We start from the raw sequence: 144,179 nt of genomic DNA, 5'->3' as shown, positions 1-144,179 counted from the left end.
AAAAGTGCTTGGGACCGCCTTTGGCGCAGTAGGATAATGCCGCTAAAACCTTGAAAATACCGAAAATCGGGAGGTACCGTTCTATGGGGTCTATAGGAAAACGTGGAGCTAAACAGACAAATTTCTGGAGGAATGTTTTTTAGTCATTTCGGTAAGTTGATATGGGTAAAACCTTGAAAATGCCGAAAATTGGGATATAACGTTATATAGGGGCTATATCAAAACAAACAATTTCTGAAAGAAATTCTTTTGTAGACCCAAAGAAGACTAAATACCAAATTTCAGGCATTTCGCTAAGATAATGTCGCTAAAACCTTCAAAATACCGAAAATCGGGCGGTATCGGTATATGGGGGGACATATGTGAACCGATATAGCCCATTTTCAATACCCAACCATTCCAAGAGTAGTAGACAACAAAAACTGCTGCTTAAACCGATGTGATGGTTACAACGTACGTAGTAAGGATTGCACCAGAAATGGAGGTGGAGGATTAGTTTTCAATAAAGAATTATCTCACTTGAGCTTGGCTCTAATGATCCGTACATTGAATGTATGGGATAGCACTCAGGTGTGGAACTGCCAAAATAGAGTTGCTGAACGTATACATCCCCCCGACAAATAGCATTAGGTTATAGGCTTCGCTCATCACGCGACCTCAGAGTAAGGGAGCTAACACTGAATGTCAACAGGTTGGTCGGTGAGCTCAAGCGGAACAAGTGATTAAATCACACTGAAGCCGGAACAATGGATATATCACTCTCGAACCTTGAAAAGAAGGAAGATAGGACCTCCGTCATATTTGGTGACGTTACGCTGACTGATCCGAAGAGGTTCGCAAGTTATTACAATCGACAGTTTGTCGAGCGCCCCTGTAGTGACCGGGCGAAGAGAAGAGAACTACGTCGCATTATAATCTCCCTGCCGAGGATGAGCCACAACAGATTACAAAGGATGATGTTTGAGAGTCATCAGGAAAGCTAAATCATCCAAAGCCTGGAATCTCCATGGTAATGCTGAAATAGCCGAATGTGCCGGGAACCGAATACTTCACTAAAGTTCTCGACCTTTCGCCAGCCACAAAAGTTCTTCCTGTTCACTATGTGAACTGCGTAGGTGAGCACTGAGTTGAGTGTCTTCATTGATGGTAGCAGAATTCAGACCAAAAACTAACCCAACAAGTAAAATAGTATCAGTCAGCTTTGTCGACAGAGAAATACCCTCAGCCTGTGCAAATTGAAACACTTTTTTCACAAAAAACTTATGTATTTAGGGGGTTTAAAAATTTTGGTCGTATGAACCGACAGAAATGTTTATTAGGATTAAAGTTCAAAAATTTTGCGGAAAAGGTACTTACAGGAATGGACCGACATAGACCATGGGGGTGCCATAGGGGGGTTTTACACCCTTCGGGCTGTTTTCTCAAGGAGTATGGACTTGCCCCTGAAACAACATTTACCATCGTAATTGAGGCAGCGAATGCAAGTTGCTTCAACAAAAATCAAAGTGATTCAATAGCAGGTCTTAAAGTGAACTTATCCAAAATTTTGTGTGGAAGGTACGGGATGGAGTGGACAAATATAGCCCTTTTTCGAACCTGATCTATATCTGGAAGGTATTATAAGAATTTGTAAAGTATGGACCAAATCGGTCACTCCCGTCAAGAGTTATCGTGCGTACAAATTTTCCGAATATTTTTGAACTTTTGTGGGGTAGGTACCTGAAGGAGTGGATCGATATGGCTTATCTACGAACTTAAAGTAAGTTTGGAAACAATATTACGAAGGCCAAATTTTGGCCGGAATCGGCATTTCCGTTCGAGAATTATCTTGCCCTTCCACCCATAAACATGGTTTGTCTTTCAACTTTCAGGCTATTTTTTCAGCAAGTATGGACTTGCCCCTGAGAAAACTTGTACCTGCGCATAGGGGACAGTGAATACAAGATGTTACAACAAAAACCAAGGCGATTCGAGAGCAGGTCCTAAACTTTTCCGAAATATTGTGTGGGAGGTACTCGAAGGAGTGTAGTCTGGTAGAAATTTCATAATTTGCAAAGTATGGACCAAATCGGTTACTCCCTTCAAGAGTTATCGTACGCACAAGTTTTCCGAACATTTTCGAACTTTTGTGGGGGAGGTACCGGAAGGAGTGGACCGATATAATCCACCTATGAACTTGAACTAAGTTTGGACAAAATATTACGAAAGCCAAATTTTGGACCGAATCGGCAGATCCGTTCGAGAGTTATCTTGCGCTCCAACCACTACACACGATGTCATAGGGTTTTTTTGTAACTTTTAGGCTATTTTCTCAGGAAGTATGGACTTGCCCCTAATGTAACTAGCAGCGTCGTATAGAGGACAGCGAATACAACTTGCGTAAACAAAAATCAAAGCAATTCGAGACCAGGTCCTAAACTGAACTTTTCCGAAATTTTGTGTGGGAGGTAACCGAAGGAGTGGACCGATTGAGCCCATATTGGAACCTCATCTATGTTTGGTAGAAATTTCACGATGTGCAAAGTATGGACCAAATCGGTTATTCCCTTCAAGAGTTATCGTGCGCACAAGTTTTGCGACAATTTTTGAACATTTGTGGGGGAGGTACCTGAAAGAGTGGACCTATATGGCCCATCTTCGAACTTAAATCGAATCTGGACAAAATATTTCGATACCCAAAATTTGAACTGAATCGATTGATGCGTTCGAGAGTTATCGTGCGCACCAGCCAGACAGACAGACGGACGGACATTGCTAGATCTAGTCAAAATTGTCTGAAACGGATATCGTACAAACATACTTGGGGTCTAATACCATTTTTTCGATGAGGCACATTTTTGGTCGTATCAAAGTGTAAATGCCCTCTTTAGCCTAAAGGCTGAGGGTATAAACAACCGTTTTCGTTTGTTTTTCCCCTTTTCAAAAACTATCTTAATTTCCTTTTTGGTAAAAATTATTATTGTCCAAACTTAGTTTAAGTTCGAAGATGGGTTATATCGGTCCACTCCTTCCGGTACCTCTCCCACCAAAGTTCAAACATGTTGGGAAAAATTGTGTGCACAATAAGTTTTGAAGGGGATAACGGATTTGGTCCATACTTTGCACATCATAAATTTCTACCATATGTATATCAGGTTTCAATAGGGTCTATATTTATCCGCTCCTTCGGGTATCTCCCACACAAAATTTGGGATAAGTTCACTTTAGAACCTGCTCTCGAATCACTTTGATTTCTGTTGAAGCAACTTACATTCGCTGCCTCAATTACGACGGTAAATGCTTTTTCAGGGGCAAGTCCATACTTCTTGAGAAAACAGCCCAAAAGGTGTCCAAACTTAGTTTCAGTTCAAAGATTGGCAACAAATTCTTGTACTTCCCTCTAATATTTAAACAAATGCCACTATAATGGTATGCACGATATCCTTGAACGGGGCAACCAAATTGGTCCAAACGTTGGATATCCTAATATTTTGTCCAAATTTAGTTTAACTTCTAAATTGGCTGATACCGATCTTTTCATTATGGTACTTTCCCCAGAAAAGTTCAACAATTGTGTCGATCTGTCAGCAGATGAAAGTTTCAATTCACATAGGATGAGGTGTATATCTCTGTCGGCAAAGCGGACTGATACTTTTTTACTTGTTTGGATGCTTTTTTTCACACTTCAACCACTATAACTTAGCCATTTGTTAACCGATTTAATAAGTTATTGACTTGATCGAAAGATATTGCTTGCCCATTAAAAATAAGAAGATCAATAAGAATCTATTGTGAATTACATTACAATTTAATTTTCAAGTTTGGATTAATATAAGTTAATTGTGATATAAATGTTTGATAATATATATGAAATAGAAGTTAAAACTATTTTTGGTTAGGAAAAATGAATAGAACATAACCACTTATTTTGATTATTGGAAAGAAACTTCCTAATAATTATCGTTGTTTAAATTATCATCATCATCACCATTATCTTCTTCATTTTCCTGTTCATGCTCTTCATCAACAACATCCACAGGTATAACTGTATTTGACTTCTTTGGTTCTTCATATATCACTGGCGTTGGAATTTTCATTTGCACTGTCAATGAAAATCCTTCCAAGCGTTTTGAATTGGCAACTTCTTCTGGTTTACAACAAATGATGACACCCATATTTTTATATCCAAAGGTATAGTCGGTATTTTTTAACCATTCTATTGTGTGACAAATGCTTGTACAGAAAATCAACTCGTTTTCATTATGAAACTATAAAAAGGTAAAAGAAAAAATACTCATAATTATTTGCTTATGCATTTTAATCTCATTAACTTGTTACAACTCACTTCATAAAATGGTGAATTTATGCCAATTATTACGACAGCACTTTGATTATCCGTGTTTATAGGGTTGAGATATTGCCAAATATAAAGTGGAATAGTTCTTTTCTCATTGTCGATTACTTCAACCATGCTGCGATTCTTGTGACATATGCTTTCATAAATTGGCGCCGAAACGGAACCTGAAACTCCGCTAAACACTTCATAATTGATATGTGTTTCCTGAAGGTGTTGATTAAGAGCTCGTTCGTAAAGTAACCAATTACCCAATCTTAATACCGGCCACCATGTAATTTCAAAGAATCCAGCAAATTGTCCATCCAAGCTTTTATAGAAATTGTCGTTTTGAATCAGTGACTTACGTTCATATTTGGCAAAATTTATCCATTCTTGGATTTCAACATTTTTATATTGCAGAGACATCGAGCTGTAAAAAAAAAACAATAAAAACAAGTAAGAACGACTTTGAGTTCGGCGGAACTGAACTTTTTGTACCCTCCACCACAAACTGTATTGAAGCAAATAGGAACAATTAGTTTCCTTTCGTTTATGACAGTACTAAGCTCTACCTCTTATTCATTACAGCAGCAGAATATCTTAACTGATAATACTCTCTTTAAAAGAGCTCCTATCGGGCGTCATCGCAGTTTGTTTTAAGTTCATGGACCAATATTTATAATTTTCCGAATTGTATCCTCTGGTTGGAAAATTTTATAAAAACCCTGGAAATACAAAAAATTGGGCAATACCGCTTAGACTTCAACTGGGATATATGGTATGGATGGATGCAACCGTGGTGCAATGGTATGCACACCCGCCTTGCACGCTAAGGTCGTGGGTTAGATCCCCCGGCCAGGCAACATCATATTGTCTTAAAACACACCGTTTGGACTTGGCGATAAACAGTAGGTCCTATATTAATAAGCTAATATGACATGCTTTGAATCCAAAAATGCAATAGCATCTTTTGGTGTCCACGCTCAATATAAAATTCATCGATGAAGATGCTAAAAAGATGACATGCCAGAAAACTTCTTCCCATGATTGAATGGCATATTTGGCGTAGAAAATTTTGCTGCGGTGCTGTATAAAACGTTGACTTGTACCGAGAAATTTCTGGAGGAAAGTTTTGTAACTTCAACGTAGATCAGGACACAAGCTTCAATGTATCGGAAATAGAAAAGGCTTTTATGGGGGCTATATGAAGACGTGGACATATACTTATACATCTTTTCTGGAATATTTCAAAACCCAATGAATACTAATATCAAGTTTCAGCCATTTCGGTGGAATAGGATTTATCTTGATCCCTCTTTCATCTCAAGTGGACACTGACCTCCACGTTGTGTCACCTGGGGAACTGCCTTTAACATGCGTTAAAGGTAGTGAGCTAACATGTGCCGCGCGTTCACCCATAAGAACGTTAAAAACTTGGGCTTGAAAGTCGGGCTAGTTACCGTCCCCTAGAAAAAACAGCCTACTATGAAAAAACGAAAGAAAGGAAAAACAAACCCCTCTAAAGTTGACGAACCCCGCAAACGTTTTAAGGACAGTGATCTGCGAATCTGCACCTGGAATGTTCGCACTCTTTATAGAGAAGGTGCAGTCTTCGCATTGGCAGACGTACTTGAAAAGTACAAGGCCGATATTACTGCCATACAGGAAATACAATGGATTGGGAAAGGTGTCACAACAACACCTAAAGGTGACGCACTTTATTATAGCTGTCATGACGTAAAGCATGAGTTTGGTTGCGGATTCGTAGTTAGTCGGAGACTAAACCATCTGGTATCCAGCTTCAGCGCAGTGAATGAAAGACTTGCTGCAATTCGAATAAAAGCTAAATTCTTCAACATCAGCTTTATTTGCGCTCATGCTCCCACTGAAGAAAAGGACGAACAGACCAAGGATATATTTTACGAGCGCTTAGAAGAAACATATGACCGTTGCCCTGCCCATGACATTAAAATCATTCTAGGCGATTTTAATGCCAAAATTGGAAAGGAGAATATCTTTGGCCCAACAGTCGGGAAATTCAGTCTCCACAGTGAAACATCTGACAATGGTATGAGGCTGATAGACTTTGCAGCTGCAAAAAACATGGTAGTTAGCAGCTCCAGATTTAATCATCTCATAAGGGCACCTGGCTGTCTCCAGATCAAAGAACAAGTAATCAAATCATGTTGTGATAGATGGAAGACATTCATCCAGCGTGTTGGATGTACGATCGTTCCGAGGTGCAAACATTGATTCGGACCACTACCTTGTTGCAGCAAAGGTACGTACCCGTCTAAACGTTGCAAATAAAGCACGAACAGACACAACGCGGAAGTTGGACATCGATAGGCTGCAAACACAACAGATAGCCACAGCATACTCCACTCAACTAGCCCAATTGCTTAACGCGAGCACTCCTTGTCCCGATAACATAAAAACACAATGGCAAAATATTGCCCACTCCATGCAAATAGCCGCAAAATCCATACTTGGATTCCAGAGACCTCCACAATGGAATTCATGGTATGACCAGGAGTGTCGTGCTGCTACGGAAGAGAAAAATGCGGCATATAGAGTTACTTTACAATCAGTAGCAACACGTAGCGCACGAGAGAGATATCGGGAGAAAAGGAGAGAAGAGAAACGTCTTTTCCGCAAGAAAAAGAGAGAAATGGAAAAGCGGGAGTGTGAAAAAATCGAGATGTACAGGAGCCAGAATAAAGTCCGAAAATTCTACCAAAGAGTGAAACATCAAACAGATGGCTTTGGAAAAGCGGGAGTGTGAAAAAAATCGAGATGTACAGGAGCCAGAATAAAGTCCGAAAATTCTACCAAAGAGTGAAACATCAAACAGATGGCTTTGGTACAGGCACATCCTCCTGTAGGCAGCCGATGGCTTATCAGCCGAGCTGTTTAAAACCGGAGGCGACGCGCTGATAAGGTGTATGCATCAGCTAGTTAGCACCATCTGGCAGGAAGAACGCGTACCCGACGATTGGAACCTGAGCATCCTGTGTCCCATCCACAAGAAAGGAGATAAGACCGTATGCTCCAACTGTAGGAGCATAAGTCTTCTCCCTATTGCCTATAAGATAGTGTCAGGGATATTGTGCGAACGACTAAAGCCCATGATCAACGAAATAATTTGACCATACCAATGTGGCTTTAGACCCGGCTAGTCCAGGTAATAGGTAATACGAGATGCAAATGTCAAAAGAAATGGCACAATTTACACCAATAGCCACATGTTACTTGCTTATGCTGATGACATAGACGTCATGGGACGATCAGTAAAGCAAGTAACTGATACCTTTAGGAAGGTCGAAGCAGAATCTACGAAAGTGGGTCTGGCGGTAAGCGGCGAAAAGACCAAATTGATGGTGTCGACGCGCAAAGCGTCCATAGAGCTCGGACCATCTGTGGAAGTTGGTACCTACACTTTTGAGGTAGTTAAAGACTTCGTCTACCTCAGCACTGCCATAAACACAACAAACAACATCAGTTGTGAAATAAGAAGAAGAACTGTATTGGCCAACAGATGATACTATGGTTTAAGTAAGCAATTTAAAAACAAAACCACATTTCGTCAAACAAAAATAACACTATACAAAACGCTGATACTACCCGTGCTAATGTATGGCTCCGAAGCATGGATACTTGCGCAAGCAGATAAGGCAGTACTTGGTGTGTTTGAGAGGGAAATTCTTCGAAAGATCTACGGGCCGATTTGCGTTGACGGTGAATATCGACGTCGTATGAACCACGAGCTATATCAGCTATACAAAGACATGAATATAGTTAAACGTATCGAGATGCAACGATTGCGTTGGCTAGGCCATATCATAAGAATGAGCGATGATGAACCCGCTAAAAAGGCGTATGAATACCTGCCACATGGCGGTGCACGCAGAATCGGCAGGCCTAAGCTTCGATGGAGCATACAAGTGGATGAAGAAATGAAAAGGCGCGGTATTCCAAAAAGTCAAGCGAAAAATAGAGATGAATGGAGATATTTTCTTAGTTCGGTCTATGGAACAAATGTTCTGTAATGGGCCAACTAAGTAAGTAAGTAAGTACCTACAAAATGCTGAAAATCGGGAGATACAGTTCTATGGGTGTTAAATGAAGGCGTAGCGCTATACCAACGAATTTCAGTTGGAAAGTATATACCCTAACAAAGACTAAATACCAAATTTCACCCATTTCGGTGGGGTATTGAGGCCACAACCTTCAAAATGCTGAAAATCGGAAGGTACCGTTCTATGGGGGCTATATAAAGACATGGACCTATTCCAACAAACCTCAGAAGAAAAGTACTATACCCCCAACAAAGACTAAATACCAAATTTCAGCCATTTCGGTGGGGTATTGAGGTCACAACCTTCAAAATACTGAAAATGGGTAGTTACCGTCCAATGGGGGCTATATGAAGATATGGACCTAATATTTCAGGCGGAAAGTTTTATATCCTCAACGAAGATATAATACCGAATTTCAGCCATATCGTTGGGATTTTGAGGCCACAACCTTAGAAATACTGAAAATCTGGAGGTACCGTTCTATGGGGGTTATATGAAGACATGGAATATTTCATACCTACAAGGAAGACTAAATGTCATATTTCAGCCATTCGGTTGGATGTTGGTGTCACAACCTTCCAAATGCTGAAAATCGGGACGTATCTTTCAATTGGGGTCATGGAGGGACTTTCCAATGGGGGCCATATGAAAAAGTGGACCGATACCGACACATTTTTGGTGTAATGTTTTAAACCTCTAACGAGAACTACATATGTATATACCGAATTTCAGATATTTCTATGCGATATTGATATTCGAAACACCGAAAATCCGGTTCCGATATAGCCCATTTTCATAACCAAATATCTTAGGAGTAGTTTTAATTTCTATATCAAATTGGGTGCGACCGTGGTGCAATGGTATGGTGAAGGTTACCCACCCAGCGTTGCACAATGGTTCAGAAATCGATTTACCTGGCCATCCTCCTGTAGAGACCAACAAGGTAATTTGCTACCTGATACAGATAGTGTGCTCAGGATATGGAAAGAACATTTCTCTAAACTGTTGGTATCCGATAGTAGCGAAGACTGCGAAGATACCACAGATCCAATCCCAGATGATGGTATTGAATGTATACCGCCCAGCCAAGATGATGTAACGACAGCAATAAACCGGCTGAAGAATAATAAGGCAGCAGGAGCCGATGGCTTACCAGCCAAGCTGTTCAAAACCGGAGGCGACACGCTGATAAGGTGTATTCATCAGCTAGTTAGCACCATCAGACAAGAAGAACGAGTACCCGTCGATTGGAACCTGACCATCCTTTGCCCTGTCCACAAGAAAGGAGATAATACTGTATGCTCTAACTTTATGGGCATAAGTCTTATCCCTATTGCATACAAGTCAGGGATAATGAGTGAACGACTAAAGCCTATGGTAAATTAAATAATTGGGCCATACCAATGCGGCTTTAGACGTGGCAAATAAACCATTGCCTAGATATTTACCCTGCAACAAATCCTGGAGAAGACGCAAGAGATGTAGATCGACACTTGTCACCTTTTTGTCGATTACACAGCCGCCTTCGACGGTCCCCTGCATTCAAAGGTATTCCAAGCCATGTCTGATTTTGGTATCCCTGCAAAGCTCATTCGGCTTTGTAGAATGACATTAACTGATACTCGATCCTCAGTTAAAATAGGAAAGAACCTCTCCGAAGAGTTTAGTACCAACAGAGGCTTAAGACAAGGTGACGGCCTCTCGTGTGACCTTTTCAACATTCTGCTGGAAAAGGTTATACGAGATGCGAAGGTCAAAAGAAATGGCACAAATATATACAAACAGCCATATGTCACTTGCTTATGCCGATGACATTAATCGATCGGTAAAGGAAGTGACTGATATCTTTGAAAAAGTCGAAAAGGAATGTTCTAAGCGTCTATGGAGATCGGACCAACTGTTGAGGTTTGTTACTATAATTTTCAGGTAGTAAAGGACTTCGTCTACCTCGGCACCACCGTAAACACAACCAAAAACGTCAGTTGTGAAATACGAAGAAGAATATTGTTGGCCAACAGATGTTACTTCGGACTGAGTAAGCAATTTAGAAATAAAGCTACAACTCGTCAAACAAAAAACACGCTTTACAAAACAATGATACTACTTGTGCTCATGTATGGTTCCGAAGCCTGAGTACTTGCGCAAGCAGATAAGGCAGAGCTTGGTGTGTTTGAGAGAAAAAATTCTTCGAAAGATCTATGGACCAAAACGATTCTCAACCACTGTGCGGTGGCAAAGCACCCCTCAGATATGTTGGCTACATTTCTTTAGTATTTCAGCCATGTAAAACTTCTCTACAAGTGGTGTCTTAAGACACGCCTTTCGGCAATAACGAGTAGGTCCCTTATCATTGAGCTAACATGAATAAGGGTGCCCTCATTGATATGAGAGAAGTCTCCATAGTCCCGTATGGGATGTGTGTGGAACAATTATTATTATTAAACCAAATTTTAAAGTTCTATCTAAAAAATTGCGGGTTGTATCCGTATTTCAAGACACTGACGGACATGATTTTATCGACGAATATTTCGACGTGTTTCAAACGGAATGGCAAATTTAATTATATATTATGGTGGAGGGTAAACTAACATTATACAATGTAGGCGGTTAGTTAATATACTTACTTATAGGTAGGGAAATGAATATTAACGTTATCCATTTTTGTCAAACTTAGGTTGTTCGGAAAAGTTGGGTACTGAAATGTGTGAAATATATATTTTGATTAAATATTTGTGATAGTGTTTGAAAGAAATTTAAACCTTAATAATATTAGTCTGCCAACGGACCAAGTTCAGAGGTCGTCGATTTTGGAACGTCAAGGAATATGGGGGGGGGGGGGGGTGTAATCTTAGGTACACGAACACTAAGTGCCTATGATGCCTAGGCTTAAAGCGCGAGACACTGGCTCTCCGTGAATTCTCCCTTGAGAACGTTTATAGTTAAGAGCTTTGAGCTAAGCCACATTTGTCAAATAATCCATTACGAAACGAATAAGAAATTTAAAAAACCCATTCAGTAAATGTTGCAATGCTTTTAGTTTCGTTTCGTAAAAATTGCTCTATGCAACAGAGAGTAATATGAAGTTTTGACTCATTCGAGGCAATCATCCAATTAAATGTTCAACAATAACAAAACAAACACAAAACTTGTGCTAAATATTAAAATACTTATTGTAGAATAGTAAAGATTATACTTACAAATACTTCAATCACTTACCAAATTCATTGTTGGTGTTGTTGTTGCTACATAGAGCATAGATACAATATTACGTTTATTTATATTGGAACATATTTTTGCCATGTATTGATATTCTCCAGTTTGGATAGGTCGTGCCAAAATATATGGAACCCAAGGATGTGGACACCAGGTGAAATTCACAAATGATTCATACAGATTCCATTTGATGGTATTGCAGCTAAGTATGAAATTATTTTCATATCGTTGTTCTTAATACCTATAATACATATCTTCCTTAAGAAATCCGCTATTTGTACATTTAAAATTCCATGATAATTTGTTAGCTACAAAAGAGGGGCTGAAATAAAACATTTGTTAGTTTCTTTTATTGTCATAAAGTTACTTAAAACATTTTAACATAATCATCTGATTTGCTTAAAATATCCGATTTACTTGATTTAAAATTAAAATGAAAAAACTTACTTGGAAAATCCTGTTTCACAGCTTGCATGTAATTCTTCACCAGTTCCAAGAATGACTTCAACTGTTCTATCCGACACTTCAATATTATGAGTACCAAACTTTCTACTTAGTTTTGGCCTCTTCTCAGGATCAGATAATAATTGTATATGACAAGTACCTTCGACATTTGCTATTGCATAGTAAACTATAAAAACACATAGAAAAAATAATCTTAAATTCATATTTTATTGATTACGACTTGATCTTGACAAAGCTAAAAAATGACTGATTGCAAAATGTTTAATCTGTCTTCCCTTTTAAAGAACACTTATGCTGCGCAATGCATTTTTTGTTGAATCTAAAATAAATAAACAAAAAAATATTTTGTTCTTAGTAGTAATCTTGCTTGGAAGTGTATCATGTGTATGTAGCCAGTCATTTTCCCGTTTTCATCCCAGATATTGTATATGCGACATTCCATGAATGAAATTTAAAAAAAAAAAAAAAACAAAAAAAAGTTGCTGGCTTAAACATCAATTTATTCTAAACAGAATGTTTTGTTCCATAAGCCGAACTAAGAATAGATTTCCCAACGCACCTACTTTTTCGGAGTTTTGACCTTTCCTTGGGGTGTGTACCGTCAAATGGCTGGTATTCTTTTGAAATTGACCAGACAACCGGAGTTCATACACGGAGAAAAAAATGCTTCTCTAACTTATGTCCCAAACATATTTTGCAGCAAACAAAAAAAAGCAAAAAAAAAAAAACAAACACATACACCAGTGGGTGTTTACTGAGAGCAAAGGAGAGTAAATGTAAAACACATTGAAATGTTAACATAACATTAACATATACAAACATTTATAAATGGTGGTGGTTTATTAAAAGGCATAGAAATACCAAACACAAAAGCAACAACAGAAACATAGGTAAATACATAACAGACTTTAAAAGAACAGGTAAAAAAGTATCAGTCGGCTTTGCATATGAGAATTGAAACTTTCATCAACGCACGTTGCACAGAGGGGAAACATAGGCCTAAAGTTGCTCAAAACTCAAAATATGAAAATCGTTTTTTTATGAAAAAATGTTGATAAACGGCAACCAGACTCTTTTCTACATTTGCAATAACCATCCTCGACTTTGTAAGACTAACCAATCCAATGCAGCAGTCGATTGAACTCAGCCATACTGAAAACAAAAAGTAAATTTTCGAAAACTAAGAAATTAGGTGAACATTAAAATAACATTATTTTCGCGAAAATTTATATTTTTCAAGATTTATTGTTTTTGTACAGTCTCCGAACAAGATTAGCATTTAAAATTTTCAGATTAATTTTACATCTTTGCTCTTTAGTAATGGTGATACATATCCACTTTCTGAAATTTTTTTATGATAATTTTTAAAATTACTACAATTTCAATAGCGAAAAAGTCTATTTCCCCGTCGTTTCCCGACCATAGTTTCTTCTAATGTTTTATGCGCTTGAGTCTCAAATATCAGATTCAATCATAAAAAATTGCGCATATTTGCGCCATTCCGAAAAAATCTAATTTTTCTCAAATGAAATATGAAATATTTTTATATGGAATTGCAAGGTTTACTCGCACTAAATTTTGCTCCGCCTTATAACCGGGGCTCTTATTTATCAGACTAAACCAACACCTATCAAATATGTTTGCATTATTCAGAAACTTTGACGGCTTTTCTCATGTGAATTGAGAAAAATTTAATTTTAGTACGTTTCAAAAAATAAAATTTGGAATGAAATATATGTATATGGGACTACATATACATCTGTACCGATTTGTTTGAAAATTGGCTCAATGTTTTTTTAGGCTAGTTCAGGTTGCATGTTTCAAATTTCAGTGATTTTGGTGCATTTTTATCTCATATCAGATGCGATATATATGGAAGCTGCATCCAAATCTGGACCGATTTTCATTATTTTCTATAGGATTAATCCTTGTACAGAAGATATGCTTTGTGCAAAATTTTATATCAATCGGACTATAAATGACCTTTCTAGGGCTTTTGATCAACTTTTAACACAAATTTCCCCTCTGTGCGTTGGGGCAAGATTGAAAAAACGGGTCTTAATTGAAAACTTGAAACACAAATTTCTGATAATCTTTCTTGACAGGGTTAACGAGTACAAAATTGTACCTCACTAGACTAAATAGCAAAGTCTTATGTTGTTTACTTTTCGTGTAGCACAGTTTAAAATTAAACATATTTTCAAAATTTAAGAAACAGGTGAAAAGTATTAAATTTCGCTGCTTTTAAATCGCCATAACGTAGTTTCTGCAACATAAACTTGGTATTTTCAAGATGGATATTTCAAACAGAGTTAATTCTTAATATTTTAGGAAAAAAATTTCTGAAAAAGTCCTTTAGAAATGTGTTTAAAAAATTCGTCAAAATGTGTCCAGATTCCTGGAAGTGACATTCCGGACAAGTGAGATATACTTGAAAGTGGAACGCTTGACCTTTCAATTGATGCCAATTATGTTGGTGTGCATGATCAGATAACAGACCCAGCTAAAATTTTTTTCCGAATTCGTATCGAATTCGGACAGAATTTCTGAAAAAATATCCGATTCTGATGCCGAATTCGTACCGAATTCGGTACGAAAGTTGTATGGACTTGGTCACCGAATTCGGAAAGAATTTTCTAAGGAAATTCATAAAAAATATTAGAGTTTCGCGACGAATTCGGTCCGTATTCGGAAGTAAATTCTTGGAAAATTCGGAGAAAAATTTAGATTTTCTGACAGAATTCGGTCCGAATTCGGAAGAAAATTCTGGAAAATTCGATGAAAAATTTAGATTTTCTTAAGAAAATCCGTCCGAATTCGGAAGGAAATTCTGGAAAAATTCGGAGAAAAGTTCAGATTTTCTGAAAAAAAATCGGAAACAATTCTGATATTGACACAACACGTGTCGTACTGTACTGAACAAACCCCACTCAGAGACAATTTTCTTTTAATGTACTATTTATGGAAGATTATAATTTCAAACTTTCTAATGATTTTGCCTGTTGTTATCATTTTATGATTAAGAGTAGAACAATGTGCAGAAGTATGTTGACGCTATCAACACTAGCTTGAATTATTATATGTTGCATTTATATTAAAAAAAATGTAAAATTGTATATGCGAATTTTATGACCAGTCATTTTGTTCTTCGACATCAACCGAAAAAAATTCCCTTAGAAAATCCATTAGAAATCGGAACGAATTCGGAATGACGATTCTTAAGATTCTTTAGAAAATGTGCAGAGATTCTTAAAATAAACTTATAGAAAATTGGTCCAATTTCTAGGAAAATATTAGAGAAATCGGCCACATTTCTAAAACAAATTCAGAAAATCTCAGAAAAAATCTGATATCAGAGCCCTCGGAAAAAATTGTTAACTGGGAGAGTTACAGCCCAATATATTCCGTTATTTGTTTGTAGTGTAATAATAAACTCGCTAGAAGTCGCAATCATACATCAATAGTCACGAAATTTTGCACCGGGTAAGAGTATAGGTCGAAAAAAATGCATACAATTTTGAATGATGATCTGATATTCTTTAGCTTTTTGTAGAAAATTAACTTATGTTGAAACTGAGGTATGGGGTATTGTAACTCAGTTTCACTATACCATAACTTTTGACCGCATTTCGGTAAAATAAACAGTTTTAGCCCGATTCACCGAGGGGTTTCTTAAAATAATAATTTGAGCGGAAGCTGTGGTCGTACTAATGTAAAAAAATCGGAAAAAAATCTTTGAAACAAACTAGTTTCATTATGTTATTTTCCAATTAGTGGTTTTACAACATAATGTAGAGCTTAATGCTCAAAGGAGAAGTTGAAGAGTACACTTCAGAATTGAAGTTTTAATGTATGATTTTTTAATATATCCACTGTATCTACCTCAAACGGATGCTGACATTTTGAAACCTGAAAAATGGGTTTTTTTGAATTTTTGCTCTAATCGGGACGCGCAGCTGGATTTCCCTAAGAGCTTATTATTTGATTGTAGTACTCGCGATTTCGCATTTTTTAATGTATAACATGAGGGTGTAGCCCTCACAGGATTACAGTAATCTGCGCCCAAACACGAAATTTTTGTGCGTAAATTTTTCTCAAAAACCTATTTTTTTTTTGTTTAAAATTTACAAACGTCATTGGATTTCAGTGGAAACCCGCGTAAATTTAGTTTTTTACGTTCTTAATCTTACAAGCCACGACGCGTAAAAATCCACCCACTAGATCGGCTGATATGATACCCCTCAAATTTTGAAAACTTGCAAAAAATTATTTTGAAAATATCGCATATTAAAACGCGTTTTGGATGTGTCAGTTCTACTTAAATAAATAGATCGATACGCGTGTTTAAACTGCGCGAAAACAGATATTTAACAAGTAAAAAAGTATCAGTCGGCTTTGCCGACAGAGATATACCCTCAGCCTGTGCAAATTGAAAAACTTTTTTCACAAAAAAACTTATGTATTTAGGGGGTTTAAAAATTTTGGTTGTATGAACCGACAAAAATGTTGATTAGGATTAATGTTCAAAAATTTTGCGGAAAAGGTACTTAAGGGAATGGACCGACATAGACCTTGGGGGTTTTTACACCCTTGGGGCTGTTTTCTCAAGAAGTATGGACTTGCCCCTGAAACAACTATTACCATCGTAATTGAGGCAGCGAATGCAAGTTGCTTCAACAAAAATAAAAGTGATTCAATAGCAGGCCTTAAAGTGAACTTATCCAAAATTTTGTGTGGGAGGTACGGGATGGAGTGAACAAATATAGGCCATATTCGAACCTGATCTATATCTGGTAGATATTATGAGAATGTGTAAAGTATGGACCAAATCGGTCACTCCCATCAAGAGTTATCGTGCGCACAATTTTTCCGAATATTGTGAACTTTTGTAGGGTAGGTACCTGAAGGAGTGGACCGATATGGCTTATCTTCGAACTTAATGTAAGTTTGGAAACAATATTACGAAGGCCAGATTTTGGCCGGAATCGGCATTTCCGTTCGAAAATTATCTTGCGCTTCCACCCATAAACATGGTGTTATAGGGTTTGTTTTTCAGCTTTCAGGCTATTTTTTCAGGAAGTGTGGACTTGCCCCTGAGGAAACTTGTACCTTCGTATAGGGGACAGTGAATACAAGATGTTACAACAAAAACCAAGGCGATTCGAGAGCAGGTCCTAAACTGAACTTTTCTGTGTGGGAGGTACTCGAAGGAGTTTACCGATTGAGTCCATATTGGAACCTCATCTAAGTCTGGTAGAAATTTCATAATGTGCAAAGTATGGACCAAATCGGTTACTCCCTTCAGGAGTTATCGGACGCACAAATTGTCCGAACATTTTCGAACTTTTGTGGGGTAGGTACCGGAAGGAGTAGACCGATATAATCCATCTTTGAAATTGGACTAAGTTTGGACAAAATATTACGAAAGCCAAATTTTGGACCGAATCGGCAGATCCGTTCGAGAGTTATCTTGTACTCCAACTACTAGACACGGTGTCATAGGGTTTTTTGTAACTTTCAGGCTATTTTCTCAGGAAGTATGGACTTGCTCCTAATGAAACTTACAGCGTCGTATAGAGGACAGCGAATACAACTTGCGTAAACAAAAATCAAAGCGATTCGATACCAGGATCTAAACTGAACTTTTCCGAAATTTTGTGTGGGAGGTACCCGAAGGAGTAGACCGATTGAGTCCATATTGGAACCTCATCTAAGTTTGGTAGAAATTACACGATGTGCAAAGTATGGACCAAATCGGTTATTCCCTACAAGAGTTATCGTGCGCACAAGTTTTGCGACAATTTTTGAACATTTGTGGGGGAGGTACCTGAAGAAGTGGACCTATATGGCCCATCTTCGAACTTAAATCGAATCTGGACAAAATATTTCGATACCCAAAATTTGAACCGAATCGATTAATCCGTTCGAGAGTTATCGTGCGCACCAACCTGCCAGACAGACAGACGGACGGACATTGCTAGATCTACTCAAAATTGTCTGAAACGGATATCGTACAAACATACTTGGGGTCTAAAACCATTATTTCGATGAGGCACATTTTTGGTCGTATCAAAGTGTAAATACCCTCTTTAGCCTAAAGGCTGAGGGTATAAAAACTCTCGTAAATCCAGAGATAGAATAGATTTTTTCTAAAAATTGAGTGCGATGCTACATCCACGGTTCTTGATGGATCGCATTGAAACGGCATAGAATGATGTATTTTTTAATGGTGATTATTGAAATCGGCAGATGCTACATCGTGGCCGCCAAATAGAATTTGACAAACTGTACACCAAAAAAGAGGGATTTATTCGCTGTGTTGGAAAATCGGATGCGCATCATGTCATTTTCATAATTACGCGGTTTATATGCGTCTCAAATGTTGTAATCTATATCTATATATATATAAGAGAGTAGTGAGGTGAGTGAGTGACTGACTGACTGATTCATCAACGCCCAGACGAAACGGCTGAAGCTAGAAACTTGAAATTTTGGGTGAAGGTTGCTGTTGGTGTGTAGGGGTGAGATAAGGCTGGGTTTTTGGAAATTCGACCTAGAAGTGTACGAAAAGTACTAAAAGGTACTAAATATGGTACCCTTGGTATTAGGCAAACGGGAAGAGCTAGAATTCTGAAATTCGGAATGAGGGTAACTGATGGAGAGTTAAAAAGATGTACCAAAGGGTTTTTGGAAATTCGAACTTCAAGGGTACGAAAAGTACTAAATGGTACTAAATTTAGTACAATTTGGATTTGAGTGAACGGATAGAGCTGGAATACAAACATTTGGAATGATGGTCACTGATGAAGAGTAACAAAGAAAGGTTTTTGGAAATTCGAACTATAAGGGTACGAAAAGTACTAAATGGTACTAAATTTAGTACAATTTTGATTTGGATGAACAGATTGAGCTGGAATACAGACATTTGGAATGAGAGTCACTGATGAAGAGTTACAATAAAAGGTTTTTGTAAATTCGAACTATAGGGGTACGAAAAGTACTAAATGGTACTAAATTTAGTACAATTTGGATTTGGGTGAACGGATTGAGCTGGAATCCTGAAATTTGTAATGAGGGTCACTGATGGAGAGTAACAAATAAAAGTTTTTAGAAATTCGAACTATAAGTGCACGAAAAGTACTAAATGGTACTAAATTTAGTACAATTTGGATTTGGGTGAACGGATAGAGCTGGAATCCTGAAATTTGGAATGAGGATCACTGATGAAGAGTAAAAATGAAAGTTTTTTGGAATTCGAACTATAAGTGTACGAAAAGTACTAAATGGTACTAAATTTAGTACAATTTGGATTTGGGTGAACGGATTGAGCTGGAATCCTGAAATTTGTAATGAGGGTCACTGAGTAACAAAGAAAAGTTTTTAGAAATGCGAACTATAAGTACATGAAAAGTACTAAATGGTACTAAATTTAGTACAATTTGGATTTGGGTGAACGGATAGAGCTGGAAAGAGTTAAAATGAAAGGTTTTTGGAATTCGGACTATAAGTGTACGAAAAGTAATAAATTGTACTAAATTTAGTACAATTTGGGTTTGGGTGAACGCATTGAGCTGGAATCGTGAAATTTGGAATTAAGGTCACTGATGGAGAGTAAAAAAGAAAGGTTTTTGGAAATTCGAACTATAAGTGCATGAATAGTACTAAATGGTACTAAATTTAGTACAATTTGGATTTGGGTGAACGGATAGAGCTGGAATACAAATATTTGGAATGAGGGTCACTGATGAAGAGTAACAATGATAGGTTTTTGGAAATTCGAACTATAAGGGTACGAAAAGTACTAAATGGTACTAAATTTAGTACAATTTTGATTTGGGTGAACAGATTGAGCTGGAATACAGACATTTGGAATGAGGGTCACTGATGAAGAGTAACAATGAAAGGTTTTTGTAAATTCGAAATATAGGGGTACGAAAAGTACTAAATGGTACTAAATTTAGTACAATTTGGATTTGGGTGAACGGATAGAGCTGGAATTTGGAATTAGGGTCACTGGTGGAGAGTAACAAAGAAAGGTTTTTAGAAATTCGAACTATAAAAGCACGAAAAGTACTAAATGGTACTAAATTTAGTACAATTTGGATTTGGGTGAACGGATAGAGCTGGAAAGAGTTAAAATGAAAGGTTTTTGGAATTCGGACTATAAGTGTACGAAAAGTAATAAATTGTACTAAATTTAGTACAATTTGGGTTTGGGTGAACGCATTGAGCTGGAATCGTGAAATTTGGAATTAAGGTCACTGATGGAGAGTAAAAAAGAAAGGTTTTTGGAAATTCGAACTATAAGTGCATGAATAGTACTAAATGGTACTAAATTTAGTACAATTTGGATTTGGGTGAACGGATAGAGCTGGAATACAAATATTTGGAATGAGGGTCACTGATGAAGAGTAACAATGATAGGTTTTTGGAAATTCGAACTATAAGGGTACGAAAAGTACTAAATGGTACTAAATTTAGTACAATTTTGATTTGGGTGAACAGATTGAGCTGGAATACAGACATTTGGAATGAGGGTCACTGATGAAGAGTAACAATGATAGGTTTTTTGAATTTCGAACTTAAAGGTACGAAAAGTACTAAATGGTACTAAATTTAGTACAATTTTGATTTGGGTGAACAGATTGAGCTGGAATACAGACATTTGGAATGAGGGTCACTGATGAAGAGTAACAATGAAAGGTTTTTGTAAATTCGAAATATAGGGGTACGAAAAGTACTAAATGGTACTAAATTTAGTACAATTTGGATTTGGGTGAACGGATAGAGCTGGAATTTGGAATTAGGGTCACTGGTGGAGAGTAACAAAGAAAGGTTTTAGAAATTCGAACTATAAAAGCACGAAAAGTACTAAATGGTACTAAATTTAGTACAATTTAGATTTGGGTGAACGGATAGAGCCGGATTCCTGGAATTTGGAATGAGGATCACTGATGAAGAGTAAAAATTAAAGGTTTTTGAAATTCGAACTATAAGTGTACGAAAAGTAATAAATTGTACTAAATTTTGTACAATTTGAGTTTGGGTGAACGGATAGACCTGGAATAAAAACATTTGGAATGAGGGTCACTGATGAAGAGTAACAAAGAAAGGTTTTTGGAAATTCGAACTATAAGCGTACGAAAAGTACTAAATGGTACTAAATTTAGTACAATTTTGATTTGGGTGAACAGATTGAGCTGGAATACAGACATTTGGAATGAGGGTCACTGATGAAGAGTAACAATGAAAGGTTTTTGTAAATTCGAACTATAGGGGTACGAAAAGTACTAAATGGTACTAAATTTAGTACAATTTGGATTTGGGTGAACGGATTGAGCTGGAATCCTGAAATTTGTAATGAGGGTCACTGATGGAGAGTAACAAAGAAAAGTTTTTAGAAATTCGAACTATAAGTGCACGAAAAGTACTAAATGGTACTAAATTTAGTACAATTTGGATTTGGGTGAACGGATAGAGCTGGAATACAAACATTTGCAATGAGGGTCACTGATGAAGAGTAACAATGAAAGTTTTTGTAAATTCGAACTATAAGGGTACGAAAAGTACTAAATGATACTAAATTTTGTACAATTTGGATTTGGGTGAACGGATAGAGCTGGAATCCTGAAATTTGAAATTAGGGTAACTGGTGGATAGTAACAAGAAAAGGTTTTTGGAAATTCGAACTATACATCAGTGCACGAAAAGTTCTTAATGGTACTAAATTTAGTACAATTTGGATTTGGGTGAACGGATAGAGTTGGAATCCTGAAATTTGGAATTGGGGTCACTGATGAAGAGTAAGAAAGATGTACCAAAGATCGAACAGTCCTAAATGGTAGTGAGCTTAGTATGATTTGGATTTGAAGAGCTGGAATCCTGAAATATGAAATTAAGATTACTGTTGGAATATAGAATTGAGATATAGAGGTAGCTTTGGAAAATCGTACTAACGTGCACGAAGCAGTACTAAATGGTACAGAATTCGCTACTATTTCTATTTGCGTGAACAGATTACTGTTGGAATGTAGGATTGAGGTAGTTTTGGAAATTCGTACTTATGGAAAAGTGCTAAATGGAACTACATTGGCTATAAATTGGGTTTAGGTGAACGGATAGATATGAAAGTACATTTTGGAAAATCGTGTTACCTTTTGGTATTTGCTATATGGTATAGAATTTTGTACAATTTGTGATTTTGTAAGTGGTAGAACTGGAATTTTGAAATTTGGCATTTTATTAGTAATTGGTGTTTGGAGTGGAGGTAGGGAGGAGGCTTTTCAAATTCGTACTTATTTATACAAAAAGTACTAAATAGTGAATTGGGGTTAGAATATACGTTGGAAGGGTTAGAACCAGGAGTCAAATCTGAAATTTGCTATATGATACGTAGTTTTGAAAATTCGAAATAAAAAATATGGTAGTTGTGTAGGGATGCGATACGGCAGATTTTTTTTGTAAATTCTGGCTACAATCGAAAAAAATATTGGTAATAAAAATAGGTCTTAGTACAACAGAATCTCCAGCATTCACCATTCCCGCATTAAATATTGATTATATATTCCGCATACGAAGTAGCGGGCATTTGCTAGTATACATATAAAAGAGCAGTGAGGTGAGGTATTCCCTGACTGACTGACTGACTGATTCATCAACGCCCAGACGAAACCGCTGAAGCTAGAAAGTTGAAATTTTGGGTGTAGGTTGCTGTTGGTGTGTAGGGGTGAGATAAGGTTGGGTTTTTGGAAATTCGACCTAGAAGTGTACGAAAAGTACTAAAAGGTACTAAATATGGTACCCTTTGTATTAGGCAAACGGGAAGAGCTAGTATTCTGAAATTTGGAATGAGGGTAACTGATGGAGAGCTAGAAAGATGTACCAAAGGGTTTTTGGAAATTCGACCTCTAAGTGTACGATAACTACTAAATTTAGTACCAATTGCATATTTTGAACGCATTTAGCTAGGAACTTGGAATTTGGTATGGAAATGAAGGTTGGGAAGTGGTGTCGATATAAGGAAATGGTTTTGGAAATTTTTACATATGCGTATGGAAAGTACTAAATGGTACTAAATTTAGTACAATTTGGATTTGGATGAACGGATAGAGCTGGAATCCTGAAATTTGGAATTAAGATTACTTTTGAAGTGTAGGATTGAGACATGAGGGTGGTTTTGGAAAATCGTACTTAAGTGTACGAAAATTACTAAATGGTACTAAATTTAGTACAATTTGGATTTGGGTCAACGGATAGAGCTGGAATACTGAAATTTGGAATTAAGATTACTTTTGAAGTGTAGGATTGAGACATGAGGGTGGTTTTTGAAAATCGTACTTAAGTGTACGGAAATTACTAAATGGTACTTAATTTAGTCCAATTTGGATTTGGGTGAACGGATAGAGCTGGAATCCTGAAATTTGGAATTAAGATTACTTTTGAAGTGTAGGATTGAGACATGAGGGTGGTTTTGGAAAATCGTACTTAAGTGTACGAAAATTACTAAATGGTACTAAATTTAGTACAATTTGGATTTGGGTCAACGGATAGAGCTGGAATCCTGAAATTTGGAATTAAGATTACTTTTGAAGTGTAGGATTGAGACATGAGGGTGGTTTTTGAAAATCGTACTTAAGTGTACGGAAATTACTAAATGGTACTTAATTTAGTCCAATTTGGATTTGGGTGAACGGATAGAGCTGGAATCCTGAAATTTGGAATTAAGATTACTTTTGAAGTGTAGGATTGAGGCATGAGGGTGGTTTTGGAAAATTGTACTTTTGTGTACGAAAATTACTAAATGGTACTAAATTTAGTACAATTTGGATTTGGGTGAACGGATAGAGCTTGAATCCTGAAATTTGGAATTAAGATATCTATATATGTAAAAGAGCAGTGAGGTGAGGTATTCACTGACTGACTCACTGATTCATCAGCGCCCAGGCGAAACCGCTGAAGCTAGAAAGTTGAAATTTTGGGTGTAGGTTGATGTTGGTGTGCAGGGGTGAGATAAGGCTTGGGTTTTTGGAAATTCGACCTAGAAGTGTACGAAAAGTACTAAATGGTACTAAATATGGTACCCTTTGTATTAGGCAAACGGTAAGAGCTAGAGTAAGAGCTGAGGGTAACTGATTGAGAGCTAGAAAGATGTACCAAAGGGTTTTTGGAAATTCGAACTATAAGTGTACGAAAATTACTTAAGGGTACCAAATTTAGTACAATTTGGATTTGGGTAAACGGATAGAGCTGGAATCCTGAAATTTGGAATGAGGGTCAGCAATAAAGAGTACCAATAAACGCTTTTGGAAATTCGAACTACAAAGGTACGAAAAGTACTAAATGGTACTAAATTTAGTACAATTTGGATTTCGGTGAACGGATAGAGCTGGATTTCTCAAATTTAGAATGAGAGTCACTGATGGAGAGTAACAAAGAAAGGTTTTTGGAAATTCGAACTATAAATGCACGAAAAGTACTAAATGGTACTAAATTTAGTACAATTTGGGTTTGGGTGAACGGATAGGGCTGGAATCCTGAAATTTGGAGGGAGGGTCACTGATGAAGAGTAACGATGAAAGGTTTTTGGAAATTCGAACTATAAGGGTATGAAAAGAACTAAATGGTACTAAATTAAGAACGATTTGGATTTCGGTGAACAGATAGAGCTGGAATCCTGAAATTTGGAATGAGTATCACTGATGGAGAGTAACAAAGAAACGTTTTTGAAAATTCGAACTATAAGTACACGAAAAGTACTAAATATTACTAAATTTAGTACAATTTGGATTTGGGTGAACGGATAGAGCTGGAATCCTGAAATTTGGAAGGAGGGTCACTAATGGAGAGTAACAAAGAAAGGTTTTTGGATATTCGAACTAAAAGTGTACTAAATAGTACTAAATATAGTACAATTTGGATTTGGGTGAACGGATAGCTGGAGTCCTGAAATTTGGAAGGAGGGTCACTGATGAAGAGTAACGATGAAAGGTTTTTGGAAATTCGAACTATAAGAGTACGAAAAGTACTAAATGGTACTAAATTTAGTACGATTTGGATTTCGGTAAACAGATAGAGCTGGAATCCTGAAATTTGGAATGAGGGTCACTGATGGAGAGTAACAAAGAAACGTTTTTGAAAATTCGAACTATAAGTACACGAAAAGTACTAAATGGTACTAAATTTAGTACAATTTGGATTTGGATGAACGGATAGAGGTGGAATCCTGAAATTTGGAATGAGTGTCACTAATGGAGAGTAACAAAGAAAGGTTTTTGGATATTCGAACTGAATGTGTACTAAATATAGTACAATTTGGATTTGGGTGAACGGATAGAGCTGGAGTCCTGAAATTTGGAAGGATGGCCACTGATGAAGAGTAACGATGAAAGGTTTTTGGAAATTCGAACTATAAGGGTTCGAAAAGTACTAACTGGTACTAAATTTAGTACAATTTGGATTTGTTGGAGTGAAAGATTGCGCTAACTTTGGAAATGCGTACTTATGGAAAAGTGCTAATGGAACTACATTTATGTGAACGGAGCTGAGAAATAAAAGTAGTTCTTGGAAAGTCGTGTACGAAAAGTGGTAAATGGTGCAACATTTGGTACCTTTTGATATTTGCTATATGGTACAGAATTTTGAACAATTTGTGATTTTATAAAGGGGTAGAACTGGAATTGAGATTCGGTATTAGATTAGCAATTGTTGTTTAGAGTGGAGGTAGGGAGGAGGTTTTGAAAATTCGTACTTATTTATACAAAGTACTAAATAGTACTATAATTGGTTTCAGGGGAACATATAAAGCTGGAAAAGTGAATTCGGGTTGGGATATATCTTGAATATAAAGAAGTAAGTTTTGAAACGTTTAATTATGTGTACGAAAAGTTTTGTAACATGTTGGTACCAAAACCATTTTGGTATTGTGTAAACGGTTAAAGTGAGAATACCTACTATAGGGGAGCGAAAAGTACTAAATGGTACTAAATTTGGCGTTGGGTGTAGGAACAAAGCTTGGTTTATATAATATGGACAAAAACTACGAAATGGAAAATATTTGTTATGAAGATCATTCTGAAATTTTAGATAAAGTTCGGAGTTTGAAAAAATGTACTGAATATTGTTCTATTGGTTTTATGTTAAAATAATGTACTGGAATTATGTAGGCAAACGTGAAGTATTTTTTCAAAAAAGGTTTTTTGTTTTTTTGTATTTTAATTTGAAAACGTTTAAACTTAAATTAAACGTTTATATCGTCTGAGTATTCAATGTCCAAATTTAAAGAAAATTGGACAATAGAATTTTCGAGTTCTTGGCGAAATCGCTGAAGCTGGAACCTTGAATTGTTGTGAAGGGGAAATTCGTACTGGGAGGGAATGCTGTGTTAGTGAAGGGGTAAAACCAGAGGGACAGTCTGAAATTTGCAATATGAGTCGCTGTTGGTGTATGTCTGTGATATGAGGTCGTAGTTTTGGTAATTCGAAATAAAAAATATTGTAGCAGTGTAGGGGTGCGATACGGCAGATAATTTTTTTTTGAAATTCTAACTACAGTGTACAGTACTAAAAGGAATTAAATCGATTAAATGTTGATATTAAAATGGGTTTTAGTACAACAGTATCGCCAGTGTTCACCACTTCCATATTAAATATTGTTCATATATACCCAGCAAAATAAATTGGAAGCAGTGCAATGTAGACTACTTCTATCACGGCATGTTTTGATGCAGTTCAAACGGAGTCATGAAAAAGGCACTCCATTCCTCACATTTTAACCGCTTTTGGATGCAATCCAAAGAATCACATCCATTTGCAGTTAAAATGCAGTGCCAAGGGTCAGTTAAAATGCAATGCCAAAGGGTTAGTTAAAATGCAGTGCTATGGAGTGCATCTTTCAGTAGTCACGCTCTTGAAAAAATCATGAGTGAAAATGCATAATTGGATGCACTTCCAGATTACTTGTACATATAATTTAACTGCATCTTTGGAGGCAAACATTTTGCTGGGTATTTTATTCCCTTTCCGCATACGAAGTAGCGGGCATTTGCTAGTATTCAATATAACATTATTTTAATGTTATGCCACAATTGGAATTCCTTGTGATTTAATATAAGGTTCTAATAATATTATCCAATAGGAGCATATAAGCGAAAAATTTGTTACAACGGAATATCATCATTATTGCGTGAAATTTTGACGAAAATGCCGAAGAACTCAAACATTTTTTCCAGCATTTCCTATAAAACTATAAAATTAGAATAATATGATTTTAATTTTTTCGTAATATTTTCTACGTATTTTTGCAAATAACATGAATACTATAGCTCCAGCCTTCACAACTTATTCCTCAAAATGTCTGGATGCTGTTATAATTTTTTATACATTTTTCGTAAGTATGAGCGCTATTGTTTCAAAAATATGTTTGTAAATACGTGGAATTATTTACAAATTTGATTTTTCGCGAATCCATTGAGACTTTGCGATTATTTCTTGCATCATCGCAAAGGTTACGAATTCAGTTAACGATAATAGGATATAACAGCTAACTATATTAAGCTGCGTTTTTTTTAGAATTTTTTCTAATTACACTGTGCAACATTTTTAAGGTGATCTTGTGCAAACAATTCGAACTGCAGATTTTTTGAAAGTACAGACCCAAACAACAAGAAACCTTAGTTTGGTTTTGTTGTGTCAGATCCAGCTCGGATTTTATAGCCGCATCTAAACATGGTTAAATATTGAGTTTTTAAAGAAATTCGGGGCTATATCTCTGAAACCAATGCGAATCTTGTTCTGACCTCTGAAGCAAATTTGTAGATAAGGACAAGGACAACATATTTGGAGAATTAATGAACTCGAAAAAAATACATTATTTGCCTCAAATTTAAAATATATGCAAAAATTACACAATTTTTATACATTTCGCACCGTATTTCCAAAACCGTTAACTTTTTCTGAATATTTTCTTTTGGAAAAATATTCCCTGGAATGTAGTACACAACTCTTCAGAACATGTCATTGTTGTAAAATGCTTCTATGCCGTTGTTTTCAGTACATTTTTCAACGACGATTTAATAAAAATATCAATAATGTAGTGAAATCCGAAATGCAAGAAAAAACTGTTGGTGTGAACTGCGTTTGAAATATGTGTTGTAAAAGATATGATGCAAAATACCGCTGAAACAACATGAAGTAAGCATTTTAGAAGTTCAGAATGTTCTAAAGAATTGTTGAGAACTTTATTTGGACGATTTTTGCAAAAGGTTACTTGGTTCAACTCCCAATAGTTTAGCCGATACTGACCAGAATTTCAGCAATTATGTAAAATTTTCTATATTTTATAGATTTTGATGGCCTAGATGGAGTTTTTCTTATGTGGTTTTTTTAAAAGATAAGTTCTACTAGTTTAGGGCTACAATATTGCTAAAGACAGCAAGGCCAAATTCCTATTCGTTTCTGAGATAAAAGCCTGATAACTACAAAAAAGTGTAGATTTAGCTCGGTTTAGATGAGGCCATAAAATCCGAACTGGATCTGACAGGACAAAACCCTACTAGGGTTTCTATAGTCTAAATATGTACTTTCAAAAAATGCAGACTAGAAGTTGTTTGCATTTTCAGTGTTGCATAGTGTTATCATAATAAAAACGGTCATATATTTTGCGCGCAATGATCAAGGTTAGTAACGAAAACAGATTTGGAATGCTTATTTTTTTCTTAATCTATGTACCAAAAATCATTGATGTTGTATCAAAAAATTTTTTTTATTTTTTTGAAATGGAAAAGACAATTTTAGACATTTTTCCTGATATATATTTCGCAAAGTAGCCTACATATGGAAAACAACTACTGACCTTTCCTCTGATGTAAATTGCAATAAAGTTTTTGCTAGATAGGCCCGTATTCCTAATATATAATGGGTTTTGTGTAGAGAACCACATTTTTATCACATGCTACATGTTGTCTCTCCAAAAGTTTATGTAACACCACGAAATATTCGTCCTAGACCCCATATTTGGTGTGCCAAAATTCATATCTCGACGAGATAAAGCGATTTAGCGAAAAATTGTAAACAAGCTTAAGGCCGCAATTATGGACCGATTGTAACGACTTTTTTAAGGAGGTTGGGTTCGGGCCAGAATGGAAATGATTAGTTTGTGGTGATGATCGTGAAATGTTCAGGGGATGAAATAGACCAAAAACAAACTTTTAACCAATTTTGTGTCGGCTCTGTACGTCAACATAATAACCCGCAAAATGTTAAACAAAGTTTGAGTTTATGATGAAGAAGAAGCGTACAAACCAACGTTTGTGTGAATTAAATTTTCCTTTCCCGCTACAAAAATGTCTTTGTCATGCTAGATAACTTTTTGGGTTTGGTCATAAGTATTATACATTACATCTCTGATATTTGATAATTAAATTTTCACAATCATTGAAAAGAAGTTCCGTCGAGAGCGATTGTCCAGGGATAGTGGTATAGGGTATCCCATGGTCGGCTCCGTCCGACTATAGACTTTTCTTACTTGTTTTTCTTTTTTTATTTATTTATATCTTTATAATTGGAAAATACAAAAATAAGCAATTCTGTATTTAATAAACAAAAGTTAAACTTCAAAAAAACATTTTAGGTCGCAAATATAAACGGACAAAACTAAAGCACCCCCTCCCCCACAATTTGAGGTACAACAAAAACTATTGAAATCAATATTTCGTTGCGTATCCTCTATTCTGGATGACACAATCACATCTTTTACGTATAGAGGATGCGAAATTATTAATTATTGCAGGCGAAATAATTGATTTTCGGAAAATTTAGCTTAAATCCTCAAAATACTGAAAAACGGAAGTTACCGTTATATGGGGGCTATACCCAAACGTGGACCCAGGTCCAAGATTTTTCGTGGATATGTTTTGTGACTACTAGGAACCCTTAGTACCAAATTACAGCTAATTTAGTAGGAAAAGGTGGCTTAAATATCCGAAATACCGAAGATCGGAAGGTACCGCAATAAGGGGACTATACCAAAACATTAGCCGATATTGTTCATATTCATCCAGAAATGATGCTACAGCATCGCCTAGTCAAATATAAAATCGCTCACGTTTAAAAATTAGCAGAAGAACGGTAGACGCCGCCGCGCAGTTGTCGATTTGAAATATTTAGGAGGCCAAACTATTTTTGGACGTTCATGGCTCCGAAAGACCGTATTTAAAAGAAATATGTATGTATTTATTTAACAAAATAAATAAGAAACACATATATTTTATAATAAAAACGCATTTTATTTTCATAAATCATAAATAAATAAAAATTATAAATAAATTAAATTGTGTGTTTTCAAAAAATCTCCTGTTTCATTTACTAGCCTTTGTTGGTGAATTTCATATTTCTTTGAGCAATTTTGAGGCAGTTCTTTTTCCATTCGTTTGCAATACGACTTGTCCGGCATGTATAATCATTTCATCATCCACATTTCATCGAATTTTCTTCTTTTGCTTCGTTCACTCGAATCCGAAGATAATTGGCTCTGACGACCTGGTTGATTAAGCGAATGCACTGGTATTTCAAAAGTGCCTTCCAGTCACTTCTGGTTGTTTTTCATAAAAACTTCTTCAAATTTATGAGCCTTTAGCCATCTCCGTTTAAATTCGTGTTTGATGCAGGGTTTCGGAGTCGAGGTATTTTGGGCTCGACTCCGACTCCAGACGAGTTTTTTCACGACTCCGGCTCCGACTCCGAGAGTGAATTCCTACACCACTAAAAATAAATAAAATAAACACAAATATTTAACTTTTTCCTATATTTTGGCCTATATAGGCTAATGTGTTTTTCCTTACATATTCATTAGAAAGGGCATGCGTTCGAATACTTTCGAACATATCAATATTATAAATAAATAAAATAGCAAAGATAGAAAGTTTTTGTCGGTTTTCCTTTTTTTTTGCACGAGTATATTCTGGACGGAACTCCTCCGCGTGAGAAAACCTTTGAGCTTTCAAAACATGTGAAAATGAAGGGACAAAACAAATCATAAGGACTACATGCAATAAAAATTATAAGCAATTCATGACCAGGTTTCAACCTGGATGTAAGCCAATATTTTAGTGTGCTTAGCCTTAAAAGGAGACCCCAGTTGTAAAGCTCAATAAGAGCCATTTTTTATGATTTTTTCCGAGAAAACTACGTAACTTTTTGACAGATTTTTTTCTTCCTCTGAAAGAGAAAAATATTACAAATTATTTTGCGGTGCCAACTCTAGCTCGAAAATTAGTACATCAATTGTCATATATTTTTGTTTATATGCTGCATACAATATAACATAAATTGTTCCCATGTCCTTGGTCACACTAGAGTGTTTCATTGAAACAATTTCATGAAAACAAGGGTTCCTAAGTCGAGTTTCACAGTAGAGTGATATCATAAAGTTGCTATAGTGGGGAACTCGATCTATAAATACCTGAAAGTTTCAAAAAAACCACTCTAGTGTGACCTTCGACCATCCAACGCTCATACTAAGTCAATATAGTTCCGATCGACTTAAACATTTTACCACATATTCTATGCTATTTATATGTACTTTCTACATTTTCTGAAATTTATAAGTAGGGATAACCACTTAAACTAAAATTCAGCGCTCACATTTTGAACTTTGGTGTGGAGTGGATAATTTTATCGAAATAATTGAGATATGTATTCTGGAACTGAAAAATTAGCACACGATGAGATTTCGTGCAAGAAAATATTCTACAAAATCGATATTGTCATGTTTTCATTGTCCTTTATCACTTTATGTATTTCATTGAATTTAGGATTTTCTCGGATAGACATGAACTATATCTGTTCCTAGCGGACAGATCCGGTTATTTGAATGTCTACAGCTAAAGCCCTCATTGAGTATATAATGAATCCTAGAAGAAAGATTCGCCGTTGTCAGATTTCTGAGTTATGGCAGGATGAATCTGTCGTGACCAACAACGATTTTATGATGCCCTAATTCAGAAGCGAAACCATCCGAATTTCATATATACAGTGGCGGCCATATAATTAAGAACGACATCGTATTAAAAAGTATTTGACTTGCTACGTTCCAAATATTTGAATATTTATATGGAACAAAATTTGTAAATAAAGTACAGGGTAAGCACTTTCAAATAAAGCCAAAACATGTTTTAATTCTCCCTCGTTTATACGAAAGAAACCACGATTTATTAAAATAGTCATAAATCGACCTGGCCACATAATTAAGAACGATATAAGTAAAGGTTACTTTAAGGTAATTTTCATACACAATATGTGAATATATCGTTATGTATTTTAGAAATCGGTTACTTTGATTCATTTTTAGTATCAATTGTCCTTCAATGGTACATATTATTGAGTCTAAGTTTGATAATTAGGGCATACCTAACGTTTTCAAAAATTTGCCCATAATTTGAATTTATTTTATTTTTGGGATCTAAAGCCACAGTTTTGGCTTCCTCTCATTCCCTCGATGGCGCTCTAAACGATACCCTGTGATTGTCGTTCCATAGTCGGCGCTTATTTACCCTTAAATTGGTTTTTACCCCACTTTTTTGAATCCTTTACGTGGGAATTGTCTGGGAAGTAGTTTCGTATGAGCCATTTCCACCTTATAAATCGGCAGGATTGTTGTCTGCAGGTAGTAGACAGAAAATAAAAAAATAATTTCGTTTTGTACAAAAAATTGGCCTAACGGTACACCGAACAAAAATGAAAGGTTTAATATTTTGAAAGCCTTCATTGCACAATGTCTTTGTGGGTGGGGTAAGCATATTTATGTAAGACTTTTTAATCAATGAAGCTCTTATTAATATCAAAACCAGTCAAATCAATAATTTTTATGGATGAAAATACAATTTTTGTATAAACTAATGTTTGATGTATATACACAAAATTATTGTGGAATTCGAGCATTCAAAACATTATGTTAATAAATGTTATATTCGGTGTGGAATTCTTCCAATTTTTGTATAGACATTATATTATTGTTTCATTTCGTTTCTACTACCTGCAGGCAAAAATTCTACCGCTTTATAAGGTGGAAATGACTCTTACGAAACTATTTCCCAGACAATTCCCTCGTAAAGGACTCAAAGAAGTGAGATAAAAGCCAATTTAAGGGTAAATTAGCGCCGATTATTGAACGACAATCACAGAGTATCGTTCAGAGCGTCGTCGAGGAAATGAGAGAAAGCCAAAACTGTGGCTTTAGATCCCAAAAATAAAATAAATTCGTCAAATTATTGGCAAATTTTGGAAAACCTTAGGTATGCCCTAATTATCAAACTTAGACTCAATAATATATACCATTGAAGGACAATTGATACTAAAAATGAATCAAAGTAACCGATTTCTAAAATACATAACGATATATTCACATATTGTGTATGAAAATTACCTTAAAGTAACCTTTACCTATATCGTTCTTAATTATGTGGCCAGGTCGATTTATGACTATTTTAATAAATCGTGGTTTCTTTCGTATAAACGAGGAAGAATTAAAACATGTTTTGGCTTTATTTGAAAGTGCTTACCCTGTACTTTATTTACAAATTTTGTTCCATATAAATATTCAAATATTTGGAACGTAGCAAGTCAAATACTTTTTAATACGATGTCGTTCTTAATTATATGGCCGCCACTGTACATAGTTAATAGATTATGCGAAATGAAACATACGTTTTTTTTTTGAGAAAGTAACGGGTAAAACTCGTAAAGGAAAATGAAAACGAGTCAATGTCGGTTTCTTGGATATGGGAAACTTACATATAATTTGTGGTGGAACATTTTTGTAGACAATTTTATTTGTTTTACTTTTTCAAGTTCAAGAACAAAAGGGCATGGAAGGAACTGAGCTGAAACATGCCAGCTGAAACTGAAAGCATGTCTTCTAAAAATGATGAAATAATATCACCAAACAGAGATATAAAGCTATTTTCCCAATGATTGATGTGGGTCAATCAAAAAATTAATTATGTCATAACTCAGAAATTTCACCTATGGGATCCTTGGGAGTTCTGAATTGCGGTGTTCATTCTGAAAAGGCATTTTTCCACTCCCAGATCTTGACTTTCTTTTTGTGTCACAGGGAAGACAAGGATTACTTATCATAAAAAACAAGATCAAAATACCAATAGACCTTTGTGAGAATACCAGTAAGACTTCTGACGAAAGAGGTTTAATGTCCAATCTTAATTCGATTGTCATAGAACTTTTCTTTTGTTTGCAAAAATGCAAAAATTGGATCAACAAAATAATGATGAGTAGACTTTTGAGGATAGTAAACATTCTGTGAATTGTCCTTTAACTTAGTATAATATACCGTTTGCATATATGTTTACTTTTACCTTTCTTTTACAATAAATAATTACTTTTAAAAAATTTTCTTGTTCCAAATTTAATGTTATAACAAATTTGCCCGGAGTCGGAGTCGAGTTATCTTTTTCGACTCAGACTCCGACTCCAGCAAAATTGCTCGACCCCGACTCGTAGACTCCGACTCCGAAACCCTGGTTTGATGTAGGAACATTTATGCTTTAGGCTCTTTTTTCTTTCCACAATGTCTCCGCAAGACAATAGCAAGTGGTTTTCTTAAAACTCCTATTTCTCATCGAAACTTGGTAAATTTTGTAGTTGCATTTCCTCAAACAGACATTTACGGGCCACTATTTTCACCCCCTAGGGTGAAAAAACATAAAATATTTTTTTTAATTTTTTAACAAAATACTATGAATTGCTGTATTTAAGGAATAGGAGGGATTCGGTGGCTATTGTTTTTTTTTGTATAGAAAAGCTGAATGTGTAACGTATTCAATAAACAAAAAATATGATCCGGATTCATAACAAAATTGCTTTTGAAATTAAAAAAATTTAATTTTTTTGCTGTAAAAAAGAGGGTATGTTAAACTACAGAAAAATATAATGAAAGTTAAAAATAAAAGATAAAACTATTATTTATTTAATAGAAGCTTACTCGAGCTATAGGAATCACTATCACTTTCACTACACAACTTAAAATAAAACAAGTAAAAACGTATCAGTCGGCTTTGCCGACAGAGATATACCCTCAGCCTATTTGAATTGGAACTTTCATCTATGGACAGATCGAATGTATTTAGGGTCTTTTCAGAATGTTGTGGCACTTTTTGGACATTTGAACTTGCCGACAAAAACGTGGATTAGGATTAAAGGGAATGAACCGACATAGTGCATTACGAAAGCGGATCTTATTTTGAGAGCCATATCTTTTCGATAACTATCGCGCCCACTAGTCATTTCAGTGGGTTATCGTACACCTGTTGGAGCAGTATGCAAGGAAGCATGGACTTGTCCACGGAAAACATAATATGGCTGTACATCATCGGTATAAATTTCCAAAGGATCTCCGAACAGACCCTAAACTGCACTTGGACACAAATGTTGAATTTTGTGGGGAGGTACCCTAAGGAGAGGACCGATATGGGCCATTTTATAAGTTAAGCTAAGTTTGGACAAAATATGACGAAGGCAAAATTTTGGACCAAATTGGTCTATCACTTCGAGAGTTATTATGCTCTCCAACTACTACATATGGTGCCACAGGGGTATTTAAAACTTTCGGGCTGTTTTCCCAAGAAGTATGGACTTGCCACTGAAAAAACTTTTACCGTTGTAATTGAGTCAGCGATTGTATGTTGCTTCATCAGAAATCAAAGTTAGTCAAGAGCTGGTCTTAAAGTGAACTTATCCGAAATTTTGTGTGGGAGGTACCCGAAGGAATGGGCAAATATAGTTCATATTCAAACCTGATCTATATCTGGTAGATATATTAGGATGCGTAAAGTATGGACCAAATCGATCGGTCCCTTCAAGAGTTATCGTGCGCATAATTTTTCCGAACATTTTTGAATTTTTGTGGGGGAGGTACCTGAAGGAGTGAACCGATATGGCTTATCTTCGAACTTAAACTAAGTTTGGACAAAATATTATGAAGGCCAAATTTCGGATCGAATCGGCAGATCCGTTCGAGAGTTATCTTGCGCTCCAACCCTTCCCGCGAAAAAGGTGTAAGCGACAAAAAGCTAATTTTACAGGAGACGGTTTTTATTGAATAACTTTTGATATAACCAAAATTGTTTATTCAAATTTGGTATAGTTCTGTTATTAAATCCTATTTACTGAAAAAATAAAAAAATTGTGGAATATCTTCAATATAACGGTAGTTTGTGTCGCTTACATCTTTTTCGCTGTCACGCAATCAGGCTTTTACTTTGAGAAGTGGCGGTTACATCAAAAAAATTATTTGAAACAAATCATTTTTAGAGTAATTCTTATCTACAATTTAAAAACAAAGCACACTAATTTTATAGCAAGTATTTATTCGAAGAATTATAAGATTAAAACGTATTTCTTGTAATATAGTTGAATAACGACATGGTATGTAAATGTGCAATTTGATGTAAGCGACAATTCGCTGTCACAAACAAATGTACACAAAAAGCAAAAATGGCGCTTACATCAAAATTGTTTTTGCTCTAATTTCGTAACGGTACATGGCTGAGTTCTAAAAATTTGGGAGATGGTGTGTTGGAATATTCTTCATAGATTTCCGTAAAAAAACGAAAATCGAAAAAATGTCGCTTACATCATTTTCGCGGGAAGGGCTCGATATGATACCCTACACCACTGTGAATATGCAAAATATAAATCGGAGCTATATCCAGATCTAAACAGATTTTGATATAATTTGGCACATTTATTTTCAGACCGAATTCAGTCACACATTCCAAATATCATTGAAATCGGACTTATATAGCGTGTTTGGAGCAGCAAATACGCGAAATCGGGCGAAAATATATATGGGTGCTATATCCAAATCTGAACCGATTTCGATATAGTTTGGCACATTTATTTCTAGACTGAATTCAGTCACACATTCCAAATTTCATCGAAATCGGAAATATATAGCGTGTTTGGTACAGAAAATACGTGAAATCGGCCGAAAATATATATGGGAGCTATATCCAAATCTGAACCGATTTCTATATAATTTGGCACACTTATTTCTATACCAAATTCAGTCAAACATTCCAAATTTCATTAAAATCGGACGTATATAGAGTGATTGATACATCGCATACGTGAAATCGGGCGAACATATATATGGGAGCTATATCCAAATCTGAACCGATTTCGATATAATTTGGCACATTTATTTTTAGACCAAATTCAGTCACACATTCCAAATTTCATCGAAATCGGACATATATAGCGTGTGTGTTACAGAAAATACGTGAAATCGGCCGAAAATATATATGGGGGCTATACCAAAACTTGGACCGATATAGCCCATCTTCGAACTTGATCTTCCGACGGCTAAAAAAATGGTATTCCCCAATTTTCAGCGAAATCGGTCAACAAATGCGACCTGTATGTTGCGAACGGACGGACGGACGGACATGCATAAATCGACTCAGAAAGTGATTCTATGTATATCCCTAGAAGGAACTATGGGTCTATCTCGCTTCCTTTTGTATGTTACATACAAATGCACTAACACATAATACCCCTTACCACATAGTGGTGTAGGGTATAAATATATGCGTATTGCGAAATTTGATATAATTTGGGCGCCCAAATAGAAATACGTATCAAGTCAACGATCAAATTGCGTCTAACTGCACGGAATCGGTGACGTATGGCTTTAAAAATAAAAAGGTTGGGGATAATTCGCGGAAATGTTTACTATACCTAGAATTCCATATTTTGTGCCTACCTAGTATTTAAAATTTTAAATTAGGGGGCCCCTAATTACTCAAAATATACTGGTATTTTGTTTTGAATTGTCTCATATGCCCGTCTATCAAATTACATTTTATAAAGTAAGTGATAATGTTATTGTACTGGCGAAGGCAATGTGTTTGATCTTTGGTTTATTCTATCCGATGTCGTGGAAGATGAAACAAATTCATTTAACTTACCCTACATCACCATGAAAGGCTTATGTACGTGGTAGTGGTATAGCATTTCACGTCGACCCAATCCCTGTTATAATATTTTCATATTTCATAAACAAATTCTTCACAATTTTCGCGACTAAGGCACAGTCAGGGTTATTTTTGAAAAATGTTTTTTTAATTATAGAAATACGTCGATCAAACAGAAAACATACATACGTAAATGTCTATATTCGTTTTTATTTTGCTGTGTGTGACTGTGTGCTGTAATCTATTCACTATCGCTAGATCTAAAATGTAATTAAAAGAGATAATTGACTAAGATTACTTATCAATACATAACCAATAAAAAAACAAATATATATGAATTCGGTGAATTCCCATTTAAAAAGGTGTAATTTTAGTTGAAAATGGAAATTAAGCGGCATATTTGTTTGCGTATGAAATAAGTAATGATAATAGAAATTTTTGCAGGTGCTCTTCGCAAATTTCGATTAGTATCGAATTTAATGCATAAATGTGACTGAGCTAAATTCGTATCTGTATATGTATTTTGTAATTATTTACCATTACGTAAGTCAATCAAATTTTCCGCTAAGTCTACTAATCTATCCTCAAAAGGCGTGGATTTTTAAAGGATATTTTTTCCAAGGTCCTCAAAAGGCGTGCATTTTTAAAGTATATTTTTTCCAAGGTCCTCAAAAGGCGTGCATTTTTAAAGAATATTTTTTCCAAGGTCCTCAAAAGGCGTGCATTTTTTAAGATTTTTTTTCCAAGGTCCAAAAAAGGCGTGCATTTTTAAATAATATTTTTTCCAAGGTCTTCAAAAGGCGTGGATTTTTAGAGAATATTTTTTCCAATGTCCTCAAAAGGCGTGGATTTTTAAAGAATATTTTTTCCAAGGTCCTCAAAAAGCGTGGATTTTTAAAGAATATTTTTTTGAAGGTCCTCAAAAGGCGTGGATTTTTCAAGAATATTTTTTCCAAGGTCCTCAAAAAGCGTGGATTTTTAAAGAATATTTTTTTGAAGGTCCTCAAAAGGCGTGGATTTTTAAAGAATATTTTTTCCAAGGTCCTCAAAAAGCGTGGATTTTTAAAGAATATTTTTCCCAAGGTCCTCAAAAGGCGTGGACTTTTAAAAAATATTTTTCCCAAGGTCCTCAAAAGGCGTGGATTTTTAAAGAATATTTTTTCCAAGGTCCTCAAAAGGCGTGGATTTTTAAAGAATATTTTTTCCAAGGTCCTCAAAAGGGGAGGATTTTTAAAAAATATTTTTTCCAAGGTCCTCAAAAGGCGTGGATTTTTAAAGAATATTTTTTTCCAAGGTCCTCCAAAGGCGTGGATTTTTAAAGAATATTTTCTCCAAGGTCCTCAAAAGGCGTGGATTTTTAAAGAATATTTTTTCCAAGGTCCTCCAAAGGCGTGGATTTTTAAAGAATATTTTTTCCAAGGTCCTCAAAAGGCGTGGATTTTTAAAGAATATTTTTTCCAAGGTCCTCAAAAGGCGTGGATTTTTAAAGAATATTTTTTCCAAGGTCCTCAAAAGGCGTGGATTTTTAAAGAATATTTTTTCCAAGGTCCTCAAAAGGCGTGGATTTTTAAAGAATATTTTTTCCAAGGTCCTCAAAAGGCGTGGATTTTTAAAGAATATTTTTCCAAGGTCCTCAAAAGGCCTGGATTTTTAAAGAATATTTTTTCCAAGGTCCTCAAAAGGCGTGGATTTTTAAAGAATATTTTTTCCAAGGTCCTCAAAAGGCCTGGATTTTTAAAGAATATTTTTTCCAAGGTCCTCAAAAGGCGTGGATTTTTAAAGAATATTTTTTCAAAGGTCCTCAAAAGGCGTGGATTTTTAAAGAATATTTTTTCCAAGGTCCTCAAAAGGCCTGGATTTTTAAAGAATATTTTTTCCAAGGTCCTCAAAAGGCGTGGATTTTTAAAGAATATTTTTTCAAAGGTCCTCAAAAGGCGTGGATTTTTAAAGAATATTTTTTCCAAGGTCCTCAAAAGGCGTGGGTTTTTAAAGGATATTTTTTCCAAGGTCCTCAAAAGGCGTGGATTTTTAAAGAATATTTTTCCAAGGTCCTCAAAAGGCGTGGATTTTTAAAGAATATTTTTTCCAAGGTCCTCAAAAGGCGTGGATTTTTAAAGATTATTTTTTCCAAGGTCCTCAAAAGGCGTGGATTTTTAAAGAATATTTTTCCAAGGTCCTCAAAAGGCGTGGATTTTTAAAGAATATTTTTTCCAAGGTCCTCAAAAGGCATGGATTTTTAAAGAATATTTTTTCCAAGGTCCTCAAAAGGCGTGGATTTTTAAAGAATATTTTTCCAAGGTCCTCAAAATGCGTGGATTTTTAAAGAATATTTTTCCAAGGTCCTCAAAATGCGTAGATTTTTAAAGAATATTTTTTCCAAGGTCCTCAAAAGGCGTGGATTTGTAAAGAATATTTTTTCCAAGATCCTCAAAAGGCGTGGATTTTTAAAGAATATTTTTTCCAAGGTCCTCAAAAGGCGTGGATTTTTAAAGAATATTTTTTCCAAGGTCCTCAAAAGGCGTGGATTTTTAAAGAATATTTTTTCCAAGGTCCTCAAAAGGCATGGATTTTTAAAGAATATTTTTTCCAAGGTCCTCAAAAGGCGTGGGTTTTTAAAGAATATTTTTTCCAAGGTCCTCAAAATGCGTAGATTTTTAAAGAATATTTTTTCCAAGGTCCTCAAAAGGCGTGGATTTGTAAAGAATATTTTTTCCAAGGTCCTCAAAAGGCGTGGATTTTTAAAGAATATTTTTTCCAAGGTCCTCAAAAGGCGTGGATTTTTAAAGAATATTTTTTCCAAGGTCCTCAAAAGGCATGGATTTTTAAAGAATATTTTTTCCAAGGTCCTCAAAAGGCGTGGGTTTTTAAAGAATATTTTTTCCAAGGCGTGGATTTTTAAAGAACATTTTTTCCAAGGTCCTCAATAGGCGTGGATTTTTAAAGAATATTTTTTCCAAGGCGTGGATTTTTAAAGAACATTTTTTCCAAGGTCCTCAATAGGCGTGGATTTTTAAAGAATATTTTTTCCAAGGTCTTCAAAAGGCGTGGATTTTTAAAGAATATTTTTTCCAAGATCCTCAAAATGCGTGGATTTTTAAAGAATGTTTTTCCAAGGTCTTCAAAAGGCGTGGATTTTTAAAAAATATTTTTTCCAAGATCCTCAAAATGCGTGGATTTTTAAAGAATGTTTTTCCAAGGTCCTCAAAAGGCGTGGATTTTGAAGGAATATTTTTTCCAAGGTCCTCAAAAGGCGTGGATTTTTAAAGAATATTTTTTTCCAAGGTCCTCAATAGGCGTGGATTTTTAAAGAATATTTTTTCCATGGTCCTCAATAGGCGTGGATTTTTAAAGAATATTTTTTCCATGGTCCTCAATAGGCGTGGATTTTTAAAGAATATTTTTTCCATGGTCCTCAAAAGGCGTGGATTTTTAAAAAATATTTGTTCCAAGGTCCTCAAAAGGCGTGGATTTTTAAAGAATATTTTTTTCAATGTCCTTAAAGGCGTGGGTTTTTAAAGAATATTTTTTCCAAGGTCCTCAAATGGCGTGGATTTTTAAAGAATATTTTTTCCAAGGTCCTCAAAAGGCGTGGATTTTTAAAGAATATTTTTTCCAAGGTCCTCAAATGGCGTGGATTTTTAAAGAATATTTTTTCCAAGGTCCTCAAATGGCGTGGATTTTTAAAGAATATTTTTTCCAAGGTCCTTAAAAGGCGTGGATTTTTAAGGAATATTTTTTCCAAGGTCCTCAAAAGGCGTGGATTTTTAAAGAATATTTTTTCCAAGGTCCTCAAATGGCGTGGATTTTTAAAGAATATTTTTGCCAAGGTCCTCAAATGGCGTGGATTTCTAAAGAATATTTTTTCCAAGGTCCTCAAAAGGCGGGGATTTTTAAAGAATATTTTTTCCAAGGTCACCAAAAGGCGGGGATTTTTAAAGAATATTTTTTCCAAGGTCCTCAAAAAGCGTGGATTTTTAAAGAATATTTTTTCCAAGGTCACCAAAAGGCGGAGATTTTTAAAGAATATTTTTTTCAAGGTTCTCAAAAGGCGTGGATTTTTAAAGAATATTTTTTCCAAAGTCCTCAAAAAGCGTGGATTTTTAAAGAATATTTTTTCCAAGGTCACCAAAAGGCGGGGATTTTTAAAGAATATTTTTTCCAAGGTCACCAAAAGGCGGGGATTTTTAAAGAATATTTTTTCCTTGGTCCTCAAAAAGCGTGGATTTTTAAAGAATATTTTTTTCAAGGTCCTCAAAAGGCGTGGATTTTTAAAGAATATTTTTTCCAAGGTCCTCAAAAAGCGTGGATTTTTAAAGAATATTTTTTTCAAGTTCCTCAAAAGGCGTGGATTTTTAAAGAATATTTTTTCCAAGGTCGTCAAAAGGCGTGGATTTTTAAAGAATATTTTTTCCAAGGTCCTCAAAAGGCGTGGATTTTTAAATAATATTTTTTCCAAGGTCCTCAAATGGCGTGGATTTTTAAAGAATATTTTTCCAAGGTCCTCAAAAGACGTGGATTTTTAAAGAATATTTTTTCCAAGGTCCTCAAATGGCGTGGATTTTTAAAGAATATTTTTTCCAAGGTCCTCAAAAGGCGTGGATTTTTAAGGAATATTTTTTCCAAGGTCCTCAAAATGCGTGGATTTTTAAAGAATATTTTTTCCAAGGTCCTCAAATGGCGTGGATTTTTAAAGAATATTTTTGCCAAGGTCCTCAAATGGCGTGGATTTTTAAAGAATATTTTTTCCAAGGTCCTCAAAAGGCGGGGATTATTAAAGAATATTTTTTCCAAGGTCACCAAAAGGCGGGGATTTTTAAAGAATATTTTTTCCAAAGTCCTCAAAAAGCGTGGATTTTTAAAGAATATTTTTTCCAAGGTCACCAAAAGGCGGGGATTTTTAAAGAATATTTTTTTTCAAGGTTCTCAAAAGGCGTGGATTTTTAAAGAATATTTTTTCCAAAGTCCTCAAAAAGCGTGGATTTTTAAAGAATATTTTTTCCAAGGTCACCAAAAGGCGGGGATTTTTAAAGAATATTTTTTCCAAAGTCCTCAAAAAGCGTGGATTTTTAAAGAATATTTTTTCCAAGGTCACCAAAAGGCGGGGATTTTTAAAAAATATTTTTTCCAAGGTCACCAAAAGGCGGGGATTTTTAAAGAATATTTTTTCCAAGGTCCTCAAAAAGCGTGGATTTTTAAAGAATATTTTTTCCAAGGTCCTCAAGAGGCGTGGATTTTTAAAGAATATTTTTTCCAAGGTCCTCAAAAGGCGTGGATTTTTAAAGAATATTTTTTCCAAGGTCCTCAAAAGGCGTGGATTTTTAAAGAATATTTTTTCCAAGGTCCTCAAGAGGCGTGGATTTTTAAAAAATATTTTTCCAAGGGCCTCAAAAGGCGTGGATTTTTAAAGAATATTTTTCCAAGGTCCTCCAAAGGCGTGGATTTTTAAAGAATATTTTTTCCAAGGTCCTCAAAAGGCGTGGATTTTTAAAGAATATTTTTTCGAAGGTCCTCAAAAGGCGTGGACTTTTAAAGAATATTTTTTCCAAGGTCCTCAAAAGGCGTGGATTTTTAAAGAATATTTTTTCCAAGGTCCTCAAAAGGCGTGGACTTTTAAAGAATATTTTTTCCAAGGTCCACCAAAGTCGTGGATTTTTAAAGAATATTTTTTCCAAGGTCCTCCAAAGGCGTGGATTTTTAAAGAATATTTTTTCCAAGGTCCTCAAAAGGCGTGGATTTTTAAAGAATATTTTTTCCAAGGTCCTCAAAAGGCGTGGATTTTTAAAGAATATTTTTTCCAAGGTTCTCAAAAGGCGTGGATTTTTAAAGAATATTTTTCCAAGGTCCTCAAAAGGCGTGGATTTTTAAAGAATATTTTTTCCAAGGTCCTCAAAAGGCGTGGATTTTTAAAGAATATTTTTTCCAAGGTCCTCAAAAGGCGTGGATTTTTAAAGAATATTTTTTCCAAGGTCCTCAAAAGGCGTGGATTTTTAAAGAATATTTTTTCCAAGGTCCTCAAAAGGCGTGGATTTTTAAAGAATATTTTTTCCAAGGTCCTCAAAAGGCGTGGATTTTTAAAGAATATTTTTTCCAAGGTCCTCAAAAGGCGTGGATTTTTAAAGAATATTTTTTCCTAGGTCCACAAAAGGCGTGGATTTTAAAAGAATATTTTTCCAAGGTCCTCAAAAGGCGTGGATTTTTAAAGAATATTTTTTCCAAGGTCCTCAAAAGGCGTGGATTTTTAAAAAATATTTTTTCAAAGGTCCTCAAAAGGCGTGGATTTTTAAAAAATATTTTTTCAAAGGTCCTCAAAAGGCGTGGATTTTTAAAAAATATTTTTTCAAAGGTCCTCCAAAGGCGTGGATTTTTAAAAAATATTTTTTCAAAGGTCCTCCAAAGGCGTGGATTTTTAAAAAATATTTTTCAAAGATCCTCCAAAGGCGTGGATTTTTAAAGAATATTTTTTACAAAGTCCTCAAAAGGCGTGGATTTTTAAAGAGTATTTTTTCCAAGGTCCTCCAAAGGCGTGGATTTTTAAAGAATATTTTTTCCAAGGTCCTCCAAAGGCGTGGATTTTTAAAGAATATTTATCCAAAGGCGCGGATTTTTAAAGAATATTTATCCAAGGTCCTCAAAAGGCGCGGATTTTAAAAGAATATTTTTCCAAGGTCTTCAAAAGGCGTGGATTTTTAAAGAATATTTTTTCCAAAGTTCTCAAAAGGCGTGGATTTTTAAAGAATATTTTTTCCAAGGTCCTCATAAGGCGTGGATTTTTAAAGAATATTTTTCCAAGGTCCTCATAAGGCGTGGATTTTTAAAGAATATTTTTTCCTAGGTCCTCAAAAGGCGTGGATTTTTAAAGAATATTTTTTCCTAGGTCCTCAAAAGGCGTGGATTTTTAAAGAATATTTTTTCCAAGTTCCTCAAATGGCGTGGATTTTTAAAGAATATTTTTTCCAAGGTCCTCAAATGGCGTGGATTTTTAAAGAATATTTTTCCAAGGTCCTCAAATGGCGTGGATTTTTAAAGAATATTTTTTCCAAGGTCCTCAAATGGCGTGGATTTTTAAAGAATATTTTTTCCAAGGTCCTCAAATGGCGTGGATTTTTAAAGAATATTTTTTCCAAGGTCCTCAAATGGCGTGGATTTTTAAAGAATATTTTCTCCAAAGTCCTCAAATGGCGTGGATTTTTAAAGAATATTTTTTCCAAGGTCCTCAAATGGCGTGGATTTTTAAAGAATATTTTTTTCCAAGGTCCTCAATAGGCGTGGATTTTTAAAGAATATTTTTTCCATGGTCCTCAATAGGCGTGGATTTTTAAAGAATATTTTTTCCATGGTCCTCAATAGGCGTGGATTTTTAAAGAATATTTTTTCCATGGTCCTCAAAAGGCGTGGATTTTTAAAAAATATTTGTTCCAAGGTCCTCAAAAGGCGTGGATTTTTAAAGAATATTTTTTTCAATGTCCTTAAAGGCGTGGGTTTTTAAAGAATATTTTTTCCAAGGTCCTCAAATGGCGTGGATTTTTAAAGAATATTTTTTCCAAGGTCCTCAAAAGGCGTGGATTTTTAAAGAATATTTTTTCCAAGGTCCTCAAATGGCGTGGATTTTTAAAGAATATTTTTTCCAAGGTCCTCAAAAGGCGTGGATTTTTAAAGAATATTTTTTCCAAGGTCCTCAAATGGCGTGGATTTTTAAAGAATATTTTTTCCAAGGTCCTTAAAAGGCGTGGATTTTTAAGGAATATTTTTTCCAAGGTCCTCAAAAGGCGTGGATTTTTAAAGAATATTTTTTCCAAGGTCCTCAAATGGCGTGGATTTTTAAAGAATATTTTTGCCAAGGTCCTCAAATGGCGTGGATTTCTAAAGAATATTTTTTCCAAGGTCCTCAAAAGGCGGGGATTTTTAAAGAATATTTTTTCCAAGGTCACCAAAAGGCGGGGATTTTTAAAGAATATTTTTTCCAAGGTCCTCAAAAAGCGTGGATTTTTAAAGAATATTTTTTCCAAGGTCACCAAAAGGCGGAGATTTTTAAAGAATATTTTTTTCAAGGTTCTCAAAAGGCGTGGATTTTTAAAGAATATTTTTTCCAAAGTCCTCAAAAAGCGTGGATTTTTAAAGAATATTTTTTCCAAGGTCACCAAAAGGCGGGGATTTTTAAAGAATATTTTTTCCAAGGTCACCAAAAGGCGGGGATTTTTAAAGAATATTTTTTCCTTGGTCCTCAAAAAGCGTGGATTTTTAAAGAATATTTTTTTCAAGGTCCTCAAAAGGCGTGGATTTTTAAAGAATATTTTTTCCAAGGTCCTCAAAAAGCGTGGATTTTTAAAGAATATTTTTTTCAAGGTTCTCAAAAGGCGTGGATTTTTAAAGAATATTTTTTCCAAAGTCCTCAAAAAGCGTGGATTTTTAAAGAATATTTTTTCCAAGGTCACCAAAAGGCGGGGATTTTTAAAGAATATTTTTTCCAAGGTCCTCAAATGGCGTGGATTTTTAAAGAATATTTTTCCAAGGTCCTCAAAAGGCGTGGATTTTTAAAGAATATTTTTTCCAAGGTCCTCAAATGGCGTGGATTTTTAAAGAATATTTTTTCCAAGGTCCTCAAATGGCGTGGATTTTTAAGGAATATTTTTTCCAAGGTCCTCAAAATGCGTGGATTTTTAAAGAATATTTTTTCCAAGGTCCTCAAATGGCGTGGATTTTTAAAGAATATTTTTGCCAAGGTCCTCAAATGGCGTGGATTTTTAAAGAATATTTTTTCCAAGGTCCTCAAAAGGCGGGGATTATTAAAGAATATTTTTTCCAAGGTCACCAAAAGGCGGGGATTTTTAAAGAATATTTTTTCCAAAGTCCTCAAAAAGCGTGGATTTTTAAAGAATATTTTTTCCAAGGTCACCAAAAGGCGGGGATTTTTAAAGAATATTTTTTCCAAAGTCCTCAAAAAGCGTGGATTTTTAAAGAATATTTTTTCCAAGGTCACCAAAAGGCGGGGATTTTTAAAGAATATTTTTTCCAAGGTCCTCAAAAGGCGTGGATTTTTAAAGAATATTTTTTCCAAGGTCCTCAAAAGGCGTGGATTTTTAAAGAATATTTTTTCCAAGGTCCTCAAGAGGCGTGGATTTTTAAAAAATATTTTTCCAAGGGCCTCAAAAGGCGTGGATTTTTAAAGAATATTTTTCCAAGGTCCTCCAAAGGCGTGGATTTTTAAAGAATATTTTTTCCAAGGTCCTCAAAAGGCGTGGATTTTTAAAGAATATTTTTTCGAAGGTCCTCAAAAGGCGTGGACTTTTAAAGAATATTTTTTCCAAGGTCCTCAAAAGGCGTGGATTTTTAAAGAATATTTTTTCCAAGGTCCTCAAAAGGCGTGGACTTTTAAAGAATATTTTTCCAAGGTCCACCAAAGTCGTGGATTTTTAAAGAATATTTTTTCCAAGGTCCTCCAAAGGCGTGGATTTTTAAAGAATATTTTTTCCAAGGTCCTCAAAAGGCGTGGATTTTTAAAGAATATTTTTTCCAAGGTCCTCAAAAGGCGTGGATTTTTAAAGAATATTTTTTCCAAGGTTCTCAAAAGGCGTGGATTTTTAAAGAATATTTTTCCAAGGTCCTCAAAAGGCGTGGATTTTTAAAGAATATTTTTTCCAAGGTCCTCAAAAGGCGTGGATTTTTAAAGAATATTTTTTCCAAGGTCCTCAAAAGGCGTGGATTTTTAAAGAATATTTTTTCCAAGGTCCTCAAAAGGCGTGGATTTTTAAAGAATATTTTTTCCAAGGTCCTCAAAAGGCGTGGATTTTTAAAGAATATTTTTTCCAAGGTCCTCAAAAGGCGTGGATTTTTAAAGAATATTTTTTCCAAGGTCCTCAAAAGGCGTGGATTTTTAAAGAATATTTTTTCCAAGGTCCTCAAAGGCGTGGATTTTTAAAGAATATTTTTTCCAAGGTCCACAAAAGGCGTGGATTTTAAAAGAATATTTTTCCAAGGTCCTCAAAAGGCGTGGATTTTTAAAGAATATTTTTTCCAAGGTCCTCAAAAGGCGTGGATTTTTAAAAAATATTTTTTCAAAGGTCCTCAAAAGGCGTGGATTTTTAAAAAATATTTTTTCAAAGGTCCTCAAAAGGCGTGGATTTTTAAAAAATATTTTTTCAAAGGTCCTCCAAAGGCGTGGATTTTTAAAAAATATTTTTTCAAAGGTCCTCCAAAGGCGTGGATTTTTAAAAAATATTTTTCAAAGATCCTCCAAAGGCGTGGATTTTTAAAGAATATTTTTTACAAAGTCCTCAAAAGGCGTGGATTTTTAAAGAGTATTTTTTCCAAGGTCCTCCAAAGGCGTGGATTTTTAAAGAATATTTTTTCCAAGGTCCTCCAAAGGCGTGGATTTTTAAAGAATATTTATCCAAAGGCGCGGATTTTTAAAGAATATTTATCCAAAGGCGCGGATTTTTAAAGAATATTTATCCAAGGTCCTCAAAAGGCGCGGATTTTTAAAGAATATTTTTTCCAAGGTCCTCATAAGGCGTGGATTTTTAAAGAATATTTTTCCAAGGTCCTCATAAGGCGTGGATTTTTAAAGAATATTTTTTCCTAGGTCCTCAAAAGGCGTGGATTTTTAAAGAATATTTTTTCCTAGGTCCTCAAAAGGCGTGGATTTTTAAAGAATATTTTTTCCAAGTTCCTCAAATGGCGTGGATTTTTAAAGAATATTTTTTCCAAGGTCCTCAAATGGCGTGGATTTTTAAAGAATATTTTTCCAAGGTCCTCAAATGGCGTGGATTTTTAAAGAATATTTTTTCCAAGGTCCTCAAATGGCGTGGATTTTTAAAGAATATTTTTTCCAAGGTCCTCAAATGGCGTGGATTTTTAAAGAATATTTTTTCCAAGGTCCTCAAATGGCGTGGATTTTTAAAGAATATTTTCTCCAAAGTCCTCAAATGGCGTGGATTTTTAAAGAATATTTTTTCCAAGGTCCTCAAATGGCGTGGATTTTTAAAGAATATTTTTTCCAAGGTCCTCAAATGGCGTGGATTTTTAAAGAATATTTTTTCCAAGTCCTCAAATGGCGTGGATTTTTAAAGAATATTTTTTCCAAGGTCCTCAAATGGCGTAGATTTTTAAAGAATATTTTTTCCAAGGTCCTCAAATGGCGTGGATTTTTAAAGAATATGTTTTCCAATTTCCTCAAATGGCGTGGATTTTTAAAGAATATGTTTTCCAATTTCCTCAAATGGCGTGGATTTTTAAAGAATATTTTTTCCAAGGTCCTCAAATGGCGTGGATTTTTAAAGAATATTTTTTCCAAGGTCCTCAAATGGCGTGGATTTTTAAAGAATATTTTTTCCAAGGTCCTCAAATGGCGTGGATTTTTAAAGAATATTTTTTCCAAGGTCCTCAAATGGCGTGGATTTTTAAAGAATATTTTTTCCAAGGTCCTCAAATGGCGTGGATTTTTAAAGAATATTTTTTCCAAGGTCCTCAAATGGCGTGGATTTTTAAAGAATATTTTTTCCAAGGTCCTCAAATGGCGTGGATTTTTAAAGAATATTTTTTCCAAGGTCCTCAAATGGCGTGGATTTTTAAAGAATATTTTTTCCAAGGTCCTCAAATGGCGTGGATTTTTAAAGAATATTTTTTCCAAGGTCCTCAAATGGCGTGGATTTTTAAAGAATATTTTTTCCAAGGTCCTCAAATGGCGTGGATTTTTAAAGAATATTTTTTCCAAGGTCCTCAAATGGCGTGGATTTTTAAAGAATATTTTTTCCAAGGTCCTCAAATGGCGTGGATTTTTAAAGAATATTTTTTCCAAGGTCCTCAAATGGCGTGGATTTTTAAAGAATATTTTATACATTATATTCCTCAAATGGCGTGGATTTTTAAAGAATATTTTTTCCAAGGTCCTCAAATGGCGTGGATTTTTAAAGAATATTTTATACATTATATTCCTCAAATGGCGTGGATTTTTAAAGAATATTTTTTCCAAGGTCCTCAAATGGCGTGGATTTTTAAAGAATATTTTTTCCAAGGTCCTCAAATGGCGTGGATTTTTAAAGAATATTTTTTCCAAGTCCTCAAATGGCGTGGATTTTTAAAGAATATTTTTTCCAAGGTCCTCAAATGGCGTGGATTTTTAAAGAATATTTTTTCAAAGGTCCTCAAAAGGCGTGGATCATTAAGAACCTATCAAACTTGTACTTAAGCGAAACGGAATTAAAAATATCCACTTTTGAAAAAAAGTGAACTTTGAAATTCAAAATTTCGGTTTTAACTAAAAAATTTATAGTTTTTACGCCATATTAAAAAAACAAGTATCTCGCTTGAGTACAAACTTTTAATTTGTATAATAATCCCAAAAAAAAAAACCTATGAAGATCGGATAATCCGTTTTCGAGCTACAGCTACCTTTCCAAATATCATTTCACATCACATACAAATCGGAATGCATTTTCTCTTTTTAACGCTCATTATCTCAGCTAAGTTTTGCAACATATCCCATTCTACATGTTCTTTAAAATAAACAAATAAAAAATGTTAGATTTTGTAAAATTTGTAAGTGGCCATAACCCCTTAAAATCGATCGATGTCCTTACCAAATTTTTTGGAGAAACATTTCTGTAGTTTTTTTTTCATGAAGAAAATCTGATCTTGTGTTTATTTTTCAGTTCACGAACAAGAAGGATATGGAAGGAACTGAGCTAAAAAGACAAACTAATCTACAAAAGGATTCTTCATTCCATTTATTTGAAAACATTTAATCTCAAAATGATGAAACAGTATCGCCATACAAAGATATATATAAAATCTACTTACTCAAGCATTATTGGGGGTCAATAAAAAATCTTTACGTCATAATTCAGAAACTTCTGCTATGGGTCCTTTGGAATTCTTAATATATTCAGTAGGGGCTTTCATTTTGTGTCACAGTGTAATCTGTAATATTTGCCATAGCGACCACAATGTCCTTCTTAGGCGCCCAACAGGTCCTTTAATAGAAGACAAGGATGACATCTCACAAAAGACAAGAGGAGAAGATGAGTAGATTTTTGTGAGAAGACCAGTAGATCTTCTGACAGAAGAAGATGTCATTTTACAAAGCCGAATGAAACTTGCGGTGATACCAAATTCAGACATGGCTTAGAATATACTCAGGTTCCAATCGTCGGGTACTCGTTCTTCCTGCCAATGGTCCTTACTTACCAAATTACCTTGCTGGTCTCTACAGGAGGATGTGCCTGTACCAAAGCCATCAGTTTGATGCTTCACTCTTTGGTAGAATTTTCAGACTCCATTCTGGCTCCTGTACATCTCGATTTTTTCACACTCCCGCTTCTCCATCTCTCTCTCTTTTTCCTGCGGAAAAGACGTTTCTTCTCTCTCCTTTTCTCCCGATAACTTTCTCGTGCGCTACGCGTTGCTACGGATTGTAAAGTAGCCCTATATACCGCATTTTTCTCTTCGGTAGTAGCACGACACTCCTGATCACACCATGGATTCCTTTGTGGAGATCTCTGATATCCAAGTATGGATTTTGCGGCTGTTTGCATGGAGTAGGCAATGTTTTGCCATTGCGCTGATATGTTATCGGGATGAGGAGTGCAAGCATTGGGCTAGTTGAGTGGAATATGCTGTAGCTATCTGTTGTGATTGCAGCTTACCGATGTCTAACTAACGTGTTGTGTCTGTTCGCACTTTGTTTGCTACGTTTAATCTGGTAAGTACCTTTGTTGCAACAAGGTAGTGGTCCGAGTCTATGTTTGCTCCTCGGAACGAACGCATATCCAACACTCTCGATGAATGTCTACCATCTATCACAACGTGATCAATTTGATTTCTTGTTCTTTGATCTGGAGACAGACAGGTGCCCTTATGGATGTCGAGATGTTTAAATCTGGAACTACCATGTTTTTTGCCGCTGCAAAGTCTATCAGCATCGTACCATTGTCCTACGTTTCATTGAGAGACTGTTGGGCGAAAGATATTTTCCTTTCCAATTTTGGCATTAAAATCGCCTGGAATCGCCAATTTTGGCATTAAAATAGCCTTGCACGCTAAAGGTCGTGGGTTCGATTCCCCGGCCAGTCAACATCAAACACTTTTCAACGGTGGCAAAATACCCCTCAGTAATGTTGGCGACATTTTCTGAGTATTTCAGCCTTGTACAACTTCTCTACAAGTGGTGTCTTAGACACGCCGTTCGGACTCGGCGATAAACAGTAGGTCCCATATCATTGAGCTGGTATGTTTGTGTAACAATTACATGTGTAGTATAACGGTCATATGTTTCTTCTAAGCGTTCATAAAATATATCCTTGTTCTGTTCATCCTTGTCTTCGGTGGAAGCATAAACGCAAATGAATCTGACGTTGAAGAACTTTACTTTTATTCGAATTGTAGCAAGCCTTTCATTCACTGGTGGGAAGCTGGAGCCCAGCTTTTTTTTAACCTTCGACCAACTACAAATCCGCAACCAAACTCAGCTTTATGTCATGGCAGCTATAATACAGTGCGTCACCTTTAGCTGTTGTAGTGACGCCTTTCCCATTCCATCGTATTTCCTGTATTGCAGTAATTTCGGTATTGTACTTTTTAAGTACATCTGCCAATGCGTAAACTGCACTTTCTCTACACATAGTGCGAACATTCCAGGTGCAGATTCACAGATCTTGGTGCTTAAAAAGTTTACGGGGGTCGTCAACTTTAAAGGGATTTGTTTTTCTTTCCTTTTGTTTTTTTCATAGCAGGCTGTTTTTTCTAGAAGAGGGTTACTAACCCGGCGCCCAAACCAAGTATTTAACTTTCTTATGGGCGAACGCGCTGCACATTTTAGCTCACTACCTTTAACGGATGTTAAAGGCAGCTAACCCAGGTGACACCACAGGGAGGTCAGTGTCCACTTGAGATGAGATAGGGACCAAGATAAATCCTGGACTTTGCCATGTTAAAGCCGGTCAGTACGGTTTCTTAGTATCTCTCATCCTTAACGTCATCCACCTAAATGTGACCTATATTGAAAATTTTTAGTGGAGAAGTTTTGCGACCACTGGCAACCTCAAATGTCAAATACAAGGTAGTTCGTTCAAGAAATGTATCTAAAATCCTCAAAATACCAAAAATCGGGATGTAGCCTTACATGGGGCTATACCAAACATCGATTTATGTTGACAATTTTCACTTGTTATTATACAGATTTATTAAAATTTTCAATATTTTTTTAAATTTAACGGTATATGAATGTAGTTGAAACAAACAAGTTTATTCATAAAGATCCAATTCTTCTGGAATGCCGGAATATTCCTCAGCAACAGTTTTACTCTCTTTTGGCAGTGGTTCATTAAAATCATCATATACTACTTCTGCTGCGATAGGTTGTTCTGGTAGAAAAAAGGGTTTTGGTGTGGTAGTAGTAGTTATGGGTTTCGATGGTAATGGAAATCCCTGCAAACGTTTTGAGTTCTTGACTTCATTGACATCACAACAGAATATCACACCCATTGTTTTATAGCGGAATGTGGATCGGACCTGTTTCAACCAATCTATTTTATGACAAATATCCGTGCAGAAAATCAAATCCTTTTCAACGTAAAACTACAATAAGAATAGAGTTGAAAAATATTAAAAAAAAATTAAATATATCTTATTATTTTCATTTACTCACATCACTAAATGCTGAATTGATACCAATTACAACTAAATCACTTTCATTCTTTGTGTTCGATTTCAAATATTGCCATACATAAAGAGGAATTTTCTTGTTGTAAAACACATCGACCAATGTGTAATTTTCACTACAGGCATTTTCATATATGGGTACTTCCACTGAATCCGATACACCAGCTAAAACATCATAGACTTCTTTGTCTGTCTCAATGTGTTCCCATAAAGCCTTCTCATAGAGACGCCAATTGCCTGAACGCAAACTTGGCCACCAATCAAATTCCAGTAGTCCACTAAATTTATCATAAGCGCTTCTATATAAATTTGGATCTTGTATCAACGAATGATTTTCATATTTGGAAAATGTCATCCATTCTCGGATTTCAGTATTTGTGAAATATGTGGAATCGATGCTGTGAAGGAAATAAATTACATAGAATTAATAATAATTGTTGGAAGACGTTATTGTGTTGTTTACTCACCGACGCGGTGTAAATGAGGTGGGTATGTTCGTGATTTCCAATGATGGGGTATAACTTTGTAGTCGATTTGGATACTGCAAAATAATAAATATTATCTCATAGTATTATTCTTAAAAATATTATAATTCTCAAATATTCGGGTTAGCATAGCTGATTTTTAGCGGATGCAACCACAGATAACGTATACTGGAATGCCCAGTAAATATGTTTAATGGATAGGTTAAGGATAAGCAAGCCCAGTAAAAATCCTATTATCAAAAAAGGAATTTTATAGTAATTTTTCGTAGTAGAAACTACTTGCAAATCAATCCTATTATTTTAACAAGGACATGCGACTAGAAACAAACAAGCAATAAAGTATCAGTCGTCTTTGCCGACAGAGATATACCCTCAGCCAATGTGTATTGAAACTTTCATGTACGGGCAAATCGAATGTATTTAGGGTCTTTTCAGAATTTTGTGGCCCTTTTTGGACATTTGAACTTGACGACAAAAGTTTTGCGGATGAGGTACTTGAAGTAGTGAACCGACATAGTCCATTACCGTTTCGATAGTCTTTGAACAGACTCTAAACTGTACTTAGACACAAATGTTGAACTCTATATGAAGCCGTGGACCTATACCGACAAATTTAGGATGGTAAGTTTTTTACCGCTAACGAAATTTACTGCCATTTCGATGAGATAATGAGGCAAAAACCTTCAAAATACTGAAAATCGGAAGGTAACGTTCTATGGGCGCTATATGAAGGCGCTGACCTATACCGACAAATTTGAGATGGAAAGTTTTATATCCTCCGCCATTTAAAATACCAAAAATCGGGAGGTACCATTATATGGGGGCGATATCAAAACGTGGACCGATGTAGCCCATTTTCAATACCAAATATCCTTGGAGTAATTAAAACTTTTATACCAAATTATCTCTATCTTTAAAATTAGCTACATTTGAAGTACATGAATTTGTTGCTATAGGTCCAAGTATTGATACCTACGATTTTCCATATTTTCAAGATTTTTGCCTAAATATCGCACAAAAACGGCCGGTATTTAGTCTTCGCTAGGGATATAAACCATACCCACAGAGAATTTTTTTGGATAGATCCACGATTTAACATAGCCCCCATGTAACGGTATTTCGTGGATTGTTTTATTCGGAATATTGTTAATATAGGACAATGTTTTTGTATCTACCGTGGCGGAAGAAATTATCACTTTCATAAACTAAGGGAAATTAATTATTCAATTTTGCTTCAATTCAATTCACGGTGGAGGGTATTACAAGTTTTACTTGTTTTTATCTTATGGTGTCTGTTCTTATTTTCGAAGTTAGATCACTGTGCTGATTTGGTTAGAATTTTTATTGAATTCAGATAAAAAAAAAATTATATGTATCTCTATCCATTCGACCACGGGCGATTATTGGAATAAGAACATGTCGCACAGTGGTTCAAAATTGTTTTTTTCTGGCCAAAATTCTGCAACTTTTGAACGGATAGAGATATTTTCATAATTTTCTGCTATAGATAACACAATACGCTTTCCGCTGAACAAAAGCCATAAAATTCGGTCTAGTAGTAGCAGAGGAATTCAAGGTCAAGTTAAAATGTTGAGTTTTTTTCTTAGTTTTTTCTTGTTTTTTGAGATTTTCGTATATTACACTATATTAAAAAGGCTAAAACAATATTTAACAAACCATAAACGTTAAAAAATAAAAAAATAAAATCGTCTATTATATTAAAAAAAAAAAATTAAAAAAAATATTTTTTTCAATGTAAATTTTATTTATATAAAAACTTATATACATATTTAAAAAAAATTACATTTATGTAAAAACCTATAATAATTATGGGAAACGGTACGGAAATGACACTTTCAGGCATTATTCTGCGAAAACGAAATTTTGTCCCTAAAGTTCTAGTCCCTAAAAGTTCTAGTCGACTAAAATTGGAATTTCACTAAAATTTTGTAACTGAGGGAAAATAAAATAGCTCACTTCGTGTAAACGCAACGTTAATGTATTAACACGATTCTTAAATGCAACAATCCTGACAAAAAAAAAAAAATAACGAACACAATATCTGTTATATTTCCCGAAAAATAGCCATTTTTTCACCAGAAATTTGCAAAAATTTACGTATTTTCCAAAATTGGGGAAAAAATTTTCGTCTTTAGGAACACACGAAGCCCATACGTTCTAATGTTTTGACCTAAGTTTTCGGTTTCCTTAGTTTCAATGTGTTTACTATCGAATCCCATATACACCTTGTTCAGATGTAGTTCAAATTATTTTAATTGTAATTCGAGAATTCTATTTGTAATTCGCAACATTTATTTTGTAATTCGAGAATTTCATTCGTAATTCAAATTATTCCATTTGTAATTGGAATTGTTCCATTTATAATTCGAAATATTCCATTTGTAATTTGAATTATTCCTTTTGTAATTCGAATTATTCCATTTGTAATTTGAATTTTTCCATTTGTAATTCGAATTATTCCATTTGAAATTCGAATTATTCCATTTGTAATTAGAATTCGAATGATTTCATGTGTAATTTCAAATAGAATAATTCGAATTACAAATGAAATAATTCGAATTACAAATGGAATAATTCAAATCTCAAATGGAATACATCGTATTACAAATGAAACAATTCGAATTCCAAATGGAATAATTCGAACTACAAATGAAATAATTCGAATTACGAATAGAATAATACGAATTAAAAATGGAATATTTTGAATTACAAATGGAATAATCCGAATTACAAATAAAATGTTACGAATTACAACTAAAATGTTTCGAATTACATTACATGTGGAAATTTACAATTTGTGACGATAGAAAATTTGGGTTTTGGCCAGGAAAATCGATTTCTGAACAACTGGATGGCAACCCTTATTGTTACCGCTTCGAGCTTTTATGCCCCCACCAAAATATGGAGCGTATAATAAACATTGTCATTCGGTTTGTAACAATTCGAAATATTCGTCGGAGACCTTATCAGTAGACAGCGGAATTTTATGCAACCCCTATTTTTGGTCCGATTAATGTCAAATTTTGGGACTGGGCATATTTTTGGGTTCTGATTCAATGGCAATCGAGACATGTGACATATGCAAAATGCATAAATTTTTGCATGTGCAAAATGTATGCATTTTACATATTTTCTTATGCAACCAATATTTCAATAATAGGTACAAAAATATTTCAATAACACTGTGCAACAAAATGGAGCTCAAAGTCTGGGGGGTGGAAAATTCCTATTGGAGATGAAAGCCCTTGGTGAGTATATACAGAACCCCGAAGGACCGATTCGCCGTGAGTCGAACTTTCGCGATATGGCGTGATGAATATTTCGCTGGAGACACTAAAAACCATCTGGAATCAGCGTTATATCATTGTTCGCTGTTCTTTAAGCTTATATTTAAGATAACATGTCTTCAGTCAAATCGAATGAGGATTATTTTTGTAGAGCACTTCGACCTTCTAACTCGCTTCCTTCAATGTCCTTTTCGTCCTTTATTTTAAGAGCCGCTATAAAAGTACCACAAGATGACGTTTTTCAGCTTCGAAATGTTCTGCAAAAATGTCGGCCAGAAAATTTTAGGTACGGCCCTCATTGACAACAAATCGATTTTGTCGCGTTTTCGTGGTCGTTTTGTGCATTTACCCCTGTTTGCTCAGAAAAAAACTGTGTTTTGTGTTTTTATACCCTATACCACAATGTGGAAAAGGGTATTATAAGTTTGTTTTGGTAAAAATTCATGTAACACCGCGAAATATTCGTCGGAGACCCCCAATGTGGTATACCAATCTTCATATCTCGACGAGATAAAGCGATTTTGAGATGTGTGTCCGTCCGTCCGTCCGTCCGTGTGTCCGTCTGTCCATTATAAATTGTAAACACGCTCCAGGCCGCAATTATGGACCGATCGTCTCGAAATTTTGTATGGAGGTCGGGTTCAGATCAGAATAGATCCCTATTCTTATGGGTGATGATCGTGAAATATTTAGCGGGTGAAATGGATCAAAAACATAATATTTATCCATTTTTCTAGCGGCTCTGTAGGTCTCAATAATAGTCCGATCAACGAGTAATTTTAAATAAGGTAAGAGTATATCACAAAGAAGAAGCTTGCAATTTGAGATGACGATCGGATAATATTTAGAGGGTTAAATGGACCAAAACTTTTGTATGAAAATTGTGAAAATTTTTAATATACAGCTTATATCTTAATTCCTGGAAGTGACATTCCGGACAAGTGAGATATACATGAAAGTGGAACGCTTGACCTTTCAATTGATGCCAACTATGTTGGTGTGCATGATCAGATAACAGAGTTACAGCCTAATATATTCCGTTATTTGTTTGTAGTGTAATAATAAACTCGCTAGAAGTCGCAATTATACATCAATAGTCACGAAATTTTGCACCGGATAAGAGTGTAGGTCGAAAAAGATGCCTACAATTTTGAATGATGATCTGATATTCTTTAGCGGGTGAAATGGACCATTACTTTTGTATGAAAAATATAAAAATTTTATTTTTGGTATATATTTTAATTCCTTGAGGACATATATATTTCGCAAAGTAGCCTACATATGGGAAAACTACTGACCTTTACTCTGATGTAAATTGCAATAAAGTGTTTGCTAAATAACAGGCCTACTGCCTAATATATAATGGGTTCTGTGTAGAGAACCAAATTTTTATCCCACATTACATATTGTCTCTCTAAAAGTTTATGCAACACCACGAAGTATTCGTCCTAGACCCCTTATTTGGTGTCCGTCCATTAAAAATTGTAAACAAGCTTAAGGCCGCAATTATGGACCGATTGTAAAGAGGTTGGGTTCGGGACAGAATAGAAATGATTAGTTTTTGGTGATGATCGTGAAATGTTCAGGGGATGAAATGGACCAAAAACAAAATTTTAACCAATTTTGTAGCAGCTCTGTAGGTCAAAATAATAACCCGCAAAATTTTAAACTAAGTTTGAGTTTATGATGAAGAAGAAGCGTACAAACCAACGTGAAGATTAGATAATACTTAGCGGATTAAATGGACTGAAACTTTTGGGTGAAATTGGTATAAATTTCAATAACGTAGCGGTTAAACAACGGAAGTAGTAGTACTACATAAGTGGGTTTCATTACATTTTAGTTAGTGTGAACTCAATTTTCCTTTCCTACTACAAAAATGTCTTTGTCATGCTAGATAACTCTTGGTTTTGGTCATAAGTATTATACATTACATCTCTGATATTTGATAATTAAATTTTCACAATCATTGAAAAGAAGTTCCGTGGAGAGCGATGGTACAGGGATAGTGGTATAGGGTATCCCATGGTCGGCTCCGTCCGACTATAGACTTTTCTTACTTGTTATATGGTAAATTTCAAATTTCCTTTGCAATTCCATTGGAAGAAATGTTAAAAAAATGTTTGCGAGCACATCCGCAATTTTTGGAATATAGATTAAGAAAAAAGTCGTGGTTTCAAATCTGTTCGCGTTCACAAAATTGGATGCTGCGCTCCAAAGTTATGGGGGGTTTTATTCCCTTATAAAGAACAAATTTTTAAAAATTCAATTTTTGCTGTAATAAGAAAATGTATATAAAAAGCGTTAACAGCATTTAATATCTATCCGTAGATGCCTAAATATTTACTAAATGTATTTCTATTTTCGCGGAAAATCAAGAAATACTGAAAAAATCTTGGAGTAAATTAAATTTATTCTAATTTAGAGTCCAAATAAAACTCGAAAAAATAAATTAAAAATACGTACAGATTCTAGACAACGCATAGAAAAATATGAGACCAAAATTTTAACGATAGGATTTATAACTGCCATATTACAGCAACAACAAAACACGAAAACTTATTGTTGGAATATTATTTCAAAAATATATTTTTTTGTTTAATACGAAAAATAGAAAAAACATTTTTGGGAGTTATTCTGCTATTTTGCTAAATTTCGATGCAAGGACGGACGGACTCCTTCAAGGAAAATGCGATGACAAACAGGAAAGTGTATTTGCTTACTTTGATAAACAATAGGATTATGAAATAGAAAGTAATATTGAAATTACAACTAAAGAAAAAACATAAAAGTTAAAAAACGTATAATTCGCGAATTCGTTAAAATCAGTTAAGGCGCATGCGCTTTTCAGATACAGCGAGTGCATCTCTATCAATATGTAGCGATTTTTCCACTTTTCATTCAGCGGCCAAAGTGTGCCGTCAGCTGCATCTTACTGTTCAAAAAACCTTTATGTGGGTAAAAATAGCGCGATGTACATAAGATTATAAGGCGCATCCGATTTCAGTGATCGCCTATAAAAAATACGTCATTATAACAAATTTTAAACAAATTCGTCAAGAACCGCGGATGTGCTACCAAATTCTATTTTATACGAAATACGAATATTACTCCAAAATCTCGGTAATATATGCCACACGGGTTTAGAAAATAATATAATCGCGCATGAAGGATTCCATTTATGTAAAAATAACCAAAGAAAATCGCGGTTCAATGCGCGGTTCAATGCGCCGTTTTAGTGGATGGATTTGAACGCGGAAGGGTTCATTAGATCCGGCGCGTAAAAAAACTAAAATCACGCGGGTTTCAAGGGTACCTGAGCCACAGTTGTAAATTTTGAAGCCAAAAAATAGGTTTTTATAGAAAATTTACGCACCAAAATTTCGAATTTGGACTCATATTACTAGGGAGCTGTTTGAAGCACACTCATGAGATATACATCAAACGACGTGGAATCACGAGTTCTACAATCCAATAAATAGTTTGGGAAATTATCTGGTTGCGCCCTCCATTTATAAGAAAAATTCAAAAAACCCAGATTTCAAAACTTCAAAATTTCAGCATCGATTTTAGGGGGATGCAGTGTATATATCGAAAAGTCATCCATTAGAACCATGTTGCCCAAGGGGTATTCTTCAATTCTTTCTTTGAGCTCAAGTTTGAATTTTCCGTGGTTTGACCATAAATCAAGAAAGAACACAAAAAAACTTGTAAACTTCAACACATTTTTACCCATTTTTTAATATTACCACCAACACAGCTTCCACATAAATTATTTGGTATGTTTAATTTTATGCGACCCCGGCTAAAACACTTCAATTAATATAAATATATTCATATTATATAAAATATATTGACAGTTCGCGACTTATTAAATGGTGAACCTCAACTTCATCGATTGTAAAACATTTTTGAATATTACCATATGTTTTGTAACGAATATACAAAAAACAATATATAGTCTTTTTCTGAACAAATCAGGGTAAATGTGCAAAACGGCCACGAAAACGCTACAAAATCGATTTGTTGTAAATGAGAGCCGTACCTAAAATTTTTCTGGCCGACATTTGTGCAGAACATTTCGAAGCTGAAAAACGTCATCTTGTGGTACTTTTATAACGGCTCTTAAAATAAAGGACGAAAAGGACATTGAAGGAAGCGAGTTAGAATGTCGAAGTGCTCTACGAAAATAATCCTCATTCGATTTGACTGAAGACATGTCATCTTAAATATAAGCTAAAGCAACAGTGAACAAAGATATAACGCTAATTCCTGATGGCTTACAGGGTCTCTAGCAAAAACTTCATCACGCCATATCGCGAAAGTTCGACTCACGGCGAATCTGTCCTTCGGGGTTCTGTATATACTCACCAAGGGCTTTCATCTCCAATAGGAATTTTCCACCCCCCAAAATTTCGGTTCACAGTGTTATAGATAAAATTTTTCTGTTCAAAATTCTCTTCAGACAAGTCAATAAAATAGACAAATGTATAATCACAGCCACAACATTCAAAATACCGAAAATCGGGAGGTATCGTTCTATGGGGGCTATATGAAGGCCTGTAGTGCTATTCTCTAACACATTTTTTGAGTTACCGACAAAAATCGGTAGAATTAAAACGCAAAATTATGAATGAAAAGTTCAGATAAAAGTTGACAACACACTTACCATAGGTAGAACTTTACGACGACTTTTTATTCGTCGCTTACTTACCGAAAAACGTCGGTAATTATCGAAATTATAAGTATTTTAATTTCACCGACGATTGTCGGTAACTCAAAAAATGAGTTAAAGAATCGCACTACTGAACCTATACCGACAAATGTTAGGTGGAAAGTTTTTTACCCACAAGGAAGACTTAATACCAACTTTCAGCCATGTTGGCGGGATATTGAGGCCACAACCTTCAAAATACCGGAAATCAGGAAGTACCCTTCTGTTTTATACCCCCAAGGAAGACTTAATACCAAATTTCACCCACTTCGGAGGGATATTGAGTCCACAGCCTTCAAAATACCAGAAATCAGGAGGTACCGTTCTATGGGGGCTATATGAAGACGTGGACTTCTAACGACACATTTCAGGTGGAAAGTTTTATACCCCCAACGAAGACTTAATACCAAATTTCAGCCATTTCGGAGGGATATTGAGGCCACAGCCTTCAAAATACCAGAAATCAGGAGGTTCCGTTCTATGGGGGCTATATGAAGACGTGGACCTCTAACGACAAATTTCAGGTGGAAAGTTTTATACCCCCAACGAAGACTTAATACCAAATTTCAGCCATTTCGGAGGGATATTGAGGCCACAGCCTTTAAAATACCAGATATCAGGAGGTACCGTTCTATGGGGGCTATATGAAGACGTTGACCTATGCCAACAAATTTCAGGTGGAAAGTTTTATATCCTCAACGAGGACTAAATACCAAATTTATTTCGGTGTGATATTCAGGCTACCACTTCCAAAATACCGAAAATCGGAAGGTACCGTTCTACGGGGGCTATATGAAGACGTGGACCTATACTGACAAATTTCGGGTGGAAAGTTTTGTACTCCCAACGAAAACATAATACAAAATGTCAGCCAATTCAGTGTGATGTTGAGGCCACAACCTTCAAAATATCGAAAAGCGGACTTATGCGGAAAAATTTCAGGTGTAAAGTTTCATACACTTAACGAAGACTTAATACCAAATGTAAGCCATTTCTTTGGGATATTTAGACGACAAATCCTTGAATATATTTTTGCATATGATTTGGTATATGCTCATTTTATGAAAATATGTAAAAATATACACGATATGCAAAATATGCAACAAATTCTGGGCCTAACTCGCTTTATTTTGTCATAAAACTAGTTTCTGTCTAGTCAGATTTTCTCTACGACCATCTTATCCATATATGCATTCGCATAGGATTCCGCTGTCTATTTATCATGTATATGTTCTTGATCAGCATAAAATTCTAAGTCGAAATAACGATGTCCGTCTGGCGATAAAGCTGGCAATATTTAAGACAGAGTTTTAGAATTTGATACAGAAGTTTCTATTACTGATTTAGCTGCCATAGAACGGTACCTGCAGATATTGAAGGTTTTAGTCACATTCTCTTACCGAAATGTCTGAAATTTGACATGAATTATACGTCCACGTTTTGATATAGTCCCCATAGAACTGTACCACCCGAGTTTCGCTATTTTAAGGGTTTAGCCACACTATCATACCGAAACGACTGAAAGTTGGTATTGGATATGGCTATAAAATATGTCTACATTGTGGTTGTAGAAGCATGTTTTAATGTAGACGCCATCGAAGTTATAGGAAATAGTTTTCAAAAATATTTGGTCTGTTCCAGTACTGCAAGAATCTACTATTTTTTACTATTTTTTTCGATAACATAAAGGAAAAAATGTTATCGTAGTAAAAAGTAGTAGCTTCTTGCAGGTTCTGGAACAGAGCAATTGTTAACAATGTTTTGACCATGTTTGCTTTTTTAAAAACAAAAATTTCAACACGTTTTGTTGTCATTTAAGTCTAAACAATAAAACTTCTTACGAAGCGTTTTGATATCGACAGTTTATTTATTTAAACTCAGGTGTGTGTTGGCTTCTCCCACAAGTAAAATATCAATTTTAATCCAGATATGCTGATTTTCATCCTAACTATGAAAAAAAAACGACATAGCTCGAAAAACCCCGTGTTGAACATTTTGGTTTTATAAAAACAAGCATGATCATTGTTAACAATGTTTCCAAAAAAAAATGTCACAGAAAAGTGCAAAAAATTTGCTATACCCAGATTTCCACCTCTATCAGGGTGACGCTGTTAAAGACCAGTATAATATAGGACAAGTCGGACAAATACAGGACATTCTATGATTTTTCATAGCCATTTTTCTGAAAATAACTTCAAAAACTAGAAATTTCTAGCCCAAATTGCCTACACAGGGACATTAAGTACGACCATGGCAAAATTACGTCAAGAACATCATTATCAAAACTACTGAAAGCGATAGGGAACCAATTATTCCACTATTCTGATTACCAAAGGGGCATAAAAAGTGAAAATTTTGGAAATTACTAATCGATTATTGTGGTGCATCATTTTTAATATGGTACTGCAAACGGAAACTGTTTGTATCTCATTTTAAGGACAACTTTTCAGCCTACAAAATTCTTTTTTGAATTGTTAAAAAATCTCAACTGGTTTCCAAGTTATCAACGTTTACATTTTTTATTTCAGGTTGCATCATTTTTAGTGACAGTCACTGTATATTTGCTTACAGTGACTTCAAAAATTGCCATAATTCTGATCAATTCAAATTTTAAAATCATTTTTTTCGTGAAGTTTTTTTTTTTTCACCGAATCACCTTATAATTAAGGTTGTACGCAATTTTATGTAGAAACTTTTTACGCTATGATACAGGAGTATGAGGTTTGTAGAAAAGTTATAACCCTAAGGTACATCCGTTCAAAAGCCAAAGCAATTTTAAATCACAGTGCCGATCTAGGCGAACATTGTACTAAGAAAAATGGGTATCACATCCAAGAATCTTTGAAGGGTAAGAAGACGTCGATAGTCCAATAAAATTTTACTGACTAGATAATAAGATAGCAAAAAGGAAATCCTTATAAATTTACCAACAAACAAGTTTTTGTTTGTAAAAGAGCGTTAACCAAACATTGAGGTGGATCATTTACACTTTCAATCTAACTCTAATGAGCCCACCTCAAGAATTATATTCACTCTTGCATTGTTTGGTTATACACAGACACATTTTACATACCTTATATTTTGACAACTGATAGGCGGCAGCATAATGTAATGTCAAGATTTGTTGTTCATAAAAGTTATAACAAACACCAGCTAAATATTCATATGTGGTGTCCACAGGTCTTGCCAAGAGATATGATGCCATTGGCATGGGACACCAACGAAATTGTGTTAGAGATTCATACAGATTCCATTTAATTCTATCACACACAAACTGTATCACATAACTCATGTGATAGCCAATTACATGAACGTAGTGACCGATACATTTTATGTCAACACTACGTTTGCCTTCGGCTTGAGATGGACTGAAAGTAATATTTTTTTTAATTTATCATTAAATACAAATGTTGTTTGAATACCTACCATAGAATACGTGTTTCACAATCTGCGGTTATAATTTCATTTTCTTGAATCTTATAAATAGTACCTTCTGTACGAATAAAGTCTTTTCGACTACCGATATTTTTATATAATTTCGGTCTTACTGACTCATCTCGAGATAAAGTAATATAGCAATAACCCGAGACATGTACTATCGCATAGCAGCACCACAGGACGGTTATTAGTAAAAATACTTTGAAGTCCATTTATTTTCCAATCCAATTAACGACAACTTGTTAGACCGAAAGTGAATAAAGAAATGATTTGCTGTGGATGGTGTACAGTAATATTTATTAGAAAGTTCAAGAGTGAATGCACCAAGACATAACACATAACATAAAGGAATAAAGTAAATACATACATGTATTAACCCAGGAAAGAGAATTTTTTGTCTGCATATTTAAAATGCAACAAAAGAACATCACATATTGGCGCGGTTGAAGATACTCCAGCATCATTTCAATATGATAATACAAAGCCACCTAGGTAAAATGAGTTCACTTAAGAAACGAATTTGTTGACAGCCTGTGCTAATAAACTACGAGCCGAACTATTAATGACCAGTGGTACTTAGATTAGGTTAAATTATGCATAGCTTTCGGAATTGATGCCCTGGACACCTAAGAGTGCTAAAAAATAAGGTATAGCAAATAGACATTGTGGACAGAGAGTAGATATTAGCAAGTAACAAATAAGACGGCGACAAGTTCGGCCACGCCTAACTTTTTATACCCTCCATCACGAACTGTATTGAATAGTAACAATTAGTTTTCTTTCGTTTATTCTCTATATTATGGGCCATTATTATATGTGTTCTTTTACTATCTGATGAATTTGAAAACGCGAAATAAACCAATTTGGAGGCATTAAAAATATAATTTTATATTGAAAGTTAATACCAAGAAGCTCGCCCTTGGAATTCAATCATCACTTTTAACTTTAAGTTAACAGGAACGCTATAAATCTGTTCGGTAAATCCAAACTATAACAAAAGAAGACTTGTAATAATGGTGGTAAGACTTATTTTTCTACATAAGGCTTATTTACAATTTTCTGAACTGAGCTTTTGTATCCTCTGACAACACACAATATTAAATTACAGCGATATCGGTTAGAAAATTTTACAACAAAATTCTGAATATCTAAAATTGGGCAATACCGCTTCATGGGGGGCTAGACTAAACAAGGATATACATTAGGCCGAGGCGATTTGAAAACCTTAATGGGCCCTTCGAGTTTCTTATTCTTGGGATTGAACTGAGCAAAAAAGTCCACTAGACCATAGGTCTATGGTGAAAATCGAGCCTACCGATTTTGACTTGAGGGTTTTATCCACGTTTTTTACACATTTTGGCATATAACAGCCAAACCATTGAGATTTTCGATCCAAACCAAGGGCAAAAATTGTAGCCAAGACAGTAATTAAGAATTCTCTAATACATCGCAAAACCATTGGAACGCTCGCTCCTTCAGGCAGTTTTGGCCTTGAGAAGGTGCAAACTTTTCGAAAAATGTCGATAAATGGCACTGTGCTACAAAAGTTGACCAGAAAAATATTCAAGCGTTCTGATGCAAAATTATATCGTATTGGGATCGATGGACAACGACAATGCCTTTAGTTCGTTTGGGTCACTCAGTTTTATTTTTAATATTTTATAACGGTAAAAGTAGTGTAAATCTGGGTATCTTACATTTTAAATTTAAACGGACATCTTTTTTTCACAACGGATTTCTATTGATCCTTCTTCTTTTTAAAGGGGCGAATAATCTCTTTCAAACTAGTTATAATTATGTACCCTCCACCATAGGATGGGGGTATATTAAGTTTGTCATTCCGTTTGTAACTACTCGAAATAATCGTTGTAGACCCCACAAACTATATGTATTCCTGATCAGCGTGCAATTCTACATCGATATAGCCATGTCCGTCCGACTGTCCCTCGGGGGAAATCTATCTAGCTTCCGAACGGATTGAAGTAGGTGGATGAAATTTTGTTAAAATCTATTATATGTATGTAGGACTTTTGGTATTGAAAGCGGGCTATGTAGGTCCACGTTTTCGTATAGCCCACATACAAAGGGACGCGTGACGCGTCGTCGTTTTAAGGAAATTTTAGGATATTTGTCCCATTTGACCACCGAATTGGTTGTAATATTGTATTTTGTGTCTCCAGAGGCTAAAAAATATTTCTACCAAATTTTGTTTATATAAGTCCACGTTTTGGTATAACCCCCATATAAGGCCCCATATATAGTACGCTTCATTATACCCTCAGCCTTTAGGCTAGAAAGGGTATATACACTTTCATACGGGCAAAATGTGCCTCATCGAAATAATGATTTTAGACCCCAAGTATGTTTGGACGAAATGTGTTTCAGACAATTTGGAGTTGATTTAGCAATGTCCGTCCATCTGTTTGTCTGTCTGTCTGGCCGGCTGGTGTGCACAATAACTCTCGAACGGATGAACCGATTCGATTCAAATGTTGGCTTTCGTAATATTTTGTCCAAACTTAGTTTAAGTTCGAAGATGAGCTATATCGGTCCACTCCTTTCGGTACCTCCCCCACAAAAGTTCCAAAATGTTCGGAAAATTTGTGCGCACGATAACTCTTGAAGGGAATAACCGATTTGGCCCACACTTTGTACATCGTGAAAGTTCTACCAGACTTAAATGATTTTCCAATATGGACTCAATCCGCCCACTCCTTCGGGTACCTCCCACACAAAATTTCGGATAAGTTCAGTTTAGGACCTGCTCTCGAACCGCTTTGATTTTTGTTGCAGCAACTTGTATTCACAACCCCCCAAACGACGGTACAAGTTTCATCAGGGGCAAGTCCACACTTCCTGAGAAAATGACCGGCAAGATGCAAAAAGCCCCTATGACATCTTGTGTAGTGGTTGGAGCGCAAGATAACTCTCGAACGGATCTGTCGATTAAGTCCAACATTTGGCCACAAAACTTCAAAAATGTTCGAAAAAATTTTGCGCACGATAACTCAAGAAGGGAGTGACCGATGTAATCTACACTTTGCACATCCTAGTATATCTACCAGATATAGATCTGGTTCGAATATGGACTATATTTGTCTACACCTTCTGGTACCTCTCTCGCAAAATTTCGGATAATTTCACTTTAAGACCTGCTCTCGAATCACTTTGATTTTTGTTGAAGCGACTTGCATTCGCTACGTCCATTACGACGGTGAAAGTTTTTTCAGGGGCAAGCCCATATTTCTTGGGAAAACAGTCCGAAAGGTGTAAAAAAAACCCCTATGTCACCATATGTGGCGGTCGGAGAGCACGATAACTCTCGATTTGGTCCAAACTTAGTTTCATGGGCAATACCGGTCTACAACTTTCGGTACTTCTCCCCAATGTTTAAAAATGTCACTAAAATGCTAGGACGATATCACTTGAATGGGGCAACCAATTTGGTCCAAACTTTGGATCTCCTAATATTCTATCAAAATTTAGTTTAACTTCTAAAATGGCCCATATCGGTCCTCCCTAAGGGTACCTGTCCTACAAAAGTTGAACATTTGTGTATTAGTGCAGTTAGTTCCTAATCCACATTGTTGTCGGCAAGTTCAAATGTCGCAGCGAAATGGTTAAAATTTGGTATTTAGTCTTCGTTGGGTGTATAAAACTTTCCCCCGAAAAATTGTAGGTATAGGTCCACGCCTTCATATAGCCGCCATAGTACCTCCTAATTTTCGGTATTTTGAAGGTCGTGGCCTTAATATTCCACCGAAATGGCTGAAATTTGGTGGTTAGTCTTCACTTGGGGTATAAAACATTCCATATGAAATTTTTTGGTATAGGTCACACGCCCTCATATAGTCCCCATAGGACGATATCTCCCTGAAATTTGATATTTCGTCCTCTTTTGGGTTGCAAAACTTTCTCCCAGAAATTAATCGGTATCGGTCCACGCATTAATGTACACCCCATGGAACGATACATAACAATTTTCGGTGTTTTGAAGGGTTTAGACTCTTTATAACACCGAAATGGCTAAAATTTGGTACATAGTCTTCGTTGTGGGTATAAAACTTTCCACCTGAAATTTGTCGGTATACGTCAACGTCTTCATATAGCTCCCATAGAACGGCATCGCCCGATTTTCAGTAATTTGAAGGTTTTAGCCTCATTTTTCCACCGAAGTGGCTGAAATTTGTATTTAATCTTTTTCCGGGCTACAAAAAAATTCCCTCAGAAATTTGTCGGTATACGTGCATGTTTTGGGGGGGGGGCACCCCCATAGAACGGTATATCCCAATTTTCGGTATATTGAAGGTTTTAGCCTCATTATAACACTTAAATGGCTGGAAGATGGTACTTAGTCTTCGTTGAGGGTATAAAACTTTCCACCTGAAATTTGTCGGTATAGATCCATGTCTCCATATAGCCCCCATAGAACGGTACCTCCCGATTTTCTACATATAGCTCGTTCTCCACCAAAATAGCTGATATTTGGTATTAAGTTTTTGATAGAGGTATGAAATATTGCAGCCGAAATGTGCCGGTATAGGTCGACGTCCTCAAATACCCCCATAAGACCGTACCTTCCGATTTACGGTATTTTTAAAGTTGTGGCCTCAATATACCATCGATATGACTGAAACTTAGTATTTAAATTGCCATGGGTGTATAAAATATTGCAGAAGAGAATTATCAGTATAAGTCCTTTCCTTCAAATAACCCCATAAAAGCGTACTTCCAGATTTTCGGTATTTTAAGGTTGTGTCATCAATATGCCATCGAAACGGATGAAATTTAATATTTAATCTCCGTTGGTGGTATAAAACTTCCCATCTGAAAAGTTCTCCCTATAGAAAGATCCCTTCCAATTTTCGGTATTTTGAAAGTTTTAGCCACAATATTCAATGGGAATAACTGAAATTTGGTATTTAGTCTTCGCTAGAGTTACGAAACTTTCCTCCAGAAATTTATCGGTACAGGTTAACGTTTTATACAGCCTCCATAGAATGGCGCTCCCGATGTTGTTAACTATCCAAATCCAGAATATCCAGGTTAAGGTCTAGTCGGTTTCGCCCAATTTTATGTATTTTGCTCAATCCGGAAAATTTTAAATATTGGTCCATGTTTTGGAAAGAACAGAAATGTCGCCCATATTAACTGTTTTGAAGCGAGTATTATCAGTTGAGATATATGTACTACTCCTGCAGTAATAGGAAGAGTTTAGTACTTTCATAAACGAAATAAAACTAATTTGTCCTTATAGGTTTTTGTAGAGTTTTTCAGACGAAGGATATTATTCACCCCTTTAAAAGGAAAAAGGATCAATAGAAATCCGTTGCAAAAAAAGAAGATATGCCCGTTTAAATTTGAAAATGTAAGAAACCCAGATGTTCACTACTTTTACCGTTATACAATAATAACACGAAGTAACCCAAACGAATCAAAAGTGTTTTCGTTGTACTTGGACTCCAACACGGTAGCAATTTGTAACAGAACGCTTGAATATTTTTCTGCTCAAATGTGCACTTTCTCAAGGCCAAAACTGCCTGAAGGAGCATTCCAAAAGTTTTGCAACGTACTAGAGAATTCTTAATTATTGTGTTGGCTACAATTGTGGTCCGTATCTTGGATCGCAAATCTCAATGGTTTGGCTGTTGTATGCCAAAATATCCAAAAAACGTTTATAAAAACTTCAAATCAAAATCGGGAGGCTCGATTTTCACCGTAGACATATGGTCTAGTGGACTTTTTTGCTCAGTTCAAACCCAGGAATCAGAAACGCGGAGGGCCCATAAAGGTTTTTTCCTTACACATTACACCGCTTTCTGTATTAAAGATTTAATTGTGGTGGTAAGACCAGTATTCTTCGTTTTTTTATTCCGCTTCAATTGCTGTATTTTGTTTGATCAAATTTCGTCGCGTTCAGGAGACAATTGGATGTCTTTGGACTTACGAACTTTTTCTTGTACAGTTTTGTAGTTTTGCTGGGACTTACGACATTTTCCTTCAATTTACGGATTTTTTAAAATAAAATATTAGATTCACTTTGGCAGTTTTGTTGAGATGTATGTTTTACTTACTATTTGTTGTAGTCAAGCTTAATCTCATATTTGTTGTTTTCAAATTTAAAAAACAACAAGTTTAAAGTGGGTTGTAGTTAAAATTGATTACTTTTGGGGATGGCAGAGAATACTAGTTTCGTCCAACGCGACTTGGACTCATCAGTTCTCTTAGTTCTTTGTATTGAAACAAAGAACCCTTCCCAAATTTTATGACGACTCGAGCTCAAGAATAAGTGTGACTGATGAATTCGTTTCAACGCGAATTCAACCGAAAACACCTAAAAACACCTAAATTCGCGTTGAAACGAATTCATCAGTCACACTTATTCTTGGTGATGATCTCAAGAAGAAGCTTGCAATTTAACATGATGATCAGATAATAATTTGCGGGTTTAATGGACCAAAACTTTTGGGTTAAAATGGTAATTTCTTTAATATGATGAATATATGTATCTTTATTCCTGAAGAAACGTTCCACCCACGTAAGTTATATTTGGAAGAGAAATTCTTGGACTTTCCATTGATGCCAAATATATTGATGTACATGTCAGATAACAGAGTTTCAGCCAAAAATATACTGCGATCGACAGTTTTAATTGTTTGTAGTATAACGATTATTACTCTCTAGCGCATTTAAAGTTCAATATGTACTTGGCGGGTGAAAATGATCATATGGTGTTAAAAATAAACAAGTAAGCAAAGACTATAGTCGGACTGGGCCGACCATGTGATACCCTACACCACTACCCCAGGGAATTAGGTTTCGGCAAATCAAAATTCATTTATGGAACAAATAAACTTATTGTAAGAAATAACTTTGTGGATTGTGTCACCTTATCACATCAAGCTTAAATAATAATATAATAATTGTTCCACAAACATCCCATATGGGACAAAGGAGACTTCTCTCATGTCAATGAGTACATCCCGATTCATATTTCCTGATATGGGGACCTACAGTTTATCGCCAAGTCCGAACGGAGTGCCCTAAGCCACCATTTGTAGAGAAGTTTTACATGACTAAAATACTCAGAAAATGTCACCAACATGACTGAGGGTTATTTTCCCCCAGTTTGAAGTTACCTGGCCGGGGAATCGATCAACGGTGGTAAAATACCTCCTAGTAATGTTGACGACAGTCCTTGCGTATTTCAGCCATGAAAAACTTCTCTACAAGTGTTGTCTTAGGGCACGTTGTTCGGACTTGGCGGTAAATTGTTGTATGTATAAATCCCAAAATTATACACCAGGAGGAGGTCAGTGGGTGCCTTCACCTTCACCATAATTAATATTTCAAAAAAACTTTAACGGTAGCGACATCGAGTACATTTTGAAAAAACGTGGCGAAGCAACCACATGCTGCAATATATCGCACCTGTTCAACAAAAAGGTTGTAACTGAAACTTTTCTACTTTTCAGTAGAGACAAAAACTTTTGGTACATAAGAAGCTGTATGAAAAGTCAAATACCGGTATTTTTGACGAAAGAATAGACAAAGAAATGACAGTTTTTTACAGTGGGTAGGGTAATTCATTTTCTTAATAAAAAGTTAAAATTTTTAGTTACTACCCTTCTGTTGAACAGGTGCGATATGTATAAAAAAAATCCAATTGGACAATTAATACGCCTGGGCTCCACATAATTCGCAATAATGCACAAACTGGGAATTTCTCTGTCATGATAGAGACAATTATAGCATGGGAGGAAAATGTGGTTCTCTACAGAAAACCCACTTTATATTAGGCAGTAGCCCCGTTATCTACCAAACTCATTATTGCAATTTGTATCAATGGAAAGGGCAGTCGTTATTTTTTCATATGTAGGCTACTTTGGCGGTATATGCCCTCCAGAAAGTAAAATATGGACAAATAAACAATGTTTATATTTTTCATACAAAAGTAATGGTCCATTGCACCCGCTGAATAATATCAGATCATCATATAGAATTGTAGTCATCTTCTTCTACCTAAAGTCTTACCTCGTGCAAAATTTCGTGACTATTGAGTTATAATTGTGACCTTTAGCGTGTTTATTATTACACTACACACAAATAATTGGAAATATAAGGCTGTAACTCTGTTATCTTATCATGTACTCCAACACAATTGGCATCAATAGAAAGGTCAAAAGTTTATTTTCCAAGTATAGCTTACTTACCCGGAATGTGTCTTTCAAGAATAAAGATATAATGTATATGTATATTAAAAATTTCACAATTTTCACACAATAGTTGTGGTCCATTTAACCATCTAAATATTATCTGATCGCCATCTCAAATTGCAAGATTCTTCTTTCTTGTCATATTCTCTTACCTTAATTAAAATTTCGAGGCGATCGGAATTATATTGCGACCTACAGAACCGCTACAAAATCGGATAAAAATTATGTTTTTGGTCCATTTCACCAGCTAAATATTTCACGATTATCACCAATTAAAATAGCGTATTCTGATGTGAAACCGACCTCCATACCAAATTTCGTAACGATCGGTCCATAATTACGGCCTGGAGTTTGATTACAATTTATAATGGACAGACGGATACACGGACGGACGGACACACATCTCAAAATCGCTTTATCTCTCCTAGATATGAAGATTGGTATACCACATTGGGGGTCTTAGACGATTATTTGGCGGTGTTACATGAATTTTTACCAAATCAAACTTATAATACCATTTCCACATAGTGGTGTAGGGTATAACAAGTAAAAAGTTATCAGTCGGCTTTGCCGACAGCCTATGTATACTGAAAAATTTTTTTTCCCAAAATACGTATATATTTAGGGGGTTTTAATAATTTTGGGCGTTTGAACCGACAAAAATTTTGATTAGGATTAAAGATCAAATGTTTTGCGGAGGAGATACTAAAAGGAACGGATCGACATTGACAGTTATGGAAGTGGATCTCCAGCCACAACATATGGTGCCATAGGGGGTTTTTACACTCTTCGGGCTGTTTGCTCAAGAAGTATGGACTTGCCCCTAAAAAAACTTTTACCATCGTAATTGAGGCAGCGAATGCATGTTGTTTCAACAAAAATCAAAGTGATTCGATATCAGGTCTTAAAGTGAACTTATCCGAAATTTTGTGTGGGAGGTACCGGATGGAGTGGACAAATATAGTCCATATTTGAACCTGATCTATATCTGGTAGATATATTAGGATGTGTAAACTATAGACCAATTCGGTCACTCCCTTCAAGAGTTACCGTACTAACAATTTTTCCGAACATTTTTGAACTTTTGTGGGGGAGGTACCTGAAGGAGTGGACCGATATGGCAGCTGCCCCCCCCTTCCCATACCTGGCTACGCCCATGAGTACCACGGATGAATGACCATTTGAGAAACAAATGTTATGCCAGTTTGGTCATCTCATGTGGCTCTAAAGTTTATTTTTATACCCTCAGCATTTATGCTATCGAAAGTATATGAGGAAAAGTCAAAATTTTTTAGTTTCCATGAAGCCAAGGTTTGCACTATTATAATACGCGAACTATTGTAGTTTACCAGTAACTATGACTATTGCTGGATTATTTTAGATGTTTTTGTACAAAGCTCAAAAATTTAGCAAAAAAATTTAATTTACGTGGTAGTTACGACCGCGTAAAGGAAAAAACATAGGTAAAAACACAGGTTTTTTACATTGCTATTCGATTTCTGATTAAACCATTCAAATGACGGACATCTGTCCAAAGTAAAAGTAGGAGAATACAAAATGAAGATTACACTTCTAATGTATCACTTTCCAAAATTTTCACTGCATCCACCTTTTATGGATGCTGACATTTTGAAGCCGGATTTCAGGTGTTTTTTTGTATTTTTTATGTAACTGGGACGCGCATTCGGATATTTAGAAAAACCAATAATATGTTTAAAGAACTCGCGATTTCGCATAATCTGATATGTATATTGAGTATATAGCCCACACAGCAGCAGAGTAATCTACTGCCAAAGGCCAAAATTTAGTGCGATATTTTTTCTAAAAAACCTATTTTTTGGGTACAATATTTACAATATCGTTTTGAGTGTGCTGGTACCCCGCGATATTTTAGTTTTTCGACGATCCGGATCATATGAATCACAGATCGTAAAAATCCATCTACTAGAACGGCGGAAATGGCTACTGCAAATATTGAAAAATTTGCGAAAAATGTTTTTCAAAATATCTCTGACAAATTCGCGTTTTATGTGGATCGTTTCCATTTCAATCAAGAAAGTGAACCATCACTCGCGTTTGTGCGAAAACAGCGGTTTGAAAAATTTAGTGGCATAGGAGCTGTATCCGATTTATCCAAAAAATACTGTGTGATGCTACATCCACGGTTCTTGATGGATTTTATTAAAATATGTTTAGATCGATGTATTTTTTCACGGTTGATAGTGAAATCGGATGCGCATAAAAAGTGTATGCACTTTGTGCAAAATATAAGCGTTATACAGTTTGTTGCACACTAAACTGCAGACGATGCTACATCTTAGCGGTCAAAGTAAATCCTGGCAAATGTGTACAAATTAAAAGAGAAGAATTCGCTGTATTGGTAAACCGCATGCGCATCAAGTGATTTTGAGGATTTCGCGATTTACACGCATTTCAAAATGAACATTACCCGATACAACTTTATTTCAAGATTATACCCCATTTAAAGGAACCCAACATTTATTAGAAAGATATCCATATCTTCTGCTAGATGTTAGCGTGTTTTCGAGAAGTGATTAGAATAAAAAATGTGATTTATTGCGTGAAATTTAACTAAAATAGAAGAAAAACTCCGACCTATTTTTCTTACATTTTGTTCAACTAACTCACAAAATAAATTTTAATAAATATTTTCTCTTACAAAAATTTTATAAATTTCCTCAATATATTTTTTTGTTTTCACTATAATATGAAAACCACTAAACGGATTTAACGGATTTGTATAGTTTTGGTTTCATTTGAATCTTCGCGATGTATAGATTACGTACATATTTTTTATACATTTTTCAGAGGCATAAGTAGGTTGAATTTTATTAAACAAGTTGCAAACTACCAATTGTTTGGAATTCTTTCCTAATTTCCGCGAAAATGCACAACTTTTTCACTAAAGTTATGGGACTTCAGTAAACATATAGTATGTAGGGAGCCCCTAATTAAGAGAGTTTCTCAATATAATGATTAGAGTCTTTTAAAGATTTTTTTCTTTTTATCAGAATTGAAACCGCCATAACTTTTGCGCGCAACAACCAAAATTAGTATCACGAACAGATTTAAGAATGACATTTTTTTTCCAATCTATGTACCAAAAATCTTTCATGTAGCTTAAAAAAAAAATTTTAATTTTTTTTTTATGGAAAACTAAAAAATTTTGTCTTTTCTTCATATACACTTTCATACAGGAGTATATGGCGAAAAACAAAAATTTTTTACAATCGATGAATCCGAGTTTCACCCTTTTAGAATTCGCAAACTGTTAACATATTCTATATAGTATGATATACATTCTTTAAACTGAAGTGTTTTAGGAGGAATCCCATAAGGTCGACCATTAAAATTAATTTACGTGGAAGCTGTGTTGGCATCAATGTAGAAAAATAGGTAAAAATGGGTTGAAGCCAACAAGTTTTTTTATGCTCCCTTCCGATTTTAGGCTTAACCTTACATTTTATAGACATATGCCCAAAGAAAGACTCAAAGAATACTTCATGGGCAATATGATACTAGTGTATCATTTTTCGATATATCCACTGCATCCACCTAAAATTGATGCTGACATTTTGAAGCCGGAATTTCGGGGTTTTTTGAATTGTTTTAATAATTCGGACGCGCAACAAGATAATATTCAAAACTCACATTAGGATTATAAAACTCGTGATTCTACGTCGTTTAATGCATATCTCATGAGTGTGCTCCTTACAGCATCCTAGTAATTGGAGTCTAAAGGCCAATATTTGATGTGTGATTTTTTTTAAAAAACCTATTTTTTGCGTTTAAAATTTACAAGTGCCATTCAATTTCCTTTGTACCCCGCGTGAATTTAGTTTTTTTACGCGACGGATCTAATGAGACCTTCCGCGATCGAATCCATCCACTAAAACCGCGGATATAGATACCCTGAAAATAGGAAAATCAGCAAAATATTATTTCGACAAATCCGCGTACTGAACCGCGATTTTCTTGAAATTATTTTACGTAAATGGAATTCTTTATACGCGATTATAATATTTGCGAAAACGCGTGTCATAAATTACAGAGATTCGCGTGTAATCTGGGTTTTTCACCAAAAATAGAATGTGGAGGCACATCCGCGGTTCTTGAAGAATCTAATTAAAATTGGTATATTTGGACGTATTTTTGATAGGCGCTGACGAAACCGGATGGGCATCAAAATCGTATGCACATTGCGCGACTTTTACCAACTTTAAGGTTTTTTGCAGTGTATGATGCAACTGGTGGCACACAATGGCCCCTGAGTGAAACATCGAAATATGCATAAATTTTGACAGAGATTGATTCGCTGTATCCAAAAATGGATGCGCATCAACCGACTTTAACTAATTCGCGAGTTACAGGCTTTTTAATTATAATATTAATTGAATGATTGTAATTTCAATATTACTCTTAATATCCTACCCTTATAAGTTATCACAGTAATCAGTTAAACTCTCGCGATGGTAAACCATATGTTTTGATGAAGTTTTAGTAGTACACATTAATTATTGTATGGGATTTTAGCGAAATAGTTGGAGAACTCCCAAATATTTTTTTAATTTTTTCGAATCAAACCAAAAAATATATTTGCAACAATATTTTTCAACAATAAGTTTTTCTCTTTTGTTGTTGCTATAATATGCAATTTATGTAACCAATCTCTATAAATTTGGTATCATATTTTTATACGCATTGTCTAGATTCCGCATATATTTTTTAATTTATTTTTAAGTGTTTGTACGGACTATGGGACAGGATAATTTGGATTTTCTTAAAATTTTTTTTATTATTTTTTGAGTTTCCGCGAAAATAATAATAAATTTAATAACTATTTAAACATCTACGAATAGATATGGACTGCTGTTAACGATTTATGCATACATTTTCTTATAACAACAAAAAAGATATTTTTTAATATTTTTTCTTTATATGAGAATAAAAACCGCTATAACTTTTGTGCGCATCGGCCAATTTCGTGAACGCGTGCAGATTTGAAACCGGATTTTTTTCCTTTACCTCTGTACCAAAAATCGTAGATGTGCTCGTAAAAAAAATTTTTAATTTTTTTCAAATGGAATTTTAAAGGAATTTTGTTATTCGCCATATACACTTTCATATCGACACCTCCAAATAATAGTATGCTAAGTCTAAAAAGTGAGTTTTGCAGGAGAAGCTCTCAAAGTTTGGAAATTTTTTTGAACTTCAGTACTATGCTAAGGAAATATTTGTTTATAACTTCTGTTCGGATTGACCGATCATTACAAAACTTAGACAGAATTTAAGTTAAAGGACGTTCGACAGCTCCAAATAATAGTTTGCTAATTCTGAAAAGCGAGTTTTGCAGGACAAGCTCTAAAAGTTTGAAAATTTCTTTGACCTTCAGTACTATGCTAAGGAAATATTTGTTTATAACTTCTGTTCGGATTGTCCGATCATTACCAAAATTTGACAGAATTTAAGTTAAAGGACGTTAAATATAAAAATGTAAAAAACTTGAAAACATGCTAAGTCGACTTAGCATACTATTGTTTGGAGGCGTCGATATACACTTTCATAAAATGTGGCTCATCGAAATAACGGTTTTAGACCCCAAGTATGTTTGGACGAAATGTGTTTTAGACAATTTGGAGTCGATTGAGCAATATCCGTCCGTCTGTCTGTCTGACCGGCTGGAGCGCGCGATAAATCTTGAATGGATTAACCGATTCGGTCTAAAATTTGGCAATATTTTGCCCAAACTTAGTTTAAGTTCGAAGATAGGCTATATCGGTCCATTCCTTCCGGTACCTCCCCCACAAAAGTTCAAAAATGTTCGGAACATTTGTGCACACGATAACTCTTGAAGAAAGTAACCGATTTGATCCATACCTTGCACATCGTGAAATTTCTTCTAGATTTAATGAGGTTTCAATATGGACTCAATCGGTCCACTCCTTCGGGTACCTACCACACAAATTTTCGGATATGTTCAGATTAGGACCTGCTCTCGAATCGCTTTGATTTTTGTTGCAACAACTTGTATTCATTGCCCTCCAAACGACGGCACAAGTTTCATCAGGGGCAAGTCCATACTTCCCGAGAAAATAACCTGAAAGGTGAAAAAAGCCCCTATGACACCGTGTGTAGCGTGGAGTGCGAGATAACGGTTCTGCCGATTCGGTCCAAAATTTGGCCTTCTTAATATTTTCTCTAAACATAGTTTAAATTCGAAGATAAGCCATATCGGTCCACTCCTTCAGGAAACTCCCCTACAAAAGTTCAAAAATGTTCGGAAAAATTGTGCGCACGATAACTCTTGAAGGAAGTGACCGATGTAATGCATACTTTGCACATCCTAATATACCTACCAGATATAGATCAGATCCGAATATGAACTATATTTGTCTACTCCTTCTGGTACCTCTCACATAAAATTTCGGATAAGTTCACTTTAAGACCTGCTCTCGAATCACTTTGATTTTTGTTGAAGCGATTTGCATTCGCTACCTCCATTACGACGGTAAAAGTTTTTTCAGGGGCAAGTCCATATTTCTTGGGAACACAGCCCGAAAGGTGTAAAAAGTCCCTATGTCACCATATGTGGCGGTCGGAGAACACGATAACTCTCGAGCTGTTCAACCGATTTGGTCCAACATTTGGTCTACGTCATATTATATCCAAACTTAGTTTAATGGGACAATACCGGTCCGCAACTTCCGGTATTTCTCCACAATATTTAAAAAATGACACTAAATTGCTTGAATGGGGCCAACTTGGTCCAAACTTTGGATCTCCTAACATTTTGCCAAAATTTAGTTTAACTTCTAAAATGGTCCATATCGGTCCTCCCTAAGGGTACCTCCCCCACAAAAGTTCAACATTTGTGTCTTAGTGCAGTTAATTCCTAATCCACATTTTTGTTGGCATGTTCAAATGTCCAAAAAGGGCCATACAATTCTAAAGAGACCTTAATTACATTCGATCTGTCCGTAGGTGAATGTTTCCCTTCACATTGGCTGAGGGTATATATCTGTCGGCAAAGCCGACTGACACTTTTTTACTTGTTAATTATATATTTGCTTACAGTGACTTCGAAAATTGTCCATAATTCTAATCAATTCAAATTTTATAAATATGGTTGTACGTTATCTTATGTAGCAACTCATCACGCTGTGATACAGGGAATATGAGGTTATAGAAAAGTTATAACCCTAAGGTACATCCGTTTAAAAGCCAAAGCAATTTTGAATCACAGTGCCGATCTATGCAATCATTGTACTAAGAAGAATGGGTATCACATCCAAGAATCTTTGAAGGGTAAGAAGACGTCGATAGTCCAATAAGAACTTTCCGCTGTACTTAGCCAAACTAACTACATAATACGATAGCAAATCGGAAATCCTTACAAAATTTACAAACAAACAAGTTTTTGTTTGTAAAAGAGTGTTTCCCAAACATTGAGGTGGACCATTTACACTTTCGATCTAACTCTAATGACCCCACCACAAGAATTATGTTCACTTTTGCATTGTTTGGTTATACATAAACACATTTTACATACCTTATATTTTGACAAAGGATAGGCGGCAACATAATGTAATGTCAAGATTTGTTGTTCATCAAAGTTATAACAAACACCAGCTAAATATTCATATAAGTTGTCCACAGGTCTTGCCAAGAGATATGATGCCATTGGCATGGGACACCAACGAAATTGTGTTTGAGATTCATACAGATTCCATTTTATTCTATCACACTCAACCTCTATGCCACGATATTGATTATTATTCACATAAATGTAGTTTCTAATGCATTTTAAGTCAACACTACGTTTGCCTTCGACTAGAGAGGGGCTGAAAGTTTTAATTGTTTCAATGAAAAAAATTGTATACTTCATTAAAATACACAGATTGCACGAATACCTACCTTAGAATACGTGTTTCACAATCTGCGGTTATAACTTCATTTTCTTGAATGTTATAAATAGTACCTTCTGTACGAATAAAGGCTTTACGACTACCGATATATTTATATAATTTCGGTCTTACTGACTCATCTTGAGATAAAGTAAGATAACAATAACCTGAGGCATGTGTTATCGTATAACAAAAACAGAGGACGGTTATTAGTAAAAATACTTTGAAGTCCATTTATTTTCCAATCCAATTAACGACAACTTTGCAGACCGAAAGTGAATAAGGAAATGATTTGCTGTGGATGGTGTACACTATAATTTATTTGAAATTTCAAGAGTGACTGCACCAAGACATAACACAAAGGAATAAAGTAAATACATACATATATTATCCCATTATGAGGCGGTAGAAAAAAAATGAAAGAAAAAATTGATGAAACTTGCTGAAACTCGTAGCAGTTGGGGCAAAATAAAATGAAAACGAACATTCCATAAGAAAACAATTCATTTTATCAATGAATGGCTACATGAAATAAAATACATTCTATCATTATTGTGTGACTTTAAACGATTAAGGAAATTCTTAAACAAAAAAAAAAAAAAAAAAACATATAAACATTAATTCATTCTTATATTTCAAAAGCGGTAAGCTGATCCATGCACAAATTTTGTTTTTTCGTTGGCATTTTATTACCCTGAGTTCAATAATTTGTTCAGGGACGTAGAGATAGGAAAGAGAGTTTCTTGTCTGCATATTTAAAATGCAACAAAAGAACATCACATATTAGCGCGTTTTAAGATACTCCAGCATCATATTCCATATGATAACACTGTGCAACACGAAAATTATTAACCATATTCTGACACCGCAGTGTGATAAAACACCAAAAATGCGAAGACACGTGTCTCGCCGTTTTTCCCTATCTCATCAACTTTCGCGGTTATAGGCCTCCAAAGGTTTGAGGCTTTGATGTAGAAAGGGTCATTTAGTCAGGACTATATTTTCCAAACCGTTAGGAAATTTGAATTTATCTCGGAGGCAAAGTTGTAGCTCTTGTCTTAAAGAACAAAAATTGTGAACACATACAATCCATCAAGCTTCATCTGCAAGGTCAAAATCGCCAAGTTAAATTTCTTTTAAAATTTTTTCTCAAGTTTTGTTATACAGCTTTCAAACCGATCAAATTTGAAGCAAACAACCAACTACAAAAATGTACCTCAGAACTCAATAAACATCTTTCTAGAATATAAGAACTCTGTAGAAATGGATCTTAATGGTCAAAATAGCAAAACAATTGCGATTTTTATCCTCTTTTCTAGGATTCTGCTCCATAGATATTAAACCGTTCAAAATTCAAGAAAACAATCAACCACAATAGCGTAGCCAAGGCATCAATAAACAACTTTCTGGAATATTCAAAATGTCTATGAACGGTTCTTAATGGTAAAAATAGCAAAAATCTTTTGAAAATATCATATTTTTATACTTTTTTCTCCGACTCTGGTTCAAAGATGCGCAACCGCCCAAAATTAAGGATAGCGTCAACCACAAAATTGTACCTAAGATTTCAAGAAACAAGTTTCTAGAACAAATGAAGATTCTAGGAACGATCCTTCAAGCTCTAAATTCAATTATTTTAGATCATTCTTTCCTGTTCAGGTCCGTAAATAACAAACCTTTCAAATTTGCTTGAGTTTTTAACAGTTTGTTATTTCCAAACCTGAGAAGGGGGAATTTTAAAAATAATTTAATTGTTCGTGAATTTTAGCCCTAAGAATCATTCATAGAATCTAGAAACTTGTTTGTTGAAATCTAAGGTACATTTTTGTATTTGACTGTATCCTTAATTTTTGGGCGGTTGCGTATCTTTGGACCTGAGTCGGAGAAAAAAGTGTAAAAATTGGATATTTTCAAAAGATTTTTGCTATTTTTACCAGTAAGAACCGTTCATAGGCATTTCGCATGTTCCAGAAAGTTGTTTATTGATGCCATTGCTACGCTATTGTGGTTGATTGTTTTCTTGAATTTTGAACGGTTTAATATCTATGGAGCAGAAGCCGAGCAAAGAGGATAAAAATTGCAATTGATTTGCCATTTTGACCATTAAGACCTGTTCCTTCAGGGTTCGTATATTTTAGAAAGATGTTTATTGAGATCTGAGGTACATTTTTGTAGTTGGTTGTTTGATTCAAATTTGATCGGTTTGATAGCTGTATAACAAAACTTGAGAAAAATTTTAAAATAAATTTGACCATGACGATTTTGACCTTGCAGATGAGGTTTGATGGGTTGTATGTGTTCACAATTTTTGTTCTTTAGGACAAGAGCTACAACGTAGCCTCTGAGATAAAATCAAATTTCCTAACGGTTTGGAAAATATAGTCCTGACTAAATGACCCTTTTTACATAAAAGCCTCAAACCTTTGGAGGCCTATAACCGCGAAAGTTGATGAGATAGGGAAAAACGGCAGGACACGTGTCTTCTCATTTTTGGTGTTCTATCACACTGTGAATTTAGAATATGGTTAATAAAACATGACTCAAAAAATTACACACAGTGTAATATAAAGCCACCTAGGCAAAATGAGTTCACTTAAGAAACTAATTTGTTGACAGCCTGTGCTAATAAACTATGAGCCGAACTATTAAAGACCAGTGGCGATAAGGTGTGAGATAAGGATGAGCAGACAATTTTGATAGGTACTTAGATTAGGTAAAATTACGCGTAGCTTTCGTAATTGCTACCTTGGACACCTATAGAAAGAGTGTTGAAAAATACTGTATTACAAATATACAAATATACTGCTGGTAGGCCATCAGCCCCTGCTGCCTTATTATTCTTCTGCCGATTTATTGCTGTATTTACCTCATCTTGGCTGGGCGGTATACATTCAATACCATCTTCTGGGATTGGATCTGTGGTATCTTCGTCGTCTTCGCTGCTGTTGGATACCAACAGGTTTGAAAAAGGTTCTTTCCATATCCTGAGCACACTATATGTATCAGTTACCAAATTATCATGTTGGTATCAACAGGAGGAGGTGACGTTCAAAGCCATCAGTTTGGTGCTTCACTCTTTGGTAGAATTTTCGAACTTCATTCTGGTTCCTGTACATCTCTATTTTTGTCACACTCCCGCTTTTCCATCTCTCTCTTTTTCCTGCGGAAAAAATTCTCCTCTTTCCTTTTCTCCCGATACCTCTCTCGTACGCTACGCGTTGCTACGGATTTTTAAGTAGCCCTATATGCCGCATTTTTTCCCTGATCATACCATGGATTCCTTGGTTGAGGTCTTTGGTATCCATGTATGGATTTTGCGGCTGTTTGCATGGAGTAGGCAATGCTTTGCCATTGCGCTGATATATTATCGGGATGGGGAGTGCTTTGATTAAGCAATTGGGCTAGTTGAGTGGAATATGATGTGGGTATCTGTTGTGATTGCAGCTTACCGATGTCTAGCTATCGTGTTGTGTCTGTTCGCACTTTGTTTGCTACCGTGTGTGTACCTTTGCTGCAACAATTTAGTGGCCCGAGTCTATGTTTGCTCCTCGGAACGAACACACGTCCAACACGCTCGATGAATGCCTACCATCTATCTCAACGTGATCGATTTGATTTCTTGTTTTCTGATCTGGAGACAGACAGGTGCCCTAATGGATGTCGGGATGTTTAAATCTGGTGCTGCTAACTAGTCTCATACCATTGTCCGATGTTTCATTGTGGAGATTGAATTTTCGACTGTTTGGCCAAAGATATTTTCCTTTCCAATGTTGGCATTAAAATCGCTTAGAATAACTTTAATGTCATGGGCAGGACAACGGTCATATGTTTCTTCTAAGCGCTCATAAAATATCCCAGCAAAAAGTTTGCCTCCAAAGAGGCAGTTAAATGATATAAACAAGTGATCTGGAAGTGCATCAAATTATGCATTTTCACTCATGATTTTTACAAGAGCGTGACTACTGAAAGAGGCACTCCATTGCACTGCATTTTAACTGACCCTCTGGCACTGCATTTTAACTGACCCTTTGACACTGCATTTTAACTGACCCTTTGGCACTGCATTTTAACTAACCCTTTGGGGTAGAATAGGACGCAGTCCAAAGCACGAGTTACGATACAAAATAATTGTATCAAACCTGAATTGAAATAATACTTTACTCTCATCATTTTCTCTCAATATCTATAAATAGTTATTCCCTAATTTTATTTAGCCTAGTTTTATTCTTAATCTTTTTACCTTATTTTCATTATCAATAGTACTTCATTCTACGTTTTTATCTAATTTACTTTATCCTAAATTCTAATTCTATCTTAGTACTCAAAAGTATTATAAAATTTGTGTATACCTAGTTCTTAAGTTCAGTCTTATTACAGCTACCGACAAATGAAATTGTCTTCTTGTTTTAAATAAAACTATTAAAAACCGAAATAAAAAGTCTTTTCATTTTAAAAGTTCTTAACTCACGTGTTTTGATACAGGCATTCTGCGGAAATTGTGCAAGCCATTACAAAATATGCCAGAACAAATAAAATGCATTTCTTATTTGTGTAAAACAAAAATATTAAGAACTTTATTACATTAACACAAATTATGAAAATTCTCCATTGAATTCAATCGCAAACATGCGTGTTTCCTCCGCACTCCATTTGTTCCAAGCTGAACTGTTTTTACTTCATTTGCTAAATGAGTTGTCTTCCCATCACCAGTTACGATTTCGACATGTACTCCAACAGCACTCCATTCGGAAATTTTCTTCTCGTGAGTTACCGGAAAAATGTTCACAAATTAAATATTATTTAGTTTGTATTAACAAATTTTTTGAAATGTTAACACGCTTATCTCTTTTTGGAAAATGTATGCCGCTGCCTGTAAAGATGTACAAACTGATTTATGTACATGTTGGGGTCTCTAACAACTGCTAATAAAATGTAGCGAACGGAGTGCCTTTTTTCAAGACTCCGTTTGGACTGCATCCGGATGCTGTTAAATTGTGAGGAATTAGAGTGCCTTTTTCACGACTCCGCTGAACTGCATCCGGATGTTGTTAAAATGTGACAAGTGGATGTGATTCTTTGGATTGCATCCAAATGCGGTTAAATTGTGAGGACTGGAGTGCCTTTTTCACGACTCCGGTTGAACTGCATCAAAACATGCCGTGACAGAACTAGTCAACATTCCACTACTTCAAATTTATTTTGCTGGGATATCTTTGTTCTTTTCATCCTTGTCTTCGGTGGAAGCATAAACGCAAATGAATCTGATGTTGAAGAACTTTGTTTTTATTCGAATTGTAGCAAGCCTTTCATTCACTGGTGGGAATCTGGAGCCCAGTTTTTTTTAACCTTCGACCAACTACAAATCAGCAACCAAACTCATGCTTCATGTCATGGCAGCTGTAATACAGTGCGCCACCTTTAGCTGTTGTTGTGACGCCTTTCCCATTCCATCGTATTTCCTGTACGGCAGTAATGTCGGCCTTGTACTTTTCAAGTACATCTGCCAACGCGTTAACTGCACTTTCTCTACACATAGTGCGAACATTCCAGGTGCAGATTCACAAATCTTGGTGCATAAAAAGTTTACGGGGTCGTCAACTTTAGAGGTATTTGTTTTTCTTTTGTTTTTGTTTTCATAGTAGTACTGTTTTTTCTAGGAGAGGGGCGAACGGGTGACGCAGGGGATGGAAGATACCAAGCAACGGTCCTGACCGGTTTTAACATGGCAAAGCCCGTGGTGTCACCTGGGGAACTGCCTTTACCACCCGTTGAAGGCAGTGAGCTAACATGTGCAGCGCGTTCACCCATAAGAACGTTAAAAACTTGGGTTTGGGCGTCGGGTTAGTAACCCTCCCCTAGAAAAAACAGCCTATTATGAAAAAACGAAAGAAAAGAAACCCCTCTAAAGTTGAGGAACCCCGCAAACTTTTTAAGGACCATGATCTGCGAATCTGCACCTGAAATGTTCGCACTCTTTATAGAGAAGGTGCAGTCTTCGCATTGGCAGACGTACTTGAAAAGTACAAGACCGATATTACGGCCATACAGGAAATACGATGGATTGGGAAAGGCGTCACAACAACACCTAAAGGTGACGCACTGTATTATAGCTGCCATGACGTAAAGCATGAGTTTGGTTTCGGATTTGTAGTTAGTCGGAGACTAAAACATCTGGTATCCAGCTTCACCCCAGTGAATGAAAGACTTGCTGCAATTCGAATAAAAGCTAAATTCTTCAACATCAGCTTTATTTGCGCTCATGCTCCCATTGAAGAAAAGGACGAACAGACCAAAGATATATTTTACGAGCGTTTGGATGTACGATCGTTTCGAGGGGCAAACATTGATTCGGACCACTACCTTGTTGCAGCAAAGGTACGCACCCGCTTAAACGTAGCAAACAAAGTACGAGCAGACACAACACGAAAGTTAGACATCGGTAAGCTGCAATCACAACAGATAGCCACAGCATATTCCACTCAACTAGCCCAACTGCTTAATCAAAGCACTCCTCATCCCGATAACATATCAGCGCAATGACAAAGCATTGCCCACTCCATGCAAACAGCCGCAAAATCCATACTTGGATACCAGAGACCTCCACCAAGGAATCCATGGTATGATCAGGAGTATCGTGCTGCCACCGAAGAGAAAAATGCGGCATATAGGGCTACTTTACAATCCGTAGCAACGCGTAGCGCACGAGAGAGATACAGGGAGAAAAGGATAGAGGAGAAACGTCTTTTCCGCAGGAAAAAGAGAGAGATGGAAAAGCGGGAGTGTGAAAAAATAGAGATGTACAGGAGCCAGAATGAAGTCCGAAAATTCTACCAAAGAATCAAGCATCAAACTGATGGCTTTGGTACAGGCATATCCTCCTGTAGAGACCAGCAAGGTAATTTGGTAAAAGATGTTGGTATCCAATAGCAGCGAAGACGACGAAGATACCACAGTCCCAATCCCAGAAGATGGTATTGAATGTATACCACCCGGCCAAGATGAGGTAAAGACAGCAATAAATCGGCTGAAGAATAATAAGGCAGCAGGGGCCGATGGCTTACCAGCCGAGCTGTTCAAAACCGGAGGCGACACGCTGATAAGGTCTATTCATCAGCTAGTTAGCACCATCTGGCAGGAAGAACGAGTACCCGACGATTGGAACCTGAGTATCCTGTGTCCCGTCCACAAGAAGGGAGAAAAGACTGTATGCTCTAACTATAGGGTCATAAGTCTACTCCCTATTGCCTACAAGATCGTGTCAGGGATATTGTGCGAACGACTAAAGCCTATGGTCAACGAGATAATTGGATCATACCAATGCGGCTTTAGACCTGGCAAGTCCACCATTGACCAGATATTTACCCTGCGGCAAATCCTGGAGACGACCCAAGAGATGCAGATCGACACCTACCACCTTTTTGTCGATTATAAAGCAGCCTTCGGCAGCCCGCTGCGTTCAAAGGTATTCCAAGCCATGACTGAATTTGGTATCCCCGCAAAGCTCATCCGGATTTGTAAAATGACTTTAACTGACACTAGGTCCTCAGTTAAAATAGGAAAGAACCTCTCCGAAGAGTTTGGTATCAAAAGAGGTTTCAGACAAGGAGACAGCCTATCGTGTGAGAGGCAAACGTCAAAAGAAGTGGCACAATCTACACCAATAGCCACATGTTACTTGCTTATGCTGATGATATAGTCATCATGGGACGATCGGTAAAAGAAGTAACTGATACCTTTATAAAGGCCGAAGAAGAATCTGCTAAAGTAGGTCTGGCGGTAAACGGTGAGAAGACCAAGTTGATGGTGTCGACGCGCAATGCGTCCATTGAGCTCGGTCCGACTGCGGAAGTTGGTTCCTATAATATTGAGATAGTAAAAGACTTCGTCTACTACGGCACCTCCGTTATCACAACAAACGACATCAGTTGTGAAATAAAAAAAAGAATTGTATTGGCCAACAGATGCTACTTTGGTTTAAGTAAGCAGTTTAAAAACAAAGCCACATCTCGTGAAACAAAAATAACGCTCTACAAAACACTGATACTACCCGTGCTGATGTATGGCTCCGAAGCCTGGGTACTTGCGCAAGCAGACATGGCAGTGCTTGGTGTGTTTGAGAGAAAAATTCTTCGAAAGATCTACGGACCAATCTGCGTTGACGGTGAATATCGACGTCGCATGAACCCCGAGCTGTATCTGCTATACAACGACATCAATATTGTTAAACGTATCGAGATGCAGCGATTGCGTTGGCTAGGCCATATCATAAGAATGAGCGATGATGAACCCGCTAAAAAGGCGTATGAATACATGCCACATGGCGGTGCACGCAGAATTGGCAGGCCAAGGAATAGATGGCGCAAACAAGTGGATGATGAGATGAAAAGGCGCGGTATTCCAGAGTGCGTAGCAACAAATAGAGAGGAATGGAGATGTCTTCTTAGTTCGGCCTATAGAACAAACGTTCTGTAATGGACCAGCTAAGTAAGTATGGGCGAACGGGCTGCACATTTTAGCTCACTACCTTTAACGAATGTTAAAGGCAGCTACTCCAGGTGACACCACAGGGATGTCAGTGTCCACTTGAGAGAGGGACCAAGATAAATCCTGGACTTTGCCATGTTAAAGCCGGTCAGTTCGGTTTCTTAGTATCTCTCATCTTTTACGTCACCCACCTAAATGTGACCTATATTGAAAATTTTTAGTGAAGAAGTTTTGCGACCACTGGCAACCTCAAATGTCAAATATAAGGTAATTCGTTCAAGAAATGTGTCTAAAATCCCCAAAATACCAAAAATCGGGATGTACCCTTACATGGGGCTACACCAAACATCGATTTATGTTGACAATTTTCACTTGTTATTATAAAGATTTATTAAAATTTTCAATATTTTTTTAAATTTAACGGTATATGAATGTAGTTGAAACAAACAAGTTTATTCATAAAGATCCAATTCTTCTGGAATGCCGGAATATTCCTCAGCAACAGTTTTACTCTCTTTTGGCAGTGGTTCATTAAAATCATCATATACTACTTCTGCTGCGATAGGTTGTTCTGGTAGAAAAAATGGTTTTAGTGTGGTAGTAGTAGTTATGGGTTTCGATGGTAATGGAAATCCCTGCAAACGTTTTGAGTTCTTGACTTCATTGACATCACAACAGAATATCACACCCATTGTTTTATAGCGGAATGTGGATCGGACCTGTTTTAACCAGTCTATTTTATGACAAATATCGGTGCAGAAAATCAAATCCTTTTCAACGTAAAACTACAATAACAATAGAGTTGAAAAATATTAAAAAAAATTAAATATATCTTATTATTTTCATTTACTCACATCACTAAATGCTGAATTGATACCAATTACAACTACATCACTTTCATTCTTTGTGTTCGATTTCAAATATTGCCATACATAAAGAGGAATTTTCTTGTTGTCCCTGTTGTAAAACACATCGACCATTGTGTAATTTTCACTACAGGCATTTTCATATATGGGTACTGCCACTGAATCCGATACACCAGCCAAAACATCATAGACTTCTTTGTCTGTCTCAATGTGTTCCCATAAAGCCTTCTCATAGAGACGCCAATTGCCTGAACGCAAACTTGGCCACCAATCAAATTCCAGCAGTCCACCAAATTTATCATAAGCGCTTCTATATAAATTTGGATCTTGTATCAACGAATGATTTTCATATTTGGAAAATTCCATCCATTCTCTTATTTCAGCATTTGTGAAATATGTGGAATTGATGCTGTGAAGGAAATAAATTACACAGAATTAATAATAATTGTTGGAAAACGTTATTGTGTTGTTTACTCACCGACGCGGTGTAAATGAGGTGGGTATGTTCGTGATTTCCAATGATGGGGTATAACTTTGTAGTCGATTTGGATACTGTAAAATAATAAATATCATCTCATATTATTATTCTTAAAAATATTATTAATCTTGCATCAGTATTATTCTTAAAAATATTAGAATTCTCAAATCTTCGTGTTAGCATAGCTGATTTTTAGTGGAAGCGACCACAGATAACGTATACTGGAATGCCCAGTAGATATGTGTAATGGATAGGTTAAGGATCAGCAAGCCCAGTAAAAATCCTATTATCAAAAAAAAGGGTTTTTATAGTAATTTTTCGTAGTAGAAACTACTTACAAATCAATCCCATTATTTTAACAAGGACATGCGACTAGAAACAAACAAGCAATAAAGTATCAGTCGTCTTTGCCGACAGAGATATACCCTCAGCCAATGTGTATTGAAACTTTCATATGTACGGACAAATCGAATGTATTTAGGGTCTTTTCAGAATTTTGTTGCCCTTTTTGGACATTTGAACTTGACGACAAAACTGTGGATTAAGATTGAAGTTCAAAAGTAGGGTGTCCAAAACCGAAACCGGTTACCCGGTTTTGAGTTACAAAACCGAAACCGGTTTTCGCCAAAAACGTCATTTTCGGTTAACCGAAAAAACCGATTAATTGTGTCGGTTAACCGGTTTCAAAAAAATAGTAATATTTTTAATATTAAATTGAAAGTAATCTAAACATAACTAACACAAGGTACGGGCAAAGTTGTAAATATCAGTAGTGCGATTCTGTAACTTTTTTTAATAACGAACCGACATCGGTAGTTAACGAAAATATTCGGTTGAGTTAACAAATGTGCTATTCTGTAACTTTATGTTACCGATTGTATAAATCGGTAGCACATACCGACGAATATCGATGGGAAGACAAATTGTCAAATAATATATTTTAGTATTTATTAATGTATTTTTAAGTTAAAAATATTATTTCTTCGAAATTATGAATATAAAACGCGCAAAGGAGGAAAAATATCTTCTTTTGGAAGGAAGGTGCCTACAATTAGTGTCTGCAAGTTGGGATACTTGCAATGCGAAACCCAGGAGTAACTACAACTTCAAAAACGTCATGTGTGTATGTGAGTACTTCTAGGAGGTAAAGGAACAATACACGATTTTCATATATTTTGGTGGTTTTATTCCAGGATATGAAGAAATATATCATCAGCCTCCACCGTAATAGCTCGGAAAGACAAAATATAGAATATCCCCAACTTATCAATTTATGGTTTTGAAGTGGACAAGAACTTTTAGACAAATAAATATGCATGTGTACATCTACACCGTCTTAGGTGAAGCAACTGAAGCTGCATTGTTTATGTTTACCACAGATTCCTATTTTTAACGTATTACTGGCATAAAATATTTAATAGATGTATGTAAGGATCATTGGTCAAAAGGTCACTTGTAGTGAATTGTATTTTATACATGCATGATTTAAAAATTATAAATTTGGTAAAATCTTTCCTATATGTATGTGAAGCGATGTTTTATTTTTTCTAACTGCAAAGGTAGGGCCATATTTTGGGTTGTGGCGCTTTGTGCGAAAATTCTGAACAGTGCAATAAAATGAAGAGCTATGTAAAAATTGAACTTTGAAGTTCGACATACTTTAGCTCCTTCGGTGACGTTCGTGGATCCACGTTTCCGCCATTTGAGTCATTTATTCATTTCAAGGCCATATAAAATGGAATTTCTCATGACCTTTAGTTCGGAGATCCGAACTTATAGCATTTTGGCTTCAATACGGCATTAAAGCCAACGAACGCCTCTTAGAAAGATAGTGTTAAGGGAATTGGTATAAGCCTTACATAACAGTACCACACTTGAGTTCTTTTGAAGCTTTAGCTTACGATTTTCCTCTTTAATAAGTAGCGCAGCCCTAATTGATCATATATAAAGATCGTCAAAGGGAAAGTTATGAGTTAATCGAAGTTCTACAACTTTCTCTGGTGGTCTTTATGCAGCTTCAATAAAATCTGCGCTGGCGAAAGCACAACAGTGGCGAAGCTGACCCATGTTATCATACATAGTTAACCCTTATGTAAACGCTTTAAGTAGTTTTTTCTCAATAAGGCAGAATTTACCTTGTGTACCCTCCTCATTAACATAACATATGCTCATATAAAAACGCCGTTTTTAAAAGAAATCAGCAAAATGTTGCAATAATTTACTGTCGTTAAGACTTAACAACAACTTTTTTTTTGGTTGTTAACTTAACAACAATTTTCGGTAATTAACGACAAAATTTACCGACAAAAATCGTTAAAATTGGTATACAGAATAGCACTTACCGAAAATTATCGTTAACTACCGACATTCGTCGTTAAATCTGTCGTTAAGGAGTTACAGAATCGCACTACTGTAGTGCGATTCTGTAACTTTTTTTAATAACGAACCGACATCGGTAGTTAACGAAAATATTCGGTTGAGTTAACGAATGTGCTATTCTGTAACTTTATGTTAACGATTGTAGAAATCGTTAACTCATACCGACGAAAATCGATAGGAAGGAAATGTCAAATATTATATTTTAATATTTATTAAAATATATTTTGAAGCTGAAAACACTATTTCGTCGCGAGTACAAAACATAAAGCGTTTAAGAAGGAAACAATTCAGATTTTTGAAGGAATTTGGCTCAAATGTGTGTCTTCTGGATGAATACGGATGCCAGTAAAGAAGGATTTCTTAAGATGTTTTTATTGTGTGTGTGATTTAAAAGTAATAAAAGTGATAAAACCATCATTAATCTTTTTTAAAAGCGCAGTTGTATTTTTTTAATTAAAAGTTGGGATCATATTTTGGGTTGTGGCGCTCTGTATGGAAATTCAGCTTTGATATTTGACATGACTTAAGCACCGTCAGTGATCGTGGATCCACGTTACCGTCATTTGAGTTTATATATTCACATATTCAATTCACGCCCACATTAAATGAAATTTCTCATAGCGGAGAGTATGAAAAGTTCGAAAATCCAAGCTTATACGCCATTTTTAGCATTCTGATTGTTAATGATGCAGAGTTAAAATCTATAAGATTATCACAGATCAAAGTAGGTTATAGTAATATTTACTATTCACGTGTTGGCCTCAATGCTAAATTAAAGCCAACGAAAGCCTCCTAGAAAGATAGTATCACGGACATTGGTATAGGTCTTACATAGCAGTACCACACTTGAGTTCTTTTGAAGCATTAGCTAACGTTTTTCCTCTTTAGTAAGTAAAACAAAGGTTAGTGTAGTCTTCATATGTAGGATAGCATGGGGCAGCTTCGCCACTGTTGCGTCTTCGCCAGCGCCGATTTAATTGATGCTACATGAAGCTGGTCTAAAGGAAATTTATGAGTTAATCGAAGATCAAAGAGAACTTTGATGATCTTTATGCAGTTTCAATAAAATCGGCTCTGGTGAAAGCACAACTGTGGCGAAGCTGACCCATGTTATCATACATAGTTAACCCTTATGTAAACGCTTTAAGAAGATTTTTCTCAATAAGGCAGAATTTACCTTGTGTACACTCCTCATTAACATAACATATGCTCATATAAAAACGCCGTTTTTTTAAAGAAATCAACAAAATATTGCAATAATGTACTGTCGTTAAGACTTAACAACAACTTTTTTTTGGTTGTTAACTTAACAATAATTTTCGGTAATTAACGACAAAATTTACCGACAAAAATTGTTAAAATTGGTATACAGAATAGCACTTACCGAAAATTATCGTTAACTACCGACATTCGTCGTTAATTCTGTCGTTAAGGAGTTACGGAATCGCACTACTGATACCTTTAAATTTGAAATATATTTTGTGTAAAATGTATAGTTGTGCCAATCTAGTTCAATTGAACGATCTATGAAAAAACTGCGTATACGTAATATCACAAGGTAGTTTGAATAACGTTACTCATACGTTTTTTAATTAGTACAGTAAACTTAGAACTTGTCGAATTTAAGGTTGTAAAGGGTAATGATAACAAAATACATGTTTGATTCCGGCACAATAATTTGAGGTTCTCAACACATGAGGGAGAATCAAGACTTAATAAAATGCAAACTTAATTCTTTTGGTACACAATTTTATATACACTGCCGCTCACTTGAATAGAACCCCCCTGCAAAATTTTATTCAACCTCCATCTTTTCCGAATTATACAAGATATGAAGTTTTTAACTTTTTATACCCTCCACCATATGGAGGGTATAATTAAATTTGTCATTCCGTTTGTAACACATTGAAATATTCGTCGGAGACCCTATAAAGTATATATATTATTGATCAGCATAAAATTCTATGTCGATTTGACCATGTCCGTCTGTCCGTCCGTCCGTCCGTCTGTCTGTCTGTCTGTTGAAATCAAGATACAGCTCGCAATTTAAAAGATAGAGAGTCAAAATTTGGTACAGAAGTTTTTATTACTTGCAGGATGGTTGGTATTGAATATGGGATATATCGGTCCACGTTTTGATATAGCCCCCATAGAACGGTACCTCCCGATTTTCGGTATTTTTAAGGTTTTAGCTTCATTATCCTACCAAAATGGCTCAAATTTGGTACGTAGTCTTCTTTGGGGTATAAAACTTTCCCCCAGAATTTTGTCGGTATCGGTCTACACCTTCATATAGCCCCCATAGAACGGTACCTCCCGATTTTCGGTATTTTTAAGGTTTTAGCTTCATTATCCTACCAAAATGGCTGAAATTTGGTACGTAGTCTTCTTTAGGGGTATAAAACTCTCCCCCAGAATTTTGTCGGTATCGGTTCACACCTTCATATAGCCCCCATAGAACGGTACCTCCCGATTTTCGGTATTTTTAAGGTTTTAGCTTCATTATCCTACCAAAATGGCTGAAATTTGGTACGTAGTCTTCCTTAGGGGTATTAAACTTTTCCCCAGAATTTTGTCGGTATCGGTCCACACCTTCATATAGCCCCCATAGAACGGTACCTCCCGATTTTCGGTATTTTTAAGGTTTTAGCTTCATTATCCTACCAAAATGGCTGAAATTTGGTACGTAGTCTTCTTTAGTGGTATTAAACTTTTCCCCAGAATTTTGTCGGTATCGGTCCACACCTTCATATAGCCCCCATAGAACGGTACCTCCCGATTTTCGGTATTTTTAAGGTATTAGCTTCATTATCCTACCAAAATGGCTGAAATTTGGTACGTAGTCTTCTTTAGGGGTATAAAACTTTCCCCCAGAATTTTGTCGGTATCGGTCCACACGTTCATATAGCCCCCATAGAACGGTACCTCCCGATTTTCGGTATTTTTAAGGTTTTAGCTTCATTATCCTACCAAAATGGCTGAAATTTGGTACGTAGTCTTCTTTATGGGTATAAAACTTTCCCCCAGAATTTTGTCGGTATCGGTCCACACCTTCATATAGCCCCCATAGAACGGTACCTTCCGATTTTCGGTATTTTTAAGGTTTTAGCTTCATTATCCTACCAAAATGGCTGAAAATTGGTACGTAGTCTTCTTTAGGGGTATAAAACTTTCCCTCAGAATTTTGTCGGTATCGGTCCACACTTTCATATAGCCCCCATAGAACGGTACCTCCCGATTTTCGGTATTTTTAAGGTTTTAGCTTCATTATCCTACCAAAATGGCTGAAATTTGGTACGTAGTCTTCTTTAGGGGTATTAAACTTTTCCCCAGAATTTTGTCGGTATCGGTCCACACCTTCATATAGCCCCCATAGAACGGTACCTCCCGATTTTCGGTATTTTTAAGGTTTTAGCTTCATTATCCTACCAAAATGGCTGAAATTTGGTACGTAGTCTTCTTTAGGGGTATTAAACTTTTCCCCAGAATTTTGTCGGTATCGGTCCACACCTTCATATAGCCCCCATAGAACGGTACCTCCCGATTTTCGGTATTTTTAAGGTTTTAGCTTCATTATCCTACCAAAATGGCTGAAATTTGGTACGTAGTCTTCTTTAGGGGTATAAAACTTTCCCCCAGAATTTTGTCGGTATCGGTTCACACGTTCATATAGCCCCCATAGAACGGTACCTCCCGATTTTCGGTATTTTTAAGGTTTTAGCTTCATTATCCTACCAAAATGGCTGAAATTTGGTACGTAGTCTTCTTTAGGGGTATAAAACTTTCTCCCAGAATTTTGTCGGTATCGGTCCACACCTTCATATAGCCCCCATAGAACGGTACCTCCCGATTTTCGGTATTTTTAAGGTTTTAGCTTCATTATCCTACCAAAATGGCTGAAACTTGGTACGTAGTCTTCTTTAGGGGTATAAAACTTTCCCCCAGAATTTTGTCGGTATCGGTCCACACTTTCATATAGCCCCCATAGAACGGTACCTCCCGATTTTCGGTATTTTTAAGGTTTTAGCTACATTATCACAACGAAATGGCTGAAATTTGGTACTTATTCTACGTTGGTGGTATAAAACTTTCCCCCCAGAATTTTGTCGGTATCGGTCCACACCTTCATATAGCCCCCATAGAACGGTACCTCCCGATTTTCGGTATTTTGAACGTTGTGACCTGAATATTCTATCGAAATGTCTGAAACTTGGTATTTAGACTTCGTTGTGTCTTTAATATTCCACATAAAATGGCTGAAATTTGGTATTTAGTCTTCAATGTGATATAAAAGTGTGTACTTCTTGATTCTCTTACCGAAATATAGGAAATTTGGTATTTAGTGTTCTTTGAGCCTAAAAACTTTCCGTCAGAAATTTGTCGGTTTAGATCGACGTTTTGAAATAGCCCCCATAGAATGGTGCCTCACATTGTTTTACCGAAATTGCTGAAATTTAGTATTAAGTCTTCTTCATACACGAAAGGAAACTAATTATTTAATTTTACTTCAATACAACTTGTGGTGGAGGGTATAACAAGTTCGGCCCGGCCGAACTTAACGCCGTTCTTACTTGTTTATATTTTGCGTCATGTGTTTGGAGTAAACTTATTTATTCATTTGCATTAAAATCCAATTTATATAAGAATTATACGAGAAATACTAAATTAAGTCAAAAATTGGAGTAAAAAATTTGGCTCATTTGAATAGAATCCCCCTTTAAAACATGGGAATGCAGAAAGATTGTGTTAGAATAGCGATGCATATTCACTCTATATTGAAAACGAAGTACTTTCAGTACTATTTAGTAAAAGGATATCCCTCCTGATTAAGGATACATCCGTATATCCTGCTTTGGCAAGGATTCTTTAAATAATCAGGTGTAATGCCTAACAAACCTTGCTTATTTCTGTGAACAAGTTTATTTTTGGAAGCGTACTGTCTCCTAGAGTCGTATATTTTACGCATAAGTCATTCCCATACATTTTAGAGAATATTTACCACTGCAGAATATGGTGGCCCCTTCAGGATATGCGCATTTCTATTCAAATCTTTAAGTTTCGATGACTCGAAGTGTACAAACGTTTATCAAATCGTGATGAAATTGCCACTCGGGATATCCGAAAATGTTTCTCAATACTTGAAATGCCTGTTTTAGAACTCCTTTGTAAATTGTCGTGCGCATTTAGGGTGAAAGAAATTAACGTCCAAGTCCTTCATAATTATTAAGGACTCTCCTCATTAAGTAAACAATTGCATAACTATATAAATATTATTTTCGCGTCTATTGAATGGAAGACCATCTTCTAAGTTGTTCGTGTAGCGATGAATGAGTTTTTATTGTGCTGGAACGCATTACTAATTATCAAGACCTGCTCTCGAATCACTTTGATTTTTGTTGAAGCAACTTGCATTCACTGCATCAGTAAAAGTTTTTTCAGGGGCAAGTCTATACTTCTTAAGAAAACAGTCCGAAAGTTGTAAAAGACCCCTATGCCACCATAAGTAGTGGCTGGAAAGCTCGAACCGAATACTGCGTTCGTCTAAACTTTGGATATCGTAAAATTTCTCCGAATATTAGATGAAATTCGAAGGTGATGCTTATAGGTTCACTCCTTCCGGTACCTCCCTATCTATCGGTATCCCCGAAAAATTGTTGAGCTTTAATACTATCCATATTTTTATCGGTTCATACGCCCAACATTTTGAAAACCCCCCTAAATACATAAGTTTTTTTTTTTTTTTGAAAAAAATGTATTTCAATCCATACAGGCTGAGGGTATATCTCTGTCGGCAAAGCCGACTGATACTTTTTTACTTGTTTTTATTTATTTTCGATATTTCGAAATTTCATGATTTGCATCTTCAGGAATAGTGATAGTTCGCAATAATCACGTAAAAATAAAAATCACAAATATTTACTTAAAGCTAGGGTCGCAATTATTAACAACAAATGACCTCGAGCTTGATCGATTAAAATAACATAGTAAGTAAGTATACATATCTCCTCTATACCCTATAGCCTCTTAAAAAAGAAGCAAAAACAATAATTATGTCATATATAAAATACAGTATGTCGCAAAAGTTAGTATACACTGTTGAAACCAAAATGTATTATAGATAAATATCACTATAACTTATTGAAAACAACAAACAATTAGTTTTATTTGATAGACAAGAAGGTTGTCTTCCGTAATAACAATTAAAAGTGCGCAATATTTGCATACATTAGCAAATGTACGGTTCGAATCCCAAAAAGACCAAAATGTATGTTGCAAAAGTTAGTATACAACTGAGAATCCTCGTGGAACTGTGTAAAAAATGCTTGATATTTTTGAAAAAAATGAAACTAAATCTGTACTTAAGATCATAAAAAGTATATTAATTGGTTTTAATGGCAGTTATAGTACTTATAGTGACAAGTCCAACGTACACTGTGTCGTAAAATCCACAAAAATTGGTCATCTGCAAATACAACAACTGTAGCGACAAAATTCCGGGTGTTATGTCCTGTTTATGGATTCTTAAGCCATGAAATGCTCAGAAAAGCTCTAAAGTTCCAATATGGGGTGATCTTGATCGAGTTTCGGCTTGTCCTGTTTGAAAAAACGGGAACTTCTTGAAGGAAACCCATACTTTTGAGGCGGTTGTCCTTTTGAAACGTGTAATAATCCTTAATCCTTACACATAAGGACTTTCCTTTTCAGTTAATATTCTCACAAGTTATATACCTTTTCACATTCCCACAAAAACCAAATAGTAGGAGAACCTCAAGTTCGGGTGTAAGTTCTACAGTGATACTCCACCACCACAGAAGGATATGATAGCTCATTAAAGATTTTAATACAGAGCTTTCTCTGCTGTTATAACGCATAGATTGTGCAACAACGTTCTGAAAAGCTGTGTTCGCTTCACTTAGGACCAAAATACAACTAAATGGATCAGTTAGAAGTAGTTCATTAGACATTAGTAGTACATTAGACACTAGGGATATGGGAAGCATGTTCGATACTGCTAAAAGGCCGGTAGGACAGTTTAACTGTAGGGCTTACAACGGACCTTGAGGTTCTCCTGCTATTTACTCTTGGTGGCAATATGAAAAGGGGCAACATTTGTGAGAAAATTAAACCAAAAAGACAGTCCTTATGTGTAAGGATTAAGGATTGTTACATGTTTCAAAAGGACAATGACCTCAAAAGTATGGGTTTCCTTCAAGAAATTCCCGTTTTTTCAAACAGGACAAGCCGAAACTCGATCAAGATCACCCCATATTGAAACTTTAGAGCTTTTCTGAGCATTTCATGGCTCTAAAATTCATAAACATGACATAACACCCGGCATTTTGTCGCTACAGTTGTTGTATTTGTAGATGACCAATTTTTGTGGATTTTACGACCCAGTGTACGTTGGATTTGTCACTATAAGTACTATAACTATCATTAAAACCAATTAATATACTCTTTATGATATTAAGTACAGATTTAGCTTCTTTTTGTTCAAAAATATCAAGAATTTTTTACACAGTTCTACGAGGATTCTCCATTGTATACTAACTTTTGCGACATACATTTTGGTCTTTTTGGGATTCGAACCGTACATTTGCTAATGTATGCAAATATTGCGCACTTTTAATTGTTATTACGGAAGACAACCTTCTTGTCTATCAAATAAAACTAATTGTTTGTCGTTTTCAATAAGTTATAGTGATATTTATCCCTAATACATTTTGGTTTCAACGGTGTATACTAACTTTTGCGACAGACTGTATATCGTTCAAGAGTTTGCTTCAAAATAGGTGGAATATGTGAGTAAGCAATATCAAGCAATTTTCTGATTCACAGAGAACTCGACCTTTGTAATATGAACCGTGAAAACAAATAGATCGAGACGAGTCCTCAAACAACACTTTTCCCAAAATTTTGTGTGGGAGGTACCCGAAGGACAGTATTGATATACTCGTAGTTCATATTCCAACCTGATTTTGAATTTAGGTTTAAGGTATTTCGCCCTAAATTGGCTGACATTTGGAATTTTAAGTTCAAGGTGGTAAAAAATTAAAAAAATCCACAGAAAATTATAGACAATAGCCAACTTAAAATTTCGAACATAGGTCCACGTTTTGGTATGGCATATGGCGAAAACCAAAAATGTTTTACAATGGATGAATCCGAGTTTCACCCATTCAGAATTCGCGAACTGTTAACATATTCTATATAGTATAAGAATGTCAATCATATTCTTTAAAATGAAGTGTTTTAGGAGGAATCCCATAATTCGACCATTAAAATTAATTTACGTGGAAGCTGTGTTGGCATCAATGTAGAAAAATAGGTAAAAATGGGTTGAAGCTAACAAGTTTTTATGCTCCCTTCCGATTTCTGGCTTAAACTTACATTTTATAGGCATATGCCCAAAGAAAGACCCAAAGAATACTTCATGGGCAATATGATACTAGTGTATCATTTTTCGATATATCCACTGCATCCACCTAAAATTGATGCTGACAGTTTGAAGCCGGAATTTCGGGGTTTTTTGAATTTGTTTAATTATTCGGACGCACAACAAGATAATAATAAAAACTCATAATAGGATTATAGAACTCGTGATTTTACGTCGTTCAATGCATATCTAATTAGTTGGAGTCTAAAGGCCAATATTTGATGCGTGCATTTTTTTTAAACATATTTTTTGCGTTTAAAATTTACAAGTGCCATTCAATTTCCTTTGTATCACTTAAACCGCGGATATAGATACCTTGGAAATACGAAAATCGGCAAAAATGTATTTTGACAAATCGGCGTATTAAACCGCAATTTTCTTTAACATTTTTTAAATAAATGGAATCCTTTATACGCGATTATAATATGTGCGAAAACGCGTGTCATAAATTACAAAGTTTCGCGAGTAATATGGGGTTTTTACCAAAACCACATCCGCGGTTCTTGAAGAATCTATTTGATATATTTTTGATGGGTGCTACTGAAACCGGATGCTCATCAAAATCGTATGCAAATTACGCGATTTTTACCCACTTTAAGGTTTTTTTGCATTGTGTGATGCAACTGGCGGAACACTTTGACCACATTTTTTGAATGATTGTAATTTCAATATTACTCTTAATTTCCTATCCTTATAAGTAGACATCGGATTTTGCAAGAAGAAAACTGAATGCAATGACAGGCTCATATTTTTTATTTTTTTGCATATTTGCATATTTTGCATATGCACAAAATATGCAAAAAATATGCAAAATATGCAAGTAATTTTTTTGACAAACATCATCAAATTAAATTTGGAAACTCATCAAAAAGTGTTCTAAATTAAGTTTATTGCCGTTAAACGTCGATTTCTTAGCAGATTATCGTGTTATTAATTATTATTCCGCCACAGCAATAAATCTGGACTAAAAGACTTAGAAAATTTCCTATAACCCAGCCTTCTTATTACAACATAAGTTGCTTTCTAATACAAATTTGTTAAAAAACTCAATCAGAAATGTCAAAATGTACGTATCCAAATATGTTGATAGTTTCTGCTCGGCCAAAATTGTCTGGCAGAATAACAAATGAGCTAGAAATTAAGACTAAGAAAATGTTGAATATTACATATAAAATCTTTCATATTTTATTAAAAACATATAAAAAATATATACGGTGACATCATGAATATTTCCCTCTGAATTTTTCACACGGAAAATAATTTTAAAAAGTGAAATTCTTTTAAAATCAATATTTGTTAAAAGTTGAAAAAAGTAGAATCGACAAAAATATTCCCCTTTTTGGCATAAATACGGAAATAAAAAAATTGTGAAATTGGGGATAGGAAACAAATTCTGCACGGAATTTTTATTCATGATTGCACTGATAACAATATTTTAATACCCTAAGGGTGTTATGTCTTAGTTAATGAACTTGCAACATGCAAAATGAAACGAAATAGACCCACAGTTCCTTTTGATGATCTGCATAGATTCGCACTTATCCATCTCGCTATGTCTTTTTGAAACCAAAGCACAGGTCACATTTATAGACCAATTCGCATAAAAATTGGGGTTTTTTTTAGCCCTAGGGCGATCCCTATTTTGGTAAGAATCGATTCAGATTTGGATATTGCTCCCATATATACAGTACATTCGCGATAATCCCTACACCACAGGTTCGGTGGCGTCCGTAAGCAAACCTAGAGACAGATGTGAAATTTCATCGTTTTGTAAATTAATATTCCTTGAAATCTTTGCCTTTTAGGTGTATAGTGCATTTGGAAACTTTAATGACAATATTGCGGCGAATATTTTTCTTAATATATTTATTTATATCCTATACAACAAGACTAATGTGTCATGAAAGGTTTGTCCTTGTACTCGATAATTTTTTTCACCAACTTCTCCATTAAACAACTGTCAAAATTCAAAGCATTGGTAATAATTAGTACAAATTGTCGAGTACATGGACAGGTATAAACTAATTAATTGTGTATACAAAAGGGTTATGACTTTTCGACTGTGTTATCAAAATTGAACTATATTGTTTTAGCATTCCAAATACTTTTCTAGCAGAAATTTGTGAGTGGTTGTGCCATTTTGAAGACAATTCCAAGGTTTTTGACTTATTTTACCACTACCACTCTATTGTGTGGTTTTTCTAAGTGATGTTATTTTGCACTAATCATTGGGCGTTATTCATTTAGCTTATTATACATCGTGGATGGGTATAACAATAATGCACTACTTTTCGTCGAGGAGTGAACATTTTCCAATTCTGCATTAAGCGGTTGTATGCGTACAATATAGATCGATATTATAAATTATGTATTTTTAGTGCATTAAACTAAAACCATGTCATCAATATCAAAGCGGCAGTTAGAGAATTTTTTCAAAGAAGCTTTTTGACCACAAAGAACAAAAATTGCCAATTTATGTCTGTATATACTGAATAAAGGACTAAACACTATAAAATATATTCAAATCCAATATGTGGATATTCAAAACGTGTACTTCTAATTATAGTTGTATTCCAGAACCTGGAATCGTAAATGGTGCTCTAGTACTTTTTCCCATTCTGCGCTAAATAACGAACCCTTTTTCCAAAAACTAGAAAAAATTGCGCTTTTATCTAAACAAAAATAGCGATGACTAACTCTAGCTCCTTTGTTTTTCTGCTAGACAGTTTTGGCCGAATAGAAACTATCACCATATTTGGACACATTGATTTGACATTTCTGATTGAGTTTTTGAAATTTTTCCATTATCTATCTACATTTGAATAGGAAGCAAATTATGTTGTAATAGGAATGCTGGGTTATTTCACATTTTCTCACCTTGTGAAAACTGATTTAAGTCTTGTTAGTCTAGATTTATTGCTGTGGCGGAGTATCTGGAGAGTCTCAATAACATAATAATCTGCAAAAAATGTGTTAAACATCAAAAAACTTAATTTAGAATGCTTTTTTGATGATTTTCCAAATTTAATTGACTATTTTTGTCAAAAAACACTTGCATATTTAGCATATTTTTTGCATATTTTGCATATATTTTGCATATTTTTTGCATATATTTTGCATATTTTTTGCATATTTTTTGCATATTTTTTGCATATTTTTGATATGACCCCAAATATCGAAAAATTGACCCTCAAAACGCCTAGATCCAAAATTTGAGTCCAATCGGATAAGAAATAAAAAACATGCTAGAATCCGATGTCTACTTATAAGTTATCACAGTAAGCAAATAAGCTTTCACGATGGTAAACCATATTTCTTGATGAAGTTTTAGCAGTACACAATAATTAATTTATGGGATTTTAGCGAAATAGTTGAAGAACTCCCAAATAATTTTTCTGATTTTTCGAATCAAACCATAAAATATATTTTCCAACAATAAGTTTTTCTCTTTTGTTGTTGCTATAATATGCAATTTATGTATCCAATCTCTATAAATTTGGTATCATATTTTTCTACGCGTTTTCTAGATTCCGCATATATTTTTTAATTTATTTTTTGAGGGTTTGTACGGACTCTGGGACAGGATAATTCGGATTTCCTTCAAAATTTTTTATTATTTGTTGATTTTCCGCGAAAATGATAATAAAGTTAATAACTATTTAAACATCGACGAATAGAAATGGAATGCTGTTAACGATTTAAACATACATTTTCTCATAACAACAAATAAGATATTTTTAAATATTTTTTCTTTGTATGAGAATAAAAACTGCTATAACTTTTGCGCGCATCGTCCAATTTTGTGAACGCGAACACATTTGAAACCAGAATTTTTTTTCATAACCTCTATACAAAAAATTGTAGATGTGCTCGCAAAAAAATATTATATATATTAATATATTTTTTAAATGGAATTGCAAAGGATTTTTGGTTTTGCCATACATTTTCATTCGATCAAAATGTGTCTTATCGAAATAATGGTTTATGTTTGGAGGAAATCTGTTTCAGACAATTTGGCGTCGTTTTAGACATGTCTTTCCTTCCGCACGATAACTCTCGAACGAATCTGCCGATTCGGTCCAAAATTTGGCCTTCGTAATATTTTGTTCAAACTTATTTTAAGTTCGAAGATATCGGCCCACTCCTTCAAGTACCTCCCCCATAAACGTTTAAGACTTTTCGCTAAAATATTTATACGAGACATAGATCGTCTAAACATACTTTAAAGAATTTCATCAATGCGTACATGAATAAAACGTTTTCAATTACACTGTGCAACATTTTCAGAGTAATTTTGTGCAAACAACTTCCAATGCGGTTTTTATGAAAGTACAGACCCAATAGACAAAAACCCTCTTTGGGTTTTGTTTTGTTAGATCGGGTTCGGATTTTACGGTCCTATCTAAACATCGTTAAATATTTACTTTTTAAAGCTAATCTGGGCTATGTCTTTAAAACCAATACGAATCTTTCCATGACATCTGGAGCAAACTTGTAGATAAGAACAAGAAGAAGGTGTTTGGAATAATAATCAACACAAATAAACTCATTTATTGTCTCAAATTTTATAAAATATCTATAAATTCCATTATTTGTATATATCTCGCAGCGTATCTCCAAAACGGTAAAATTTTTCTAAATATTATGTTTGGGAAAAATATTCGCTGAAATGTAGTACACAACCCTTCAGAACATACCATTGCTGTAAAATGCCTCTATTATGTTGTTTCTACCATATTTTTCAACGACATTTTGACAAATATATCAACAATACATTGAAATTTCAAATATGAGAATAAACAGCCTGTGTGAACGTTGCACAGAGGGGAAACATAGGCCTAAAGTTGCTCAAAACTCAAAATATGAAAATCGTTTTTTATGAAAAAATGTTTATAAACGGCAACCAGACTCTTTTCTACATTTGCTATAACCATCCTCGACTTTGTAAGATTAACCAATCCAATGCAGCACTCGATTGAACTCAGCCATACTGAAAACAAAAAGTAAATTTTTGAAAACTAAGAAATTAGGTGAACATTAAAATGACATTATTTTCGCGAAAATTTATGTTTTTCAAGATTTATTGTTTTTGTACAGTCTCCGAACAAGATTAGCATTTACAATTTTCAGATTGATTTTACATCTATGCTCTTTAGTAATGGTGATACATATCCTCTTTATGAAAATTTTTTATGATAATTTTTAAGATTACTACAATTTCAATAGTGAAAAAGTCTATTTCCCCGTCGTTTCCCGACCATAGTTTCTTCTAATGTTTTATGCGCTTGAGTCTCAAATATCAGATTCAATCATAAAAAATTGCGCATATTTGCGCCATTCCGAAAAAATCTAATTTTTCTCAACTAAAATATGAAATATTTTTTATATGGAATTGCAAGGTTTACTCACACTAAATTTTGCTCCGCCTTATAACCGGGGCTCTTATTTATCAGACTAAACCAACACCTATCAAATATGTTTGCATTATTCAGAAACATTCACGGCTTTTGTCATGTGAACTGAGAAATATATAATTTAAGTAAGTTTCAAAAAATAAAATTTGAAATGAAATACATATATGCATATGGGACTATATATACATCTGTACCGATTTGTTTGAAAATTGGCTCAATGTTTTTTTAGGCTAGTTCAGGTTGCATGTGTCAAATTTCAGTGATTTTGGTGCGTTTTTATCTCATATCAGATGCGAATATATATGGATGCTGCATCCAAATCTGGACCGATTTTCATTATTTTCTAGAGGATTAATCCTTGTACAGAAGATATGCTTTGTGCAAAATTTTATATCAATCGGACTATAAATGAGCTTTCTAGGGCTTTTGATCAACTTTTAACACAAATTTCCCCTCTGTGCGTTGTTTGAAATATGTTTTGTAAAAAGTACGATATGAAATCCCGCCTAAACAACATGAAATAAGTGTTTTACAGTTTCAGAATGTTCTGAAGAATTGCTGCGCACATTATTTGGAATTTTTTGCGAAGTGTTAATTGGTTCTACTCTCAATAGTTTGGCTATAACTGACCATAATTCCAGAAATTATGTAAACTTTTATATATTTTACCAACTTTGATGCACTAGTTGCGGTTTTTCCAAGTTGGTCTATTTGACACTTAAGTTCTACTACTCTAGGACTACAATATTGCTGAAGACCGCAAAGCAAAATTCTTATTAGTTTCTGAGATAAAGCCCGGATCAATTGAAAAAAGGGTCGTTTTAGCCCGGTATAGATGAGGCCATAAAATCCAAACCCGATCTAAAAACACGAAACCCAACTAGGGGTTTTGTAGTCTCAATATGTACTTTCAGAAAATGCCCACTAGAAGTTGTTTGCATTTTCAGTGTTGCACTTCAATAATTATTGAAGCAAAATATCTGTTTCAAACTGGAACCACACATTTTGACGTCACAAATAATTAAGGGTTGGACCGATATGGCCCTCTTCGAACTTAAACTAATTTTGGACCGATATAATAAAAACTGAAAGCTGTACCTTGAATTCAACATACAGACTGACTGACATGACTATATGGCAGGGACGGAACAAGTTTCTGTTTGTAAAAAAAGCGTTTCCCAAACATTGAGTTGGATCATTTACACTTTCGATCTAACTCTAATGACCCCACCACAAGAATTATATTCACCTTTGCATTGGTTGGTTATACACAAACACATTTTACATACCTTATATTTTGACAAATGATAGGCGGCAGCATAATGTAATGTCAAGATTTGTTGTTCATAAAAGTTATAACAAACACCAGCTAAATATTCATATGTGGTGTCCACAGGTCTTGCCAAGAGATATGATGCCATTGGCATGGGACACCAACGAAATTGTGTTAGAGATTCATACAGATTCCATTTTATTCTATCGCACACAACCTCTATGCCATGATATTGATCACTATTCACATAAATGTAGTTTCTAATACATTTTAAGTCAACACTACGTTTGCTTTTGCCTAGAGAGGGGCTGAAAGTTATAATTGTTTCAATGAAAAAAATTGTATACTACATTAAAATAACAGATTCCACGAATACCTACCTTAGAATACGTGTTTCACAATCTGCGGTTATAACTTCATTTTCTTGAATGTTATAAATAGTACCTTCTGGACGAATAAAGGCTTTTCGACTACCGATATATTTATATAATTTCGGTCTAACTGACTCATCTTGAGATAAAGTAATATAGCAATAACCTGAGGCATGTGTTATCGTATAACAACAACACAGGACGGTTATTAATAAAAATACTTTGAAGTCCATTTATTTTCCAAACCAATTGACTACAACTTGTCAGCTCGAAAATTAATAAAGAAATGATTTGCTGTGGATTGTGTACAGTGACATTTATTTGAAATTTCAAGAGTGAATGCACCAAGACATTGCACAAAGGAATAAAGTAAATACATTATGTATTAACCCATTATGAGGCGTTAGAAAAAAAATGAATGAAACAATTGTTGGTTGAAGGACAAAATAAAATGAAAACAAACATTCCATACGAAAAACAATTCATTTTATCAATGAATGACTACATGAAATAAAATACATTCTATCATTATTTTGTGACTTTAAAAGGTTAAGGAAATTCTTAAACAAAAAAATATAATCATTAATTCATTCTTATATTTCAAAAGCGGTAAGCTGATCCATGCACAATTTTGTTTTTTCCGTTGGCATTTTATTACCCTGAGTTCACTAATTTGTTCTGGAACGTAGAGATAGGAAAGAGAGTTTATTGCCTGCATATTTAAAAAGCAACAAGAGAACATCAAATATTAGCGCGGTTGAAGATATTCCAGCATCATTTCAATATGATAATATAAAGCCACCTAGGCAAAATGAGTTCACTTAAGAAACAAATTTGTTGACAGCCTGTGCTAATAAACTACGAGCCGAACTATTAAAGACCAGTGGCGATAAGGAGTGAGATAAAGATGAGTAGACGAATATCTCCGCATCTAAAGAGGGTATATCAAAAGCAAAACTTGCTGATGAAAGAAGAAAATATCGCCATTACAATGATGTATAGGTGGTCAAACAACGAAGATATCGCAATAGTCGCTAATACAACCCAACTTTTCATTTTTGCGATTTTAATAATAATGACGAATATCACAACTTTGGTTAGGGAGCTTCCAAAAGCAAAGCCTGACTATGAAAAAAGAATATCCCATCTTTACAATGAAGCAAAGTATGTTGGCGAAGGTGGCCATATAAGGGAGATATCGCAATAGTCGATAATACATCCCATTTTTCCACTTTTTAGGAAATCACGCTACAGGTCGCAATTTTAATCGGATCGTCACGAAATGTTGGGGGTTAATGGGGGTCCCACAGAGAAAGCCTATTGATTTTGGTGGTGGTCGGATATTATTTAGGGGTCGGAATGGACAAAAACCTTACTTGGAGTGAAAGTCAACGTTTTATTTCAAAGCGATTATCTCTCTTCTGTAAGAGGCATATCGAAAGCAAAACCTTGAAAGGAATGTAGAAAATATCACCTTTACATCGATGTGAACTATGTTGTCATAGATGGCCAAACAACAGAGACATCGCAGTAGTCTGTAATGCATCCATTTTTCTATTTTTTGTGCAATCACACTACAGGTCGCAATTTTGATCGGATCGTCACGAAATGTTTGGGGTTAATTGACGTCTCTCGGAGAAAGAATCCTATTGATGGTTGGCGTACATCCCATTTTTCCATTTTTTATTTGATTTGTACTGACGATGCACTTAAATGCTTTTCAACAAAATTGACGTGTATTAATGAAGACATTCAGAGCAAAGACGCTAAGCTACCCCAATTTTAATAATTTTAACAGGGGTAGTGGTGTAGGGTATCACTAGACAGCGGAATTTTATGCAACCCCTATTTTTGGTCCGATTCATGTCAAATTTTGAGACTGGGCATATTCTGGGCTTCATACACTGGGCTTCTGGGCTTCTGATTACATTGCAATCTAAACATATAACATATGACATATGCAAAATGCATAATTTTTTGCATATGCAAAATTTATGAATTTTACAAATTTTCTTATGCAACAAATATTTCAATAATAGGTACAAAAATGTTTGTGTGTACAATTTTTCTGTTTAAAATTCTCTTCAGACAAGTCAATAAAATAGAGAAATGTATAACTACAGCCACAACCTTCAAAATACCGAAAGTCGGGAGGTATCGCTCTATGGGGGCTATATGAAAGCCTAAACCGAACTCGAAAAATTTTAGGTGGAAAGTTTTTTACCCCCAAGGAAGACTTAATACCAAATTTCAGCCATTTCGGAGGGATATTGAGGCCACAACTTCAAAATACCGAAAATCGGGAGGTACCGTTCTATGGGGGCTATATGAAGACGTGGACCTATACCGATAAATTTCAGGTGGAAAATTTTATACCCCCAACGAAGACTTAATACCAAATTTCAGCCATTTCGGAGGAATATTGAGGGCACAACCTTAAAAATACCTGAAATCCGGAGGTACCGTTCTATGGGGGCTATATGAAGACATGGACCTATACCGACAAATTTCACGTGGAAAGTTTTATACCCACAGCGAAAATAAAATGCCAAATTTCAGTCATTTCATTGGGATATTGAGGCCACAACCTTCAAAATACAGAAAATCGGGAGGTACCATTCTATGGGGGCTATATGAAGACGTGGACCTATATCGAGAAATTTCAAGTGGAAAATTTTATACCTCCAAGGAAGGCTTAATACCAAATTTCAGCCATTTCGGAGGAATAGTGAGACCACAACCTGCAAAATACCAGAAATCCGGAGGTACCGTTCTATGGGGGCTATATGAAGACGTGAACCTATACCGAGGAATTTCAGGTGGGGTGTTTTATACCCCCAACGAACACTAAATACCAAATTTCAGTCATTTCGGTGAGATATTGAGGCAACAACATTCAAAATTTCGGAAATTGGGAGGTACCGTTCTATGGGGGCTATATGAAGACGTGGACCTATGCCGACAAATTTCAGGTGGGGTGTTTTATACCCCCAATGAAGACTAAATACCAATTTTCAGTCATTTCGGTGGGATATTGAGGCTACAACTTTCAAAATACCGAATATCGGTAGGTACCGTTCTATGGGGGCTATATAAAGACGTGGACCTATGCGGACAGATTTCAGTTGTAAAGTTGCATACCCCTAACGAAGACTAAATACCAAATTTCAGCCATTTCGGTGGGATATTTAGACCACAAATCCTTGAATATATTTTTGCATATGGTTTTGCATATGCTCATTTTATGCAGATATGTACAAATATGTCAAAATATGCACGATATACAGAATATGCAAAATATGCAAATATTTCTGGGCCTAATTCGTTTTATTTTGTAATAAAACGAATTTCTGTCTAATCAGATTTTCTTTACGACCATCCTAACCATATATGCATTTGCATAGGATTCCGCTGTCTAGGTATCACATAGTCGGCCCCGAACCGACTATAGCCTTGGCTCACTTGTTTAAAATTATTTGATCATCAGTTTAGTTTATCTCTGGAATCTTTAGTCAAAAAAAAAAAAAAAAAAAAACTGATAATACACTAAAATGTTTTGCTGATGAGCAGCATCACCACAGCACAAAATAAAGGAAATCAAAAATCTCATTTTGAAATCAAAAACCTCATTTCACTCAAAAATCGGCATATATAATCTTGATTAGCATAAAATGCTATGTCGATATTAGGGTTATGACTTTTTTACAACCTCATATCCCTGTATGATATTTTGATGAGTTTTTTCCTAAGATTACATAAAATATTAATTGTAAAGTGATTCGACAAAAAAAGCTTCCGCACAAAAAGCTTTTAAAGTTTTTTATTTTTTAGAACTTTTGAAAAAATTTTGAAGTCACTGTACACGGTGCTCTTGAAACAATTTAAAATGGAAGGTGCTTACACCTAGGAAGTTTTTGCGGATTCTGAAATAAATAAATCGCGATTTAAGTTTACATTTTTAGGGGTTGTTTAGGTTTTTGCGATTTTGCTTAGAAACCGCTATTTCTATCAAAATGGGACTAAAACAAATGTTGTAGCTATGAAAATTTTCTATAAGATTGACCTTTATGGTATTCTCGTCGGTTTTACCGTTTTTGAGATGTAGAAGTTCAAATTGGGACAATTCAAATTCAATTCAATTCCGTATCGCCCTCTTATAAAACAATGTCATGACTGCAAATTACCAACTTAAACTTATATATCTAAAAATATGTTACAACTTAAGATAAGTTACTTAAGCTAGTCACAGCTTTAAGATTTTCTCAGGTCCCATATCGATAAGACTTACCGTATTCAAGCAAAATCGCGAAACCCTAACAAAAATACCTAAAAATGTAAACTGAGCTTCTTTATCTCAAAAATGGTACAGGCTGGGAACAAATGATAAACGTCAATCCTCTAGAGAATTTTCACATCTACAACATTTTTTTTAGTTCCATTTCGATTCGACTTGTGGTTTCCAAGCAAAATCGTGAAAACTTAAAAAACACCTAAAAATGTGAATTTTGACCGCGATTTATTTAAAAATCCCTACAGCGATTTTTTTTTGTTTTTGGATTTTTCTCATCTATGAACACTGCTGTTTCAGAATTCACAAAAACTTTCCCTGCGTAAGCGGTTTTCATCAAAGGCGCACCCTCCATGACATTGTTTTATAAGGGGGCGATACAGTCAGTGCATTGTCCCAATTTGAACTTTTATATCTCAAAAATGGTAAAAACTATGAAAATACCATGAAGGCCGATCTTGTAGAGAATTTTCATAGCTACAACATTTTCTTTAGTCTCATTTTGATAAGACTTGCGGTTTCTAAGCAAAATCGTGAAAACCTTAACAACCCCTAAAAATGTCAACTTAAATCGCGATTTATTTAAAAAGCGCTCCGGCGTTTTTTTTTTTTTGTTTTTTGATTTTTCTCATCTGCGAACATTGTAGTTTCAGAATCCGCAAAAACTTCCGAGGTGTAAGCACCTTCCATTTAAAATTGTTTCAAGAGCACCGTGTGTAAGCAGATATTTAACTGATAACAAGGTATATGGGGCACACGCAGTGTTGCCGAATTTGACTATTTATCGTCATTTTGACGATTTTTGGCCCAAAATTGAAAAATGACGATTTGACGATTTTTTGTCAAAATGACGATTTTTCACGAAAGCTAAAATAGTATGAAATAAAAGGCGACAACTATATTTGACCAAAAATTCACAAAAGAATTTAAGGAAAATAATGTTCCAAACTCGATTCTATGACGGTAACCAAATCTAGTTTTGGACCATGTTGAAGATTTTTGACGATTTTCCAAATTTTGTTGACGATTTCTGATCAAAAACTGTCGACAACACTGGGCACACGACATAACTAAAAGTAAATAGGTAATCCATTCGTGCAACAGGAAATATTTTTTTGAGAAAAAAACTTTTCATTTCATAGAATTTTTATACCCTCCACCATATGGAGGGTATAATTAAATTTGTCATTCCGTTTGTAACACATCGAAATATTCATCGGAGACCCTATAAAGTATATATATTATTGATCAGCATAAAATTCTACGTCGATTTGACCATGTCCGTCTGTCCGTCCGTCCGTCCGTCAGTCCGTCTGTCTGTTGAAATCAAGATACAGTTCGCAATTTTAAAGATAGAGAGTCAAAATTTGGTACAGAAGTTTTTATTACTTGCAGGATAGTTGGTATTGAAACTGGAATATATCGGTCCACGTTTTGATATAGCCCCCATAGAACAGTACCTCCCAATTTTCGATATTTTTAAGGTTTTAGCTTCATTATCCTACCAAACTGGCTGAAATTTGGTACGTAGTCTTCTTTAGGGGTACAAAACTTTTCCCCAGAATTTTGTCGGTATCGGTCTACACCTTCATATAGCCCCCATAGAACGGTACCTCCCGATTTTCGGTATTTTTAAGGTTTTGGCTTCATTATCCTACCAAAATGGCTGAAATTTGATACGTAGTCTTCTTTAGGGGTATAAAACTTCCCCCCGGAGTTTGTCGGTATGGGTCCACACCTTCACATAGCCCCCATAGAACGGTACCTCCCGATTTTCGGTATTTTTATACCCTCAGCCTTTAGGCTATGACGTTGCAAAATGTGCCTCATCGAAATAATGGTTTTAGACCCCAAGTACGTTTGGACGAAATGTGTTTCAGACAATTTGGAGTCGATTGATCAATGTCCGTCCGTCTGTCTGTCTGTCTGGCTGGCTGGAGCGCACGATAACTCTCGAACGGATGAACCGATTCGGTTCAAATTTTGGCTTTCGTAATATTTTGCCCAAACTTAGTTTAAGTTCGAAGATGAGCTATATCGGTCCACTCCTTCCGGTACCTCCCCCACAAAAGTACGAAAATGTTCGGAAAATTTGTGCGCACGATAACTCTTGAAGGGAGTAACCGATATGGTCCATACTTTGCCCATCGTGGAGCGTGTACCAGACTTAGATCAGGTTTTAATATGGACTCAATTGGTCCACTCCGTCGGGTACCTCCCACACAAAAATTTGGAAAAGTTCAGTTTAGGACCATCTCTCGAATCGCTTTGATTTTTGCTTTAGCAACTTGTATTCACTGCCCTCCATACGACGGTATAAGTTTTATCAGGGGCAAGTCCATACTTCCTGAGAAAATAGCCTGAAAGTTGCAAAAAACCCCTATGACACCGTGTGAAGAGGTTGGAGGGCAAAATAACTCTCGAACAGGTCTGCCGATTCGGTCCAAAGTTTGGTCTTAGTAATATTTTGTCCAAACATAGTTTAAGTTCGAAGATAAGCCATATCGGTCCACTCCTTCAGGTACCTCCCCCACAAAAGTTCAAAAATGTTCGGTAAAATTGTGCGTACGATAACTCTTGAAGAGAGTGGCCGAATTTGACCATACTTTACACATCTTAATATATCTACCAGATATAGATCAGGTTCAAATATGGACTATATTTGTCCACTCCATCCGGTACCTCCCACACAAAATTTCGGATACATGTTCACTTTAAGACCTGCTTTCGAGTCAATTTGATTTTTGTTGAAGCAACTTGCATTCGCTGCCTCAATTGCTATGGTAAAAGTAGTTTCAGGGGCAAGTCCATACTTCTTGAGCAAACATCCATGAAGTTGTAGAAAACCCCTATGCTACCATATGTAGTGGCTGGAGATCCCTTTTTAGTATCTCCTCCGCAAAACTTTTGATCTCTAATCCTAATCAACATTTTTGTCAGTTCAAACGCCCAATATTCCCTAAATACATGCGTTTTTTTTGGGAAAAATTGTTTCAATATACACAGGCTGAGGGTATATCTCTGTCGGCCAAGCCGACTGATACTTTTTTACTTGTTAAGGTTTAAGATTCATTATCACACCGAAATGGCTGAAATTTGGTTCTTAGTATACATTGGTGGTATAAAACTTTCTCCCAGAACTTTGTCGGTATCGGTCAACACCTTCATAAAGCCCCCATAGAACGGTACCTCCCGATTTTCGGTATTTTGAAGGTTTTAGATTCATTATCACACCGAAATGGCTGAAATTTGGTACGTAGTCTTCTTTAGGGGTATAAAACTTCCCCCCGAAGTTTGTCGGTATGGGTCCATGCCTTCATAATGCCCCCTTAGAACGGTACCTCCCGATTTTCGGTATCTTGAACGTTGTGGCCTCAATATTCCACCGAAATGGCTGACATTTGGTATTTAGACTTCGTTGGGGGTACTCAAACTTCCCCTTTAAATTTGTCGGTATAGGTCCACGCCTTCATATAGCCTCCATGGAAAGATACCTCCTTATTTTTCGTATTTATCAGTATAGGTCCCCGTCTTCCTATATCCCCATAGAAGCGTACTTCTTGATTTTCGGTATTTTTAAGTTTTAGCCACATTCTCTTACCGAAATATAGAAAATTTGGTATTTAGTCTTCTTTTAGCCTAAAAACTTTCCGTCAGAAATTTGTAGGTATAGATCGACGTTTTGGAATAGCCCCCATAGAATGGTGCCTCACATTGTTTTACCGAAATTGCTGAAATTTATTATTAAGTCTTCTTCATACACGAAAGGAAACTAATTATTCCATTTTACTTCAATACAAATTGTGGTGGAGGGTATAACAAGTTCGGCCCGGCCGAACTTAACGCCGTTCTTACTTGTTTCAAAAACATTTTATTTAAAGTGGTTGGTGCGGAACCTTTTTATATCCTCCACCATAGTATGGAGGGTATATTAAGTTTGTCATTCCGTTTGTAACACATCGAACTAATCATGAAGGCATAACAATAAGGGCTGTTTAAACCCATGCATTTTCATTAAAATCTTTTCGTAATTTGCCAACAAATAGCTCTTTTGCCGACGGTTAGCGTTGTTCTCACAAGTCTCGGTTTTGTAGCCTGACACACAGGCTTTGTGCCACAGTACGCATTACTTTGTAATGAATAAAGAAAGTAGTTTTGCCTTGAAATTGTTTAAAAAATAACTCATCATTTTCAGGTTTCTAGTAATTCAAAAGGTAAATAGTTTACATAACTTTGTAATAGGTAATTCGACTCATGTGGCTCCAATTTTTTTCTGGGAAGGTACCTAGTCCAGTTTCAAGCGCCATAAAGTAGAGGCAACATGGCAATTTTTAAAGTACTACTGTGTGAACGGAGTCTCATGTACCTGAAAATACACGTCATTGGACGCTTCAAATTTTGTAATTCACTGTCAGAGGAAGGAGAGGGCCAATCTAAATGTTATAGAACAGGAAAGCTCCTCGTTGCAAATACAATACCCTGTCGGAGTTTTATCAACCACTTGATAAAATGGTTGATTATAAATCGTTTGTTTTTAAAGTGACAATAAATTGGTTGAAAAGTTATCTAGAGACCAACCACTTTAAACAGAGAAAAAACCGGCAATTGTCCATTTCTGCAAGTAACCTTAATAGGGTTGAAAAGTCATCCAGAGATTAACCACTTTACAAAACATAACAGAGAGAATCAACCAAAACGCCACAGAGAGAAAAATCAATATGAAAAGTCAAAATCATAAAAACATACAAACAAGTGTTCTTTTCTAACATTATCTTTTTAACTGACTATAAATAGGCTTAAAAAAAGTTAGTTCATAGTCAGTTGAGAAGCAATCCAGCGATGGACAATATTGATTACTTAGGCGCTCATAAAAAAGTATCAGTCGGCTTTGCCGACAGAGATATACCCTCAGCCTATGTGAATTGAAACTTTCATCTATGAATAGATCGAATATATTTAGGGTCTTTTTAGAATTTTGTGGCCCTTTTTGGACATTTGAATTTGCCGATAAATGTGGATTAGGATTAAAGTTCAAAAGTGTTGCGGAGGAGGTACTTGAAGGAATCGAAGTAGTCCATTATGGAAGTGGATCTCATTTTTGGAGTCATATCTTTTCGATAGATATCGCTCCCAATAGTTACTTCAGTGGGTCATCGTAAAATATTTTGGACCACTATGCCAGAAAAAATAGACTTGTCCACGGAAAAAAAACTGCTACCGTCGTAATTGAGGCAGCGAATACAAGTTGGTTCAACAAAAATCAAAATGATTCGAGAGCAGGTCTTAAGGTGATCTTATTCGAAACTTTGTGTGGGAGGTACCCGAAGGAGTGGACAAACAGTGGATAATTATAGTAGTTCAAATTCTTCCATTGCTTGCATTAAATTCTCATTTTTTAATACACCCTGTTTTAAAATTTCACTAAAATCAAACTATTTCAAAAATTATAATTTTATTATTTACCTACGTTTATTTTTACTTTATATAAAGCAGAGTTAGAAAATACACAGTTCCCTAACATAGTGTACCGATCCGAGTACAGTATCACTAAAATATTTTTAGCGTTAGTGTTCCGGAACACAAACACTAAAAAATATTTTAGTGATACTGTTCCGGAGCACAACGATGGACGTAGTGTACAACATTTTGGTACACTAAAAACGTTGGGTACCGCAGTCGGAACACTAAAAATTGTAGTGCTCTGCAGTCGGAGCATTAAAAATCGTAGTGTTCCACAGTCGGAGCATTAAAAAATCGTAGTGTACCACATACCGGTACACTAAAAAAACATAATGATAATGTACCACACACGAGTTTATTATGATTTTTGAGGAAAATTAAATATTTTATGATTTTTTTAATACATACAAATTAAAGGAACACGTGAAAAACGCCTGATTTGATTTTTAGTGCTCCGCAGTCTGAACACTACGATTTTTAGTGCTCCGGCATGCGGTACGCTATGATTATCGTTCTGTTCCGGTACAGTATCACTAAAATATTTTTTAGTGTTTGTGTTCCGGAGCGGTACACTATCGTAGTGTACCTATCCACCTTGGTACGGTGCAGAACGGTACGGTACGATACCATAGTGTTTATTTTCGAACACTGATATAAAGCTCTGTATTTTTTTTTTTTTTTTTTTTTTTTTGAGTATTTTAACATCCTTCCATTTCCTGGAGTATAATAGTTATATAGTATAGTTTTTTTATAATTACTACCCCTATTTTTATACCTAGTAATTGTATTTTGGAGTAGTATAGTCATCCCTCCCTTAAGTTACTTAATTTAAAATTTACTTGTTATCATGGCTTTATATTGTAGTGTACAGCCTTAAGGTCGAAAGACTGGGCATATGTGAATTCAAATAAATAAAAAAAAAAATATTGTCTATATTCGAACCTGATCTATATCTGGTATATATATTAGGATGAGTGACCAAATCGGTCACTCCCTTCAAGAGTTATCGTGCGCACAATTTTTCCGAACATTTTTTAACTTTTGTGGGGGATGTACCTGAAGGAGTTAACCGATATGGCGTATCTTCGAACTTAAACTAAATTTGGAAAAAATATTACGAATGCCAAATTTTGGACCGAATCGACAGATCCGCCAACCACTACAAACAGTTTCATAGGGGTTTTTTTGTATCTTTCAGGATTTTTTTCTTTGGAAGTGTGGACTTGCCCCTGATGAAACTGATACCGTCGCATCGGGGGGCAGTGAATACAAGTGATTCGAGAGCAGGTCGTAAATTGAACTTTTCCAAATTTGGGAGGTACGCGAAAGAGTAGACCAATAGAGCCCGTATTGGAACCTCATCTATGTCTGGTAGAAATTTCACGATGCATAAATACTGGACCAAATCGATTGCTACCTTTAAGACTTATCGTTCGCACAATGGCCCATCATCGAACTTAAACTAAGCTTGGACAACATATTACGTAGTCCAAATTTTGGACCAAATCGGTTCATCCGTTCGAGAATTATCGTGCGCACCAGCCTGACGGTCTGAAACGGATTTCGTCCAAACATACTTGGGGTCTAAAAGCATTATTTCAATGAGGCACATTTTCCCGTATGAAAGTGTATATGAGAAAAATTTCAAATTATTTCATATTCCATTTCCAAAAAATTGATTTTTTTCTTTTCGCGCTCCATTAACAATTTTTGGTACATAGGTTGGGAAAAAATTCCCCAGTACAAGTCCGCTCGCGAGCAAATTTTTGGTTGTTGCGGACAAATGTTATCGCGGTTTTACTTCTGCTTTTAAGAACAAATTATTATAAAAACGCTAATTATTTTATTGAGCACAATTGTCACTAAAAGGTTATCACATTTATTAGATCCGCAACATAAAAATCTAAAATTTACAATCAAGTACAAGTAAATCGAATGACAATTGTAAAAATTAGGCCCGAAAAATATGGTTTTTAGAAAAAAGTTCGCACAAAACTTTCGTATTTAGATGCCGATTTCTGTGAAGCTGCGTAGGCTACATTCACATATTAAATAACTCTGAATCGCGAGATCTACAATCCTATATACGATTTTTTGAATAACCAGTTTGCGGAACGAAATAAGAAGAAAAATTAAAGAAAAAAACACTTAAAATCTGACTTCAAAATGTCAGCATCATTTAATGGTAGACGCAGATAAAATTTTGAGAAGTTATACACCAGTGAGATGATTCTTAGTTAGTTGCCTTCTACTTTTACTTTGACGGGAAAATCGTGAAAATTTTGGTTTAATCACAAATCGAGAGAAAACAAAAAACAAGTAAAAAAGTGTCAGTCGGCTTAGCCGACAGAGGTATACCCTCAGCCAATGTGAATTGAAACCTTCATCTACGGACAGATAGAATGTATTTTGCGTCTCTTCAGAATTTTGTGGCCCTTTTTCAACATTTGAACTTGCCGACAAAAATGTGGATTAGGAATTAACACAAATGTTGAACTTTTGTGGGGGAGGTACCCTTAGGGAGGAACGATATGGGCCATTTTAGAAGTTAAACTAAATTTTGACAAAATATTAGGAGATCCAAAGTTTGGACCAAATTGGTTGCCCCATTCAAGTGATATCGTCCTAGCATTTTAGTGACATTTCTTAAATATTGGGGAGAAATACCAAAAGTTGTGGACCGGTATTGCCCATGGAACTAAGTTTGGATATAATATGACGAAGACCAAATGAACAACTCGGTTGAACAGTTCGAGAGTTATCGTGTTCTGCGACCGTCACATATGGTGACATAGGGGTTTTTTACACCTTTCGGGCTGTTTCCCCAAGAAATATGGACTTGCCCCTGAAAAAACTTTTACCGTCGTATTGGAGGTAGCTAATGCAAATCGGTTCAACAAAAATCAAAGTGATTCGAGAGCAGGTCTTAAAGTGCATATATCCGAAATTTTGTGTGAGAGGTACCAGAAGGAGTAGACAAATATAGTCCATATTCGAACCTGATCTATATCTGGTAGATATATTACAATGTGCAAAGTATGGATTACATCGGTCACTCCCTTCAAGAGTAATCGCGCGCAAAATGATTCCGAACATTTTTGAAGTTTTGTGGGGGAGGTACCTGAAGGAGTGGATCGACATTGCCCATCTTCGAATTTAAACTATGTTTAGATAAAATATTACGAAGGCCAAATTTTGGACCGAATCGACAGATCCGTTCGAGAGTTATCTTGAGCTCCAACCAGTACACAAGGTGTCATATGGGCTGTTTTCACCTTTCCGGCAATTTTCTCAGGTAATATGGACTTGCCCCTGATGAAACTTGTATCGTCGTATGGGGGGAAGTGAATACAAGTTGTTGCGACAAAAATCAAAGCGATTCGAGAACAGGTCCTAAACTGAACTTATCCGAAATTTTGTGTGAAAGGTACCCGAAGGAGTGGGCCGATTGAGTCCATATTGGAACCTCATCTAAGTCTGGTAGAAATTTCACGATGTGCAAAGTATGGTCAAAATCTGTTACTCCCTTCAAGAGTTATCGTGCCCACAAATTTTCCGAACATTTTGGAACTTTTGTGGGGGAGGTACCGGAAGGAGTGGACCGATATAGCTCATCTTCGAACTTAAACCAAGTTTGGACAAAATGTTACGAAAGCCAAAATTTGAACCGAATCGGTTCATCCGTTCGAGAGTTATCGTGCGCACCAGCCAGCCAGACAGACAGACGGACAGACAGACAGACAGACAGACGGACGGACATTGCTAAATCAACTCAAAATTGTCTGAAACACATTTCGTCCAAATATACTTGGGGTCTAAAACCATTATTTCGATGAGGCACATTTTGCCCGTATGAAAGTGTATATCACCAATATTTTTGAAAATTTAACATAGCTGAAGCCAAGGTTTACCCTTTTAGAATACGCGACTTGTGGTTCTATACTATACAAATTAAATATTTTTGGATACAATTAAATGTTGTTGGACGTGGCAAAAAATATTGGCCTTAAAAAATGATTTGTGTGGAAGCTGTGGCTATATTTATGTTAAAAAATGGGTAAAAATGGGTTGAAGCCACCATGTCTTTTTTTGTTTTCTCTCGATTTGTGAGTAAACCACACTTCCTTCGATTTTCCTGTCAAAGTAAAAGTAGAAGCAAACTAAATAAGGATCATCTCACTAATGAATTACTTTTCAAAATTTGAACTGTTTCTACCATTAAATGATGCTGACATTTTGAAGCCAGTTTTACAGTGTTTTTTGACATTTTCTTCTAATTTCATTCCGCAAACAGGTTTTACAAAAAATCGTATATAGGATTGTAGAACTCGCGATTCTGAGTTATTTGATATATGTGTCGTGAATGTAGTCTGCACAGCTTCATAGAAATCTGCATCCAAATACGGAAATTTTGTGTGCACATTTTTCTAAAAATCATATTTTTCGGGCCTAATATTTACAATTGTCATTCGATTTCCTCGTTCTTGATTGCACATTTTAGTTTTTTACGTTCCGGATCTAATAAATCATTCCCCGTGAAAATCCATCCACTAAAACGCGAGTTACAAGAAAGTCCAAAGTAAAAATATCACCTAAAATTGTTTTTGGAAATAACGCGTATTTTATCGCGTTTTCTGCGGTTCGTTTCCACTGCAATGAAACAACTAATACAGCATCGTCGTTTTAGCGGAAACAGAGTTTTGAAAACTACATTCATTTTATCCCAAAAAATAGCGTGTGATGCTACATCCACGGTTCTTAATTGACCGCCTTGAAATAGATATACATATATCGATGTAGATTTTCATGGTGGACATTGAAATCGGATGCGCACAAAAATTGTATGCACTTTGCGCAAATTAGCGATATTTTATAGGTATTTTAATGCTAAGATGCAGCTGATGCTACATCTTAGCCTCCAAATTAAATTTCGAAAAATATATACAAATTACAAGATATGGTCTTGCTGTACATGAAAATCACATGCGGACAAAATGATTTTGAAAATTACGCGATTTACACGTATTTTCAAATGCATATAAATACAAATGGGTTATTTGACCTCTATTTCCATTTCAGAAGCTTTGACATATATCCTCATTAACCCAATTAGCTTCCCTAATGGGAAAGCTTTAATATGAATGTCAATAAAGCAAAATCCGTCTATTTTATTGGGAGATTTAAGCAAAAAGAAGGAAGTATTCCTGTAAATTTTTACAATATTTTCTACAACATAATGCATGTGAAAAAAATATTTTTTCAAACAAAAAATTATTTGTTGACCAAAATATGTGCTTGTTTTGGCTATAACATCCAAACTACAACACCAATCTGTATGATAGCAGTCTCATTTGATACGCCGTAAAGTTTGGATCCACAACAATTTTTTATGTAATTATATGACCACTAAATGGGCTTTAATTTTGAAAAAAGTAGACTTATATTCAATAATTTAGCAATTTTATGTACATTCCGCGAATTCTGTGTAACATTTTGCAGGTATTATAAAATCTACTCGCTGAAGTCACTTCGAGAGAACTTTTTTGTAACAATTGTGCTCATTAAAATAATTAGCGTTTTTATAATATTTTCTTTCTTAAAAAGGGAAACAAAAGCGCCATAGTCCGCAACAACCAAAAATTGGCTCGCGACCAGATTCGTACTGGGAATATTTTTCTTAACCTACATATCAAAAATCGTTGATGTAGCGCGAAAAAAAATTATCCTTTTTTTCTGAAATGGAATATGAAATAATTGGCAATATTCCTGATATACCCTTTCTAGCCTAAAGGCTGAGGGTATAATGACACGTTAGCTTCAACCCATTTTTACCCATTATTTAACATAAATGTAGCCACAGCTTCCACGCAAATTAACTTTTAAGGCCAATATTTTTTTCCAAGTGTAAAAACAATTCATTTTATCCGAAAGCATTTAATTTGTATGATATTCAACCACATTTCGCGAGTTATTAAAGGCTAAACCTTGGCTTCAGCTATGTTAATTTTTCAAAAATTTTGCCCATATACCCTTGTTTGCATAAATGCTGAGGGTATAAAAAGTCAGTTGTAGTTACAAAATAAGTTAGCTTAAACCGGTTTCGGTCCCTACAGCGTATATATATGATATACATAATCTGCTTCTTGTTTTTCACCAATACATATACAGATGTTTTAGTATTGATCTGGTCGTCGCTGCTATCGAGTTTGTGGTGTAAAATATTGAACTTCCCATATATATCGTAAAACTAACAACACTTCTTGAAGTCTACAGAAAAAATCGAAACTTTCATTCAATGAGATGCGGTTTGATGTGCAAAGATGATGGGAACCTCTACGCGAGAGCAAGACCGCGTTGGTTATTCCAGCGATCTAACACCAATCGCCCATACATTCGAAGGAAGACACACTTACCAGCTCAACGATATCTGATTGTGCCGAAAGACAGTAGTGCAAATGGTCCTTAGAAGAATGACAGGCATTGCAAGACTCCTTGTTACAAGTTCAAAGCTGTCGTCCAATAAATCAGCAAAGATGTTCCATCAGCTTTCCTCTGAAGGCATTGAAATCCCAAAGCCATGTCAGTCAGGGCTATATACAAGGAAGCTGCACGGTTGAAGGACTATTTGCTAAGCACGCTTTGTCTTTGGAAGTGGAGCATGCACTTTGACGGCAAACAGCTTGAGAGCTTTGAATATCAGACCGTGGCACAGTGCGAAATATGAGCACTTTAGAGGAACTTTGCTAATAACTTTTAAAGGAAAGGGCGTAGATTCCTAAAATTTTGCAAAAATGTATCTTATGTTAGTGGATAGTGTTTGGCTTAAATTGGGCCACATAGGCCCGCGGTTTCCCGTAACGTTCATGTAACGCCGGCTGCCGTTTTTACATTTTACATTAATTTTTCAATCGATTTTGCTGCAAATTGATATATTCAGTTTTCAGCGGATAGAAAACTTATGTACAAAATATTTATACCCTACACCACTATGTGGGGAGGGTATTATAAGTTGGTTTTGGCCAAAAAGTTTGTAACGCATCGAAATAATGGTCGTAGACCCATACTTATATATACCAAAATGAATGTCTCGACGAGCTGAGTCGATCTGGCTATGTGTGTCCGTCCGTCTGTCCGTCTGTCCATCTAAACCTTGTAATCACGCTGCAGGTCGCAATTTTGATCGGATCGTAACGAAATTTTGGATGTTGATGGTGGTCCCGGAGGGGAAGAAGCCTATTGATTTTGGTGATGATCGGATAATTTAGGGGTCGGAATGGGCAAAAAACTTATGTGGATAAAAAGACAACGTTTTTTTCCAAAGCGAATATCTCAGCTTCTATATGGGGTATACCAAAAGCAAAACCTGACAATAAAAGCAGAAAATATCACCTTTCTAATGATGTAAAGTAGGTTCTCGTAGGTGATCAAACAACGAAGATTTTACAATAGTCGCAAATAAAACCCAACTTTTCATTTTTGCGATGTTAATTATAATGACGATTATCACAGCTGTGGTGGGGACTTTCCAAAAGCAAAGCCTGGCTATAAAAGTAGAAGATCCCATCTTTACAATGATGTAAACTAGGTCGGCGTAGGTGACCAAATAACGGAGATTTCGCAATAGTCGGTAATACATCCCATTTTTCCACTTTTTTGGAAATCACGCTACAGGTCGCAATTTTGATCGGATCGTCACGAAATTTTGGGTGTTATTGGGGGTCCCACAGAGGAAAAAACCTTTTGATTTTTGATAATGGTCGGATATTATTCAGGGGTCGGAATGTGACAAACAAAAATATTGGGCAAAAAGGCCAACGTTTTATTTCAAAGTTAATATCTCCCTTCTGTAGGAGGTATATCGAAAGCAAAATTTGGCAAGGAAAGTAGAAAATATCACCTTTACAACGATGTGAAGTAGGTTGTCATAGGTGGTCAAACAGCAGAGATATCGCAATAGTCGGTAATGCATCCCTTTTTCAATTTTTGTGCAATCACACTGCGAAATTTTGATCGGATCCTCACGAATTTTTGGGGATTGATGGGGGTCTAACACAGAAAGAAGTCTATTGATGGTTGGCATACATCCCACTTTTCCATTTTTTATTTGGGTTGTACTGTCGATGCACTTAAATGCGTTTCAAACAAGTAAAAAAGTATCAGTCGGCTTTGCCGACAGAGATATACCCTCAGCCTGTGTATATTGAAACAATTTTTTTCCAAAAACGCATGTATTTAGGGAGTTTTAAAAATTTTGGGCGTTTGAACTGACAAAGATGTTGATTAGGATTTAATATCAAAAGTTTTGAGGAGGAGATACTAAAAAGAATGGATCTCCAGCCACTACATATGGTACCATAGGGGTTTTTTAGAACTTCAGGGATGTTTTCTCAAGAAGGGCAAGTTCATGCCCCTGAAACAACTTTTACCATCGCAATTGAGGCAGCAATGCAAGTTGCTTCAACAAAAATCAAAGTGATTCGAAAGCAGGTCTTAAAGTGAACATGTATCCGAAATTTTGAGTGGGAGGTACCGGATGGAGTGGACAAATATAGTCCATATTTGAACCTAATCTATATCTGGTAGATATATTAGGATGTGTAAAGTATGGACCAATTCCGCCACTCTCTTCAAGAGTTATCGTACGCACAATTTTTCCGAACATTTTCGAACTTTTGTGGGGGAGGTACCTGAAGGAGTGGACCGATATGGCTTATCTTCGAACTTAAACTATGTTTGGACAAAATATTACTAAGGCCAAACTTTGGACCGAATCGGCAGACCTGTTCGAGAGTTATTTTGCCCTCCAACCTCCTCACACGGTGTCATAGGGGTTTTTTGCACCTTTCAGGCTATTTCCTCAGGAAGTATGGACTTGCCCCTGATGAAACTTATACCGTCGTATGGAGGGCAGTGAATACAAGTTGCTAAAGCAAAAATCAAAGCGATTCGAGAGATGTTCCTAACCTGAACTTTTCCAAAATTTTGTGTGGGAGGTACCCGACGGAGTGGACCGATTGAGTCCATATTAAAACCTGATCTAAGTCTGGTACACGCTCCACGATGGGCAAAGTATGGACCAAATCGGTTACACCCTTCAAGAGTTATCGTGCGTACAAAATTTCCGAACATTTTCGAACTTTTGTGGGGGAGGTACCGGAAGGAGTGGACCGATATAGCTCTTCTTCGAACTTAAACTAAGTTTGGACAAAATATTACGAAAGCCAAAATTTGAACCGAATCGGGTCATCCCTTCGAGAGTTATCGTGCGCTCCAGCCAGCCAGACAGACAGACAGACGGACGGACATTGCTCAATCGACTCCAAATTGTCTGAAACACATTTCGTCCAAACATACTTGGGGTCTAAAACCATTATTTCGATGAGGCACATTTTGCCCGTATGAAAGTGTATATACCCTTCATAGCCTAAAGGCTGAGGGTATAAAAAATTGACCTGTGTTAATGTAGACATTCAGAGCAAAGACGCTAAGCTATCCCAATTTTAATATTTTGAATTTTATTAGTCAAAAACCTATGAACAGGGGTAGTGTTGTAGGGTATCACATAGCCGGCCCCGACCCGACTATAGCCTTGGCTCACTTGTTTAACTTTTATGGCAGAGGTACCGATATAACTTAAATTTAATTTGGACAAGTGATATGACATGAAGAAGTAATTCAGATTTCATTGGAAGTTTCTCTCAAAAACAGCATACAAACAAAAATTTTTCAAATATTTTCTTACAAAACTTGTTAATGATGAACATTTTCTGTTCAGAAACTTAAGAAAAGTATAAGTTTTAATTTGAAATCTTCAAACATCATATAATAAGTAGTTACAGCAGCTCAACAAATTTTGTTCGACCAAACCATTTCGGGGGGCCCGGGCCCCCTGTGCCCCCCTGCGTACGTCCCTGACGGAAATGTACGGAACTCACTTTTGAAATATCCACGGAAAATAAAAAAAAAAACTTCAAAAAAGCACTTCATTCGTATTAAAATTGCATGAAAACAATAAGAGTTTTTTTGCATTTTTTTAAACAGTAAAATATCATAATTGTTTTGTAAAATATTAAGAAAAAATTATCATGTCATACTGACTTACCATTTGTCGCCGCCACGCTTTTTTTTAATGAATCCAAATTATATTTCTTAGAAAAAAAAAACAAAAGTGCAAAAGTAAATCGCCAAACTGAGTATGGATCATTTGCAGCGGAGTAATTAGGTAACGAATTCAATAAAAATTTATTTAATTTTATGTACTTCAAAATTCCTTAAAGTTCCACTAAACTTCCCATATTTCGCACTGTGCGTGGTCCTCAAGTATGAATCCAATATTCAATATTATAAAAGCACTGAAATCCCAACCCCATGTTGAAGGACTATTTGCTAAGCATTTTTTATGTGTGGAAGTGGAGTATGCACTTTGGCAAACAACTTGAGAGCTTTGAATATCAGACCGGTATCCTCAAGCATGAATCCAATATCCAATTTTAAAACGCTGTAAACAGGACTACAAGAAATACCTTCTGCAAAAATTTCCAAAAAATCCAAAAACATACCTAAAACTACACTTGAACAAAAACGATTGATTTTTGCGAGGAAGGTACCCTGTTATGACCCATTTTCAAACATTAACTACGTTTGTACAAAATTCAAAGTTTGGGCCAAATCGGTTACTTCGTTTAAGAGATATCGTGCGTTACGAATAGTTTTGAACTTTCGTCGGGAAGGTGCCAGGAGGAGTGGACAGATAAGCACCACCTTCGAACTTTATATAATTTTCGGCGAAATACTATGATATGTAAAGTTTGGAGCAACGCAGTATCGGATTCGAAAGTTGTCGTGCGACCTGCCACTATACAAGATGGATGTATGCGTGTTTTACAGATTTCTAACCATTTTTTCAGGAAGTATGGACTTGCACCTAAAAAAACTAGTACCGTGGTAATAGTGGCGCCGAGTACAATCTGTTGGAGAGAAAAATCGAAACAATTTGAGAGGAAGTCTTAAACAGCACTTTTCGGAAATTTTGTGTGGGAGGTAACAGAAAAGTGAACCGATAGAAATACTAAGATGTACAATGTATGGACCAAATCTGTCAGAGAAAAATGTTAAACTTTTGTTGGGGGAGGTACCCGAGGGAGTGGACGAACTGTATCTAAGTTTGGACAAAATAAGGTCAAATTTTTGACCTAATCGGTTGATCCGTTCGAGAGTTGTCGTGCGCTTCAGCCAGGAAGACGGACGGACATGACCAAATCGACTGCAAATTGTCGTCCAAACATACTCTAAAAATATTAATTATTTCAATGAGGCACATTTCGGCAGTATGAAAGAGAGAGAATTTTATGTTCAAACTGGAATGGCAAATTTTCTTCTCAATTTATTTTAAAATTTTCTTGCATTTTAGACACGCAAATAATGTTTGTTTATTTTATTTATATTTCATCGCAAAAGTTTTTAATTTAAATTTATGCGTTGTTGTTTATTTACCGGCGGAGAAAATAAAATCAAAAAATGCAAAAAAAAAATCTGCAAAGAATAAAGAAACAAAACAGAATTTGCGAATACAGGGGTATGTGCACCCGCTCCTATTCCCCTATACTCCCTCGCCCATCGACTTTAAGAAAACATCGACTTTAAGAAAAATTAAACAAATTAAAAATTGTCTTGGGCTCCGAATAACTTTTTAGTTATACGATGCCAACTAGAAAAGTTTCTCCAAAAAGCCTTAACATCATCTTCGTTTACCACGCCTTTTTTGATGTGCAGTAATAAACGGATTTTTATGAAAATCTGTGAAACTACTCAAGGGCCTAAGAAAATATCACATATAAAATTTGAAGGCTATTCAATTAAAATTGTCCGAGTTATAGCAAAATCGGGGAAAGATATATATGGGGGCTATATCCAAATCTGAACCGATTTTTGTAGAGCTACTCAGGAGCCTAAGAAAATATTACATACTAAATTTGAAGGCTATTCGATCAAAAATTACCGGGTTATAGCAAAATCGGGGAAAGATATATATAAGGGCTATATCCAAATCTGAACCGATATGGACCAAAGTTGAAATTTTTCATTCCCATGCCCTTATAAGTACTTGTGCAAAAATTCATCAACCTAGGTCAACTCCTTCTATTTTTGTACACATTTGTATGGAAGCGGCAAAAGCACCTTCTGGCGACGAAAATCGTTGACCACGCCTTTTTTTGATGTGCAGTAGTAAATTCCATGATTTGTTCGGGCAACAAGGCGCAAGTTTGAGTCGATGTGTGAGAGCTCACATAGCCATGGTGCACAATAATTCTTATCGTTTCTTGTTCAGACAAATTGTGGTGCATCACTCAGAATTAACCGTTCTACAATGCTTCAAACTTTTTTTCACCAACACATACGAGCCTTTTTTGAGCGATTGTCAAATTCTGCTTGATCCAAAGAGAACAAACGTTTTTTATGGACAGGTGTTCATGCAATCTGGAATGTATGCTGAGGAAGAAATGTCAAAGGATGCCTCTATGGCGATTTTGCATTATCAGTTTATCAACGAAAAACGAAGATTGTCCGTTTTTGAGTGAGCGTCGACCAAGATTGAATTCATTAAACCAGGGCCCTATTCCACGAAACAACTTATCAACTTTTCATTTTGCACTTATCAATATTTTTGACAATGCTCAAAGTTAAGTGTTCCACAGAACCATTATTTTTTGATAAGTGATAAGTTGCTAATTATAAAGTGAGTTTGCTTACTTTTCAAAATAATGTAGCTCTTTTTTTGATTTCTGTTCCACAAACGTTATTTCTGCTAAGTGAAAAGTTGTAACGGCAAAGCGTATTTTGCTAAGATTTTGCAAAAAAATTTGCTCTTTCGTTCCACAGAAAACTCTGCATTTTGATTTTGCAGATCAAATTTTGATAAGTTTGCCTTAAATTTGCGAGGTAAACGTTCTCTTTGCCAATGCACATTGTTAAAGCGAGATTTTGTTCGGAAATACTGAAAACACGGTTATGACAAGAAATTGTAAAGATTTTTCCGAACTTCTACCCCCTGAATCAACCATCCTACTTCGAACTCTCACTATCCGAAATTCCACCCTACGAAGAACCCCATTCCGAACTTCCACCCTGCGAACAACCTCACAAATCGATGTTTCTCGATTTTACATTTAGACTAAACTCTATTTGAGAGACTATTTTTATTTATTACTATACCCTCCACCATAATATTTCATTTGTAACTCATCGAAATAATCATTTGCGACCCTATATGGTATATACATATATTTTTGATCAGCGTAAAATTCTAAGTTGATTTAGCCACATCCGTCCGTCTGTTTTAATCACGCTATCTTCCGAACGAGTTGAGATAGGGGGATGAAATGCTGTTCACACGTGTCTTAAGTCAAGTTGGAAGTTGAGCTTTGTTATAGCCCCCATATAGCAGTGCCGTCGATTTCAGCTATTTTAAGGCTTTTAGCTACGTTTTCAGAACGAATTAGTTTTAATATGCTTCCAAAACTTACCGACTTAGGCCCATCTTTTGTTATAGCCCCCGCCTCCACAAAAAATTATGGATATAGGTCTACGTTTTTTTATAGCCTCCATATAGCAGTACCGTCCGATTTCAGCTATTTTAATTCAGTCAATCACCAAGAAACGTCTCCACAAAAAATTATGGATATAGGTCTACGTTTTTTTATAGCCTCCATTTAGCAGTACCGTCCGATTTCAGCAATTTTAAGGTTTTTAGATACATTTCTAGAACGAATTAGTTATAATTTGACAAGTAACTTCTCCACTTTGTGGAGAAAGAAAACTAATTACTCTATGCCGAACATAACGCTTTTTACTTGTTTGATTTCGCTTAATTTTGTTGTATTTTATTTTATTTGTATTTCCCTTAATTTTATTTTAGATTATTTTATTTCACTTAATTTTATTTCAATTTACTTTACTTTATTTCACTTAATTTTATTTTATTTCACTTCATTTTATATTGTTTTATTTTTTATTTTATTTCATTTCATTTTATTTTTTATTTTATTTTACTTCATTTGATTTATTTTGATCTTATTTTAATTTATTTCGTTTAATTATAATTTAATCTTTATTAAAATTATTTTATTTTATTTTTATTTCATATTAATTTATTTTGTTTTATTCTATTTTATTTAATTTTATTTTATTTTATTTTACTTTATTTCATTTTATTTTACTTTATTTCACGTAATTTTATTTTATATTATTTTATTTTAGTTTAGTTTATTCTATTTTATTTTATTTTAATTTATTTTATTTACTTTATTTTATTTTATATTATTTTATTTTATTTTATTTTATTTTATTTTATTTTATTTTATTTTATTTTATTTTATTTTATTTTATTTTGTTTCATTTTATTTCAGTTTAATTTAATTTATTTAATTTAATTTAATTTTATTTTATTTTATTTTATTTTATTTTATTTTATTTTATTTTATTTTATTTTATTTTATTTTATTTTATTTTATTTTATTTTATTTTATTTTATTTTATTTTATTTTATTTTATTTTATTTTATTTTATTTTATTTTATTTTATTTTATTTTATTTTATTTTATTTACTTTTAATAATATCAGTTTCATTTCATTTTTTCGCTCGTCTCAATTTTACATGTCGTATTTATTATTGCCAAGTAAAAAATAATGCAAAGATGATAAAACGTTCTGTGGAACAAATATCATTCACACTTTGCAAGAGAGCTGAGAGACTTACCAATATGGCGGCAAGTCTTGAGCAAGAGAGCACAACAACTGTGCTAAAAGACAAATTTGCTAAGTGCAAGGGAAATTGAAAAGTAAATTTGTGGAACAAAAAAAGGTTATCACTTTTCAAAATAACTACTTTTTGATAAATGCAAAATGAAAAGCGATAAGTTGTTTCGAGGAATAGGGCCCAGTTTTTCACAGTCCTATAGGATGGTGCTTCATCGCCACACAAAAATGCAATTTCCGCGTCGATAAATGTTCGCAAGTAAGTCGTTATTTACATTAGGCAATTTTCCTTGCGGCAATTGTCAGTTTGAAGGTGATATGGTAACCCTTTGCCTCTCAACACCCTCTCTCACCAACAAACTGACAATTGCCGCAATGAAAATTGCCTAATGTAAATATGAACTAAATTCCATTTTTTTTTGTTTTTGGGCAAATTGATTTTTTCAAGTCACCGTGAACAACTGAACACATGGTCGTACGTCAAACCGTGATGAGTACTTTTAGGCTAAAAACATCAAACTTTCCAAAGGAAATGTCAAGAAACTTATCTAATAGTCCTCGAGTTTAATAAAAAAAAAATTAAAAAAATTAAAATTGTCCTTTGACTCCGAATATTTTTTTAGTTGTGCTCTGTGGGAATATTTTGGCTGGATTATAGGTGGAGGTGGACCATTCGAGCTAACTCCCATAACTCCACCTCAAGAATTACACTAAGTCCCAATTTACATTGGGCGAGTTTACTTGCGGCAATTGTCATTTTGTAGGAGAGAGAGGTGAGGCATATGGTAACCCTTTGCCTCTCAGCACCCTCTCTCACCGACAAACTGACAATTGCCGCAAGTAAACTCGCCCAATGTAAATTGGGACTAACCCTTTCATTGGTTGGTTATACACAAATACAATTAACATACCTTATATTTCGACAAATGATAGGCGGCAGCATAATGTAATGTCAAGATTTGTTGTTCCTCAAAGTTATAACAAACACCAGCTAAATATTCATATGTGGTGTCCACAGGTCTGGCCAAGAGATATGATGCCATTGGCATGGGACACCAACGAAATTGTGTTAGAGATTCATACAGATTCCATTTTATTCTATCACACACAACCTGTATATCATAACTCATTTGATAGCCATTCACATAAATGTAGTTTCCGATACATTTTAAGTCAACACTACGTTTGCCTTCGACTTGAGATGGACTGAAAGTTAAAATTTTTTAATTTAACAGAATTCTGTATTACATTTAAATACAAAGGTTGCTTGAATACCTACCTTAGAATACGTGTTTCACAATCTGCGGTTATAACTTCATTTTCCTGAAGGCTATAAATAGTATCTTCTTCTGTACGAATAAAGCCTTTACGACTACCGATAAATTTATATAATTTCGGTCTTACTGACTCATCCTGAGATAAGATAATAGAGCAATAACCCGAGACATGTACTATCGCATAGCAACACCACAGGACGGTTATTAGTAAAACTACTTTGAAGTCCATTTATTTTTCAATCAAATTAACTACAACTTGTCAGCTCGAAAATGAATAAAGAAATGATTTGCTGTGGATGGTGTACACTATAATTTATTTGAAATTTCAAGAGTGAATGCACCAAGACATAACACAAAGGCATAAAGTAAATACATACATATGTTATCCCATTATGAGGCGGTAGAAAAAAATGAATGAAAAAATTGATGAAACTTGCTGAAACTCGTAGCAGTTGGGGCAAAAGAAAAAGAAAACAAACATTCCATAAGAAAAATAATTCATTTTACCAATGGATGGCTACATACAAAAAATGCATTCCATCATTATTTTGTGACTTTAAAAGGTTAAGGAATTCTTAAACAAAAAAAAAACTTATAAACATTAATTCATTCTTATATTTCAAAAGCGGTAAGCTGATCCATGCACAAATTTTGTTTTTTTCGTTGGCATTTTATTACCCTGAGTTCAATAATTTCTTCAGGGACGTAGAGATAGGAAAGAGAGTTTCTGCTCTGCATATCTAAAACGCAACAAGAGAACATCAAATATTAGCACGGTTGAAGATACTCCAGCTTCATTTCAATTTGAATATAAAGCCACCTAGGCAAAATGAGTTCACTAAAGAAACGAATTTGTTGACAGCCTGTGCTAATAAACTACGAGCCGAACTATTAAAAACCAGTGGCGATAAGGAGTGAGATAAGGATGAGCAGACAATTTTTATAGGTACTTAGATTAGGTTAAATTACGCATAGCTTTCATAATTGATACCTTGGACACTTAAAGAAAGAGTGTTGAAAAATACTGTATATCAAATAGATATTGTGAAAAGAGAGAAGATATTAGCAAGTAAAAACCAGCAAGAAAAGGATCAAAGTCGGGCGGGGCCGACTATAAAATACCCTACACCACTGTGAATATGTAAAATATATATGGGACCTAAATCCAAATCAGAACAGATTTCGATATAATTTTTCACATTTATTTGTAGACCAAATTCCGTCACAAATTTCCAAATTTCATCAAAATCGGGCATACATATATAGCGTGTTTCGTGCATCAAATACCACAAATCTGCCTAAAATATATATGAGAGTTATATCCAAATCTGAACCGATTTCGATATAATTTGGCACACTTATTTCTAGGCCAAATCCCGGCAAACATTCCAAATTTTATTGAAATCGGTCTTATATAACGGGTTTCGTGCATCAAATACCTAAAATCGGCCGAGAATATATATGGGAGCTATATCCAAATTTGAACCGATTTCTATTTAATACGGCACACTTATTTCTAAACTAAATACCATCGCAAATTCCAAATTTAATTGAAATCGGTCATTTATAGCGTGTTTCGTGCACCAAATGCCTTAAATCGGGCGAAAATATATATGGGGGCTATATCCAAATCTGAATCGTTTTCTATATAATTTGGCACACTTATTTCTAGACTAAATTCCTTCGCACATTCCAAATTTAATTGAAATCGGACATATATATAGCGTGTTTCGTGCACCAAATGCCTTAAATCGGGCGAAAATATATATGGGGGTTATATCCAAATCTGAACCGATTTCTATACAATTTGGCACATTTATTTCTAGACTAAATTCCGTCGCATATTCCAAATTTCATTGTAATCGGACATATATAGCGCGTTTCGTGCATCAAATACCTAAAATCGGCCGAGAATAGATAGCTCCTATATCTATAGCCAAATTTTAACCGATTTCTATATAATTTGGCGCACTTATTTCTAGACTAAATACCGTCGCACATTCTAAATTTAACTGAAATCGGACATATATAGCGTGTTTCGTGCACCGAATTCCTTAAATCGGGCGAAAATATATATGGGGGATATATCCAAATCTGAACCGATTTCTATATAATTGGGCACACTTATTTCTAGACTAAATTCCGTCTCACACTCCAAATTTCATTGAAATTGGACATACATAGCGTGTTTCGTGCAACAATTTCCTTAAATCGGGCGAAGTGTAAATAAGGGGGCTATATCCAAATCTGAACCGATTTTTACCAAAATAAATAGCGTTCGTCCTTTGGCCAAAAAAAACTATCTTCCCCTATTTTCACGCGAATCGGACAATAAATGCGACCTGTACTTTGTTTACAAAAATACATTGACAGACGGTCAGACGGACGGACATGCGTAAATCGACTCAGAAAGTGATTCTATGTACGAGGGCGGTTCGGAAACTTCTTAGCCTATCAATGCAAGAGAATAGTTAGTTTTTCAAAAATATTTTTATTTTTCAATATAATCTTCTGAAACTTCAATACACTTAGTCCAACGCTTTTCTAGCAATTCTATCCCTTGATTAAAATTGTTTTCCTCAAGGTCTTCAAAATAGTGGTTTACAGCTGTAATTGCATCTTCATTTGAGGTAAAACGCTTGCCAGCAAGGATTTTTTTTAGATTTGGGAACAAGTAAAAGTCACTGGGAGCTAAATCAGGAGAATAAGGTGGGTGGTCAAACAACTCGTACTTTAATTCGTTGATTTTAGCCATTGTTAAAACACTCTTGTGTTGTAAGCCAGGAATTTGTACATTTAATTGATCCAAAAGGTTGCAATAGTACTCTGAATTTATTGTTTTACCCTTTTGCAGATAGTCAATCAATAAAATACCTTTGAAGTCCCAAAAAACCGTTGCCATAACCTTACCAGCCGATTAAATTGTTTTTGCCTTCTTTGGGGCACTTCCTCCAGCTTCAGTCCATTGTTTGGATTGTTCTTTTGTCTCTGGAGTATAGTGGCGGATCCATTTCTCATCAACAATTATGAAACGATGCTTAAAATCCATTTTATTTCGGCTAAAACGATCCAAACAAGCTTGAGAAATGTTCGGCACCCATCTTGCAGAAAGCTTTTTCATCTGTAATTCTTCATGCAAAATTAAATGGACTCGATCATTTGAGATGCCCATGATATTAGCAATTTCACGCACTTTTATTCGTCGATCATTTAATACCATATCATGCACTTTGGCTACAATTTCTGTTGTTGTTGCTGTTTTTGGACGCCCACTACGTGGTTCATCTTCAATGCTTGTACGACCACGTTTAAATTCAGCAACCCAATTTAACACATTCACCATATCATTATGAATTTCTTGTCCCGATAAACCTTTTTTATGTAAATATTTAATGACAGCACGCATTTCTAATTTTTCCATTGCAAAAAAATTGCGGATGCGTCTTTTTTGAACACCTGTTTCTATATGAAGGAGTTTCCAGATCGAAACAAAATTTAACATGTGTTCATAACAGAGATAGAAGTTTCCAAAACACTTCACTGTTTTCTGTATATACCGCGCTTTTTGTGCTAGGCTAAGAAGTTTCCGAACTGCCCTCGTATATCCCTAAAAGAAACTATGGGTCTATCTCGTTTCCTTTTGCATGTTACAAACTAATTCACAAAGACATAATACACCACAAGGTGGTGTAGGGTATAAAAAGACGGCAATAAGTTCGGCCACGCCTAAATTAGTTTTCTTTAGTTTATTCTCTACATTAAGGCTTATTTTTATACCCTCAGCATTTATGCAAAAGAGGGTATATACACTTTCATACGGGCAAAATGTGCCTCATCGAAATAATGGTTTTAGACCCCAAGTATGTTTGGACGAAATCCGTTTCAGACAATTTGGAGTTGATTTAGCCATGTCCGTCGGTTTGTCTGGCTGGAGCGCACGATTCGGTCCAAAATGTGGCTTTCGTAATATTTTGCCCAAACTAAGTTTAAGTTCGAAGATGGGTTATATCGGACCACCCCTTCCGGTATCTCACCCACAAAAGTTCAAAAATGTTCGGAAAATTTGTGCGCACTTTGGAGATCGTAAAGTTTCTACCAGACATAGATAAGGTTTCAATACGGAATCAATAGGTCCACTCCTTCGGGTACCTCTCACACAAAATTGCTGAATAGTTCAGTTTAGGACCAGCTCTTACATCGCTTTAATTTTTGCTGTAACAACTTGTACTCACTGCCCTCCATACGACGGTAAAAGTTTCATCAGAGGCAAGTCCATTCTTCCTGAGAAAATAGCCCGAAAGGTGCAAAAAACTCCTATGACACCGTGTGTAGAGCGCCAGTTAACTCTCGAACGAATCTGCCGAAACTTACTTTAATTCCGAAAATGAAGAATATCGGTCCACTCCTTCTGGTACCTCCCCCACAAAAGTTCAAAAATGTTCGGAAAAATTGTGCGCACGATAACTCTTGAAGGGAGTGACCGATTTGGTTCACACTTTACACATCCTAATATATCTACCAGATATAGATCAGGCTCGAATATGGACTATATTTGTCCTCTCATTCGGGTACCTCCCATACAAAATTTCAGTTAGGTTCACTTAAAGGCCTGCTCAGGAATCACTTTGATTTTTGTTGATGCAACTTGCTGCCTCAATTACAACGGTAAAAGTTTTTTCAGGGGCAAGTCCATACTTTTTGAGAAAACAGCCTGAAAGATGCAAAAAACCCTATGGAACCATATGTAGTGGTTAGAGAGCACATGGCCTTTGTCATATTTTGTCCAAACTTAGTATCAGTTCGAAGATCAGCAATACCAGTCCACAACTTCCGGTACTTCACCCCAATATTTATAAATATGTCATAAAAATGGTATGCACAATATCTCTTGAATGGTATGCACAATTTGGTCCAAACTTTGGATCTCTTAATATTTTGTCCAAATTTAGTTTAACTAATAAAATGGCCCATATCGATCCTCTCCTTAGGGTACCTACCCCACAAAAATTCAAAGTTTCAATTAACTGAGGGCTGAGGGTATATTTCTGTCGGCAAAGCCGACTGATACTTTCTTACTTGTGCTACATAAGGCTTATTTACACATTTCTGAATTGAGCTTTTATTAAATTACAGCAATCTCGGTTAGAAATATAGACAAAAAAATTCGGAATACCTAAAATTGGCAATACCAGGATATACATATATAGACAGTTTCTTGCAAGTAAGTTTTATATGTTCAGGGAACACAATTCGGAACAAAAATTTGACTAAAATCTTCATCTAAATCGGGTGATATCCTTATATAGGCGCTATACCAAAACCTATACTATCTGATTTTTTGCAAGGGATGTTTTGAACCCCTAGGTAAGACTTACCATGTTCCACTGTTATTTCTATTAACACCTTTAACAAATTAAACTGCATCTATTTTTTTTTCAATAAAATGTTTATATTTAGTTGTTTAACTTTTCACTGTTAGATTAGGTATTAATTACAAAGTGAGCTCAAGATCTGGGGCATGTCAAATTCATTTTAGAGGTGAAAGACCTTGGTGGGTATATTAAGAAGCCCCAAGGTCAGATCCGCCGTGAGTTGAACTTTTAAGTTATGGCTGAAGCATTTTTGCTGGAGACCCTTTAAAGCATCACGTATTAGCGTTATATCTTTGTTCGTTGTTGCTTTAGCTTATTTATGAGATGACATGTCTTCAGTGAAATCAAATGAGGATTACTTTGGTAGAGCATTTTGAACTTCTAACTCGCTCCTTTCAGTATCCTTTTCCTTTGCAAAAAAGCAAAACAAGAAGACATTCAGCTTTGAAATGTTCAGCAAAAATGTAGCTAGGAAATCTTCTTAGGTACGGTTTTCAAAGACTTTAAATCAATATCATCTTGTTTTAGTGGTCCATTTTCACTTTAACCCGAAACATGATCAGTGAACCTTATATCTATTTATTTCAGTATATTAATTTCAATATTAACCATGATTAAACCTCATTTGCCCGAATACGTTAATATCATTGTTACACTGGAAAACCGATCCGAATGTCCAAATTCGTGTCCGGTTATTTAGTTATTAAAACGGAATTTTTAGCCGGTTTTTATGAACCGATTAACCTTATACATACAGTATACAAAATTCATATTCGTACACCACAAAAAATGAATAAATTCGTTATGAATTAAATATTTTATATGCAAATATGAAACAACTGATGAGAATTGCTATAACGAAGAAAGATTTAAAAATAACAAAACAAATGTTTAATTTATTCCGTCATTTAGGTAAAGATGGCACGTGTGTGGGTGGCAAAGTTCGTATTCGTACACCTAGAAGTACTATATATTTGTGGTATTTAAGTATTTTTTAAGCAAATAACATTAAATTCTGTTTTTTTATTTGGGAATGCCTGTGCTATAAAAGAAATTTAAAAATAACGATAATTTTATTAAAAAAACATTGCTTGAATAAAAAGTCGGACGAACATTCGAAATACTTAAGAAATCTATATATATATAAAAATGGTGTAAAAAATGTATAGTAATTCATAAAATGAGAACGGCTAGGCCGATTTCTGTAAAAATTTTGTCAGTTATTCGCATTTTCGAGGAGAAGGTCTTTACGGAAGAAAATTTTGGAAAATTCCTCTGGAAAAGTCGGAAAATTGGAAAAATCGAAAATTGAGTTTTTGTATGAAATTTTATTCCTCAATAGCGATACGAAGTTCGCCGGGTCCGCTAGTATGTTATAGATATGATTAACTATGGCAATTTATTCTCGAATTTTGGACAACAATAGCTAATAGCAGTCCTTCTGCAATAATGTTCGAGTTTACATATTCAAATAAATTTTAGCAGCGTTTGAAAGTGCAACGAATCCTAATCTGGGCTAAAGTAACGTAAAGACATATTTGGTTTCTACATCGGAGAAATCTCAAGTTTCGTTCCATATTTGCTATAAAACTTATTGTAGTTTTAGAATACAGTTTTGAAAATCATGTTATATCAAGACATATCGGAAATTACGAGGAATAATAGATTACACGGTACAACACAAAAAATAATTACAGGTAAAATCGGGCAGATTATAAAAGAGTACCGAAAAATGGAAGACACGTGTATCGGGATTTTGAAAGTTTACGTGGTGAGATAACCTAAACAGGGGGTCCAATATATAGCTTTGTGAACTGTTTTGGAAATATTCGGAATAAAATTCCTCGTAATCCTTGCAATTTAGGTATATAGTGTCTTTGAAAATATTACTGGAAATGCTCTGAGGAACATTTTTGTGGAATATGTGAATGCACTAACGTCTTGCTAAAGGCGTCATTTTGGTTACTTTTTTAATAAAGTTTTTAAATCTTCTTTAAAGTTACGTCGCAACGGGTTTATTTATTCCACAAAAATGTCCACCATAATATTTTACTATAGGTCTCAGAATACACCAAAACTGAAAAATCTAAACTAAGGGTAGAAAATGTGAAAAAAATAAAAACTCATTTTAGGGTTAAAGACATACTTTTTCCGAATTGGCTGCATATTGCCTAACAAAATATCATTTAAAAAAAAACTGCCAAAGACGAAAATATTCGTTATCAAATTTTAATATAAGTCGCCGAAGAAATGAAGTCTGTATATAATATTTACTTGTTAAATATAGGAATCAATTTTAGTAAAAAAAATTGGATTTTTTTTTTTGAATTTTTTGCCTGTAATTATTTTGCACTTTTTTTTTGAGTTGACACATGAAAGTACATATGGCGTCAAAGACTTAAATATTCTTCGTAAAATTTCACAATAAGTATTCGAATAAACTATATATATTTAGACGAAACGGATTATAAGAAAATGAAAGCAATATGTTGTGTATACCAACAAGAATTTTTATGTTGGCTTCATTTCTTGTTAATTTCGAACGTTTCAGATTTGGACCAAAATCTCAAATAAAACGTCATTTTTTGATATTAAGATAAAAGAAAAAATTGTTCCGCACTAAATTTTAATGTAAGTTTTTAAAGAAAAGTAATCTGTATATGCAATAAATATCATTAAAAAAAATTGCTCCAATTTGGGTATATACACAAAATCATTTATTAAGGGTGAATTTCGTATTTTTTCTGAATATATTGCATTTTCTCCCACACATATCCACTTTAGGAAAATAGTGTCAACGAAAAAATATGTAAAATTTAATTTCACAACCAAACTTCAAAACAAATAAGAGCTTATGCGGCTCAAACACTGTGGGCATGCAGGACAGCATTTGTAATGTTATTAGTAAATTTTGAAGTTTTTGTTAATGTATGTGTGAGTATTTTAAGCAGGATTGAAATCAAAATAATTTTTATTTTGTAAATGAACCCCTTTCAATCCGATGAATTTTGTTTATTTTCCAAGCAATCGACAGACAGTTTTTGAAAATAACAAATATTGCTTGTGAAGAAATTAAAAATTGTTGTAGAAAATTGTTTGGCGTTGTTGTAGCTTCGTTTTGAGGTGACATGTCTTCAGTCAAATCGATTGGCGAATCTTTTTTAGAACATTTCATTCTTCTAACTCAATGCCTTTCATGTCCTTTTCGTCCTTTATTTTTTGAACCGCAGTAAAAGTACCACAGCATGAGATTTTTCAACATCCAGATATTCTACAAAACTGTTGCTCAGTAGATTTTAGGTACGGTTTTCTTTGACAACTAATAAATGACAATGAAAACGGAACAAATTTGATTAGTTTTCAAAGAGAATGGTACCTAAAATCTTCAGAGCAACATTTTTGTAGAATATTTGGATGCTGAAAAATCTCATCTTGTGGTACTTACACTACGGTTCAAGAAATAAAGGACGAAAAGGACATGAAAGGCATTGAGTTAGAAGAATGAAATGTTCTACAAAAAGATTCGCCAA

General features: G+C 35.2%; 3 protein-coding genes across 5 annotated transcripts; all 3 read right to left on the bottom strand.

The window, feature by feature from the left end:
- Positions 1–3,766: 3,766 nt before the first annotated feature.
- On the bottom strand, positions 3,767–12,406 carry LOC141394961 (uncharacterized). Its single transcript, XM_073970174.1, has 5 exons — positions 12,055–12,406; positions 11,611–11,929; positions 11,019–11,089; positions 4,325–4,745; positions 3,767–4,247 (listed from the first exon to the last, which is right to left on the bottom strand). The coding sequence occupies exons 2-5, from the start codon at positions 11,692–11,694 to the stop codon at positions 3,930–3,932; spliced, it is 894 nt and encodes a 297-aa protein (XP_073826275.1). The 5' UTR covers positions 11,695–11,929; positions 12,055–12,406; the 3' UTR covers positions 3,767–3,929.
- Positions 12,407–53,212: 40,806 nt separating this feature from the next.
- LOC141393232 (uncharacterized) lies at positions 53,213–82,248 on the bottom strand. Of its 2 annotated transcripts, XM_073966200.1 has the most exons (6): positions 82,179–82,248; positions 81,807–82,091; positions 81,442–81,733; positions 54,178–54,251; positions 53,697–54,108; positions 53,213–53,626 (listed from the first exon to the last, which is right to left on the bottom strand). In XM_073966200.1, exons 2-6 carry the CDS (start codon positions 82,028–82,030, stop codon positions 53,294–53,296), a joined length of 1,335 nt encoding a protein of 444 aa, XP_073822301.1. In that variant the 5' UTR covers positions 82,031–82,091; positions 82,179–82,248; the 3' UTR covers positions 53,213–53,293. The 2 variants fall into 2 exon arrangements, with proteins under 2 accessions (XP_073822301.1, XP_073822302.1); XM_073966201.1 differs by lacking the exons at positions 81,442–81,733; positions 81,807–82,091; positions 82,179–82,248 and adding an exon at positions 65,291–65,513.
- An 8,384-nt stretch (positions 82,249–90,632) lies between these two features.
- Positions 90,633–135,566, bottom strand: LOC141393231 (uncharacterized). Of its 2 annotated transcripts, none has more exons than XM_073966198.1 (5): positions 135,280–135,566; positions 134,912–135,206; positions 91,625–91,698; positions 91,135–91,555; positions 90,633–91,065 (listed from the first exon to the last, which is right to left on the bottom strand). In XM_073966198.1, the coding sequence occupies exons 1-5, from the start codon at positions 135,504–135,506 to the stop codon at positions 90,733–90,735; spliced, it is 1,350 nt and encodes a 449-aa protein (XP_073822299.1). In that variant the 5' UTR covers positions 135,507–135,566; the 3' UTR covers positions 90,633–90,732. The 2 variants fall into 2 exon arrangements, with proteins under 2 accessions (XP_073822299.1, XP_073822300.1); XM_073966199.1 differs by lacking the exons at positions 134,912–135,206; positions 135,280–135,566 and adding exons at positions 109,144–109,435; positions 109,508–109,841.
- Between the last annotated feature and the right edge of the window lie 8,613 nt (positions 135,567–144,179).

The sequence above is a fragment of the Musca autumnalis genome, unplaced genomic scaffold, assembly GCF_047663935.1.
Source record: "Musca autumnalis isolate F117 unplaced genomic scaffold, ASM4766393v1 scaffold_2, whole genome shotgun sequence".
Classification (NCBI taxonomy): domain Eukaryota; kingdom Metazoa; phylum Arthropoda; class Insecta; order Diptera; family Muscidae; genus Musca; species Musca autumnalis.
Note: the sequence above shows the minus strand (reverse complement) of the source record. Positions and strands in the feature narration are given on the sequence as shown.

Coding starts and splice junctions, on each gene's coding strand:
- LOC141394961 (XM_073970174.1), bottom strand. CDS start 11,694: ATGGCAAAAATATGTTCCAATATAAATAAACGTAATATTGTATCTATG. Junction 4,746..11,018: donor ATTCATTTCCCTACCTATAA/GTAAGTATATTA, acceptor TTTTTTTTACAG/CTCGATGTCTCTGCAATATA. Junction 4,248..4,324: donor TAAATTCACCATTTTATGAA/GTGAGTTGTAAC, acceptor ACCTTTTTATAG/TTTCATAATGAAAACGAGTT.
- LOC141393231 (XM_073966198.1), bottom strand. CDS start 135,506: ATGGACTTCAAAGTAGTTTTACTAATAACCGTCCTGTGGTGTTGCTAT. Junction 91,556..91,624: donor ACCTCATTTACACCGCGTCG/GTGAGTAAACAA, acceptor TTTCCTTCACAG/CATCAATTCCACATATTTCA. Junction 91,066..91,134: donor TCAATTCAGCATTTAGTGAT/GTGAGTAAATGA, acceptor TTGTTATTGTAG/TTTTACGTTGAAAAGGATTT.
- LOC141393232 (XM_073966200.1), bottom strand. CDS start 82,030: ATGGACTTCAAAGTATTTTTACTAATAACCGTCCTCTGTTTTTGTTAT. Junction 81,734..81,806: donor TGTGAAACACGTATTCTAAG/GTAGGTATTCGT, acceptor TAAAACTTTCAG/CCCCTCTCTAGTCGAAGGCA. Junction 53,627..53,696: donor TCAATTCAGCATTTAGTGAT/GTGAGTAAATGA, acceptor TTCTTATTGTAG/TTTTACGTTGAAAAGGATTT.